Below are 144179 nucleotides of genomic sequence, written 5' to 3'. Positions count from 1 at the left end.
TAGCCGTAAGTTTGGTTAAATGTACTACGGCCTCCGAAATGAATGAATTAGCTAGTTTAAGGACTCTAAGCCTGTCCGTAATGTCGTCCAGCGTAGCTGAACTAAGGTTCTCTTCCAGAGACTCCATCCAAAATGCTGCCGCAGCCGTAATCGGCGCGATGCATGCAAGGGGTTGCAATATAAAACCTTGTTGAACAAACATTTTCTTAAGGTAACCCTCTAATTTTTTATCCATTGGATCTGAAAAAGCACAGCTATCCTCCACCGGGATAGTGGTACGCTTAGCTAAAGTAGAAACTGCTCCCTCCACCTTAGGGACCGTTTGCCATAAGTCCCGTGTGGTGGCGTCTATTGGAAACATCTTTCTAAATATTGGAGGGGGTGAGAACGGCACACCGGGTCTATCCCACTCCTTAGTAACAATTTCAGTTAGTCTCTTAGGTATAGGAAAAACGTCAGTACTCGCCGGTACCGCAAAGTATTTATCCAACCTACACAATTTCTCTGGTATTGCAACAGTGTTACAATCATTAAGAGCCGCTAAGACCTCCCCTAGTAATACGCGGAGGTTCTCCAATTTAAATTTAAAATTTGAAATATCTGAATCCAATCTGTTTGGATCAGAACCGTCACCCACAGAATGAAGCTCTCCGTCCTCATGCTCTGCAAGCTGTGACGCAGTATCAGACATGGCTCTAGTATTATCAGCGCACTCTGTTCTCACCCCAGAGTGATCACGCTTGCCCCTTAGTTCTGGTAATTTAGCCAAAACTTCAGTCATAACAGTAGCCATATCTTGTAATGTTATCTGTAATGGCCGCCCAGATGTACTAGGCGTCACCATATCACGCACCTCCCGGGCGGGAGATGCAGGTACTGACACGTGAGGCGAGTTAGTCGGCATAACTCTCCCCTCGCTGTTTGGTGAAATTTGTTCAATTTGTACAGATTGGCTTTTATTTAAAGTAGCATCAATACAGTTAGTACATAAATTTCTATTGGGCTCCACCTTGGCATTGGAACAAATGACACAGGTATCTTCCTCTGAATCAGACATGTTTAACACACTAGCAAATAAACTTGCAACTTGGTTACAATCTTATTTAACAAAAACGTACTGTGCCTCAAAGAAGCACTAAACGATTAAATGACAGTTGAAATAATGAACTGAAAAACTGTTATAGCATCAATCCTTGAAAACAACACAACTTTTAGCAAAGGTTTGTTCCCATTAGTAAAGTAACAATAATTAAATTTGAAACGTAAAAATTACAGAGCAACGTTTTTAATCACAGTCAATATATAAGTCTCACAGCTCTGCTGAGAGAATCTACCTCCCTTCAAAGAAGTTTGAAGACCCCTGAGTTCTGTTAGAGATGAACCGGATCATGCAGGAAATAAAAGAGTAACTGACTGGAAATTTTTGATGCGTAGCAAAGAGCGCCAAAAACGGCCCCTCCCCCTCACACACAGCAGTGAGAGAGAAACGAAACTGTCACAATTAAAACAAGCAACTGCCAAGTGGAAAAATAATGCCCAAACATTTATTCACTCAGTACCTCAGAAAATGCAAACGATTCTACATTCCAGCAAAAACGTTTAACATAATAAATACCTATTAAAAGGTTTAATGTACTTTTTACAGAGTAATTCCAGTGAAGTACCATCCCCGGAATACTGAAGTGTAGAGTATACATACATGTTATTATAACGGTATGGCAGGATTTTCTCATCAATTCCATTTAGAAAATAAAAACTGCTACATACCTCAATGCAGATTCATCTGCCCGCTGTCCCCTGATCTGAAGCTTTTACCTCCCTCAGATGGCCGAGAAACAGCAATATGATCTTAACTACTCCGGTTAAAATCATAGTAAAAACTCTGGTAGATTCTTCTTCAAACTCTGCCAGAGAGGCAATAACACACTCCGGTGCTATTGTAAAATAACAAACTTTTGATTGAAGTTATAAAAACTAAGTATAATCACCATAGTCCTCTCACACATCCTATCTAGTCGTTGGGTGCAAGAGAATGACTGGGGGTGACGTAGGGGGGAGGAGCTATGTGCAGCTCTGCTGGGTGAATCCTCTTGCATTTCCTGTTGGGGAGGAGTTATATCCCAGAAGTAATGATGACCCGTGGACTGATCACACATAACAGAAGAAATAATATTTGCTAAAATCTGAGAAATCCAGCCAAATAAGCCTTCATCATTTGTTTATGATCATATACGTAAAGGACTGGGCTTTCAGAACTTTTCATTTTCAAGCTCTTAGCAGAGCAGGAGCTAAGACGCCATGCTCCTGCATGAAGAGGCCCTGATCACACGAGGTACCGGCTCTTTATTTTTATCAGCCTAGCGTGACTTCCAGATCAACGACTCTGAGCAACTAATAATACCTTATAGCCACACCTCAGAACGCTCTGGACCAGCTGCATTTTACAGATATATCTCTAGATCAGGGCCACGGAACCCCCACTAACTATCTAACTGGACACTCAGGAAGCTATTCGGACTATCCAGGTTTTTTTTTCTCTCTGCACTCAGGGAACAGCCTATTGGGTCACACGAAAATCGCAGCAACATGGGGTCACTGGATGGAGAGGAATCTATTACCCTGCTACATCTAGATAGCTACTTTACGGATCTCAAGCAGAGTTTACTAGCTCTCCTAGAGCTGGCTGTGCAACTGCCGCAGATCTCTCACCCTCCCCACAACTGTGAGACCCAACAAGAGGAATCCTCTACTATCACTCAGCAGACCAGCGGAGGCTGGGATACAAGTGGGTATCAGGACTCCCCATTGGGAACAGACCTTATATATGCAAGTCCTAATGCAGAAGTCATCTTTTCTGACCGTCGCTGGAGCCCTTTGAAAGAGAAGCCTTTACTTTTTCTCTCACGGGAACTTCAACATCGCCATGAGATCTTTACTTTGCTAGCCCGCCACAAAGGGCGAGAGAAGGCAACGTCATACTCCCTAGCTGAGACGGAGGAGATACTTAACCTGGTTGTATACGATTCTAGAGCAGTTGCTCGCCTCTACCCGCCTCAGCTCTCTGAAACATGGACATACATGGGACTTATGGGCACTTCCCCCACCGATGTGTTGACTTTTTTTAGGTTAGGAGTGGGCTAATCTCTGACTCTCAACATCGGATTTTCATTTATTATACCCATATATACTACTGTTGTGTTAGCTTATACCACTGCTTTAATACTTAAGTTAAATGATCACCTTATGTTTGTTTTGATCACATATTTCACAGAGTCCTAGCAGTTCTTATAGCTATAGTAAGTTTATTGAGACACACTTATATCTTTAGATTGAGGAGCTCAAGGTGACTTTTGAACCAATAGGGATATGTAGAGGGTTATCTTCCTTTCTTATCATCCTCACCCACCATAAGGTATTCCCTCAACACTGATCAAGCATCTCTTATAAACCAAATTTATCAAGTTCCCCTTCACCCCCCCAACCACCTTTCTTATTATACTGCTATAGTGCTCCCATGGGGTAGACTCTAACCATTTGCTGATAGACCTGAAGAGGATACATTATTCAATTTTTTGTGGAATTAGTCTTGCAGGAAGTTCATTCAATACATGACCTTTAACCTACATGACAGAGGCACACTATGTATGGCTCAGAGGTTTATGAGTTTTACCAGAATGGAGTTCCATCTAATACCATCTAATACCAACCTCCCTATAGTCCTCTAACTACACCCTCAGATACCTCTACACCCATCAAACCTTTCTCTATAGATGAATCCATGCTTGTATTGCAGCCCTTCCTACCCATTTCATTGACTTCAATATTTACACTGCCGGCGGCCGAGTCAGTGTAGTAAGTGATGAAGGCAGAGATGGGAAGACTGGCTCTTTCTGATATTTTGATAGGAATTTTTTCTCTGGGTGTATAGGTAGCGGTTTAGCACATCTTGCGACCCATAGGGCTGTTAAAGATACTAGACAGCGCCACTAGTGCAGAGACCCATTACATATCAGTCCGAATACTAGCTCAAGATTTTATTAAAAGTGTCCTTAAGTTTAAGCAACCGTATCATCTCACTTGTCTCTCCCTTCCCCCTATACTCCCAATTCTGAGCGGCTCTTGCCCGCTGACTCCCTCTCCCCCTAAATAAAGGTTCTCAGGTTACTATCATTCACCACGTTTTTAATATATCAGTTGGTCCAAAGTGGCCGGTTAAATAGTTACCACATATATAATACTTGTTTAGAAAAGAGATATCATATGTCCATATATGCTGTCATAGAGGGCTTATATAGAGGAATTGCTAACTGAATATGCATGCCCTGGTCTAGATAGTCTACTTTTTTGTTTGTTTTATTTTTTATTTTATTTTTTCTGTGCATTCATTGTTTGTCATGCAGTATGTATATGGTATTCACCTCTCTTGTAGTTTAAATACTGATCATCCATTATTGTGGTTTCAACAAAATGTAAAGCCCATACAGGAGAATTGCAACTAGAGCATTGTGTTTAACTAGAGTCTTCCACTGTTAGTAGCCTTATACAGATGCATTCGCACTTACTGGATATTATCTGGACGAATAACTCAGGTTTATATTAATACTGCTCTGTTCTCATGATATTAACAAAGTGTGCATGGATAGTTCTAATTGGGTTTTGCATTTCATCTTATTCTAGACAATATATGCTTATATATTAATTGTGATGGACACCCGTTACTGTATGTATTTGACAAATATCTCAATAAAAAAGTATTTAAAAAAAAAAAAAAAAATAGTAAAGAGGCTGACTTTCTAGCCCCAAAATATCCTAAAATTCCAGTCTTCTACTTTTTGCCTAAGATTCACAAAGATCTCCATAATCCACCCGGTAGGCCAATTATCTCTGGTATAGGGGCACTGTCATCTAATTTATCCCAATATATAGATTCTTTTCTACAAAAATATGTTAAAAATTTAGATTCATATTTAAAAGATTCCACTCAGGTATTATTAAATATTTTGGATACTATCAAATGGGAAAAAGACCTCATTCTAGTTACATGCAATGTCACTTCCCTGTATACAGTTATTAATCATCAAATGGGTATACAGGCAGTGAAAAAATATCTTGACAAAGATTCAGAAATGAAATTAGAACAGAAAATCTTCATACTGAAAGGCATTGCATTCATCTTATAAAATAATTATTTTGTATTCAACAATAAATTCTACCTGCAAATAGAAGGTACTGCTATGGGCACGAGGTTTGCACCTAGCTATACAAATCTTTTTATGGGAAATTGGGAAGAGCTTTTTTTCAATGAAAATAGCTATGGTGCAAACCTCGTGCTCTATAGGAGCTACGTTGACGATATTTTGATCGTATGGAGAGCGTCAGAAATTGACCTAATTGAGATGTTTAAATGTATGAATAATAATGATCAGGGTCTTACTTTCACTTTTAACCATAGTCAAGATTCTATTGTATTTTTGGACTTAGAGATTATGGTGTGTAACAACACTATAGAGACAAAAAAACACTTTAAAAAGGTGGATTCAAACAGTTTTATACATGCAAATAGCTGCCACCTAAAACAGTGGAAGAATAATATTCCTGTTGGGCAGAGTTTAAGAATAAGAAAAAACTGCTCAAGACTGTCTGATTTTGAAAATCAGATTGAAATTCTCATTGATAAATTTAAAGATAGAGGCTATGAAGAAGAAATTATTAATAAAGCAGTAGTCAGAGCAAAAAACACAGAAAATCCTTATTATCATATAAACAGAAAAATGTTATAACAGGACAACAAATAGAAGTCCCTTTTATCACTGATGAACATGGGATTATTAGAAATATCCTGAAAAGACACCGGCATATACTTAAAGCTGACCCACTAATAGGAGAAAAACTTTTACCAACACCAAAACTGATATTCAGAAAAACTAAGAACTTTAGATCCATGTTGGCACCAAGTGAATTTAAAACACAGACCCAGAAGGATAAAATAAATAAAGATCTATACAGGAAAAAAATCTCAGGCTTTTATCCCTGCTATTCATGTAAGGCCTGCCAACATAGTTGTAAAAAATTAACACTAACTTTGCCTAATGTAGGAGATGAATTAGTAATAAAAGACCTGATCAGATGCACAATGAAAGGAGTGATCTACATACTACAATGTACTTGTAAATTAATTTATTTTGGTGAAACGAAAAGAATGTTGAAAGATAGAATCAGGGAACACATCCTCTGTATAGAAAAAAAGTCGGATGATACAAGACTGTACAAACATTTTAAAGAGGTTCATAATGGGCGAACAAATGATTTGAAATATTGGGGCATACAAAAAGTTAAAACTAACTGGAGGGGAGGTAATATAGATAAATGTCTCCTACTTAAAGAGGCAGAATATATCTATAAATATAATACTTTATACCCAGCAGGTTTAAATTCTGAATTGGATATATCACCTTTTTTACTAGATTGAAAGTAATGTTTCTTCCCTTTTTTTTTTTTTTGTTCTTTGTCTGTCTTTGAAGGCTAGATTTAATTTTATTGTGCATATGATTTATACACACTCACCTTATATTCTTAGTAGATTTTATGTACTAGTTATAATAATGATGTAACACTATGGAATAATACACCTTTAGATATACACTTAATAATATCACTTAATGATTAGTTTTAAAGAGATAATATTCTCCTTATGGAACCTTCACTAAACATTTTTTATTGCCAATACCACCTTTATGCACTAAGATTGCCATTGCCACTATATTTTTCTGCTACTACCTTAAATAACAATTAAATAATAGGACCAATGAAAAAGTTTGGTTACATTTAAAAGCAAGTACTGGACTGCCATTTCTTCATCTTGATAAAGCCCTCATGTAGGGAGAAACGCGTTGATTTTATTTTATGCAGTCAAAATAATATTTACAATTGTGCTTATCTCTTTGTGGACAACGGAGTTCATATTGGGACTTTCTAGGCTTTAATATTGCCTATACTTCCAGGTCTAACATACCAAAAACCTGTTACATCTATATCACAATTGCACTGGTTAGTGCTAAAGAAATAGTCAAGCTTTTGCTTAAGTCCGCTAATAATAACACTGTGAATATCCAGCATGCCGTTGCACTAAGAGCAGGATACCATCTCCGATACATGACAGGCAAAAACGCCTGAAGTGTTTGAAAGTGAGACTGTCCAATAGGACCGGAGCAGCCGAGGAGACTAGTGACGTGTGATCTAACGGCTAACAAGGTACACACGGATGTCAAACAGCGTATACACCTAGCTGCAGTTCCTGAACTGTAAACATCTTCAAGTCAGGTATTGGGTTATAATATTCATGTAAGGACTGCAATAGACTTACACTTCTGTGATTTGGAATATACAGATTTATACGATACAACTGGTTGAGTTGGAATAACTTGAACTGTTCATATTTTATTACCTAGGTGAAACGTTTTGCAAAACACATATTTTTTAGTTCTTATTTTTTCTTCTTTTTAAAGTGGTGGCAATTCTTATATTTCATATATCCTTTTTTGCACTTAAATCGGAGATGTCTGATAATTTATACATTGTTGCTATACCTGAATAATCTAGTAACAATATCTTATTTTGTATTTGTGTTGCTTTTGCCTGATGCTTAATGCTTATTTTATCTGATAAAACGATTTTAAAATCTTTTTATATAAATTGATCTTTAAATTATACTTTGTTATAGACATTTTTGTTGTAATACAATTGTTCTTTGCTCTTTTAACCTTTAGCTTTTGAGCGCTCCTAAGCACATTTTTGTATCAGTTAGCTCTATTGCAGACCCAAACCCTAACCTAAAAATAAAACCCACCCAATACACCCTTAAAAAATCCTAACACTAACCCCCTGAAGATCAACTTACTGTTCTGAAGACCGGACATCCATCCTCAAGGAAGTGGCAGAAGTCTTCATCCAACCGGGCCAAAATCCTCAACGAAGCCGGGAGAAATCTTCATCCAAGGTGAAGTGGTCCTCCAGACGGCATCTTCTATCTTCATCCATCAGACGCGGAGCGGCTCCATCTTCAAGACATCCGACACAGAGCATCCTCTTAATCTGGAGTCTTCTTACTGAATTCTATCAGCCAATCGGAATTAAGGTAGAAAAAATCCTATTGGCTGATGCAATCAGCCAATAGGATTGAAGTTCAATCCTATTGGCTGATCCAATCAGCCAATAGGATTGAGCTAGCATTCTATTGGCTGATTGGAATAACCAATAGAATGCAAGCTCAATCCTATTGGCTGATTGGATCAGCCAATAGGATTGAACTTCAATCCTATTGGCTGAGGATTTTATCTACCTTAATTCCGATTGGCTGATAGAATTCTATCAGCCAATTGGAATCTAAGGGACGCCATCTTGGATGACGTCACTTAAAGGTACCTTCATTCAGTAAGAAGACTCCGGATGAAGAGGATGCTCTGCGTCGGATGTCTTGAAGATGGAGCCGCTCCGCGTCGGACGGATGAAGATAGAAGATGCCGTCTGGATGAAGACTTCTGCCCGCCTGGAGGACCACTTCGCCCGGCATGGATGAAGACTTCTCCCGGCTTCGCTGAGGACTTCGGCCCGGTTGGATGAAGACTTCTGCCGCTTCCTTGAGGATGGATGTCCGATCTTCAGAACAGTAAGTCGATCTTCAGGGGGATAGTGTTAGGATTTGTTAAGGGTGTATTGGATGGGTTTTATTTTTAGGTTAGGGTTTGGGCCTGCAATAGAGCTAACTGCCCTTTTAAGGGCAATGCCCATCCAAATGCTCTTTTCAGGGCAATGGGGAGCTTAGGTTTTTTTAGTTAGTATTTTATTTGGGGGGTTGGTTGTGTGGGTGGTGGGTTTTACTGTTGGAGGGTTGTTTGTATTTTTTTTTACAGGTAAAAGAGCTGATTTCTTTGGGGCAATGCCCCGCAAAAGGCCCTTTTAAAGGGCTATTGATAGTTTAGTTTAGGCTAGGGGTTTTTTTTTGGGGGGGGGGGGGCTTTTTTTATTTTGATAGGGCTATTAGATTAGGTGTAATTAGTTTAAATATCTTGTAATTTGTTTATTATGTTCTGTAATTTAGTGTTTTGTTTTTTTGTACTTTAGCTAATTTAATTTATTTTATTGTTTTTAATTTAGTAAATTTATTTAATTGTAGTGTAGTGTTAGGTGTTATTGTAACTTAGGTTCGGTTTTATTTTACAGGTACTTTTGTATTTATTTTAGCTAGGTAGTTATTAAATAGTTAACTAACTAACTATTTAATAACTAATCTACCTAGTTAAAATAAATACAAACTTGCCTGTAAAATAAAAATAAACCCTAAGCTAGATAGAATGTAACTATTAGTTATATTGTAGCTAGCTTAGGGTTTATTTTAGAGGTAAGTATTTAGTTTTAAATAGGAATTATTTAGGTAATAATATTAATTTTTATTTAGATTTATTTAAATTATATTTAAGTTAGGGGGTGTTAGGGTTAGACTTAGGTTTAGGGGTTAATACATTTAGTATAGTGGCAGCGACGTTGGGGGCAGCAGATTAGGGGTTAATAAATATAATGTAGGTGTCAGCGATGTCGGGGCAGCAGATTATGGGTTAATAAGTGTAAGATTAGGGGTGTTTAGACTCGGGGTTTATGTTAGGGTGTTTTGTTTCCCCATAGGAATCAATGGGTCTGCGATACTGAGTTTTACGCTACTTTTTTGCAGGTGTTAGACTTTTTCTCAGCCGGCTCTCCCCGTTGATTCCTATGGGGAAATCGTGCACGAGCACGTACGACCAGCTCACCACTGACTTAAGCAGCGCTGGTATTGAAGTGCGGTAAGGAGCAGAATTTTGCTCAACGCTCACTTCTTGTCTTTTAACGCCGGGTTCGTAAAAAACCTGTAATACCAGCGCTGTAGGTAAGTGAGCAGTGAGAGAAAACTGCTCGTTAGCACCGCATAGCCTCTAACGCAAAACTCGTAATCTGGCCGTTCGTCTTTAGCTATTCTAACTAGAAGAGCTTTATGGCTTAAATCTTGGAATGCTGACATGGTGTCTAAATCTAGATTATTAGCTTTACCTTTTCAGGGTAATAATCTGTTTGGTTCTCAACCGGATTCTATTATCTCCACTATCACTGGAGGTAAGGGAGTTTTTCTGCCCCAAGACAAGAAAGCTAAGGGTAGATTTAAAGCTCCCAATTGTTTTCCTTCCTTTTGTCCGAATAGAGAACAGAAAACCTCTCCTTCCCCTAAGGACTCTGGCTCTAATTGGAGACCATCTCCAAATTGGAATAAATCCAAGGCTTATAAGAAACCAAATCCAGCCCCTAAGACTGCATGAAGGTGCGGCCCTCAAACCAGTTATTCTAGTGGGGGGAAGACTAAAGTTATTTCAAGACATTTGGAAAGATTTTGTCCAAAATCAGTGGATTCAGAATATTGTTTCTCAAGGGTATCGAATAAGTTTTAGAATAAGACCTCCCATGGGAAGATTCTTTTTTACTCATGTTCCAACAAACCTTGTGAAGGCTCAGGATTTTCTGAAGTGTGTTTCAGACCTAGAGCTTTCAGGGGTGATTGTACCAGTTCCTCAGCAGGAACAGGGATTGGGTTTCTATTCAAATATTTTCATTGTCCTAAAGGAGGAAGATTCTTTCAGACCAATCCTGGATCTGAAAACTTTAAATCGTTTTGTAAGAGTCCCAACTTTCAAGATGGTGACTATAAGGACTATTCTGCCTTTTGTTCAGCAAGGTTATTTCATGCCCACAAGAGACTTACAGGACGCTTATCTTCACATTCCGATTCATCCAGACCACTATCATTTTCTGAGATTCTCTTTTCTAGACAAGCATTACCAATTTGTCGCTCTTCCATTTGGCCAAGCAACAGCACCAAGAATTTTCTTGAAGGTTCTCGGTGCCCTTCTATCTGTAATTAGAGAGCAGGGTATTGCAGTGTTTTCTTATTTGGACGATATCTTGGTACTAGCTCAATCTTTTCATTTAGCAGAATCTCACACAAAACAACTAATGTTGTTTCTTCAAAGACATGGTTGGAGGATTAATTTACCAAAGAGTTTAATTCTTGATTCCTCAGACAAGGGTCACCTTCTTAGGTTTCCAGATAGAGAAAAAGTCATGGACACTGAATCTAGCTTGTCTAAACCTTCAGTCTCTATCATTCCCTTCAGTGGCTATGTGCATGGAAGTTTTAGATCCCAACACTCAACTCTCTCTGACTTGGTGGTTAAACCATCACCTTATTGTTCAAGGGACCTCCTTTGTTCGTCCTTCCTGGACTGTGATCACAACAGATGCAAGTCTTACAGGTTGGGGAGCTGTCTGTGGGTCTCTGACAGCACAAGGGGTTTGGAATCTTCAAAAGGCGAGGTTACCAATCAATATTTTAGAACTCTGTGCTATTTTCAGAGCTCTTCAAGTTTGGCCTCTATTGAAGAGAGAACTTTACATTCATCACATATCACAACAGTGGCATATGTCAATCATCAAGGGGGGACTCGCAATCCTTTAGCAATGAAAGAAGTATCTCTGATAGTTTCTTGGGTGGAATCCAACTCTTGTCAAATCTCTGCGATTCAAATCCCAGGTGTAGACAATTGGGAAGCAGATTATCTCAGTCGTCATTCTATACATCCGGGGGAGTGGTCTCTCCAATCAGATGTGTTTTTTCAACTTGTACAGATGTGGGGTCTTCCAGAAATAGATCTGATGGCCTCTCGTCTGTACAAGAAACTGCCCAGATACCTTTCCAGATCCAGGGATCCTCAGGCGGAAATGATGGATGCTCTAGCAGTTCCCTGGTTTTACCAACCTGCTTACATTTTTCCACCTCTGGTTCTTCTTCCAAAGGTGATCTCCAAGATCATAATGGAACAATCTTATGTGTTTCTGATAGCACCAGTATGGCCTCACAGGTTTTGGTATGCGGACCTTGTCTGAATGTCCAGTTGCTAGCCTTGGTCACTTCCTATAAGACCAGACCTTCTGTCTCAAGGCCCAGTTTTCCATCAGGATCTAAAATCTCTAAATTTGAAGGCATAGAAATTGAACGCTTAGTTCTTAGTCATAGAGGTTTCTCTGACTCAGTAATTAACACTATGATACAAGCTTGTAAGTCTGTTTCAAGGAAGATTTATTATAGGGTTTGGAAAACCTATATTTCATGGTGTTCTACTCATGATTATTCTTGGCATTCATTTAGAATTCCTAGGATTTTACAGTTTCTTCAGGATGGTTTGGATAAAGGTTTGTCGGCAAATACTTTGAAAGGACAAATCTCTGCTCTTTCTGTCTTATTTCATAGAAAGATTACTGAGCTTCCTGTTATTCACTGTTTTGTTCAGGCTTTGATTCGTATCAAGCCTGTTATTAAATCAATTTCTCCTCCTTGGAGTCTCAATTTGGTTTTAAAGATTTTGCAGGCTCCTCCTTTTGAGCCTATGCATTCTTTAGATATTAAACTACTTTCTTGGAAAGTTTTATTTTGTTTGGCTATCTCTTCTGCTAGAAGAATTTCTGAATTGTCTGCTCTCTCTTGTGAGTCTCCTTATCTGATTTTCCATCAAGATAAAGCTGTTTTGCGGACTTCGTTTAAATTTTTGCCTAAGGTTGTGAATTCTAACAACATCAATAAGGAAATTATTGTTCCTTCCTTGTGTCCTAAGCCTAAGAATACTCTTGAAAGTTCTTTACATTCTTTAAATGTAGTAAGAGCTTTGAAATACTATGTTGAGGCTACTAAAGATTTCAGAAAGACTTCTAGTCTATTTGTTATTTTTTCTGGTTCCAGAAAAGGTCAGAAAGCCTTTGCCATTTCCTTGGCATCTTGGTTAAAGCTTTTGATTCACAAAGCCTTTTTGGAGGCGGGGCAGTCTCCGCCTCAGAGTATTACAGCTCATTCTACTAGATCAGTCGCCACATCTTGGGCTTTCAAGAATAATCAAATTTGCAAAGAAGCAACTTGGTCTTCTTTACATACATTTACTACATTTTACCATTTTTATGTAATCTTTGGTAGAAAGGTTCTTCAGGCAGATGTCTCAGTTTGACTCTAGTGCCTATGATTTGAGGGTTTTTTAAATTTTTAAGAAAACGTAATACATTTTTGGATTTAATTTCTCAGGGAAAACAGCTGTTTTTATTTTATCTCTCCCTCTCTAGTGACTCGTGGACTTCCACATCTTGGGTATTATATCCCATATGTCACTAGCTCATGGACTCTTGCCACTTACATGAAAGAAAACATAATTTATGTAAGAACATACCTGATAAATTAATTTCTTTCATAGTGGCAAGAGTCCATGAGACCCACCCAATTTTTGGGGGGTTTTGATTTTTTTTTATATAAAGCACTTTATTTATCCTGTTCCTCTTTTTTTATGCTTTTTACTCCTTTTACACCTCACATACGGCTAGATTTGGAGTTTGGCGGTAGCCGTGAAAACCAGCGTTAGAGGCTCCTAACGCTGGTTTTAGGCTACCGCCGGTATTTGGAGTCAGTCAAAAAAGGGTCTAACGCTCACTTTTCAGCCGCGACTTTTCCATACCGCAGATCCCCTTACGTCAATTGCGTATCCTATCTTTTCAATGGGATCTTTCTAACTCCGGTATTTAGAGTCGTGTCTGAAGTGAGCGTTAGAAATCTAACGACAAAACTCCAGCCGCAGAAAAAAGTCAGTAGTTAAGAGCTTTCTGGGCTAACGCCGGTTTATAAAGCTCTTAACTACTGTGCTCTAAAGTACACTAACACCCATAAACTACCTATGTACCCCTAAACCGAGGCCCCCCCACATCGCCGACACTCGATTAAAATTTTTTAACCCCTAATCTGCCGACCGCCACCTACGTTATACTTATGTACCCCTAATCTGCTGCCCCTGACACCGCCGACCCCTATATTATATTTATTAACCCCTAACCTGCCCCCCACAACGTCGCAGCCAGCTACCTACAATAATTAACCCCTAATCTGCCGACCGCAAAGAGCCGCCACCTACATTATAGCTATGTACCCCTAATCTGCTGCCCCTAACACCGCCGACCCCTATATTATATTTATTAACCCCTAATCTGCCCCCCTCAACGTCGCCTCCACCTGCCTACACTTATTAACCCCTAATCTGCCGACCGGACCGCACCGCTACTATAATAAAGTTATTAACCCCTAATCCGTCTCACTAACCCTATAATAAATAGTATTAACCCCTAATCTGCCCTCCCTAACATCGCCGACACCTAACTTCAATTATTAACCCCTAATCTGCCGACTGGAGCTCACCGCTATTCTAATAAATGTATTACCCCTAAAGCTAAGTCTAACCCTAACACTAACACCCCCCTAAATTAAATATAATTTTAATCTAACGAAATTAATTAACTCTTCTTAAATAAATTATTCCTATTTAAAGCTAAATACTTACCTGTAAAATAAATCCTAATATAGCTACAATATAAATTATATTTATATTATAGCTATTTTAGGATTAATATTTATTTTACAGGTAACTTTGTATTTATTTTAACCAGGTACAATAGCTATTAAATAGTTAAGAACTATTTAATAGCTAAAATAGTTAAAATAATTACATTTATTTACCTGTAAAATAAATCCTAACCTAAGTTACAATTAAACCTAACACTACACTATCAATAAATAAATTAAATAAAATACCTATAATTATCTACAATTAAACCTAACACTACACTATCAATAAATAAATTAAATACAATTCCTACAAATAAATACAATGAAATAAACTAACTAAAGTACAAAAAATAAAAAAAAAACTAAGTTACAAAAAATAAAAAAATATTTACAAACATTAGAAATATATTACAACAATTTAAAACTAATTACACCTACTCTAAGCCCCCTAATAAAATAACAAAGCCCCCCAAAATAAAAAAATGCCCTACCCTATTCTAAATTACTAAAGTTCAAAGCTCTTTTACCTTACCAGCCCTGAACAGGGCCCTTTGCGGGGCATGCCCCAAGAAGTTCAGCTCTTTTGCCTGTAAAACAAAACATACAATACCCCCCCCCCCCCCAACATTACAACCCACCACCCACATACCCCTAATCTAACCCAAACCCCCCTTAAATTAACCTAACACTAAGCCCCTGAAGATCTCCCTACCTTGAGTCGTCTTCACCCAGCCGAGCCAAATTCTTCATCCAAGCGGAGCAAGAAGAGGTCCTCCATCCGGTAGAAGTCTTCATCCAAGCGGGGCAGAAGAGGTCTTCCATCCGATTGAAGTCTTCATCCAAGCGGCATCTTCTATCGTCATCCATCCGGAGCGGAGCGGCAGCATCCTGAAGACCTCCGACGCGGAACATCCATCCTGGCCGACGACTGAACGACGAATGACGGTTCCTTTAAATGACGTCATCCAAGATGGCGTCCCTCGAATTCAGATTGAGCTTGCATTCTATTGGCTGTTCCGATCAGCCAATAGAATGCAAGCTCAATCTGATTGGCTGATTGGATCAGCCAATCGGATTGAACTTGATTCTGATTGGCTGACTCCATCAGCCAATCAGAATTTTCCTACCTTAATTCCGATTGGCTGATAGAATCCTATCAGCCAATCGGAATTCGAGGGACGCCATCTTGGATGACGTCATTTAAAGGAACCATCATTCGTCGTTCAGTCGTCGGCCAGGATGGATGTTCCGTGTCCGAGGTCTTCAGGATGCTGCCGCTCCGCTCCGGATGGATGACGATAGAAGATGCCGCTTGGATGAAGACTTCAATCGGATGGAAGACCTCTTCTGCCCCGCTTGGATGAAGACTTCTACCGGATGGAGGACCTCTTCTTGCTCCGCTTGGATGAAGAATTTGGCTCGGCTGGGTGAAGACGACTCAAGGTAGGGAGATCTTCAGGGGCTTAGTGTTAGGTTTATTTAAGGGGGGTTTGGGTTAGATTAGGGGTATGTGGGTGGTGGGTTGTAATGTTGGGGGGGGGTATTGTATGTTTTGTTTTACAGGCAAAAGAGCTGAACTTCTTGGGGCATGCCCCGCAAAGGGCCCTGTTCAGGGCTGGTAAGGTAAAAGAGCTTTGAACTTTAGTAATTTAGAATAGGGTAGGGCATCTTTTTATTTTGGGGGGCTTTGTTATTTTATTAGGGGGCTTAGAGTAGGTGTAATTAGTTTAAAATTGTTGTAATATATTTCTAATGTTTGTAAATATTTTTTTATTTTTTGTAACTTAGTTCTTTTTTATTTTTTGTACTTTAGTTAGTTTATTTCATTGTATTTATTTGTAGGAATTGTATTTAATTTATTTATTGATAGTGTAGTGTTAGGTTTAATTGTAGATAATTATAGGTATTTTATTTATTGATAGTGTAGTGTTAGGTTTAATTGTAACTTAGGTTAGGATTTATTTTACAGGTAAATTTGTAATTATTTTAACTATTTTAGCTATTAAATAGTTCTTAACCATTTAATAGCTATTGTACCTGGTTAAAATAAATACAAAGTTACCTGTAAAATAAATATTAATCCTAAAATAGCTATAATATAAATATAATTTATATTGTAGCTATATTAGGATTTATTTTACAGGTAAGTATTTAGCTTTAAATAGGAATAATTTATTTAATAAGAGTTCATTAATTTCGTTAGATTTAAATTATATTTAAGTTAGGGGGGTGTTAGGGTTAGGGTTAGACTTAGCTTTAGGGGTTAATACATTTATTAGAATAGCGGTGAGCTCCAGTCGGCAGATTAGGGGTTAATGTTTGAAGTTAGGTGTCGGCGATGTTAGGGAGGGCAGATTAGGGGTTAATACTATTTATTATAGAGTTAGTGAGGCGGATTAGGGGTTAATAACTTTATTATAATAGCGGAGCGGTCCGGTCGGCAGATTAGGGGTTAATAAGTGTAGGCAGGTGAAGGCGAAATTGTGGGCGGCAGATTAGGGGTTAATAAATATAATATAGGGGTCGGTGGTGTTAGGGGCAGCAGATTAGGGGTACATAGGGATAATGTAAGTAGCGGCGGTTTACGGAGCGGCAGATTAGGGGTTAATAATAATATGCAGGGGTCAGCGATAGCAGGGGCGGCAGAATAGGGGTTAATAAGTGTAAGGTTAGGCGTGTTTAGACTCGGGGTACATGTTAGAGTGTTAGGTGCAGACGTAGGAAGTGTTTCCCCATAGCAAACAATGGGGCTGCGTTAGGAGCTGAACGCTGCTTTTTTGCAGGTGTTAGGTTTTTTTTCAGCTCAAACAGCCCCATTGTTTTCGATGGGGGAATCGTGCACGAGCACGTTTTTGAGGCTGGCCGCGTCCGTAAGCAACTCTGGTATCGAGAGTTGAAGTTGCGTTAAATATACTCTACGCTCCTTTTTTGGAGCCTAACGCAGCCATTCTGTGGACTCTCAATACCAGAGTTATTTTAAAGGTGCGGCCAGAAAAAAGCCAGCGTTAGCTACGCGGGTTGTTACAGACAAAACTCTAAATCTAGCCGTAACTTGGCTATACATTAAACTGAGGTATGAGTGAGGTGGGAGGTGTATTTATAGGCATTTGAGGTTTGGGAAACTTTGCCCCCTCCTGGTAGGAATGTATATCCCATACGTCCCTAGCTCATGGACTCATGCCACTATGAAAGAAATGAATTTATCAGGTAAGTTCTTACATAAATTATGTTTTTTATTATTAAATGTATAATTCTATATACAGTATATCTGATAATGTTAATGTAATATATATATATATATATATATATAAATGTATTTAAAATAAAAAGAAATTTTTTCTGTACGTGAAGAACATTGGAATGTTTACATTATTTTCATATACATTGGAATGTTTACATTATTTACATATACAAAATCTGTTTCTTAAACTAACAGACCAATGTTCTGAAAAAAAAAGTGCAAGAAAGTGGTTGCTCTAACAAAGAGAAATGAAAGGCACAGAATGGTTGCATTCGAAGTCAGGAACATAACTAAACTGCCCAGCAGAGGCAGCACGTACGACCAGCTCACCGCTGACTTAAGCAGCGCTGGTATTGAAGTGCGGTAAGGAGCAGAATTTTGGTCAACGCTCACTTCTTGTCTTTTAACGCCGGGTTCGTAAAAACCTGTAATACCAGCGCTGTAGGTAAGTGAGCGGTGAGAGAAAACTGCTCGTTAGCACCGCATAGCCTCTAACGCAAAACTCGTAATCTGGCCGTTCGTCTTTAGCTATTCTAACTAGAAGAGCTTTATGGCTTAAATCTTGGAATGCTGACATGGTGTCTAAATCTAGATTATTATCTTTACCTTTTCAGGGTAATAATCTGTTTGGTTCTCAACCGGATTCTATTATCTCCACTATCACTGGAGGTAAGGGAGTTTTTCTGCCCCAAGACAAGAAAGCTAAGGGTAGATTTAACCCCTTAATGACCACAGCACTTTTCCATTTTTTGTCCGTTTGGGACCAAGGCTATTTTTACATTTCTGCTGTGTTTGTGTTTAGCTGTAATTTTCCTCTTACTCATTTACTGTACCCACACATATTATATACCGTTTTTCTCGCCATTAAATGGACTTTCTAAAGATACCATTATTTTCATCATATCTTATAATTTACTATTAAAATTTTTATAAAATATGAGGAAAAAATTGAAAAAAACACACTTTTCTAACTTTGACCCCCAAAATCTGTTACACATCTACAACCACCAAAAAACACCCATGCTAAATAGTTTCTAAATTTTGTCCTGAGTTTAGAAATACCCAATGTTTACATCGTCTTTGCTTTTTTTTATAAGTTATAGGGCCATAAATACAAGTAGCACTTTGCTATTTCCAAACCATTATTTTTCAAAATTAGCGCTAGTTACATTAGAACACTAATATCTTTCAGGAATCTCTGAATATCCCTTGACATGAATATATTTTTTTTTAGTAGACATCCCAAAGTATTGATCTAGGCCCATTTTGGTATATTTCATGCCACCATTTCAACGCCAAATGCGATTAAATACAAAAAAATGTTCACTTTTTCACTAATTTTTTTCACAAACTTTTGGTTTCTCACTGAAATTATTTACAAACAGCTAGTGCAATTATGGCTTAAATTATTTTAAATTAATCTCTGGGATCCCCTTTGTTCAGAAATAGCAGACATATATGGCTTTGGCGTTGCTTTTTGGTAATTAGAAGGCTGCTAAATGCCACTGCGCACTACACGTGTATTATGCCCAGCAGTGAAGGGGTTAATTAGGGAGCATGTAGGGAGCTTTTAGGGGAAATTTTAGCTTTAGTATAGTGTAGTAGACAACCCCAAGTATTGATCTAGGCCCATTTTGGTATATTTCATGCCACCATTTCACCGCCAAATGCGATCAAATAAAAAAAAAAACGTTACATTTTTCACAATTTTAGGTTTCTCACTGAAATCATTTACAAACAGCTTGTTCAATTATGGCACAAATGGTTGTAAATGCTTCTCTGGGATCCCCTTTATTCAGAAATAGCAGACATATATGGCTTTGGCGTTGCTTTGTGGTAATCAGAAGGCCGCCAAATGCCGCTGCGCATCACACGTGTATTATGGCTAGCAGTGATGGGGTTAATTATGTAGCTTGTAGGGAGCTTGCAGGGTTAATTTTAGCTTTAGTTTAGAGCTCAGCCTCCCACCTAAAACATCAGACCCCCTGATCCCTCCCAAACAGCTCTCTTCCCTCCCCCACCCCACAATTGTCCCCGCCATCTTAAGTACTGGCAGAAACTCTGCCAGTACTAAAATAAAAGCTATATTTGGGCTTTTTTGGGGTTTTTTTTTGGCATATTTACATATGCTGCTGTGTAGGATCCCCCCTTAGCCCCCAACCTCACTGATCCCCCACCAAACAGCTTTCTAACCCACCCCCTCTGCCTTAATGGGCGCCATCTTGGGTACTGGCAGCTGTCTGCCAGTACCCAGTTTAGTAACAAAAGTATGTTTATTCGTTTTTTCATAGCCCTTTTCTGTAGTGTAGCTCCTCAGACCAACCCCCCACCCCTTCCAGAACCCTTAGATCATAATTTATTTAGTTAAATGTTTTTTTTTTTTACTATTCTTAACTTAACTTTTGCTGCAGTGTAGCGGTTCCCTCCCGCTCCCACCCCGTGCACGCGCCCGCCTGCCGCCCCCTGTGCACGCGCGCGCTCCCGTGCACGCCCCCGCCTGTCCCGCCCCCCTCCCCTTCATCCGGCACACCGATGGCCGCCCACCCGCCTCCCAGACTTGCTCCCACCCACCAACGATACCGGCCACCGATGTCCGGTGCAGAGAGGGCCACAGAGTGGCTCTCTCTGCATCGGATGGCCAAGGGGGGTTATTGCAGGATGCCTCCATATCGAGGCATCACTGCAATAACCGGAAAGCAGCTGGAAGCGAGCAGGATCGCTTCCAGCTGCTTTCCAGACCAAGGACGTACGCCACACGTCCTCGGTCATTAACTGACTTTTTTTTGAGGACGTGTGGCGTACGTCCTTGGTCGTTAAGGGGTTAAAGCTCCCAATTGTTTTCCTTCCTTTTGTCCGAATAGAGAACAGAAAACCTCTCCTTCCCCTAAGGACTCTGGCTCTAATTGGAGACCATCTCCAAATTGGAATATATCCAAGGCTTATAAGAAACCAAATCCAGCCCCTAAGACTGTATGAAGGTGCGGCCCTCAAACCAGTTATTCTAGTGGGGGGAAGACTAAAGTTATTTCAAGACATTTGGACAGATTTTGTCCAAAATCAGTGGATTCAGAATATTGTTTCTCAAGGGTATCGAATAAGTTTTAGAATAAGACCTCCCATGGGAAGATTCTTTTTTACTCATGTTCCAACAAACCTTGTGAAGGCTCAGGATTTTCTGAAGTGTGTTTCAGACCTAGAGCTTTCAGGGGTGATTGTACGAGTTCCTCAGCAGGAACAGGGATTGGGTTTCTATTCAAATATTTTCATTGTCCTAAAGGAGGAAGATTCTTTCAGACCAATCCTGGATCTGAAAACTTTAAATCGTTTTGTAAGAGTCCCAACTTTCAAGATGGTGACTATAAGGACTATTCTGCCTTTTGTTCAGCAAGGTTATTTCATATCCACAAGAGACTTACAGGACGCTTATCTTCACATTCCGATTCATCCAGACCACTATCGTTTTCTGAGATTCTCTTTTCTAGACAAGCATTACCAATTTGTCGCTCTTCCATTTGGTCAAGCAACAGCACCAAGAATTTTCTTGAAGGTTCTCGGTGCCCTTCTATCTGTAATTAGAGAGCAGGGTATTGCAGTGTTTTCTTATTTGGACGATATCTTGGTACTAGCTCAATCTTTTCATTTAGCAGAATCTCACACGAAACAACTAATGTTGTTTCTTCAAAGACATGGTTGGAGGATTAATTTACCAAAGAGAATCTTGATTCCTCAGACAAGGGTCACCTTCTTAGGTTTCCAGATAGAGAAAAAGTCATGGACACTGAATCTAGCGTGTCTAAACCTTCAGTCTCTATCATTCCCTTCAGTGGCTATGTGCATGGAAGTTTTAGGTCTCATGATTGCAGCATCGGACGCAATCCCTTTTGCTCATTTTCATATGAGAGCTCTGCAGCTTTGCATGTTGCTCCAATGGTGCAGGGATTATACTCAGATATCACAACTGATATACTTAAATCCCAACACTCAACTCTCTCTGACTTGGTGGTTAAACCATCACCTTATTGTTCAAGGGACCTCCTTTGTTCGTCCTTCCTGGACTGTGATCACAACAGATGCAAGTCTTACAGGTTGGGGAGCTGTCTGTGGGTCTCTGACAGCACAAGGGGTTTGGAATCTTCAAAAGGCGAGGTTACCAATCAATATTTTAGAACTCTGTGCTATTTTCAGAGCTCTTCAAGTTTGGCCTCTATTGAAGAGAGAACTTTACATTCGTCACATATCACAACAGTGGCATATGTCAATCATCAAGGGGGGACTCGCAATCCTTTAGCAATGAAAGAAGTATCTCTGATAGTTTCTTGGGTGGAATCCAACTCTTGTCAAATCTCTGCGATTCAAATCCCAGGTGTAGACAATTGGGAAGCAAATTATCTCAGTCGTCATTCTATACATCCGGGGGAGTGGTCTCTCCAATCAGATGTGTTTTTTCAACTTGTACAGATGTGGGGTCTTCCAGAAATAGATCTGATGGCCTCTCGTCTGTACAAGAAACTGCCCAGATACCTTTCCAGATCCAGGGATCCTCAGGCGGAAATGATGGATGCTCTAGCAGTTCCCTGGTTTTACCAACCTGCTTACATTTTTCCACCTCTGGTTCTTCTTCCAAAGGTGATCTCCAAGATCATAATGGAACAATCTTATGTGTTTCTGATAGCACCAGTATGGCCTCACAGGTTTTGGTATGCGGACCTTGTCTGAATGTCCAGTTGCTAGCCTTGGTCACTTCCTATAAGACCAGACCTTCTGTCTCAAGGCCCAGTTTTCCATCAGGATCTAAAATCTCTAAATTTGAAGGCATGGAAATTGAAAGCTTAGTTCTTAGTCATAGAGGTTTCTCTGGCTCAGTAATTAACACTATGATACAGGCTTGTAAGTCTGTTTCAAGGAAGATTTATTATAGGGTTTGGAAAACCTATATTTCATGGTGTTCTACTCATGATTATTCTTGGCATTCATTTAGAATTCCTAGGATTTTACAGTTTCTTCAGGATGGTTTGGATAAAGGTTTGTCGGCAAATACTTTGAAAGGACAAATCTCTGCTCTTTCTGTCTTATTTCATAGAAAGATTGCTGAGCTTCCTGTTATTCACTGTTTTGTTCAGGCTTTGATTCGTATCAAGCCTGTTATTAAATCAATTTCTCCTCCTTGGAGTCTCAATTTGGTTTTAAAGATTTTGCAGGCTCCTCCTTTTGAGCCTATGCATTCTTTAGATATTAAACTACTTTCTTGGAAAGTTTTATTTTGTTTGGCTATCTCTTCTGCTAGAAGAATTTCTGAATTGTCTGCTCTCTCTTGTGAGTCTCCTTATCTGATTTTCCATCAAGATAAAGCTGTTTTGCGGACTTCGTTTAAATTTTTGCCTAAGGTTGTGAATTCTAACAACATCAATAAGGAAATTATTGCTCCTTCCTTGTGTCCTAAGCCTAAGAATACTCTTGAAAGTTCTTTACATTCTTTAAATGTAATAAGAGCTTTGAAATACTATGTTGAGGCTACTAAAGATTTCAGAAAGACTTCTAGTCTATTTGTTATTTTTTCTGGTTCCAGAAAAGGTCAGAAAGCCTTTGCCATTTCCTTGGCATCTTGGTTGAAGCTTTTGATTCACAAAGCCTTTTTGGAGGCGGGGCAGTCTCCGCCTCAGAGTATTACAGCTCATTCTACTAGATCAGTCGCCACATCTTGGGCTTTCAAGAATGATCAAATTTGCAAAGAAGCAACTTGGTCTTCTTTACATACATTTACTACATTTTACCATTTTTATGTAATCTTTGGTAGAAAGGTTCTTCAGGCAGCTGTCTCAGTTTGACTCTAGTGCCTATGATTTGAGGTTTTTTTAAATTTTTAAGAAAACGTAATACATTTTTGGATTTAATTTCTCAGCGAAAACAGCTGTTTTTATTTTATCTCTCCCTCTCTAGTGACTCGTGGACTTCCACATCTTGGGTATTATATCCCATACGTCACTAGCTCATGGACTCTTGCCACTTACATGAAAGAAAACATAATTTATGTAAGAACATACCTGATAAATTAATTTCTTTCATAGTGGCAAGAGTCCATGAGACCCACCCAATTTTTGGGGGGGTTATGATTTTTTTTTTATATAAAGCACTTTATTTATCCTGTTCCTCTTTTTTTATGCTTTTTACTCCTTTTACACCTCACTAACTTGGCTATACATTAAACTGAGGTATGAGTGAGGTGGGAGGTGTATTTATAGGCATTTGAGGTTTGGGAAACTTTGCCCCCTCCTGGTAGGAATGTATATCCCATACGTCCCTAGCTCATGGACTCTTGCCACTATGAAAGAAATGAATTTATCAGGTAAGTTCTTACATAAATTATGTTTTTTATTATTAAATGTATATTTCTATATACAGTATATCTGATAATGTTAATGTAACCCTACCTGTCCTCACTCATCAACAAATATACTCCTGCCCGTCCCCTAAGATCCAACAACGACCTGCTTCTTGCATCCTCTACCATCACCTCCTCTCATTCTAGACTACAGGACTTCTCTCGTGCGGCACCAACCCTCTGGAACGCACTCCTCGAGATGTCAGACTTGCCCCTAACCTCTCCTCCTTTAAACGTTCCCTAAAGACCTTTCTGTTCAGGGAAGCTTATCACCCGACTTATTAACAAACTAACCAACTAACTAACAGTTGCCCTCTATCTCCTCACTAATATCATTCTCACCTCTGCAGTCCCCACCTCCTGTTTCCAATCCTCCTACCCATCTAGATTGTAAGTTCCCACGGGAACAGGGCCCTCAACTCCCCCTGTATTTGTCTGTAAAATTTTGTGTCTTATCGTATTGTTTCTCCACTGTACTGTTATCCTTGTACCCATGGGCAGCGCTGCGGAATCTGTTGGCGCTTTATAAATAAAGAATAATAATAATAATGTAATAAATATATATATATATATATATATGTATTTAAAATAAAAAGAAAATTTTTCTTTACGTGAAGAACATTGGAATGTTTACATTATTTTCATATACATTGGAATGTTTACATTATTTACATATACAAAATCTGTTTCTTAAACTAACAGACCAATGTTCTGAAAAAAAAGTGCAAGAAAGTGGTTGCTCTAACAAAGAGAAATGAAAGGCACAGAATGGTTGCATTCGAAGTCAGGAACATAACTAAACTGCCCAGCAGAGGGCGCTGCAAGTCCAGGAACCAAAACAGTTTTCTTTAACAGCTATAGTTATAACTAAATTCATACCATGTACTCAGTGGCGTAGCGTGGGTTGTCAGCGCCCAGGGCATGGCAAGTATTGCGCCCCCTAACCCAAGACAGGGCTGCTGGATTTTAGCTTGTAGCTTTGCTGCTGCAGCTGTTCTGATTTAAATACAAAATGCAGGTTTCTTAGCTCAGCACATTACACTGTGCAGACCATGCATAACAAAGCTAGGCATGTCATGTCTGGCTGGCAGTAAGCAAGGTAGTTACAGTTATTGAGTGAGGGAAAACCATTGCTCTGCTTACAATGAACATTACATGCATATGTATTTATGTGTAAAAACCCAGCAAACCTTTTCTCAAAGTTTAAGGGCTCTAGCTACAGCCTGCAAAAATTGTAATAGATGTCTGTATCAGGAGTGAGACTTTCAACTGCTGAATATAAAGCACATGTATTACTAGCAACCTGCAGGGTGAGAAGATCTGTGCTGTGTTATGTAGCTTCCCTGACAGCTAATCAGCCTTCAGTTTCCTTTTTCATAAGCATGCATATACAGAAACACACACTACAGCATGCCATACACACATAAATTACAGATCTTATACAGTAGACCAGTGTTTTTCAACCAGTGTGCCGTGGCACACTAGTGTGCCGTGAGAGATCCTCAGGTGTGCCATGGCAGACTGACAACAGTGTGACATATTTTTTAAACTTTACTTGTTTTTTACTCCCAGTGCAGGGGTAGTTTGTAGGAGGCATGGCATAACAGCACAATACATACAGTATGTGTGTGTTTGTGTGTATGTGTATATATATATGCTGTATTAGGCTACAATGTGTGATTTTTTTAAAATTTTGGGATGGTGGTGTGCCACAGGATTTTTTAATGTAAAAAAGTGTGCCACGGCAAAAAAAAAGGTTAAAAATCACTGCAGTAGACACATGTGCACAGTCAGTCTCAAATATACAAATATACACACACACAACATACTCACACATGTACACAGTCTCAAATGCACACCACTACACACACATATACAAATACACAGAAAAAAAAAGGGAAAATGTGTGTTTCTCTATATATTTGTAAACTACAGATTGCAACAAAAAAAAGTTAGCCACAGGCCTAATAACCCTGTCAAACAACAAGTAATGTACCATGAGAATAATTGAGACAAATGCAGAAATCTTTCAGTTACTTTGTACTCTCTACATAAAACCTTCTATTTCTTCTGTCTCTTTCACTTTGATCCCTACATGTCCGTATTTCTCTCACTCTGTGACCTGGCTGTTTCTCCCCGTTACACACACTGCATTGTCCTTCTCATTCTCATTCTTTATTTCCCTCACCTTTGCTTGACCTGGAAGCTTTGTGTACAAATGATCGTCTGGAGTCCTCAGTCCAGCTCCCTCCCTCCCTTACTCCTCCTCAGCACTCCGGGCTGAACAGTGAATCTGTTTATTTACCATTGTCTGTGTGTAATCTAAGCATGTTAGTGGTTAAGCATACCATGCTGGTGTTACCAGTTAAAGTTCTTCTACGGGGTAGGTGGCAGTAATAGCAGCAGCACTCAAAGAGCAAGGAGCCTCATGCCTGCATTGGCTGCTGTGATCCAATAACATATACACGCTGATACACGATGTCTCAGTTACTTTGGCACGTGCAGCAGCAGGTATATGTTATTGGAGAAGAATGTGCATCACATGGCAACGTAGGAGCCAATAGAAAGGCAATTTTTTTTTATTTCTAATACAGCGCAGAGTGGCTCAGGGGTCGGGGGCAATGCAGGACTGTAGGGTGACCATGTCAGTGCGGGACAGACCCTTAAATTCACAAATAGTGAAAGTTGGGAGGCCTGCAATAAAAAACATTTATATATATATAAAAAAAATATTTTTTAAAGTTTCCTCCCTTAGTGCTGCATCTGCCTGCAGTGGAGGAGGTATGATGTGAGACAGTAAGAGCGCAAATTTTGCGCCCCTAAGAATTATGCGCCCGGGGCAACCGCCCCTGTGGCCCCCCCCCACGCTACGCCACTGCATGTACTGCTCAGTATTGTAGGCTTCAGGGGGCAATTATCTTCTACAGTTTTAATAATGATAATAAAACTTCATATATTACATTGCACCATTAACATACTGCATTACATAGCAATGTGATACAACCCTCTTATCCAGCCAAGGGATTATATAAAAACACATAGGTATAGTTCCTATCACTGTTGTAAACAATGAAAAATGATGGTAACAGCAATTATATACATTAAAGTCTACGGAGATGTTTTAGGTTACAACAATGGAAACTAGTCTATAGTGTATAGTTTTACAATAAATGTTGATTTTATTGAAAATGTATACAAATACATATATACATACACACACACATATACATACACACACACACACACACACACACATATATACATACACATACACACATATATACATACATATACACATACACACACATACATACTCATATATACATACACACACATATATACATACACATACATATATACATACGCACACACATACATACATACATACATGCATACATATCTATACAAATACACAAATATACACATATATACATACATACATTTATACATAAATACAGACATACATACATATATACATACACATACATAAGCATATACACATACAGTATATACATACATACACACATAAATACATATATACACACATATATACATACATATACATACACACACACATACATAATCATATACACATACATATATACATACATACACACACATATATACACACACACATATACACATACATATACATACACATACATACACATACATAATCATATACACATGCATACATTTATACATAAATATACACATACATAAATAAATATATATATATACATACATACATCAAGATAATGCAAATACAAATGTATAGAGCTTTCTAGATGTTATTACAGAAAAGTATTTATACGGAAAAGAAAAAGAATACTCCCCTTTCACTGCTGCCTTCCTACAGTTTATCACAACTGTTACATAAACTTGTTTTGCAAAACAGAACAAAATAGAATAAATGTTTGATTTTAAACTGCAGCAAATCAGTTGAAAATTGATCTGAGCCCCAGTGAGTATTTTCCATTAGTGCACAAATCGGGTTTAAATTGTAGCTTTCCAGCCCCAGCTGCTGCAGCCCATCGGGAGATCTCCAAGTATCCTGGTAGGCCAATCCGCTTTCTGCACTATTTGTGGCATTTTACCCATAGTGTTACCAAGTAGCTGTACAGAGGTGACACATTGAATTGAAAGATCCCCTGGACCTGCGACTCCTTTATTGAAACAAATACATACATATATATACACATACATACACACACACACACACACACACATACATACACACACACACACACACACACACACACACATACACACACACACACACACACACACACACACACACATACATACACACACATACATACACTGTATATATATATAGCTTTTTTGTGGGGTACTCACCGGTACTGAGTACCCCCACCTCTGCCAAATCATAACAGTCAATATTTGTAATCACCATGAAAATACTCCAGTTTTCAAAAGAGGGAGCTGCAAAACACATCAAACGTAAATAATGTTGTCTCTTTGCTTTTTTCAAAGTTACTGAGCAGAATTTATTAATCAATAATCAGTGAGTACCGGCACCTTTTATTTTACAAACAAATCACAGTATATTATATATATATAAATAAATATATATATATATATATATATATATATATATATATATATATATATATATATATATATATATATATATATTATATATACAAAACAATGGGACTGTATTCTCATACCGGACAGCGTACACATCCCATGACCCTGCAACATGCTCAGCCTTGGGTGCTCACTGGCACTCACAGGAAGCTGTGCTGTCCCCAGAGTCACAGGCAGTTAACCCCAGACATATATATATATATATATATATATAATATAAATCTAATTTGTAATGCGTCTGTCGTCATCGTCGCCAGTTGCGCACGCATCCTCAAAGGAAGGCTGGCTGTGCGAGCCATCAAGCGCGGAAATCCACTTCGTACGATTGTCGCCGCATACTGAAGATGGAATGCAAGGTACCTATTTTAAAATGGGGTGCCTTGCATTCCTATTGGCTAAGTCAGCCAATAGGATGAGAGCTACTGAAATCTTATTGGCTGATTTGAACAGCCAATAGGATTTCAGTAGCTCTAATCCTATTTGCTGATTTCAAAATTTCAGCTAATGGGAATGCAAGATATTCCAAATTGAATGCGGTACCTTCCATTCAATTTTAAGTGTACGACGGAGATCGGATAAAGAGGAGCCTCCACATCGCTGAGCACCTCCGCAGCTGAAGACTGCCGCTGAGGATCCGCACATTGGGAAAGACTGCTCCGCACCTCCGCTCCATGCCGCCTCGCTCCGGATGAAGATAGAAGAGGATGGAGCCGCCTGGAAGAAGACATTCACCACCGGACTTCAGGAACGGTGAGTACCTATTTGGGGCTTAATCCTAGGCTTTATTTTTATTTTTGGTGTGGCTTTTTTTTCAGATTAGGGTTTTTTGGGCTGTAAAAGAGCTGAGCATACGGGTATCTTACTGTTAGGGGGTTATTGGTTATTTTTTTAAGCAAATAGCTGTTTAATTTAGGGCTATGCCCTACAAAAGGCCCTTTTAAGGGCTATTGGTAGTTTAGGATTAGATTAAGGGGAGTTTTTATTTTGGGGGGGAGTTTTTATTTTTATAATGGTATAAGTTTAGGTTTAAATTTTTCATTTTGGATAGCTTTGTTAATTTTTTTTTCTGTAATTTTAATTTTTTTTGTATTACTACCTTTGGGGTTTATATATTTTTTTTAAATAGACTGCCCTCTGCATTAAAATTATGGGGGAGATAAAAAAATGAAATTAAAATCCTCCATGTCTCAAAATTAAATCAATGTAAATATTTGCATAGGAAATTAGCAAAACTTTGGCAAGATTCCCCGCTTGCTTTTCCCCAGAAATACCTCATATACAATGTTACCAAATGCACAAGAGAATTCTGGGTAAGATATGCAAATTAGATATGCAAATTCTCAGTTTTTTTGCTTCAAAATACTGTTTTAACACAGCTATCCTTTTAACAGGATTATTGCAGCAAACCAGAAATCACTCACTAGACAGCCTGTTTCGTTCTTTTTGGAACTCATCAGTAGGAGATAGATTTCTGGTTGCTGCATTGGTAAAGCTATTTTCAAGGTTAATCCAAAATTCATTAAAATTATGGGGGGGGGGGGATAAAAAACTGAAATTAAAATCCTCCATGTCTCAAAATTAAATCAATGTAAATATTTTGCATAATTTGCATATCTAATTTGCATATCTTACCCAGAATTCTCTTGTGCATTGGTAACATTGTATATGAGGTAATACATTGATTATATATATATATATATATATATATATATATATATATATATATATATATATATATATAATTTCTAGTCCTTGATCATGTAGGGCTTTTGATAATAAAGGAAGTACAATGTATGTAACTGAGTAGAGAGTGTGTTTGCTTAGCCAATAAAAATCTTCACAGAGTTAGGGTTTTCTATACTAAAAACTTTGCCTAGAAACTGGATTAAATGGGTTAAAACACTGTTTTCTCAAATGTGCAAGGCCATAAATGAAAGGAAATCACTTTATTTAATATATGCAACCATGTAAATACGGCACAGATATCAATTAGCTGTGGGACCGTGTCTGCTTCAGAAATAGAGAATTGGAAGTGAACATGGCAAGCGTCACAGTCTAACTCTGCAACATATCTGTGCCTAAATGAGCTTAAACAGAGAGGACCAGATCATAGACCCTCAAACAATGAGATTTTCAGACAAATGAGTGTGGCTAGCTGTGTGTCCTGCAGTAACAGGACCGGATGGACTTCTCCAGATAAGGCAAGGGGTGGGAGGACTTTGGCTACTAAAGAACAACTGCAGCAAACAAGGTCTCAAAACATCCTGCCTAGTATGTTACCTTATTGCAAGACAAAAAAAATCTTAAAATTACAAGAAGTCCCTTTAACCCCATCGCTACTGGAAATTTCAGAGTTTAGTTTTGCCCAAAATACCAGAGAATTTGAGCATTTTTTCTATCACTCCATTAGACAGATCCATGTTTTTTTATTTACCGATCAAAGCTATTTTATTTTTTTAAATAGACAAACCATGGTATTGATCTAGTCCTATTTTGGTATATTTCATGCCACTGTTTTGCTGCCAAATGCGATCTATAAAAAAGAAATTGTTAACTCCACCCCACCACACACACACACACTTTGGGACAGATTATGAGTGGAGCGCAAATGTATGCGCGTGAGCTAAAAGGGGTTCATCGCTGGTGTTTGTGCTCATTGGCTTTACTGCTGGCATTACGAGTTTAAGGTAAACGCTAGAATGATTACTGCATCCCCGGAGCTCTAGTTAACTGCTTCGCAAAACTAAAAAGTTGCACAAAACACATAAAAAAATACATTACAAAGTACAGTTACACTCATAATAACACCAATCCAAGAAATAGAAGCACCTTGCTTCAAATCATATGTTTATTGCAGAGACAAATAACAAGACTGCAACGTTTCGGGGGACATCCCCTTAATCATGCATGTGTACATCACATCCTGTGTGCTTTAAATAGCCAACAAATTAACCCCAAAAAAAGACTCAGTGCACCTGAGCACATTACCACCTAGTGGTTAAGTTTATTAATTACACATCATTTAAAAACAGAATCAAAGTAACACATTTGGAGCAGCAACATAACTTATACATTATGATCATAATCAATTCTTAATTATTAAACACTAAAAAGGAGGAGATAGATGAATTGTGAAATGTATTTCCTATTAAGTGCCAACAAATTCTAATTCAATAAAAAACAGACCAATCAATCTCCTTATTCATACCATTTGGGGATAAAGTGTCTAGCTTAAAAATCCAAAAATACTTCTTTTTGTTTTAGCCTCAATTCTCCGTTACCTCCTCTCCTAGGTATCTCAATGTGGTCAATAATTTGAAACCGCAGTTGGCTAATTGTAGGACCCGCCTCTAAAAAATGACTGACCACAGGGGATGTTAGGACCTTGCGGCCAATATTACTTTTGTGCTCCACAATCCTGTCTCGGACCATACTGGTGGTCTTGCTGACATAGGCCCGCCCACATGGGCATTTAATCATATATATAGCGTATTTCAAATTACAGGTATAATGACCTCTTATATTGAATTTTTTAACAAGGATAACATCCCTTATTTGCCTTGTTGTTTGTTTAGAAATCACTGCAGGGCCAATATCTGCTCTAAAAAGCCTATCACAAAGACTACTGTTACGTTTGTATGCAGGCATAGGCATGTTATTAAATTCCTTTATATTGGGATTACATTTCCTTAGTACATGCCAATGTCTGCGCACAATTTTCTGTATCTCCATACTTTGCTTTGAGTACTGTGACACAAAAGAGGATACTCCTAGGGGTCATTAATACTTTCTCCATCTCTTCTTTTATGAAGTCCCCGGGGTATCCCCTATCCACAAAGTGAGGTGGACGCAGGCACCGCAAGCGGGTCAAAGGAATCGACCAGATCCTTTGCCCACCCACCAGGAGTCCAAGAGTACACAAACATAACAGTAGTCTTCGTGATAGGCTTAATAGAAAGGGATATTGGCCCTGCAGTGACTTCTAAACATATATCACTGAGGCAAATAAGGGATGTTATCCTTGTTTGCAGTGTTAAAGTTGTAATTCCATGATTAAGGGATCCCAGTTCTCTCATCCCCTGTTGTGTATAAATGTGACTCAGTGGTCACCATGGTTACAATTTGGCGGTTTTTTGTCTAATTGAGGGGAGGGGTTTTAGTTATACATTGTATAAAGGCACTCTTGTTTGTTAAACACATTGTCTGAGGAAGGGGATTTTGTCCTCGAAACGTCACATTTTTTGCAGTAAATTATTTCACAAAAAGACCAGTGAGTGCAAGTCTGCTTTTTCTTTCTATATGGATCTTTACTAGCACCCTGGCAGCTGCTATTAAGTGAGAGTGCACATCCCTGCTACTGTTATACTATTTTGTTGTTGCACCCACAAGGAATAGACCGCTCCTAAATTAGACTTTGTTTTAATTCACTCACATTGACCACTTGCACCACCTTTTAGACTGTGAGATTCCACAATGGATGCAGATGTGGAAAACATACAGACTCTCACCTTTACTGAGGACGACGCTGCTAGAATTCTGTTTAACCCTGAAGATGAGACCACTAGTGGCAATACAGCACAAGCTATCTACCTGACATTACTGAAACTAAAAAAGAAGGAAGCTGACCTACGCCTTCATGGGGTTTACCTGTCCGAATACTACAGAAGACGCATGATTCCAAGGGGCTTTCGAATCCGCAACCAACCTACAATTGGACGCAATAACCCAGAGTTTTGTAAGCGCTGGTGCGCTATACTCAATAAATGCTCCCTAGACCTTATTCTTCTGGTTACAGAGGAGGTCAGGAATCAACTCGATAGGATCAAAGTGGAGATTTTGGAATGTGAGAGAGAAAAGGTACCCATTATGACTGAGGATCCCGCAGAACAGTGGCTGGACAAGTTAGCCTCTCAAATCAAAGAGTACAAGGATACCCTGGTGCAATTTAAAAACAGAAAATTGCAAACGGTCACTGAAGATCATAAAGAAAAAATGGTGTATAGGTGGTTAAATGGCAGTGACAATAGAAGACCCTTCCCACAGCGCCGTAGGAGACAGAGGTTCCACACAAAACAGTCACTACAAACAGTCGACAGTAGCTCTGGATCTGATTCAGAAGCTACACAAGGCCAGAGAGAAACAACTGATGGTCAATCTTCTAGCCACCAGGTTTTTCAAGGGGTCACTACCCGAGCCGGCCAACAAAAACGAGGAAGAGGCCGCACATTCGGAGGGGCAGCTGGAGGGAAAAAGCCACCACTGCCACCCAGGCAATAACCACTGCCAGCTCCGGGGAGGACTTAGTAGTAAATATCAGTGATAGAGTCCTCTCGCTGGCGGAGAGAAATATCTTGAGTAGAGGCTTAAGTTTTGTGCCATCAGATAAAGGCGATGACTTCACTACGTATATTGATTGCCAAAAATTCCAAAGGTCACTGAGACTGAAAGAATTTTTTAAAGATTACTCTACCGACGGAAACCAACAAATATTTAAAACTAGGAGCTCCTTTGACCCTTCAAGCAACAATGCGAGCATCAAAACTTATATGAGATTGGTTTCGCAGGATTTGGAAAAGTACGGATCTAACAGATTTCATAATAACTTATCCGCACAAGAAAGAGAAGCAATTTCTACACTTTCTAAAGATCCTGAAATTGTTATCCGTACTGCGGACAAGGGTGGAGCAGTGGTGGTACTAAATTACAAGTACTACAGTGAGGAGATTAAGCACCAACTTAGTGATACTGACACCTACAAAGCACTAAGTATGGATCCTACTAAGCAATTTCAAATACTCATTGACCAGGTTGTGCAAGAAGGATTTCATGAAGGATGGATAGATGAGGACATAGTGGGGTTCTTGAGGATCAAGCATCCAGTGTGCCCAATTTTATACACACTCCCCAAGATCCATAAAGACTTGGAAAGGCCTCCTGGTAGGCCTATCGTCTCGGCCCGCAATTCCATCACTTCAAGGCTAGCCATCTTTGTGGACTTCTTTCTACAACCACTAGTGAAGAATATGAGGTCCTACCTTAGGGATTCCACACAACTCATCGAAGAGATAAGAACTATTACGTTCCAAGAGCCATACATCCTGGTAACGGCTGACGTCAATAGTCTCTACACTATCATCCCGCATGAGGCAGGGAAGAAATTAGTGTCTGATGCTTTGGATAGATATCCGTATGTGGGCCCTCCGAGGGACTTCCTAATTAGACTGCTAGATCTGAGTCTGCGGCTTAACTATTTTAGGTTTGAGGGAAAGTTCCACCAACAAATTTCTGGCACGGCCATGGGGTCGAATGTGGCCCCCTCACTAGCGAACATCTACATGGAGCATTACGAAACAATAGTGATGGGAATCTATCATAAGTCCGAAGTACTATTTTATAAAAGGTACATTGACGACCTGTTTATTGTCTGGAGTGGCACAGCCTCTGACCTTGAAACATGGTTTTCACAGCTGAACTCTCTTGATAATCCAGTTAAATTCAAGTTGAAGCACGATATGTCAAATATTGAATTCCTAGACCTGAATATCTTCAAAACAGACAATGGCTCACTGGGGACTTCACTATTCAGGAAATCGACCGACAGAAACTCAATTCTGCACGCTACCAGTAATCATCCAGCAGCACTCCTTAAAGCAATTCCGAAAGCCCAACTCCTCCGGACGATTAGGAATAATAGCGATAAGGCTAGAAGAGACCAGCAACTTGAAGAAATGCAACAACGTTTCACACAGAGAGGATACAATCCTCGTCTGGTCTATCAGAGTAGAATACAAGCTGAAAATGATGATAAAACCCTAACTACATCTAGGAATAATGATGAGAAGAGAATGACGTTCACAACTATATATAGTCCCTTGACTAGATCTTTGGGTAAGTCATTAAGAGAACATTGGCATATTGTGCAGGGTGACCCATCACTTCCATTCAACAATTGGCATAACCCTAGGGTGGGGTACAAACGCAATAAGAACCTCAAAGATCTCCTGATGCTAACTGATCCGATTCACTGCTATACCCATGAAACATGGCTGTCACAGAAAAAGAAACCAGGGTGTTATAGGTGCTTGGGATGCACGACATGCCATTCGATGATCCCAGGGGCCACCTTTGGCCATCCACACCGTAACCAGAGATACAAAATCAGACATGTATTGACGTGTACCACTACGCATGTGGTTTATCTACTGAACTGCAGCTGTGGGCGTTTCTATGTGGGTAAAACCACAGACGATGCCAGAACACGTTTTGCCAACCATAGGTCGTCAATCAGGGCGGCCCTCAAAAAGGGTACGAGTGACCAGCCAGTGGCTAGACACTTCGTGGAAAAAGGCCATGCCCTTCAGGATCTAAGATTTACACTAATAGACCATGTCCCCCCATTGAGGCGAGGGGGGGACAGGGACACACTCCTTCTACAAATTGAGGCCAAGTGGATCTTTCGATTAAACACTCTCCATCCACAGGGACTGAACGTTATGTTTGATTGGCACTGTTTTTTATAATTTTTTGAATAACTCTTTACAGTCTGAAAAGTTCTTCCATAGACTGTGCCACTAACTAAGATTTGTTTGGGAGAGTCCACGTACCATCCAGTAACACTCATTTATGTTCTTCATTTTACTCTTTTGTTCACTTTTTCTCTTTTTGGTTTTCCCCTTTTGTTTTTCCTTTTTTGGTTTTCCACCCCCCTTTTTATCAAATTTTTGTAATTTCCCCTTTTTATCTTCCTTTCATTTTATTTTATTTTATTTTATTTGCTTTTTTCTATATTTTAATTTTAATTTTTATATTTATATTTATTTTTATATTTTATTTTTTATTTTTTATTTTTATATTTATTTTTATTTGTATTTGTATGATTTTTATTTATTTATTTTAGAACATTTTAGTTTATTTCATTTTATTTCATTTTTCTTTTTCTTTTTACATTTGTAGTGGTGATGTGGGCTTTGATCTATGTTAATTTTCTTCTCTTTGTAATCTAGGGCTACTATAGTAATGCATGGGGTCTAGGGCACACTATGGCACATTACGGTTAATGGTGTAATCACATCGGTTTATAGTTCCTACTGTGTACTCTATACTCTTTTTTATTTCTTTTTTATTTCTTTTTTTATTTTTTACTTTAAATTGGAGAATGTGTTTGGCTGATAGATTTTTCAATTAGTTTGAGGTCATAACGAGTTTTTGACCGTGGTGATACAGATTAACATCTGATTGTGTATCTCTGATCGTTGGATCCCCTGTATGTGCTCCTCTCTGTTACAGCTTAAGGGGTTGTGTGTAATTATTAATCTATTGTTTTTGCCCTATTTGTCTTTGCCGTATCAGTTTTTGCCTTAGGGCTGTATTGTTTACGTGCGCCTTGTGGCTTCTGGTCGCCGTGGCAACGGTAAACAATCCCGGTGATTGGCTGTTTGCCCCCCACACGTGAGAGTCCTACGTGAGACTGAGTTCCGGGTTCTCTATCCGGCGTTGTTTGCCGGTGCGACCGCGAACGGCTCCTGAGTCTGAGGGTGTTGTCTCTTCTCGGGTGAGTTATACATTGGCGATCTGGCAGCTCTTGAGAATAAATGTTAGTCCCTATTGAGTATTTTAAGAATGTAGGTATGAATGAACGTTATCTCTCAGCAAACTTACTGAGTGATCTGTCTGTTTTCTATGCTTGTTTTCATTGCATCACAGTTATTATAAAGTGCACCTGGGCTGTCACAGTTTTGGTTGAGCCAGGATGGCTCATTTATGTACATGTATATATGGTGATATGATAACACTTAACCTATTTGGTAAATATCTGTTGTGTATAAATGTGACTCAGTGGTCACCATGGTTACAATTTGGCGGTTTTTTGTCTAATTGAGGGGAGGGGTTTTAGTTATACATTGTATAAAGGCACTCTTGTTTGTTAAACACATTGTCTGAGGAAGGGGATTTTGTCCTCGAAACGTCACATTTTTTGCAGTAAATTATTTCACAAAAAGACCAGTGAGTGCAAGTCTGCTTTTTCTTTCTATATGGATCTTTACTAGCACCCTGGCAGCTGCTATTAAGTGAGAGTGCACATCCCTGCTACTGTTATATATATATATATATATATATAATATAAATCTAATTTGTAATGCGTCCGTCGTCATCGTCGCCAGTTGCGCACGCATCCTCAAAGGAAGGCTGGCTGTGCGAGCCATCAAGCGCGGAAATCCACTTCGTACGATTGTCGCCGCATACTGAAGATGGAATGCAAGGTACCTATTTTAAAATGGGGTGCCTTGCATTCCTATTGGCTAAGTCAGCCAATAGGATGAGAGCTACTGAAATCTTATTGGCTGATTTGAACAGCCAATAGGATTTCAGTAGCTCTAATCCTATTTGCTGATTTCAAAATTTCAGCTAATGGGAATGCAAGATATTCCAAATTGAATGCGGTACCTTCCATTCAATTTTAAGTGTACGACGGAGATCGGATAAAGAGGAGCCTCCACATCGCTGAGCACCTCCGCAGCTGAAGACTGCCGCTGAGGATCCGCACATTGGGAAAGACTGCTCCGCACCTCCGCTCCATGCCGCCTCGCTCCGGATGAAGATAGAAGAGGATGGAGCCGCCTGGAAGAAGACATTCACCACCGGACTTCAGGAACGGTGAGTACCTATTTGGGGCTTAATCCTAGGCTTTATTTTTATTTTTGGTGTGGCTTTTTTTTCAGATTAGGGTTTTTTGGGCTGTAAAAGAGCTGAGCATACGGGTATCTTACTGTTAGGGGGTTATTGGTTATTTTTTTAAGCAAATAGCTGTTTAATTTAGGGCTATGCCCTACAAAAGGCCCTTTTAAGGGCTATTGGTAGTTTAGGATTAGATTAAGGGGAGTTTTTATTTTGGGGGGGAGTTTTTATTTTTATAATGGTATAAGTTTAGGTTTAAATTTTTCATTTTGGATAGCTTTGTTAATTTTTTTTTCTGTAATTTTAATTTTTTTTGTATTACTACCTTTGGGGTTTATATATTTTTTTTAAATAGACTGCCCTCTGCATTAAAATTATGGGGGAGATAAAAAAATGAAATTAAAATCCTCCATGTCTCAAAATTAAATCAATGTAAATATTTGCATAGGAAATTAGCAAAACTTTGGCAAGATTCCCCGCTTGCTTTTCCCCAGAAATACCTCATATACAATGTTACCAAATGCACAAGAGAATTCTGGGTAAGATATGCAAATTAGATATGCAAATTCTCAGTTTTTTTGCTTCAAAATACTGTTTTAACACAGCTATCCTTTTAACAGGATTATTGCAGCAAACCAGAAATCACTCACTAGACAGCCTGTTTCGTTCTTTTTGGAACTCATCAGTAGGAGATAGATTTCTGGTTGCTGCATTGGTAAAGCTATTTTCAAGGTTAATCCAAAATTCATTAAAATTATGGGGGGGGGGGGGATAAAAAACTGAAATTAAAATCCTCCATGTCTCAAAATTAAATCAATGTAAATATTTTGCATAATTTGCATATCTAATTTGCATATCTTACCCAGAATTCTCTTGTGCATTGGTAACATTGTATATGAGGTAATACATTGATTATATATATATATATATATATATATATATATATAATTTCTAGTCCTTGATCATGTAGGGCTTTTGATAATAAAGGAAGTACAATGTATGTAACTGAGTAGAGAGTGTGTTTGCTTAGCCAATAAAAATCTTCACAGAGTTAGGGTTTTCTATACTAAAAACTTTGCCTAGAAACTGGATTAAATGGGTTAAAACACTGTTTTCTCAAATGTGCAAGGCCATAAATGAAAGGAAATCACTTTATTTAATATATGCAACCATGTAAATACGGCACAGATATCAATTAGCTGTGGGACCGTGTCTGCTTCAGAAATAGAGAATTGGAAGTGAACATGGCAAGCGTCACAGTCTAACTCTGCAACATATCTGTGCCTAAATGAGCTTAAACAGAGAGGACCAGATCATAGACCCTCAAACAATGAGATTTTCAGACAAATGAGTGTGGCTAGCTGTGTGTCCTGCAGTAACAGGACCGGATGGACTTCTCCAGATAAGGCAAGGGGTGGGAGGACTTTGGCTACTAAAGAACAACTGCAGCAAACAAGGTCTCAAAACATCCTGCCTAGTATGTTACCTTATTGCAAGACAAAAAAAATCTTAAAATTACAAGAAGTCCCTTTAACCCCATCGCTACTGGAAATTTCAGAGTTTAGTTTTGCCCAAAATACCAGAGAATTTGAGCATTTTTTCTATCACTCCATTAGACAGATCCATGTTTTTTTATTTACCGATCAAAGCTATTTTATTTTTTTAAATAGACAAACCATGGTATTGATCTAGTCCTATTTTGGTATATTTCATGCCACTGTTTTGCTGCCAAATGCGATCTATAAAAAAGAAATTGTTAACTCCACCCCACCACACACACACACACTTTGGGACAGATTATGAGTGGAGCGCAAATGTATGCGCGTGAGCTAAAAGGGGTTCATCGCTGGTGTTTGTGCTCATTGGCTTTACTGCTGGCATTACGAGTTTAAGGTAAACGCTAGAATGATTACTGCATCCCCGGAGCTCTAGTTAACTGCTTCGCAAAACTAAAAAGTTGCACAAAACACATAAAAAAATACATTACAAAGTACAGTTACACTCATAATAACACCAATCCAAGAAATAGAAGCACCTTGCTTCAAATCATATGTTTATTGCAGAGACAAATAACAAGACTGCAACGTTTCGGGGGACATCCCCTTAATCATGCATGTGTACATCACATCCTGTGTGCTTTAAATAGCCAACAAATTAACCCCAAAAAAAGACTCAGTGCACCTGAGCACATTACCACCTAGTGGTTAAGTTTATTAATTACACATCATTTAAAAACAGAATCAAAGTAACACATTTGGAGCAGCAACATAACTTATACATTATGATCATAATCAATTCTTAATTATTAAACACTAAAAAGGAGGAGATAGATGAATTGTGAAATGTATTTCCTATTAAGTGCCAACAAATTCTAATTCAATAAAAAACAGACCAATCAATCTCCTTATTCATACCATTTGGGGATAAAGTGTCTAGCTTAAAAATCCAAAAATACTTCTTTTTGTTTTAGCCTCAATTCTCCGTTACCTCCTCTCCTAGGTATCTCAATGTGGTCAATAATTTGAAACCGCAGTTGGCTAATTGTAGGACCCGCCTCTAAAAAATGACTGACCACAGGGGATGTTAGGACCTTGCGGCCAATATTACTTTTGTGCTCCACAATCCTGTCTCGGACCATACTGGTGGTCTTGCTGACATAGGCCCGCCCACATGGGCATTTAATCATATATATAGCGTATTTCAAATTACAGGTATAATGACCTCTTATATTGAATTTTTTAACAAGGATAACATCCCTTATTTGCCTTGTTGTTTGTTTAGAAATCACTGCAGGGCCAATATCTGCTCTAAAAAGCCTATCACAAAGACTACTGTTACGTTTGTATGCAGGCATAGGCATGTTATTAAATTCCTTTATATTGGGATTACATTTCCTTAGTACATGCCAATGTCTGCGCACAATTTTCTGTATCTCCATACTTTGCTTTGAGTACTGTGACACAAAAGAGGATACTCCTAGGGGTCATTAATACTTTCTCCATCTCTTCTTTTATGAAGTCCCCGGGGTATCCCCTATCCACAAAGTGAGGTGGACGCAGGCACCGCAAGCGGGTCAAAGGAATCGACCAGATCCTTTGCCCACCCACCAGGAGTCCAAGAGTACACAAACATAACAGTAGTCTTCGTGATAGGCTTAATAGAAAGGGATATTGGCCCTGCAGTGACTTCTAAACATATATCACTGAGGCAAATAAGGGATGTTATCCTTGTTTGCAGTGTTAAAGTTGTAATTCCATGATTAAGGGATCCCAGTTCTCTCATCCCCTCATAGGGAAAAAAAAACAATATAAGAGGTCATTATACCTGTAATTTGAAATACGCTATATATATATATGATTAAATGCCCATGTGAGCTAAGGATGGTTCAAGACAGGATTGTGAAGCACAAACGTAATATTCGCTGCAGGGTCCTAACATCCCCTGTGGTCAGTCATTTTTTAGAGGCAGGTCCTACAATTAGCCAACTGTGGTGTCAAATTATTGACCACATTGAGACACCTAAGAGAAGAGCTAACAGAGAATTGAGGCTAAAACAAAAAGAAGCCTTTTGGATTTTTAAGCTAGACATTTTATCCCTAAATGGTATGAATAAGAAGATTGATTGGTCTGTTTTTTATTGAATTAGAATTTGTTGGCACTTAATAGATGAATAGTGAAATGTATTTCCTATCTTCTCCTTTTTGCGTTTAATAATTAAGAATTGATTATGATCAAAATGTATAAGTTATGTTGCTGTTTCAAATGTGTTACTTTGATTCTGTTTTTAAATGATGTGTAATTAATAAACTTAACCACTAGGTGGTAGTGTGCTCAGGTGCACTGAGTCTTTTTTTGGGTTAATTTGTTGGCTATTTAAAGCACACAGGATGTGATGTACACATGCATGATTAAGGGGATGTCCAGCGAAACGTTGCAATCTTGTTACTTGTCTCTGCAATAAACATAAGATTTATAGCAAGGTGCTGCTATATCTTGGATTGGAGTTTTTGCTGAGGAGCTGGCCAGTGGCTTCTGATAGCCTGCACCCTTTATAACCTTTGGCTGCTGGACCTACAGAGTGTTATTTGACACTCATAATAACACCATCTAAAAAATATATATTCAATAAAAATATTGCACAAAAAAGGGCTCAAAGATATGAGGTCTCAGGCAGGCAAAGGGCTTTACATTGACATAAATACAAATACATGTCTAAAAGAGATCCCTCTAATGCAGAGCTCTACATAATTACGGGGGTAATTGTTTATTTGCTATACAACGTCTTCATAAATGGACCCCTCTGACTGGCCTTTATGGTGCTTATTTTTATGTTATATAATGTCAGTTTATTTGCTTTATGGATTTACTTTAGACTAAATATTCCGATAACCTAGCTGACTGTGATGTATCATCATTTATGGTTTTATTTTTATGGTTTTCATTATTTTGAATAACGTATAAGTCATTTTACTGTAGTTTGTGAGTGCTTTCCTCATTCTGACTGTTTTTTTTTAATACATGCTCTACAATGGGGTAACACTTCCTGGGTAGTGTTTGCGTTTATCAGACTAATCCCCCAAAAGGATGAGAAACACAAAGGATGTTCTAATCTCTGGCTAAATATTACTCCCAGAATCTTCTCATATATTCCAACCAATGCTATTGGCTGTCTCTAGACTGGGTGTCAGCTGTAGCACTGCACAGCCTACACTAGCAGAATCACCATTAAAGTAAAGGACAAGTGGTTGACTACACACCCAATGCAATTCCCTTATTCAAAATTATAAAAAAAGGAAGAGTAAACGGTTATGTAATCCAGATAACATGGTACCTACCGTAACCATGACAACCATATCCATGATTAATGTAAACAGCTTGGTGAGCATCCAATGGAACGGTCTGATAGTCGTCATCATATGGATTGTACACATATACCTAAGGATAGATGGAAAAAATATATATGAAATACCATTATAATGATCTTTAATTGTATTTTGTTTTACAGCACCAACAGACACTGTTTTAAAAAATGGAAAACATAACACTAAAACATGTCCCTGTAGTGCAGTGCTGCAACTGAGCCTACCTAGGTATGCTATCCAACAAAGGATACCATGAGAACAAAGCAAACTAGATAATAAAAGTAAATTGAAAAGTTGTTTAAAACTGCATGCTCTACCTGAATCAGGAAAAAATATTTTTGACTTCATAGTCCCTTTAAGAGACATATATATATATATATGTATATATATATATATATATATATATATTAAACACCTCACCTACCAGGAGTCCCAGAGTACACAATTTTTAGTTCCTCTTTTTCCTGGGGCCACAAACATTAGGTTAAGACATTCTTTGTGTAGAGGACAGCATGGGCCCATGGGAAGTCTGTTAGCTATCACAGTTTTATACAGTTTGACATCAACTTCACAAGAAAATTATTTTAGATCATTAGACACAGGTTTGTAATAATCTTTTACTTGTCAAGGGTTAAATTAAGCTGATTTTCTATGTAAAGGTCACAAGTAGCCGATTTTGATCCTGCACTTCTAAAGCCAAAAGTAACTTAATTCTTGAGAGCGTTTTAAACTCGCATTAAAAGCGTCTATTTTCCTCCAAATCTCAGTTCAGTGGGACATAGTTAAGGCTGCTTTAAAATGCAGAGTACACCAAATAAACTCAAAACATATTAATAGAGGTAATGGAGTCTTTACTTTGTTAGAGTACAGTGTCAATTCAGCAATAATAGGAGCATAAAACACTTACTTTAGAGTAAAAACCAGCCCATAGTAAAATATGGCTACAACCAAATCTGACTGGTTTTGTGCTATTCTTGCACTTTTTCTCCATTCCATCTATTAATATGTTTTGAAGATCTATCCTGCACCTACATCCAGGGGTTCAAAATTGCAATGGTCTCTACAAAATCTAACCTACAGGTATCCCATAACAGTTCCAAATCAGCCAGGGTGATCCTACAAAATGAGTATAGATTCTGTAGGGTACAGCATTCTGTTTCAGAACTATGGCCCCTGGTGCTTAAAGTAAAGGTAAACGTTCACGAATGAGTGTCCGGTTTTTAAACATAATATTAAGCACTTTCATTCATGAAAGTTTACATTTCAGCGGTTTTGTTAAAATACTTACCTTTTCTTCTTGCAAGCCGGAGCAGCAATAGCCCCGCCCGCAGCTTGTCTCTTCTTACGTCAGCAATGACGAATCCGGCTTCCTACAATCACGGCTCCCCCCCAAAAGCCAACATTGCTTGAGCCACGCCGTGATTGGAGGAAGCCGGATTCGTCATTGCTGACGTAAGAAGAGACAAGGGCCCATATTTATAAAGACCGCTGCTCCATAACCCTGTCCGCCTGCTCTGAGCAGGCGGACAGGAATCGCCGGAAATCAACCCGATCGAGTACGATCGGGTTGATTGACACCCCCCTGCTGGCGGCCGATTGGCCGTGAGTCAGCAGGGGGCGGCGTTGCACCAGCAGCTCTTGTGAGCTGCTGGTGCAATGCTGAATACGGAGAGCGTATTGCTCTCCGCATTTAGCGAGGTCTTGCTGACCTGATCCGCACTGTCGGATCAGGTCCGCAAGACCTTTGATAAATAGGGGCCAAGGTGCGGGTGGGGGAATCGCTGCTCCGGCTTGCAAGAAGAAAAGGTAAGTATTTTAACAAAACCGCTGAAATGTAAACTTTCATGAAAGATATTATTTTTAAAAACCGGGCACTCATTCGTGAACGTTTACCTTTACTTTAAGGGATATTAAGCCAAGGGAGCCGCCATGTTGTAACCTAGGTTTCCTTCTCTGCTGAGAGCAGTTTGAGACAGCTATAAGTGATTCACTGGAGTGTGCAAACAATGACTTTGAGGATTATAGCAGTGTTTAGTCTGGAGTCTGTACTTTTTTACTTCTAACAGGAATTGGAATTACAAGAAAAGGAGACAAAACAATGGAAGTATATTGTTTCCCCCCCACACTATGTATAACTAAAAAATGATATTATAATCTCAATGTGCTTAATGTCCCTTTAAAACCTAAATACTGTAGCCGCCTTCATTTCAATCCATGGTTTCTAGCTTCAATTATGAGTTAGAGGGTTGTATTTAAATCAGGCATTAATAAAATGATAGTTTCCATATTACAATCATCACCTCCTACACAAAACTCTACTGTAGAGTGTTGGCACCTGACTAATGCGCTCTAATTAACAAATAGTGATGCGAAGAGAGCAGATTTACATAAATCAGAAGGGCACTAAACTAGATTATTAATCAATAGCACTAAACATTAATTCAAGTGTTTATAACTTCACACGCAGGAATGATGTCAAGCGCATCATAAGAACTGCAGATGTTATACCTATGGAATCATAAATAATGCAGATATAGTGACAGCTGTGTAATGGCTGCTCCACATTAAAGGGATATGAAACACCTTCATGATTCAGGTAGAGCGTGCGATTTTAAACAACTTTCCAATTTACTTTTATTATCATTTTTCTTTGTTCTTTTGCTATCTTTTGTTGAAAAGCAGGGATGTATGCTTAGGAGCTGGCCCATTTCTGGAGCACTATATGGCAGCAGTTTTGCTATAATGTTATCCATTTGCAAGAACACTAGGTGGTAGCACTATTTCCTGCAATGTAGTGCACCAGATGCCTACCTAGGTATCTCTTCAACAAAGAATATCATGGGAACAAAGCAAATTTGATAATAGGAGTAAATTATAAACTTTTTTTAAATAGTCTGCTCGGTCTGAATCACAAAAGAAAATTTTGAGTTTCATATCCCTTTAATAAGCTCAGCAATTTCCATTTTGTCTCATGCTGGCTTTATAATAACGGTTACTTTTGGTTTATTACTGGAACTACAGAGCTATAATCTTGGGAGTCATTTTTAGTTATTAAGTTGAGAGCTGACACTTAATGGAACGAGTGCAATTTAGGACTTAAAGGAAAAAAGTTCTGGTCTTCAAAAGTGCACAGAGCTGCTTTTTATTGCTGGTCCAGCCTTGACAAATAACCAGGACTAGAGGCCCATTATAAATCTGTATAGACTCACTTGAAAACATAAGGTGGGCTTTACATAGAGCACTATGTGTGTAATAATAAACAAACTCACCAGCTCCAAAGGATGGAACTCACAATGTTTAGGCCGGGCCAGTTCAAGACATTGTGCTGCTTGGGTGCAAGAATAAAATGGTGCCGCTTGATTCTGCACACTACAGTCTAAACCCAAACACCATGGTTTTTATACGCAGGCCCGGGGTCCTCCATCTAACTCTGCTCCCGTATACCAGTACTCAACGGATGGTTCCACAAACCTTTAATAACTTTAACAAAACACATCCAGTCATATTGCTCACTGCTGAGTATCCAGCAATTATCTAAACCAATTAAAATTAATAACTTGGGAGAGGAACTTAGAAGCAGTTCTAGAAGGGCAATACAAGTAGACTTGACGTTTAAGCCGCCTTCCCCCCAGGTGCCTCTCCTTTCAGAAGACAAACTGAGAACTTCACGAAACATAGCTTGTGAGATAATCATTCTAGTTCTCTAGAACTGAGCATCAGGTTTTCTGAGCTGACAGATTATTCACCCAAGAGAATTGTTTGTGTGTTTTCTTTTCTTTTTTTTTTTCCAGGTTTATGGAATTAACTGAACAAGAAGCAGGAATTCTTAATTCTATGAAATTAAATGCAATCCTCTCCTGCATATTAAGGGTTAAACCTAACCTTACCTGAGAGTAAGACTGACCCATGATATTTTTACACCGATGAATGGGTTGGTCAAACAATCACTAACAGAGAAGGTGTCTTCCCGCTTTTTGCCATAGCCATGGGACAGTAAGTTAGAGTGCTGATTAGCAAATGTTAGTAATTATTGTTGTTTGAGGAAGGAGACGTATTTGCCAAAAATGTCACATTTTCAATGTACCATACAGCAACTGATAAATGCAGAAGTTATATTCTATGGGGATAGTTGGACACAATATTAAAGTTAATATGGCCATAAAACCTAACTTTTTTTTTTTTAACAATTCACATAGAGCACTGGTTCTCAAACCTGTCCTCAGACTCCCTAACAGGCCAGATTTTCATGATTACCTTGGGTGAGAGCAGGTAAAATAACCACGTTTACGAATCAGCGGATTATTTCATCTGTGCTTGAGTTCAGATATTCTCAACATCTGTACTTTTAGGGAGGCCTGAGAACAGGTTTAAAGCCAGTGATATAGAGCATTTATGGGAGCTAGCTGACCACATTGGGTGAGCCAATGACAAGAGGCATATATGTGCAGCCACCAATCAGCAGCTAGCTCCCAAGTATTGTATTGCAACAAATTATGTAATAGAAGTAAAACGGAAAGTTGTTTAAAGTTGTGTCACGGATACCAGACGGCTAAGGCTATCCCCCACCCCCCTACAACCTCACACCTGTTGTTTCTCAGTGGTTTAGGGCTCCTCAGAGCAACCACCATCTCTGGAAGCTGTTTGTTTTGGCTTGTTTTTGTGTTCAGAGAAGAGTTGGTTTATGACCAGGAAAACCCTCCTAGGCTGGTCGGGCTCCTGGAACTCCCGGTTGGCCGCCTCACAACGGACACCAGCCTAACCCCTCTCAGGCTGGCCAGGCTCCTGGAACTCCCGGTCGGCCACAGGACAGCAGAACACCCGCTAACTTTAACCCAGGTCGCTCCAGCAACCATGTGCCCCAGAGCTCCGCTCTTTTGGGGATTAGTAGCCCTTAGGGAGGACAAGAGGTGGGCAAATTACCGGAGGGGAGCTCTTTTGGGAACCGGGGGTTTTGGACACCCCTAACCCCATAACTTCAATGGACTGTAACTCCGGTCCCCAGTAATGAATCATGCTGGGGTGTCCGAGAGCTTTAAAATGATCCGCGGGGATCACCCCAAAACCGCCACCCCTTTGTATTGAGATTATGTGGGACTGTGGCTCCTATGGAGGCGCCGGTCAGTCTGGAGGGGCGGGAATGGCGGGAAAATTCTGGGATTGTCCTTTGTGTTATCAAGATGAGCTGTGTGTATAAAAGGAGTGTATGTTTAACCTGAATGCTAGTGTGTCTAGTTATTTGGGTTGGCTCCAGCTAAAATCACTTTCCTGAGCTACATAGCAGGCTGTTCCAGGCAGAGGAAGGACACGCTGGAAGAGCTACCTAGTCTGGGTAGCTGGAGTCTGCCACAGGGTGGGACCCTGAGTACTGGTGCTGTCAGGCATCAGGGGTGGCTACAGGCTGTGGTCACTTGCCAGCTACATAGCTGCAGTCGGCAGGGAGGAAGCAGGACCCCTTTTGGCGGAGCTACCCAATCGGGGTAGCCGGGGGTATCCATCACATTGGCTGGCAGCGGTGGGACCTGCTTCTTTCACACAGTTTCTGCTGACAGAGGAGACGTACCACAGTAGCCAGTAAATATGGAGGCAGAGTTCCTAGGGAGAGTACAATAGATGCTGACTGGAACAAATGATCCTTGTTCGGAACAGGACGTTCTGGCATGGAGGAACCTTGCCCTCCAAGACCTATGGTGGGAGGCTCTGCAACAGGAGCAGGAAAATGGAAAGGTCCTCCCCACGAATGACACGAGATTCCGGGTTCTGTGGACCGTGAGACTGCCTTTCCTGGAAGTACAGCCAAAGAAGGAATGGCTAGCTGTTCTACATAGACTGATCCAGCAAGAGATGTGGGTGGAGGACGGCTATCGGGCCCTCCAATGGCTCGCTATGCAAGCGCAGCCATGGCTGGAGGAAGGCTCCCCCACAGAGGGCTTTGGCTTCGGCGGCCCTGGATTGCTGTTTACAAAAAGGACAGAGGACCCACAGTTTGGGAGCGAGACAGACCAGGGTCTGGAGGATATCTCTGGGCTCCAAGAGGAACTGCTGGATCTCTTGGAGGAGACCTGGCTGCTGGACGATCTGGATTTTATAATTGACCAGGAAGAGCCACTGGTCAAGGAATACAAGAGGCTGCTGGATCTTGCTAAGCAGCGTGCCAGGGGCATACAGATCTAGGGTGCAACCCTCTGGGATTCATGGAGCTCGACTGTGGAGGCATGGCAGCAAAGAGAAAGGGAACCAGGGCTGCTGGATCCTGATCAGCAGTCTGGCTCTGAGCTTATAGACTTGGACAAGGGAGCCACCCCAGCAGAAGTGCTGACAACAGGGCAGAGAGCCGCCGGCCTCTGCCCAGCACCTGTAACAGCTCCAGGAAACCTGGGAGCGGAGGTAGTCATCCTCCCTCCCCTTACAGAGAAGCCCTTGCAGGCAGAGATGGATATCAATAACTCTCCCCAGCAGCAGAACTCCTTCCCGGGAGTGGAGAAAGTTGGTCTCTCTCCCCAGCGGCAGAGCCAGGAGCCGGGAGAGGAGACAGCCGGTCTCTCTCCCCAGTGGCAGAGCTATCCCCTGGCAGCGGAGGTAGTCGTCCTCCCTCCCTCCCCGTAAACAGAGCCCTTCCCGGGAGAGGAGACAGTCGGTCTCTCTCCCCAGCGGCAGAGCCAGGAGAGGAGACAGTCGGTCTCTCTCCCCAGCGGCAGAGCCATCCCCTGGGAGCGGAGGTAGTCGTCCTCCCTCCCCGTAAACAGAACCCCTTCCCGGGAGAGGAGACAGTCGGTCTCTCTCCCCAGCGGCAGAGCCATCCCCTGGGAGCGGAGGTAGTCGTCCTCCCTCCCCGTAAACAGAACCCCTTCCCGGGAGAGGAGACAGTCGGTCTCTCTCCCCAGCGGCAGAGCCAGGAGCCGGGAGAGGAGACAGTCGGTCTCTCTCCCCAGCGGCAGAGCCATCCCCTGGGAGCGGAGGTAGTTGTCCTCCCTCCCCGTAAACAGAACCCCTTCCTGGGAGAGGAGACAGTCTGTCTTTCTCCCCAGCGGCAGAGCCAGGAGAGGAGACAGTCGGTCTCTCTCCCCAGCGGCAGAGCCATCCCCTGGGAGCGGAGGTAGTCGTCCTCCCTCCCCATAAACAGAACCCCTTCCTGGGAGAGGAGATAGTCGGTCTCTCTCCCCAGCGGCAGAGCCAGGAGAGGAGACAGTCGGTTTCTCTCCCCAGCGGCAGAGCCATTCCCTGGGAGCAGAGGTAGTCGTCCTCCCTCCCCTTACAGAGAAACCCTTGCAGGGAGAGACGGATATCGATATCTCTCCCCAGCGGCCGAATCCCTTTCTGGGAGAGGAGACAGTTGGTCTCTCTCCCCAGTGGCAGCACAGTTTCCCATGGAGCGAAAGTAGCAGGCCTCCCTCCCCAGTGGTAGTTCTCCTTCTTGGGAGAAGAGACAGATGTACTCTCCTTTCAGTAGCTTGGCAGGGTCTCTACCCTTTTCTTGTACCGGAGTATTTCTCACAGGGGGCAGGCGTTGCATTAGGCAAGGAGGATAAAAGTGTATTCAGTTGGTGCCACATGTTTGGGCACCCGAGCTTTACCTGCCCCACCAAGGAGCAACCTCCCCCCCTGGACTAGGGTGGGAATACAGCTGGGAAACCGGCACTAGCTTTGTTTGTGGGTGGGTCACAGAGTGTCACAGAGAGAGGCAGTGTGGCCATAGAACTTAAGGACACTAGAACTTGTGGGACAGCAATTGTTTTGGAGCCGACCTTAGAAAACTTGTTCGGGACGTTGTCTTATGTGACTATCCCTGCGCCCAGGGCACAGGGTTTAAACATCAGCATGAACCTCCCAGGATGCCCCAAGCTCAGGAGAGATGGGATAACCTCTCCCAGCAACCGAGAAGTGGAGGGCCACCGTCGGACAGCCCCAGGTCGACCCGTTAAGGGTCTAGCCGGGTCTGCCGAACTGGAGGGGGGGAGATGTCACGGATACCAGATGGCTAAGGCTATCCCCCACCCCCCTACAACCTCACCCCTGTTGTTTCTCAGTGGTTTTGGGCTCCTCAGAGCAACCACCATCTCTGGAAGCTGTTTGTTTGCTTTGTTTTGGCTTGTTTTTGTGTTCAGAGAAGAGTTGGTTTATGACCAGGAAAACCCTCCTAGGCTGGCCGGGCTCCTGGAACTCCCGGTCGGCCGCCTCACAACGGACACCAGCCTAACCCCTCTCAGGCTGGCCAGGCTCCTGGAACTCCCGGTCGGCCACAGGGCAGCAGAACACCCGCTAACTTTAACCCAGGTCGCTCCAGCAACCATGTGCCCCAGAGCTCCGCTCTTTTGGGGATTAGTAGCCCCTAGGGAGGAAAAGAGGTGGGCAAATTACTGGAGGGGAGCTCTTTTGGGAACCGGGGGTTTTGGGCACCCCTAACCCCATAACTTCAACGGACTGTAACTCCGGTCCCCAGTAACGAATCATGCTTATTTTTAGACTGTGAAATCTGGGGACCGAGAGATTTGTATTGAGATTATGTGGGACTGTGGCTCCTATGGAGGCGCCGGTCAGTCTGGAGGGGTGGGAAAATTGTGGGATTGTCCTTTGTGTTATCAAGATGAGCTGTGTGTATAAAAGGAGTGTATGTTTTACAATAAAGTCAGTTCCTTTTTAACCTGAATGCTAGTCTGTCTAGTTATTTCGGTTGGCTCCAGCTAAAATCACTTTCCTGAGCTACATAGCAGCCTGTTCCAGGCAGAGGAAGGACACGCTGGAAGAGCTACCTAGTCTGGGTAGCTGGAGTCTGCCACAGGGTGGGACCCAGAATACTGGTGCTGTCAGGCATCAGGGGTGGCTACAGGCTGTGGTCACTTGCCAGCTACATAGCTGCAGTCGGCAGGGAGGAAGCAGGACCCCTTTTGGCGGAGCTACCCAATCGGGGTAGCCGGGGGTATCCGTCACAAGTTGTATGCTCTATCTGAATCATGAAGGAAAAATGCTAAGCTGTATGTCCCTTTAAATAGTTCTGCACCCTGGTGTTGGAATATATTGTCTCATGTTTGTGTGCACACTCGCTCCTGAGAGTTACATTTTGCCATCTAAAATAAAGTACAAGACTTATTGAAAGGCCTCTTTTGCCCTCAACAGATTAAAGCTAAAGATCTAATTGATTGGCTCCTCGTGGAACGGTCAAGGCTGTTTCACTCTCTTCCTGTGCGACTTTCTCAGCTCTAAAGGATTAAATGTCAATAAATATTGATCTAAGAGAAAAATGTTATCACACTGAGCAACTGGATGTAATGTACTTTTAGGATGGAGCCAGCTCGATGAGAATAAAACTCAGTTAATTCTCAGAAATTTATAGTAAATTCCATTAAATGATAGGTGAGAAAATGCATACGGTGGGAGTACCAGGATTTAACCAATTGTGTGCCAGAGAAGCTCATTAGAGATGAGGCCCACCCAGTAAATATATTATTATCTAGGGAAATTCAGCTATAGCTCCTTATATGTATAATCTACATAGTTCACCTTTCATGAACTATCGGAAGCCTTGATATTTGCTTTTTATATTTTGCTGTGTGTTTATGTACCAGGAACGAGAGCCAGCTAGTCTCATTGGTTTATAAATGTCACATGTACCCTGAGATGTCACTATAGATCCAAAATACCAATATTGTATTATTACATTGCATGGTTATTAGTTAAACAGACACTAAACCCAAATTGTCTCTTTAATGATTCAGATAGAGCAGCAATTTTAAACAAGTTTCTCATTTACTCCTATTATCAATTTTTCTTCGTTCTCTTGCTATCTTTATTTAAAAAGCAGGAATGTAAAGCTTAAGAGCCAGACCATTTTTAGTTCAGCACCTGGGTGATGCTTGCTTATTGGTTTTCTAAATGTAGCCACCAATAAGCAAACGTTATCCAGGGTTCTAAACCTAAAATGGGCTGGCTCCTAAGCTTTAAATTCCTGCTTTTTAAATAAAGATAGCAAGAGAACAAAGAAAAATTGATAGATAAAGTAAATTAGAGAGTTGCTTAAAATTGCCTGCTCTATCTGAATCATGAAAGAAAACATTGGGTTTAGTGTCCCTTTAACATTGCGTTCTGTGCTTCTTGCTGAAGTTATCATTCAGAGGCAGTCTGCAAACTGTAGACTAGTCTCTGATATTTATACCGTTATGTTGCATAGGTTCTGCCGAGACTTTGCCTTGTACTCTACATGTATATGCGCTGCAATGGTATAATTCAGCTCACTGACTGTATCTTTCGCTCTCTCTCTCACTACCAGACTGACGTTTCTATTCTGGCTTCTTTACCTCCCCTCCGCCTCAGAGCTGAGCAAAACTGGAATTCCCATGGATGCATTTCAGTTGTGAATAGAAGTATTTTTGTATTAGCAAAACTGATTCTAATAAAAGCTAATGATGTTTCAAAAAAGTGTATTTAAGTATGCACCGTGCACCCCTTGAAACCCCTCAGGCAGAGGTAAAAAACATAGTGGAGATGGGGGAATTTCAGCTTCCATGTGTGAGAACGCCTACACTGGGCATGTTATTGGGAGATTTAGGCATGTAACAGCAAATCAGCACTTGGCAAATATCCTGCTGAATGGGATCTGCGCAAATGAGCGCCCCTGCTCAGCAATGTGGCAGCGACCTTAAAGGGGCAGTCTACTCAAGAATTTTTATTCCCTTTATTACCCATTTCCCAGTTTTGTATAACCAACACTGTTATATTAATATACTTTTTACCTCCGTGATTACCTTGTATCTAAGCCTCTGCAGACTGTCCCCTAATTTCCGTCTTTTTCACAGACTTGCATTTTAGTCAATTAGTGCTGACTCCTAGGTAACTCCACAGACATGAGCACAATGTTATCTATAGGGCACACATGAACTAACGCTGTCTAGCTGTAATACTGCACTGAGATAAGATGTGGCCTTAAAGGCATTACAACTTAGCATATGAAGTAAATTTGAAAGTTGTTTAAAATGGCATGCCCGGAAGCTTCCGGAGGAGGAGCACAGGTGTGTGATCAGGTGCTGCACCTGTTCTGATCTCTCCTACCTACAAGCTGTTGGTGTGGAACCGAGCCTAAAACCCTCTAGTTTAGGGTGGCTTGTATTGCTGAATATCACCGCTGCTGGAAACTCTATAGTGCCCTGACATTGCACTAAATAGCTGCAGGTAGCAGCCCTGAAAAAGGACTTATCATTACAGCAAAATTAATACCCTTTAAAAAATGGTTGTTGTCACACAATCTCCTTATTAAGCCGGGGTAACCCAAGAAGAAGTGCTTAGCTAAACCAACAGGCAAGTCAAATTCCCGATTACTGCTGAATAAATTGAAACGGAGGACGGAGGTGAGAGGCGCTGCACTTATCCTAAGTTGTGTGGACTCTGAGAACTTACTGCTCTCCTGTGTACAGCTTAATTGAATACCTAGGAGTTGGAGCTGGAGTTACCTGTACATCACACCGGCATTGTGGCTAGAGCAGTGGGTGCGGATGGTGTAGCCCGTTGTTTTTATTTTATTTGCATTCCTGCGCTGAAGTGGCATTCCCCCTCCCACCGGTGCTGCGTGAGGGGGGGCCACTGCTGGAGGAGACGGGTCGATCCCTGGTGCAGTGTTGGTTCCGGGGAGGATAACGTAGAGCTGCTGGAGCGGTAGTTGTGGCTGCCTTCCCTCCCGCCTCTGCCCTCTTTCTTCTGCCTCTAGCCAAGGTGTTGAGACTCAGGAATGTTACCGATGTCGGCTGGTGGAGTGATTGTAGCAGCATATGAGTCATACCCTTGAGAATAGCTGACCGGCTTCTTTGAAAAAACGCAAGAGACGAGGATATTGGTATCCGTGTGTCGCAGCCTGCTGATTTATTTCCCGGCAATCGCTGTTTCCTCGACCTGGAAGACGCTCCCCTTCCCACCGATGCTGCGTGAGGGGGGGCTGAGGCTGATGATCGCTGGTTGTCCCCTGCTCAAAACTTAGTCTATTGGTTTTGGGTAACGTAGAACTCCTGGGATAAAACTTGCAGTTTTGTTTTCTTTTTTAGCCGCCTCTACCCTGGAATGACTTGGCTCAGTACTGGACCCTTATTATTTGTTCTTTTTTTCCCTTTGCTGGGGTTTTCACATAACCTATAAGCTATGATAGCCGGCCTGACCTTGATATAAATAATGGCTATTTGTCTGCAAGCGCTGTATAACACCTAAACTTGTTAGGTCTGTTCTCTTTAGCTGCTATTTATGATAATTTAAAACCTAGAACCCCTTAGTTTCTAACTGGTATATATTTTTCCTTGAAAGTGTATGTTGTTAATTTATAGCAGCAAAATGTGAAACATTATATTATCTTATTTCCTGAACCATTTAGACTGTTACTAATTGACTGGGGGTTTTCGCTTGTTTCTCTCTCAGACCCACAGCAAGTGTATTATAACACCGGACTACTCTATGTAGCTTTGCCTAAGTTTTGAAGTCACATCCAGTTGTGTTAAAATATACTATGAGTATTGGCTTCATAGAAGTAAATTATATTTAGTTTAGAGGTGTGTTTGACCCTGATATAAATAACGGCTAGTGGCCTATAAGCGCTTTACAATACCTAAACTTGCTAGGTTTGTTCTCTTTAGTTGGTATTTATGACAACTTAAAATCTAGAACCCCCTAGTTTCTAACTGGTATATATTTCTCCTGGAAACTGTATGTTGTTAATTTGTAGCAGCAAAATGTGAAACACTGTATTATCATATTTCCTGAACCATTCAGACTGTTACTAATTGACTGGGGGTTTCTTTTGTTTCTCTCTCAGACCCACAGCAAACGTATAATAATATTGGATTACCCTATATAGCTTTGCTTAAGTTTTAAAGTTACATCAAGCTCTGTTAAAATATATCATGAGTATTGGTCTCATAGCAGTGAATTACACTTAGTTTAAAGGTGTGTTAATAGCCTACAAGTAATCTGGTGTGCCAGATACACACAGGCGAAATAATCTGAGTATCAACTAGTTTAAAAGTACCTTAAAAGCTGACTTCTTTCTAAAATTTATAAAATATTGATCTGGTGGCCTAGGACTAGGAGACTTGAGTTGTTAAACACTGTTTTTTCTGTTCTCAGCTGAAAATTTAAAACGGTATATTAATCACTATTGAGGGCTTTCTTAAAGATTAGAAAACTGTGGTCTCCACAGTAGGACCCCTTTTCTGTGATATGATATATCTTATCTTGTCACCAGCATGACTGAACCTGACTCGCTTAGTTCACGGTTATTTTTTCTTTTTTCTCTCTCCTTTTAGAGGAGAAGATAACCTCAAACAATACACAAAAGTGTGCACCTTTCTTTTTCACATATCCCTCACACCTCTCTCCCTTCTTCAGTAGATTAGTTTGTCTTTTTCTTTTTTTTTTTTTTTTTTTGCTCCCTATCACAATCCACTCCCATTATTTTATGGATAAATTTCTACATACACAATCTCGCACATCACCTTCAGTCATGTCGGCTAGACAGAGGCATAAAAAACATAAACCTAATACAGAGCCTGTGGGTGAGCCACAATTGGTAACCCAAGAATCGTCAAATTTACCTGATTCTGCTGATACAGTCTCTAGTCTTAAATATCTCTGCTGCTCTTGCACCCAAGTTTGATTCACTTAGAATAGAAATCAAACAAGATATTGCGCAGCTAGCTACAGAAGTCAAACAATTCTCGGAAAGATTCTCTGAAGTTGAACAGAGAGTCTCTGACTTAGAAGATCTCACTCTAGCTCAAAACAGTAAACTAGAAGCCACTTCCTCAGCCCTTGCTAAATTGCAAAATAAAGTAGAAGACTTGGAAAATCGCGCTAGGCGCAATAACTTGAAAGTAGTGGGGGTACCTGAGGGGAAGCAGTTTGAGGATTTAAATAAATTCATAACACAAACATTACCAGCATTGTTGAACATACCTCAAACCCAGCCAGTTATAGAAAGGGTGCACAGGTTAGGGCCATCACCTTTATCTAAAGAAAATATGAGGCCAAGGCCAATCATAGCTAAATTCCTGAATTACCAGGACAAGATTACATTCTTACAAGCCTTTCGTAAAAATCAACCTATATTACTGGAAGGTACAAAAATCCTTTTATTTCAGGACTATGCAGCTGAAACTGCCTCAAAAAGAAGGCAGTTGGCTCCGGTATGTACTAAGTTCATACAGCAGGGGCTGCGAGCGACAATCTTACATCCTGCCAGGTTGCGACTTGTGTGCAACAACACTTTGCATTTTTTTGATTCTGCCCGTACGGCAGAATCTTTTTTCACCAAAAACTGCACACCTGAGCAGTTGAGGTGACACAATATTTAGTTTTTTTCTCCTTGGTAAAAATTAGAATAGATCTGATATTTTTCATTTTTCTTCTTCTAAGATGGGCCCTTTTCAGCAAATGGGCAACAGACGGCTCAGGTGGATTAGTCGTATGTTTTGGGGTTTTCCTTTTCCCTTTTTTTTTTTTTTTTTTTTTCTTCTCCTCTTTTTCTCCCTCACCATCTTCCCTTCTTGAACATAGATACCTACTATAATGACTGGGATTAAATTTACCTCATGGAATATAGGAGGGCTAACTTCTCCTATTAAGAGAAAAACGATAATCTCTTATTTGAAGAAAATAGGTACTGCTATTGCTTTTCTACAAGAAACCCATTTAAAGACTCAAGAAATTCTTAAACTAAAATCTTCTTGGGTTAAGGAGGTCTTTTTTTTCTTCTAGTTCTAGCCGAAAAGGCGGAGTTGCTATTCTTCTGGGTAAAAAACTCAAATATGAGATAATACAAAGTGAATCAGATGAGGAGGGGAGATATATCATACTGAAAATTAAGGTTGCTAATGTTTTGTATACTTTATGCAATGTATATGCTCCAAATGTTTTTAATCTCTCATTTTGGGATACACTTCAGGCCAGGCTTATGACATGTGCAGAAGGTTTTTTAATTTTAGCTGGTGACTTTAATATGGCTCCTCAATACCCAATTGATAGAATGAGGCAGCAGCCATTAGTCAAAAAAACTAAAAGAGATAATCTCGAGGCAAAGTTGTTCTCCAGGATTTTTTCTAATTTAAGAGTTAAGGATATTTGGAGGATATTGAATCCGGATACACGTGATTTTACATGTCTCTCAAAAGCACATAAATCACTGTCACGGATTGATTTATTTTTGGTTGATGAAAGACTTTGTAAACACAAAGTATCAGCTCAAATTTTGCCTATTGTGGTATCTGATCATGCTCCAATCTGCTTTGAGATTTATACGACTGGCCTTTCACATATAAATAATCGGTTTTTCTTTCCTAAATATTTGTCTGCTGATTCTGGATTCAGAGGCTTCCTCGAAACTAAGTTTCAGGACTTTGCCTTGTTTAACGCGGAGGCTAGAGTCCGTCCTTCTTTGTTCTGGGAAACTGCTAAAGCAGTGCTGAGGGGGGAAATTCTGGCATACACCATTAGGCGTACCAAGAAATTTAAAAACGCGAAAATGAACTCCTTCGCGCAGTTACAAATGCTTATAACTCATATCTATTAGAAAAGACGTCTCAGAAATGGGTTAAATATATTACTGCATTAGAAGAGAGAGACTCATTTCTACTTTATAAATCTACTCAGCAGGAAGTTCGGTTTTCTGCGAAACTTTACAAATATGGGAACAAGACTGGAAAACGTTTGGCTAGACTGGTAAGGCAGGACTTAGGTTCTCAGTTAATAGATTCCCTAGAAAAAGAGGGACAGATGTTTAGTTCCTCTCAGGATCTTGTTCAAATTTTTTATGATTACTATAAGGGAATATACTCCCCCAGGACTTCTGACTTCACAGAACGTCAGAAATTCTGGGGAGAAATCTTTTTTCCAATATTAACACCTAGTCTAATTAAGGAACTTGAATCCCCCATTACGGAAATAGAAGTTGCAAAGGCAATTAAAAATTTGGCATATAACAAAGCACCCGGCCCGGATGGAATACCTAATGAGTTCTATAAAATGATACCCTCCACTGTAATACCTGATTTAACCTCGTTATTTAACTATATATATATATAGAGGGAAATGAACCCTCATCTAATTTTACAGCTTCATATACGTCTTTAATTTTAAAAAAGGGCAAAGATGCAAGAATGGTCGAATCATATAGACCCATAGCTTTGATGAACACCGATTATAAATTGTTGACTACGATTCTCGCCCAGAGACTCCAGTCCCTTCTTCCTTTGATTATTAGCCCAGATCAGGCTGGTTTTATGAAGAATAGGAACTCTGCGGCCAAAATAAGGGAACTCCTGCTCACCTTGGATTACTTTTTGAATGGTACGGATGCTGATCATTCAGAGGAGGGAGGTATTCCAGACTTGGCAATTTTGGCTATAGACGCCGAAAAGGCCTTTGACTCAGTTTACCATGATCATCTTCTATTTTCATTAGAACAATTTGGGCTAAAAGGTAATTTTGCTAAGTTTATTGAAAAACTTTATCGTACAGCCTCCACAAGAATGATAGTAAATGGCCAGCTATCCCCAGAAATAATTCTGCATAGGGGGACTAGGCAGGGGTGTCCCCTTTCCCTGCTCCTTTTTAATATTGCTATAGAACCTTTTGCTATAATGATAAGACAGAGATTGGAGGGGATTGGGGTGGCTGGGCGGGAGTTGAAAATAGCATTATATGCTGATGATATTCTCATTTATCTTTCTAATTTACGTAGAAATTTACCTATTCTCTTATCAACTATACAACAGTTTGGTTCCTTTTCAGGATATAAGGTAAATATAAAGAAATCTGAACTTCTCTGGATAAGGCACACAGACAGCTCTCCTATAAATGTACCCTTCTCTATAGTGAATGACTCATTTAGATATTTGGGTATAAATGTCTCAAGTAATCCTGATTCTTGGTATTCCCTGAACATTCCTCCTGTGTTGAATAAGGTTAAATCAGTTTTTAAGAACTGGCAGACTTTACCGTTGTCCTTGTCCGGACGCATAGCAGCCTATAAGATGATCTTATTGCCAAAAATTCTATATGTCCTCCAAAATATTCCTTTGATTTTAAGAAAGAACGATTTAAGTTTATTCAATTCACAACTCCGGTTTTTCCTGTGGCAGGGTAGGAAATCCAGAATATCACTTGCAAAACTCTCCCTTCCAATAGGATCCGGAGGCCTGGCTTTACCTGATTTACGAGTATATAATTAGGTATTTTTGGTTCGTATTCTAGCAGATTGGCTTTTTGCTCATAATTATGTTACAAATAATGACTTAGAGAGCAGTATTAGGAACACCATCTTCAATCTTTTTAGAGTGGAAGACCCAAGGGCTTGTTAATGTTCTTCAGATACTTGACATAGAAAAAAGATGTGTGAAATCATTTGATGCTCTTAGGGTGGAATTCAATATCTCCCAGAGAAACTTTTTTGCCTATCTTCAGGCTAGACACTATGCTATGAAGTTAGTGAATGAGTATGGCTGGAATTGGTCACTGGGGCACATAGAGAACTGGTTTATTCTGGCAAAAAATGGACTCATGTCAATATCTCCATGTTATTTGATTATTGTCTCCGACAGGGGCACAATTAATCTTGATAAAATTGCTATTAACTGGGCCACATTGTTATCCCAGGAAGTAGAATCTAAAATACCTTCTCTCTCAATTCGAAAGGTTACTCAAACAACCCTTTCTGCCACATGGAGAGAATCTCATTTGAAGTTGTTACATATGACATATTTTACACCAGAAAAAGGAGCGAGATGCGGCAGTATGAATTTTATTACATGTCCTAAATGCTCGTTTCCCTCTGCAAACCTCCTGCACATGTTATGGACCTGCCCTAAAATTAAAAACGTATGGTCCAAAGTCCAATTTTGGCTTTGTAAGATACTAAAGCTCTCATCATTAAATTTGATAGGCAGACATATAATTTTTCTCTTTCTTGACCCAGAAGATAGACAACTCAATGTGAAGTTTATTAATATAACTATATTGGCTGTTAGATATCTTATCTTTAAAAAATGGAAAACGCTTACGGTCCCTAGTATATCAGAAATTAAAAACTGTTTAAAAAAACAATGTATTCTTGAACAATATAATATTAGTGTTGATAATGATGTCCATGTTGTTAAATTCTTTCTCAAATGGTCAGCATTTATAAAAGTTTTTTCTCCTACGGAAATTGAATATTTGATACATCCCTTACTTAATTCTGAACTAGTTCTGCTGGGGAGATGGTGAAGGGTTCTTTTTTTCCCTTTTTTTTTTTTTGTTTTTTTTTTTTTTGTTTTGGGGTATTGTGTTGTTTTTCTATGTAAAAATAAAAACTCAACAAGGTATAGAGTATCACGAAGCATAGTGTTATTATCTGGGTTATTCTTTTTATTTACATAAGACACATCCAAAGAGTTGATGTGTACCTATAACATAGTATTGAATGTGTAATAATTTATATACTATATGTACATTTGTTATACCCAAGCTATGGTTTGGAAAAAGCTTTGCTTTTGTTTTTATTTAATGGCTATGTTTCTCTTATTATTATCTGATTGTTATGGGTCCTTGTTGGATATAAATAAATATTTGGAAAAAAAAAATGGCATGCCCTATTTGAATCATGAAAGTTTAATTTTGACTAGACTCTCCCTTTAACTAAATGGCCACCAGGAGTAAAATAAAAGCATTGCTCTTGTGCGGCGGCTATCTTTGTTAAGGCTGCCACAAACATTGCACAGGGTAAATGGATGACACGCATGCAAAATACTCAGACAGAGACAAGAACCCCTCTATGGAGGGTGTCTGTAGGCATATGCCTACTCTGCCTTATTATAAATCTGGCCCTACAAATAGTCTCTATTCAAAGATTTAATTCATCTATATGCATTTAAATTTTGACCGGAATGTCCCTTTAAATCATCAGGACTCCTTTATCGGGGATGATTGACAAACCCTGCTCTCACATAACTGGCTGTGCAAGAGTAGAGGGAAGGGCTGCACAAGAAGCGGAAGCACCAAATGCAGGAACCTTGTCCACCCACTGCTTGGAGCTAATCAAATTAAAGCCAAATAGCTCAAATTGATTATTTTCAATGTTTGCTACACAAAGTATTATTTAACATAAAATTACCAACTGATGTTAAAAGGGATAGTAAAGTTAAAAACTTAAATTGATTGGATAGAACATGAAATTTTAAACAACTTGCCAATTTTGCTTAGTTCTCTTGGTCTTCTTTGTTAAACATTAGATCTAGGTGAGCTCATGAGTATGCACGTGTCTTGAGTGTTTATAGCAATGTTATGCATAGTTACAAACACAGCTGCCATAAACTGCTCATAGCGTCAATCTCAGTGCTTTCGCCGGCGTCAATACGCTCGCCAGACATCGCTGACGCGGATCCACATACGATCCCCTTATTTATTAAAAAAAAGTCAAAAACATGCGCAGCAAGTACGGAGCGATGAGCATCGGACTGTTAATGAACAGTCATCGATGACTCGGTTATTCAGGTTTTTCCCAACTTTATTTATACCATTTCATTACTGTCCATGGACAAGCACATTTCTCTAAAGCTAATTTTTTATTTGTCATCTGTTAATGTCCAAGAAATAGCTACATTTATACCTCAACAAACAATATCTCATAGAAAGTTTTTTTATAAATGATTATTAATGCTAGAATTTGTACATATATCTTTGCACATACATATTTACATGTCCCAAAGTTCCATTTTTTGTTCTAAACAATGTTGTCTGTCATATCTCTGTGTTTATTTATACCACTATATGTATATAGTGTAAATGTATTATTATTCTGAGCATGACTAATTGCGAATATAGCATGTCATCAGGGTATCATATGTATTTATTTGCAATCAATGGATATTTTAAGAGCTGGGACAGTTTTCTCTCTGTACCTCTGTAACCCCTCCTGATTGCAATCTAGTTTTAAAAACCACCCCTACACAGGTGTTACAAAATGGGCTGGCATATAAGATGACATTTCTTACTGAAAAATAAATTCAAGAGAAGAAAGAAATACACTGAAAATAGCATGACATATTTTAATTTCTGCTGTATCTGAATCATGACAGTTTAATGTTAGGTGGGCTGTCCCTTTGAGCTATCAGTTTAAGATTATATTGAATCAAACATCAATCGATTTTTAAAATCATTGTCTAAAATATTACAGTGTGTGTCCTAATGTCAGCATCAATGTTTATCTTTAATACTAATTTCACATATACATACTTTCAAAGTATAATACACAATGTAACAAATGGCACTTACAAGTTCTGATGAATGATTAATTACACAAGTATTGAGCAATTTGATTCGTTAGTGATAGTTTAAAATGTATATTTGAATCAGGTTGGCTGATGTCATAAATCATGTGAAAATGCATATTCCAATCAAAAGTGGTTAAAAAATTCACTAGTGTGTGGGTTGTTTAGGAGTTTGCGTCATAATTGGTACGAAAAGTGTTGCGTCAAATTTGGTGCGAAGTGGAGAGTGATACTTGTATTACATGGCTTAAACATGGTGCACATAGATTTTTCCCAAAAAAATAAAAAGGTAGTTAGCTATATCATGTTGTGTATTTATTTCATTTTTATCTTTATATCTATTAGTGCGACAAGTTTGGGGCAAAACTTTTCAACAAGTTTGGAGAAATAATATTGTCCCCTTGCTTTGTAATGAGAGACAAAGTTGTAACATAAGCCATAAGTAGTAATGTATTTTTCATTTTTATCCCTATATCTACTACTGCACCAAATGTGGACCAATAATATTGTTTGATTTAGAAAGGGTATACAATTGTAATAGAGTTTCTAATTAACTTTTATTATGTAATATACTTCATACTCTTGCAGCATCGAACATAAGATTTCTGTTTTTAGACTCCCATTGATTTCTATGGCATCCGCAACCTCAAGGTTGACAGATTAAAAACTAGGTATGTGGCGTCGGAATAGATGCAAGCGTACCTGTTAAATGTTTGATAAATTGGGAAAATGGTCAAATAGAGTCTAATGTGAATTCAAAACATCTGTAATGACGCAAGCATCAATCTGCGTCGGATTGAGATCTCAGGAGCGTATATTACGTCACAAATTTTAACTTTTGACTGTATTGACGCGTAATTCAAACATATTTTCAGTTGACCCTTTGAAAAATATGCCCCCTAAGCTCTTATTAACCTACCTAGGTTTGGTCTTCAACAAAAGATACCAAGAGCACAGACAATTTAATAATAGAAGTAAATTGGAAATGGTTTAAAATTCAATACTCTATCTAAATCATTGAAGTTTAAATTTTACTTTACTTTTCCATTAAATTGTGCAATCCATTAGTTCGTTTAAACTTACACTAATATTTTCTTATCTTAGTTCCTCTCTTTCTATAGTTATCTCCTTGAACACCCTTAGGATGTAAGCCTACGAACCTAGCTGCTTTATAGATCACCTTAATGAGAGCGGATTTACAACAGTGAAACTCTCGGCAGGGCCCTCTATCGCTTTGTCTCCCATAACTGTCACCTTGCATATTAGACCCATGTTTTTAGCGCTACAAATAAATAATAAATCTGGATTTGTGACAGATTGATTTAAGCTATTTGCTGCACCTTTCTTGTTGTGAACACTATAGAACACTGTAGTCTGGAATTGTGTCTGAAATAAATCTCCCTAGAGCAAAAAGTCACATAACTATTATTACTATAACTATTCAGCACCAGTTTTCTTTCTATTACCATAGATAACAATATGCATATAAGTGGGACCAGAAAAATAAATAACATAACTTTTATAGCTTTTAGAATGGAAGCATCTACAGTTGCAGCAATCTTACCACTACTAAGGCGCATTAGACATCTTGCTCTACATCAGAGGCAAGAAGTTATACGTCAAATACAGCACATAAGAGTGCCCCAATTATTTTTCCCCACGTTGTGGTCTGGAAGCACTTACAGACCGTGAAATATTGCAGCACTTCCGACTGTCAATCAATGATGCTATAATTGTTGGATGTCCTGCATTTTATGGCAACCGGATATTTCCAAACTGTGTCCAGCGTTGTGATCGGTATGATTCAACCGACGTTCTCCAGGCACCTACAAATTGTTTTAGACGCAAAGTACACCATTTTTTAAAGCGTCATGTTTGTCTCCCAGAAACTGCAGAGGAATGGCAATCCTTAAAAAATCACAATATTTTTTGTATTGCTGGTATTCCACATGTGTTAGGAGTGATAGACTGCACACATATTGCATTGCGACCCCCCAAAGAAAGAGAGGAAAAGTTCTGCAATCAAAAGCAATTCCATTCCATCAAATCAGGCTTCTAATTTATCAATCATTGGTTCTTATTGCGCCCAAATTGAAGCAAATACACTGACTATTTTTTTAGAAATTTTTGAGGTTGGATTGAAATTCGGGGCACTTGAATTGACGCAGAGATTTTCATACAGGTTCATTTGTACTTTTAGTAACTTTAATAAACGGAGCCCTCAATCTATAGATAGATAGATAGATAGATAGATAGGTACATACATACATACACACACTTTATCAGAATTTCTGTTAGATTTTTTTTTTAATGTTTGACTCTATGACATGTAGTAGTTTTCATATGTACTTATTCATGCATGATGTGGATGTGTAGTGCGTTTGTGTAATGTGTGTAGCTTTCCTTCTACACATACCCACAAAGTACTCTTTGTTCAGCACTTGATTGCAAAAATATTGTTGTAAACCAGACAGAACAACCCACATTGTGCGCAGGTCTCATCTGTGCGTAAATCTACAAATGGAATTCCTTTTTCTTCTGCACGTATCAATCTGCCTATTTCACAATTTTTGACAAAACAGAATATATTTAAATAATAACTCTCCCAAAAATATCAACAAAACTGATTGCTCACCGGATAAGTTTGTGCATCTAGCAGAGTCATCTTCCAAGCACTGTAAGAGATAAAAAGAAAAAGGATTCAGTAATGTCAACTGAACACATAGTTAGATGTTATAGCAAGAAGCAGGTGAATACGTGATAAGGCTTCGTACTAATTTGTAGCATTAAAAAGACACTGTACTCAAAGGGCCAGATTACAAGTGGAGCGGAAAATATCGCTTTTGCAAGCGCAATATTTGCTCTCCACTCAGTAATGCCAGCGCATTCAAATGTGCGCTGGCATTACAACTTAGGTGTCTCGCGTTTGCATTGCAAGGAAGCTTTGTGTTCACAAGATTGCCCTTCCATAGGCTCCAATGGGAGCCTCGTTCTCATGCCGTGAGACACGGCATGAGAACCTAGCACAGCAAAAGGAGTAAGTCGTACATTGTTGGGCAGCAAATATTAAATATATATGTACATGAATATATATATTATACAGTATGTTTATAATCACATACATGTATCATTTATAGAGAACACACAGTTCCCATAGACCGCAATGTAAAGGCACATTTCAGAGCCTTTTTTTTTTTTAACACCCCACACCTGCACACTTTAACCCCTAAAAACTGCTTTGTGGGGATATTTTTAATATTAACCAGAGGTCTGACCTCTGGTTAATTTTTGGAGCGCTAATTAGCCACTTGTAATGGTTATTTGTCGTGCGCCCAATAAAGGGACAGTAAACTTAAAAAATGATGTTATATATTTCTGCACATAGTGCAGAATTATAATACATTATCTTAGCAACAGCTTTAAAAATCTAAAGATTTTACCCCTCAAAGTTGCACTTATCTGGTCTCCTCTCAAGGATCTTCTGATCAGATCTTCGTTCTCAAATGCACTTCGCGGGGGGCGCTGTCTAGTCACAGCGCACCTGATTGCGCTATTGAACTGAATGTAGCTCGCTCCCGCTACCAGCTTTTAAAAACCAAGACCTGATCAGAAGAGCCTAGAGAGGAGACCAGGCAAGTGCAACTTTGAGGCGTAAAATCTCTAAAATCTTTAGATTTTTAAAGCTGTCGCTAAGATAATGTTATATAATTCTGCACTATGTGCAGAAATATATAACATTATTTTTTAAATTTACTGTCCCTTTAATGGCGAATTAGCGCTCCACTTGTAATCTAGCACAAAATGTTTCTGTCATGTATATGAAACAGCAGTAGTTAAACACGCTAAAAATATTTTTAGGAAGTGTATGTTTTTGTACAACCGAGTCATGGGACTGTACTATTCATTGGCAGAAAAGGATAACTGCAACAGTTTCCAAAAAAACAAACCAATACTTTTTTTAAATTATCTTTCAAATAGAACATAGTAACTAGATAGAAGAGTGGTTAGGTATTTTGTACAATGTTAAACACTGTGGTAGAAATACTGGTGCATGAAATCTCCCTGAGTGGCATATGCACATATGCTATGTGTGACAAGAGGATACAGATACAAAAACTATGCCTGCTCAGAGAGCTGTTGGTGGTGAGTATTGTGTCAGTGACAGACTTTATTTGTGTCATAAAAGCCTCTGCTGACGAGGGGCGCAATGATCGAAAATTTGCCGGAATGGAGAGAAATCACACAAAATCTTTGGGATTTTTTTTATAGACTTTACATTGTAATGCCAGAGTCTCTCCACATCCAGAACCCTGCTCGGTGAGATAAACAGTGTGGTGTTTGAATGCTGGTGCACGGAGCACTCAAAGCATATGTGCATATGCTGCAGAAGCAATAATAACATTTAGTAGAAGTATTTCTGCTTATGGAAGTATTTTGCAAAAGTGCTTCTATTTAAAATTGAAATGCACATTTGAATTTTGACATTTATATCCCTTTAATTAGCTCATTTCTCATTTTGGTGTCAGTACTCAGATGATTTCAGTTTGACTTTTTGGGTGCACTGAGCTTTTAAAAGTTGACCCTAGTACTATCTGAGCACTAAAATGAGGCAAGGCCTCTTTTTAGAATGAGACCCCTCTTTCAAATTTGGGGTCACATGCCAATTGACTATATGTATATAAAATAAAATCATATTGAGTAGGTAGCACCCGTCCCACAATACACAGAGAAGGCAATCCTCCTTTAACCCCTTAATGACCGAGGACGTGCAGGGTACGTCCTCAAAAAAAAGGCAGTTAACGCCTGAGGACGTACCCTGCACGTCCTCGGTGTGGAAAGCAGCTGGAAGCGATCCTGCTCGCTTCCAGCTGCTTTCCGGTTATTGCAGTGATGCCTCGATATGGAGGCATCCTGCAATAACCTTTTACGGCCATCCGATGCAGAGAGAGCCACTCTGTGGCCCTCTCTGCACCGGACATCGATGGCCGGTTTCGTTGGTGGGTGGGAGCCGACTTGGGAGGTGGGTGGGCGGCCATCGGTGTGCCGCATGACGTCAAGGGGGGCGGGATCGGGGGCGCGATCGTCGGGGGCGCGCATGGGCGCGCGCGCGTGCACGGAGGGTGGCGGGCGGGCGCGTGCACGGGGCGGGAGCGGGTGGGAACCGCTACACTACGGAAAATGTTTTAATAAATAAGACCTAATCTTGTTTGTGCAAAAGCACAAAAAGTGATCATGGAGGGGTGGGGGGTTGGTTTTGTGTGGGGGGAAGCTACACTACAGAAACTTTTAATAAATGTAAAAAAAAAACATTTTTTTCTTCTAAACTGGGTACTGGCAGACAGCTGCCAGTACCCAAGATGGCGCCCATTAAGTTAGAGTGGGAGGGTTATAGAGCTTTTTAGGGGGGATCAGTGAGGTTGGGGTCTAAGGGGGGATCGTACACATCAGCATATGTAAATATGCTTCTTTTTTTTTTAAAAAAAAAAGGGCCAAATACCTTTTATTTTAGTACTGGCAGAGTTTCTGCCAGTACTTAAGATGGCGGGGACAATTGTGGGGTGGGGGAGGGAAGAGAGCTGTTTGGGAGGGATCAGGGGGTCTGATGTTTCAGGTGGGAGGCTGAGCTCTACACTAAATCTAATATTAACCCTGCAAGCTCCCTACAAGCTACCTAATTAACCCCTTCACTGCTAGCCATAATACACGTGTGATGCGCAGCGGCATTTAGCGGCCTTCTAAATACCAAAAAGCAATGCCAAAGCCATATATGTCTGCTATTTCTGAACAAAGGAGATCCCAGAGAAGCATTTACAACCATTTGCGCCATAACTGCACAAGCTGTTTGTAAATTATTTCAGTGAGAAACCTAAAATTGTGAAAAATGTAACTTTTTTTTTTATTTGATCGCATTTGGCGGTGAAATGGTGGCATGAAATATACCAAAATGGGCCTAGATCAATACTTGGGGTTGTCTACTACACTACACTAAAGCTAAAATTACCCCAAAAAGCTCCCTACATGCTCCCTAATTAACCCCTACACTGCTGGGCATAATACACGTGTGGTGCGCAGTGGCATTTAGTGGCATTCTAATTACCAAAAAGCAACACCAAAGCCATATAAGTCTGCTATTTATGAACAAAGGGGATCCCAGAGAAGAATTTACAACCATTTGTGCCATATTTGCACAAGCTGTTTGTAAATAATTTCAGTGAGAAACCTAAAGTTTGTGAAAAAATTTGTGAAAAAGTGAACGATTTTTTTTATTTGATCGCATTTGGCGGTGAAATGGTGGCATGAAATATGCCAAAATGGGCCTAAATCAATACTTTGGGTTGTCTTCTAAAAAAAAATATATACATGTCAAGGGATATTCAGGGATTCCTGAAAGATATTAGTGTTCCAATGTAACTAGCGCTAATTTTGAAAAAAAGTGGTTTGGAAATAGCAAAGTGCTACTTGTATTTATGGCCCTATAACTTGCAAAAAAAGCAAAGAACATGTAAACATTGGGTATTTCTAAACTCAGGACAAAATTTAGAAACTATTTAGCATGGGTGTTTTTTGGTGGTCGTAGATGTGTAACAGATTTTTGGGGTCAAAGTTAGAAAAAGTGTGTTTTTTTCCATTTTTTCCTCATATTTTATAATTTTTTTTATAGTAAATTATAAGATATGATGAAAATAATGGTATCTTTAGAAAGTCCATTTAATGGCGAGAAAAACGGTATATAATATGTGTGGGTACAGTAAATGAGTAAGAGGAAAATTACAGCTAAACACAAACACCGCAGAAATGTAAAAATAGCCTTGGTCCCAAACGGACAGAAAATGGAAAAGTGCTGTGGTCATTAAGGGGTTAAACAAAAACCATGAGAAAACTGATTGTCTAATGTAATGCTTAAAAAATACAAAAACTAAAAAAATGGCTTTATCGCTGGGGTATAAAATGACTCTGACAGTGAACTGAGTTAAAATATCCTATAATATAAAAGGCCAAGTGTGTTTGTCCGAAGCTGTCATGCGCAGTATAGACTGCGCGAAGACAAACACACCTGGCCTTCAACAGACTGACCTGGCATCTGGGGCCGACCGGGTGTGAGGAGGGCGTGGCGTGGGTGGGTGTGACATGGGCCGGGCCGTGCGGACGTGAGAGAGCTCAAAAGAGGGGGGATAGAGAGAGAGCAAAAGAGGTGGGATAGAGAGGGCAAAAGAGAGGGGGGAGGGAGAGCAAAAGAAAGGGAAGAGAGAGAGGGCAAAAGAGGGGAGATAGAGAAAGCATAAGAGAGGGAGAGAGACAGCAAAAGAGAGGGGGGAGAAAGGGGAGAGAGATCAAAAGAGAGGGGGGAGAGATCAAAAGAGAGGGGGAGAGCGAGAGAGAGCGTAAAAGAGAGGGGGGAAAAGAGGGGGGGAAGAGAGCAAAAGAGAGGGGGAGAGTGAGAGAGCAAAAGAGAGGGGGGAGAGCGCAAAAGAGAGGGGAGAGAGCGCAAAAGAGAGGGGGAGAGTGAGAGAGCAAAAGAGAGGGGGAGAGTGAGAGAGCAAAAGAGAGGGGAGAGAGAGAGCAATGAATAGATTTCTTAATTCAAGAGATTTAGAACTGTTAGAATGGTCTATAGTGAGAGTAGATAACACCTCTTTATTGTTAGTAGTTCCTTATACGGATACCGCTAGCAAGTCTGGCTCTTACCAAAACCTTTACATTTAATAGTTTGCAATATAAATAGCTTGTAATCTGCTTCACTCAGGACATTTAAAGGTCTGCTAGGAAGGGGAGTATAATGGTCAGTTCAAGGTCAGAGGTCTGGCTGATGGTCACGATAAGATGCCAGGAACACTGAATACCTGGCAGGGCTACATATTATCCTGCTTATAACACTCCTGGCCAAAGTTGACAAAGCTCAGTTTACTTGAGACAGGAATTGTGAGCAGACTGGCAACTTTTAACCAGGGCAAGCTAATCACATGCTACACACACACACACACATAGGGGCATCTTTTCACTTTTCAAATTCCACAGCCAAAAAGACTTGATAAACCCCCAGAAAACAGCTTTAACCGGGTACTCAAAAATGTTTCAGATCCAACATGGTTGGATACTGGATGTAAGAAGAAAGAAGAAGAACTTTTACAATAAAACAAATTAGAAAACTCAATAACCCAACAAAAACAAGGCCACTGTACCCATAATGCCACTGTTCATATGCACATATCTCTATGGTTTTAGAGCACAACAGGTTAATTCTGCGTCACTTGTAAGCATCACAAAACACTTAAAATCCAATGATGTCATCTGCTAAACCCCTGATGTCACCATTTTATTTGTCTTTTATCATGTGCATATCACTAGAGACAAAAATATTTTGTGGTTTTTGGGGGATAACAATATTGTGCTTGAGGGCTATTAATGGCAGAGGATTGTGATCACTGTAATAATACAGAAATAGTTATCGGCATAAAACAATCAATAGATAATGATCAACCCCTGTGCGTTTAACAAAAGGGGTCAAATTCCCACAATAAAACATTACAATATCTCTTTGTATACATGATTTTACTACCTTTCAATTGTAATCATAACAACAATTATTATTAACCCCTTAATGACCACAATGTACCCTGTATGTCACTGGTCGTTAAGGGTTTTTTCAGGACATAATAGCACAAGTCTAGCAAGAAGACGCTATTAATACCCTCCCTCCAGCAGGCTTTGTGAAATAGAGCAGTCTCAACGCTGGTGGCAAGACAATCAAGTCCCAAAAAAAGGTCAGTGACATACAGGGTACGTCGCTGGTCCTTAAGGGGTTAATAACCATAATCTGTCCATATAAGGACAACAGGTAAGCTGATCCAATAAAACAATCACACAAACCTCATCACTCAATGTAGCTCAAAAATAATCAGCAAAATGCAGATCCTATAATATGAATTTAATTTGCATACAGACTACAGACCTCTTTATGAATTTACTAAGAAACCTCCTGAGACCAGCGTGGTTTTTCCCCACTAAAAGTAATGGGATCTCACTTCCTGCACCTACACAATAATGAGAACCAACTATTTCACATCCCACTACAGTGTGACACCTATAAGGTAATATGGACATAAACCTTGAGGCCTCACTCTAGAGAATATTTATTTTTTTCTCACACTATGGAGCTGGTACAGATGAAAAATACAAGTTTTAAAATCCTTTTAAATGGACGCAGGAGCCTAGATTTCCAATCACGTAATTTCTCTTTCTAATTAAAGGGATATGAAACCCCATTGTTTATTTCTTGATTCAGATAGAGAATGCGATTTTAAACAATTTTCTAATTTACGTAAATTATCATTTTTTCTTCATTCTCTTGGTATCTTTTGTTGAAAAGCAGCACGTATTGCTTGGAAGCCAGCCTATTTCTGGAGCTCTATATGGCAGCAATTTTGCAAGAATGTTATACATTGGCAAGTGTGGCAATATAGGTGGCTCTCCTTCAGATCCAGAACCTGCATAGCAGGCATACATTTGCCTTTATAAAATGATTTAAGGGAACTTGTAGCACTGGCGAGACTTGTTAGATAATCTCACCAGTACGGAGAGCTTTAGATCAGGCTGTAATACAATATCTACTGCAAAGACATGCAGCAGAACAGATCAGATTTAATTACAAAACCTGCAGATCACTAATTCATGAAAATAACCCTGCACAATTAAATTGATGACAAAAAATATGGGAAATTAATTTAAACACTGTCATTTTATTAGCACAATTTACAGGTTTTGCAAATCATGAACAGATCTGGAATATACCTCTTGAAAAACCTGGTGACAGATGTAAATTAGCTTGCGTTGTGTGTAACCAATCATTTGGTAGAGTGTCATACTTAAGCATGACAGAGGCATTCCGGCCTTTCTTGAGAAATGGAGCAAAACACACTTCTCAGAGGGATTTGACAACAAATGTGGGAACAATAAATAATGAAAGAAAATGGCAATGTTTTATTTTCCTTTATTAAATATTTTTTATTTTTTTTGGCAAGTTAAATGTTGAGTTTAAAGGGATAATGTACTCCCCTTTAATGTGTTGCAAATTATCCATTTCAGCTTCTGGAGTGTAGTAAATTGATTACAAATAGAGCCTTTACCTTTATTTTGTCATTTGAAAAATAGCTGCCTTTATCACCGCCTATACTGAACATTTCAGTACTGTAGTACTGGTTATAGAAAAGCTACAAACAAGAACGTTTAGAATAAATCCCCCTCCCAGTGGGGTGGGACAGAGAGGTACTAAAATGTTTATTTCCCATTGTTCTCTATTCTTTGAGTATACAGTGAGAGATAAGGAGGTCTTTGTGTGTATACTGTATATAGGGAGATAAGATAAAGAGGGCTGCTCTTCCTGCAAGCTCAGCCCACTTGCTTGTGGTTTCAAAAACAAATCATTGGAAACAAATTATAATGTACACTATCTCTTTAACTAGTGTCAGAGGAATCGTGACTGGCCTTTGCAATTGTACAAAGCCATGCATCCGTGGGCCTACGCAGTTTTTATATGCCTTGCTGTTGGATTTTTTTATAGGACAATAAAGGCTAAGTTTTATGTTTTTTGGCTCCACAGCAAGTTTTAGGAGGCAGCATATTTGTTTTAATAAACTTTATATTTTTTTTTTTATAAATTAACAAAAATAAACACATTGCTGGTGTCTATACAGTCTTTAATAACAATAAATGAGTCAGATATATTCACAATGCTACAGAGGAAAGAATTAGACCCAAAAACTTGTATCCTCATGAAGCCAAGCAGGCCTGAAAATGTTAAGAAGTACTGTATAGCAACGCCATCAAATTAAAATCAGAGGTTTAAAAGAAAAAGAAGAGAGAGAAAAAAATGGGAACAAAGACAGAACTCAGTAATCCAGAAGCTTGCTCACAGATACAGGACACATATATACAATGCCTCCCCCCTCTCTACACAGCCTCGACAGCACACACAACAGTATTACCCCTTACTAGTATACATTCTTGTGGGATGTAGGTACCACCTATAGGCCACTCTTAAAGGGACATGAAACCCTAACATTTTCTTTCATGATTTAGGGAGAACATACAATTTTAAAAAACTTTCCAGTTTACTTATATAATCAAAATGGCTTCATTCTCTTGGTATCATTTGTTGAAGGAGCAGCAATGCACTACTGGTTTCTAATTGAACACATGGGTGAGCCAATGACAATCGGTATATACATGCAGCCACCAATCAGCAGCTAGAACCTAGGTGCTTTGCTGCTCCTGAGCTTACATAGATAAACCTTTCAGCAAAGGATAACAAGAGAAGGAAGCAAATTAAATAATAGAAGTAAATTGGAAAGTTGTTTAAAAATTGTATGCAATGTCTAAATCATGAATGTCTAATTATGGCTTTTCTGTCCCTTTAAGTAATTTTCTTTTAGATTTGCAATGAAAGAGAATGAACATCCTTTCTTCAGGATATTGACCTGACCCATTTGTTCAGGGGCAAATCAGTATTCTTTTCCTATGACTGCGTACATTTCATCTTGAAGTCCTTTCAGGAATGTTGAATAAGGGGTATAAAACTAGCTATAGCTCATTTAGATCTATGTTTTGCTAAGCAGAGGAATTCATAGCCTAGGGCTGCAACTAACAATTATTTTCATAATCAATTAATCGGCCGCTTATTTTTTTCGATTAATTGACTAATAAATAAATCATTTTTTCCTATATTTAAAATAAAATCCACATACTGAGTGTTATAAATATAAACTTCAGACTAAAACTTTACAACTTTACATTAACACAACCGTTGATCCAATTTTTTAAGCAGCAGAACAAATTTTTTATAATTAGGCAAAACAAAACCACAAACTGATTGAAAAGAGGTAGAAGTAGAAAGAGGGTGACTATCACTGTTTATAACATCCTGTTATTCACTCTTTCAGAAACTTTGCATTGAAATGCAAAAATGTCAACATGTCCACATGCTCCTGGCCGAGGCTGGTTCTCTTTTTGCAGCTATTTTGCCTGCAGCAGAGAAGAGGCGCTCAGATGGTGTTGAGGTGCCTGAGATGCATAAGTAGGGTTTTACCAATTTCACCAAGGTGGGCTATTTATCTTTGTAAACTCTCCACCAATGCAAGGGGCCTCTTAACAAAGCAAGCCTGGACTTCATTCTGACATAAAAATATCTTAACTATCTATATGCAATGGTAAATAACCATCTATAAAGGTTAGGGAAAAAAATATCTAGTCCACTCTTAAAATAACAGATATATACATACAGAGGTTGAATTTGGTACATATTCCAATTAATTAAAAATATAAAAAAACAAAAAAAGGCAAAAGGGCTAAAGACTATATATCAGTAACAGGACACAGCCTTACACATTTATCTATACAGTACATATAATCAGCAATATCAAGCAATCCACTAAAAATTGTGTAAACAGGTAATAGTGACATCAATTCATATAACAAATGCCATCAATCTAGGGCTAGGTGTATATAACAAGCTTGGCACTATATCATGCAAGGCACAGTCCCAAATCACCTGATTTAATATAAACAATCCAAATTATGACTCCTATTATTTCTGGGTTGCACATAAGCCAGGAGTATTTGTAAACTTATAGTGTCCTGAAAAAGTGAAAAGTAAGCGTCTGTAGGACATAACCATAAAACACAATACCATGTGCAGGAGCTCATTGGAGTGAAGCAGCTGGTGCTGTGCACAGACCAACTAATTGCAAACCAACTAATCGATTATAAGATTAGTTGACAACTATTTTCATAATCGATTATTATCGATGATGCCGATTAGTTGTTGCAGCTCTATACGTTGTGGTGGAGTGGACCAGTAGCAAGCCCAGGACACCATTTACTCTAGATCTAAAAACAATGAAACCAGCTGGACTGATCTGTGCGATGTAGAACTTTATATTATTCATAGGTCATAAACGTATTATTAATAAATATGTCAGCTATTCTGTATAACCCAAAAGTAAATTTATTAAAAAACCTTTATTCTAAAAGATTAAAATGTGTACACTCTCCCCCCCCCCCCTCGAGATGAACACATTTTAATCCTTCAGAATAAAGGTGGGACTTTTTATAAATTTCACTAACAAGTGCTGCTGTCTGTTTTTGTACTTTGGGATATACGGCTTGTTCCGCCGCACAGTGCAGCACCTTGCTGAGAGGAGGTCAGATTTTCAGTTCCTCCTTCTGGTTCCCAGACTGATGAGTAAAGGCATCTGTAGCGACAGTTTTTAGTGATATTCTATATAATCCCCTATTAGCCAATTTAGTTAACACTCTATCCGTGAAAAAGGTGGAAAACGTATCTAGGGGTGTCGACTTTGATTGCACAGGTAGAACTGAAAATGTAACCCTCAATCGGTCCTAGAGATGTACTGTATGTGCTAAAGTAAATATTCTCCAGTGTGGCAGCCTATATAGTCTCTTGCCGACCATAACAACTTACAGATTTGTTTGCCCTTTTATTATTATTATACTTTATTTATAAAGCGCCAACATATTCCGCAGCGATGTCCATGGGTACAATGATAAAAACTTGTAAGAGACAAGACAAAATTTTGCAAACAAATACAGGAGGAATTAAGTGCCCTATTCCCCTATGCCCTGCACTATGTCCGACTCTATTTGAACCCAGCTTATTTTATTAAGGGAGTTATGCAACAAGGCTGTGTGTTATCCTGGCTGCATTATCGTGTGAAACTAGTCGAGGTCCCTCCATGCCACCTCCTGCCCTGTGCCCAGCCATATTTTGGGTAATATAGTCATTTTGGCTACGATCCATAAAAGGATATTTTATATTTAGTACACTTAATCAAAAACTGTCTTAAATTGTGAAAACAGAGGCCTATAAAGTAGATGAAATAAAGAATGTTCATTTCGTGAAAGATGCACTCCTAGATATTTCAAGCCTTTTTTGCCCATGTGAAGCCAAAGGTTAACTCAAGTAATTGTATCATTTCTTGTGGGATATAGATACCTATAGCTTAGCATTTGTCCTCATTAATCTTATACCCCGACAAGAGCCCGGATTTCTGTATAATAGAATATAATGGAGGGAGTGAAAGAAGGGGTTTTGTGATAGCGAGTGTCTGTGAAAAGGGCTAATTTATAACCAATATTACCAATCCTAATACCTGAAACATCTGGACATTGTCTAAGTTTAGCTGCAAGTGGTTTAATGCACAAGGCAAAGAGTAAGGGTAAGAGTGGGCACCCCTGTCTTGTGCCATTGTTGATGATGTGATCAGATCGATACCCTGCTACTTTTGTAAAAGTTGTGAAGGGAAGAGTAAATAGCAGAGATGGCTTTCAAAAATGTACTCTCTGTGCCTACCGCTCTTAAAACTTCATATAAATAGGGGCAGCACATTTTGAGGGGTTGCTCTATAGTATTTGACCTCCCACTGCTGTGATTTACAAAATATTTTATTTCTCCAACATTGGTGTGTCCGGTCCACGGCGTCATCCTTACTTGTGGGAATATCTCTTCCCCAACAGGAAATGGCAAAGAGTCCCAGCAAAGCTGGCCATATAGTCCCTCCTAGGCTCCGCCCACCCCAGTCATTCTCTTTGCCGTTGCACAGGCAACATCTCCACGGAGATGGTTAAGAGTATGTGGTGTTTAGTTGTAGTTTTTTTATTCTACTATCAAGAGTTTGTTATTTTAAAATAGTGCTGGTATGTACTATTTACTCTGAAACAGAAAAAGATGAAGAATTCTGTTTGTGAGAGGAAGAAGATTTTAGCAGACAGTAACTAAAATCGTTTGCTGTTTCCACATAGGACTGTTGAGATGAAGTAACTTCAGTTGGGGGAAACAGTTAGCAGACTTTTCTGCTTAAGGTATGACTAGCCATATTTCTAACAAGACTGTGTAATGCTGGAAGGCTGTCATTTCCCCTCATGGGGACCGGTAAGCCATTTTCTTAGTCTCAAACAGAATAAAGGGCTTAATATGGGCTATAAAACTGGTAGACACTTTTATGGGCAAAATCGATTGCTTTATTTGGGCATTTTATACATGTTATGCTGGTAATTCACACTTATAAACTTGGGGGACGTTTTTTAACATCAGGCACTGTGTTAGACACCTTTTCCAGTCAGGAAGGGCCTTCCCAGTTGTAGGCTGAGCCTCATTTTCGCGCCATTACTGCGCAGTTACTTTTGAGAGCAACACATGCAGATGCATGTGTGAGGATCTGAAAGTAGTTGGAAAAGTTCCTAGAAGGCTTCATTTGGTATCGTATTCCCCCCTGGGTTTGGTAAAGTCGCAGCAAAGGCTGTAGCTGGGACTGTAGAGGGGTTAAAACTGTAACCAGCTCCGGTTTCGTTATTTTAAGGGTTAAAGCTCTGAAAATTGGTGTGCAATACTTTGAATGCTTTAAGACACTGTGGTGAAAATTTTGTAAATTTTGAACAATTCCTTCATATTTTTTCACATATTCAGTAATAAAGTGTGCCCTGTTTAAAATTTAAAGAGACAGTAACGGTTTTGTTTTAAAACGGTTTTTGTGCTTTATTGACAAGTTTAAGCCTGTTTAACATGTCTGTACCTTCAGATAAGCTATGTTCTATATGTATGAAAGTCAATGTGTCTCCCCCTTCAAAATTGTGTGATAATTGTGCCATAGCGTCCAAACAAAGTAAGGACAGTACTGCCACAGATAATGAAGTTGCCCAAGATGATTCATCAGATGAAGGGAGTAGACATGGTTCTACATCATCTCCTTCTGTGTCTATACCAGTTTTGCCCACGCAGGAGGCCCCTAGTACTTCTAGCGCGCCAATGCTTATTACTATGCAACAATTGACGGCAGTAATGGATAACTCCATAGCAAATATTTTATCCAAAATGACTGCATATCAGAGAAAGCGCGATTGCTCTGTTTTAAACACTGAAGAGCAAGAGGGCGCTGATGATAATTGCTCTGTCATACCCTCACACCAATCTGAAGGGGCCATGAGGGAGGTTTTGTCAGATGGGGAAATTTCAGATTCAGGAAAAATTTCTCAACAGGCTGAACCTGATGTTGTGACTTTTAAATTTAAATTAGAGCATCTCCACGCACTGCTTAAGGAGGTGTTATCTACTCTGGATGATTGTGACAACCTGGTCATTCCAGAAAAATTATGCAAGATGGACAAGTTCCTAGAGGTTCCGGTGCACCCCAACGCTTTTCCTATACCCAAGAGGGTGGCGGACATAGTGAATAAGGAGTGGGAGAAGCCCGGCATACCTTTTGTCCCCCCTCCTATATTTAAGAAATTATTTCCTATGGTCGACCCCAGAAAGGACTTATGGCAGACAGTCCCTAAGGTCGAGGGGGCAGTTTCTACTCTAAACAAGCGCACTACTGTTCCTATCGAAAATAATTGTGCTTTCAAAGATCCTATGGATAAAAAATTGGAGGGTTTGCTTAAAAAGATTTTTGTACAGCAAGGTTACCTTCTGCAACCCATTTCGTGCATTGTTCCTGTCACTACAGCAGCGTGGTTCTGGTTCGAGGAACTAGAAAAGTCGCTCAGTAGAGAGACTCCATATGAGGAGGTTATGAACAGAGTTCACGCACTTAAGTTGGCTAATTCTTTTATTTTAGATGCCGCTTTGCAATTAGCTAGATTAGCGGCGAAAAATTCAGGGTTTGCAATTGTGGCGCGCAGAGCGCTTTGGCTAAAGTCTTGGTCAGCGGATGTATCATCCAAGACAAAATTGCTTAATATCCCCTTCAAGGGTAAAACTCTCTTTGGGCCAGAATTGAAAGAGATGATCTCAGACATCACTGGGGGAAAGGGCCACGCCCTCCCACAAGATAGGCCTTTCAAAGCCAAGAATAAGTCTAATTTTCGTTCCTTTCGTAATTTCAGGAATGGACCGGCCTCTAATTCTGCATTCTCTAAGCAAGAGGGTAATGCTTCACAGACCAAACCAGCCTGGAAACCGATGCAAGGCTGGAACAAGGGTAAGCAGGCCAAGAAACCTGCTGCTGCTAACAAAACAGCATGAAGGAGTAGCCCCCGATCCGGGACCGGATCTAGTGGGGGGCAGACTCTCTCTCTTTGCTCAGGCTTGGGCAAGAGATGTTCAAGATCCCTGGACGCTAGAAATAGTTTCTCAGGGTTATCTTCTGGAATTCAAGGAACTACCCCCAAGGGGAAGGTTTCCCATTTCTCACTTATCCTCAAACCAAATAAAGAGACAGGCATTCTTACATTGTGTAGAAGACCTGTTAAAGATGAGTGATACACCCAGTTCCAATGGCGGAACAAGGAATGGGATTTTACTCAAATCTGTTCGTAGTTCCCAAAAAAGAGGGAACCTTCAGACCAATTCTGGATTTAAAAATCCTAAACAAATTTCTCAGAGTACCATCGTTCAAAATGGAAACCATTCGAACGATTCTACCTACAATCCAGGAAGGTCAATTTATGACTACCGTGGATCTAAAGGATGCGTACCTACATATTCCTATCCACAAAGAACATCATCAGTTCCTAAGGTTCGCCTTTCTGGACAAACATTACCAGTTTGTGGCCCTCCCATTCGGGTTAGCCACTGCTCCAAGGATTTTCACAAAGGTACTTGGGTCCCTTCTAGCGGTTCTAAGACTGAGGGGCATTGCAGTAGTACCATACTTGGACGACATTCTAATACAAGCGTCGTCCCTTTCAAAGGCAAAGGCTCATACAGACATCGTTCTGGCCTTTCTCAGATCTCACAGATGGAAGGTGAACATAGAAAAAAGTTCTCTGTCTCCGTCGACAAGAGTTCGCTTCTTGGGAACAATAATAGATTCTTTAGAAATGAGGATTTTTCTGACAGATGTCAGAAAGTCAAAACTTCTAAACGCTTGTCAAGTTCTTCATTCAGTTCCACGTCCTTCCATAGCTCAGTGCATGGAAGTAGTAGGGTTGATGGTTGCAGCAATGGACATAGTTCCTTTTGCGCAAATTCATCTAAGACCATTACAACTGTGCATGCTGAAACAGTGGAATGGGGACTATACAGACTTGTCTCCAGTGATTCAAGTAGATCAGAAGACCAGAGATTCACTCCGTTGGTGGCTAACCCTGGACCACCTATCCCAGGGAATGAGCTTCCGCAGACCAGAGTGGGTCATCGTCACGACCGACGCCAGTCTAGTGGGCTGGGGCGCGGTCTGGGAATCCCTGAAAGCTCAGGGACTAGGTCTCGGGAAGAGTCTCTTCTCCCGATAAACATTCTGGAACTAAGAGCGATATTCAATGCTCTCAGGACTTGGCCTCAGCTAGCAAAGGCCAGATTTATAAGATTCCAATCAGACAACATGACCACTGTTGCTTATATCAATCATCAGGGGGGAACAAGGAGTTCCCTGGCGATGAAAGAAGTGACCAAAATAATACAATGGGCGGAGGATCACTCCGGTCACCTATCTGCGATCCACATCCCAGGAGTGGAAAACTGGGAGGCGGATTATCTAAGTCGTCAGACTTTCCATCCGGGGGAGTGGGAACTCCACCCGGAGATATTTGCCCAGTTGACCCAATTATGGGGCATTCCAGACATGGATCTGATGGCGTCTCGTCAGAACTTCAAGGTTCCTTGCTACGGGTCCAGATCCAGGGATCCCAAGGCGACTCTAGTGGATGCACTAGTAGCGCCTTGGACCTTCAACCTAGCTTATGTGTTTCCACCGTTTCCTCTCATTCCCAGGCTGGTAGCCAGGATCAAGCAGGAGAGGGCCTCTATGATCTTGATAGCTCCTGCGTGGCCACGCAGGACTTGGTATGCAGACCTGGTGAATATGTCATCGGCTCCACCATGGAAGCTACCTTTGAGACAGGACCTTCTTGTACAGGGTCCATTCGAACATCCAAATCTGGTCTCCCTCCAGCTGACGGCTTGGAGATTGAACGCTTGATTCTATCAAAGCGTGGATTTTCAGATTCTGTGATAGATACTCTGGTTCAAGCCAGAAAACCGGTAACTAGAAAAATTTACCATAAAATATGGAAAAGATATATCTGCTGGTGTGAATCCAAGGGTTTCCCATGGAATAAGATAAAGATTCCTAAGATCCTTTCCTTTCTACAAGAAGGTTTGGATAAAGGATTATCTGCGAGTTCTCTAAAGGGACAGATTTCTGCCTTATCTGTCTTACTACACAAACGACTGGCAGCTGTGCCAGATGTTCAAGCATTTGTTCAGGCTCTGGTTAGGATCAAGCCTGTTTACAGACCTTTGACTCCTCCCTGGAGTTTAAATCTAGTTCTTTCAGTTCTTCAAGGGGTTCCGTTTGAACCTTTACATTCCATAGATATTAAGTTGTTATCTCGGAAAGTTTTGTTTTTGGTTGCTATTTCTTCTGCTAGAAGAGTTTCTGAGTTATCTGCTCTGCAGTATACTCCGCACTATCTGGTGTTCCATTCAGATAAGGTTGTTTTGCGTACTAAGCCTGGTTTTCTTCCAAAGGTTGTTTCCAACAAATTAACCAGGAGATAGTTGTACCTTCTTTGTGTCCGAATCCAGTTTCAAAGAAGGAACGTTTGCTACACAATTTAGATGTAGTCCGTGCTCTAAAATTCTACTTAGAAGCTACAAAAGAGTTCAGACAAACATCTTCTCTGTTTGTCGTCTATTCTGGTAAAAGGAGAGGTCAAAAAGCAACTTCTACCTCTCTTTCCTTTTGGCTTAAAAGCATCATCAGATTGGCTTATGAGACTACCGGACGGCAGCCTCCTGAAAGAATCACAGCTCACTCCACTAGGGCTGTGGCTTCCACATGGGCCTTCAAGAACGATGCTTCTGTTGATCAGATATGTAAGGCAGCGACTTGGTCTTCACTGCACACTTTTGCCAAATTTGCCAAATTTGATACTTTTGCTTCTTCGGAGGCTATTTTTGGGAGAAAGGTTTTGCAAGCCGTGGTGCCTTCCGTTTAGGTAACCTGATTTGCTCCCTCCCTTCATCCATGTCCTAAAGCTTTGGTATTGGTTCCCACAAGTAAGGATGACGCCGTGGACCGGACACACCAATGTTGGAGAAAACAGAATTTATGCTTACCTGATAAATTACTTTCTCCAACGGTGTGTCCGGTCCACGGCCCACCCTGGTTTTTTAATCAGGTTTGATGAATTATTTTCTCTAACTACAGTCACCACGGCACCCTATGGTTTCTCCTATTTTATCCTCCTGTCCGTCGGTCGAATGACTGGGGTGGGCGGAGCCTAGGAGGGACTATATGGCCAGCTTTGCTGGGACTCTTTGCCATTTCCTGTTGGGGAAGAGATATTCCCACAAGTAAGGATGACGCCGTGGACCGGACACACCGTTGGAGAAAGTAATTTATCAGGTAAGCATAAATTCTGTTTTTGCTACAAATGATTGATCCCTGGTTGCCTACTGGGTGTGTTTGACCAAGCCATGTTCCCTGGTTGTGAGAAACATATGCATCAAATATAAGCTAAAATTGTTGTGGATGGAGTTTCAGGTGCAACATATTTTGTACTTCCTAGGGCAGCACAAAACCTAAATACGCCACTGCTACTTAGTATATGAGTTTGTACAATTACTCACAGTGCATCATCCTCACTCTCTGCGCACAGCAGTAGCTTAGAGTGATCCCTCATTTGTACGACCAGCAGTGAGCCTTGATTACTCCCTTCTGGAGGACTAATATCTGTAACAGGGAAAGAGTAGAACATAATAACAAAATTTATAGATATATCCAAGCAATTGTAAGTGTAAGCCTACAGATGACAATAACAAGTAAACATTTCACAAAACTTCACAATCTAATAATGGCCGGTGAAATGCATTGCTAAGGATCCCAAGCTTACCTTCGCACTCTTGGCCAACTTTGACGTCCACACAGTTATGTTTCAGTGGTGTCTGTTGCTCCATATTTTGTCTACTATCATCTGTGTAATTCACAAAATTTCCATCCAACCAAAGGTCATACCACTCCTTTTTCCATCGCTTTAATAAAGAGCCTAAGAAGAAGTGGCAAAATAGAATGAGTAAGAAAAAGTGTGTGTGTGAGTTTTTACGTATGTGTAAATATATATATAAATCAGTCTGAGAATGTGGAGAGATCCCAAAAACCATACATTTGGCACTTTTTAAGTGTGACTGATTTTTTTAAATACAGAAACTGTTTGCCTACTTGAATACTACATGTTATGACTTGCTGGCACCCTGGTAGATGTTTTTTGGAAGTGTGAGAATATATAGATGTTTTCGATGTGGCAACATATAAGACACAGGATGTTATGTACAACTGACTTTGTGGTATATGTGATGGTGTGTCCATGTGGTTTCCAGAGACTTGCAAAACACAGAGGACAGCTCTGTGGGAAGGCCACAGTGATTAGCATGTGGCGAGACATTTCGCTGAAATAGGGCATACTGTGGCTATGCTAAGTGCAATCGTGATTGATAGGGTTCCCTTTTTGCCAAGAGGTGCTGATAGACACCTAGAATTCCCTAAAAGGGAGGTTAGGTAATAAGACCACCTTGGCACATTGTTCCCTCATGGATTGAATACATCATTAAAACTACTAATTTTTCTTCAAACACATGGTGATTATTATGTAGGAGTGTGCTGTTACAATGCTACATAAAGTGCATATATATATATATATATATATATATACACATACACACACACATACACATCACCTTTGGAGCCCCATACAACTGGTTACTAGTTAACCTGAGAAATGAGCTCATATTGGGTAAGTGCCTATGAGCCTAAATTTAGGATACAAAATGCATTGGATTGAAAATTTGCCACATTATAGGAAAATTTGAGTTGGTTTTGAAGCAGATATGCTAAAGGAATGTTGGATAGATTAGTACTAGATCACCTCAGTTCATGTCTGTAGGAAACTGCTAAATTGAATACCAAAAAGTTCATTATGCTCCTCCATATGGTCATGTTATATGACTTTATTGATATTCGCTTTGATACATGTATAAAATATAAGATTTGTTGCAGAGTTCCTTTTGCAATAACCTGTAACTTACTTTGTGACCAATATAACCATCTTGGTTATACACTGAGATTGCAAACATAAGCGTAAAAGTAGGGCAGTATATATTATCTATAAATTCCTAATATGGATACAATATAGTCAATAAGCAGTGCTGTTGTCTATTGTAAGAAGTTTAATATCTGTTTTTACTTAATGTTATAATGTAATGGTTAATGTTGTGTTTATTTAGGTTGCATAGCACCAAAGATGCTTTATAGATCGTATACAATCAGATTGGCAATCAGGCTAATGACGTGCTAAATTAACATCAAATAGCATTGTTATTTATATAGGATCTACAGCAACCACCATATGACACTTTGGACACAATACCAACTAGATATGATCATTAGTAGAATTAGGTTAATAATATGTTAAAGTTAAGTTAAATGATTAATAAGTAGTAGTTATACCAAAAATAAATAAATTGGTGACTGTATCTGCTATACTTCTGTCACGGTGAGTAAACACATAGTGATGTTACTAAAATAAAGAATTAATTTAAAGGGACATAAAACCCACATTTTTTCTTTCATAAAATTCAGATAGAAGTTGTTTAAAATTGTATTATCTATTATGTAATTTGCTTCATCCTCTTGGTACCCTTTGTTGAAAAGCAAGTGAAAGAAATGTATTTTCCATGCGCTGGTTAGACTTGATAAGCCAGTGGGATAAAGGAGGATCCCAAACCTCCCAAAAAAATCTTGTACAAATGAGAAAACTATTACCAAGTAATAGATAACTCTACCCACAGAGCTAAAAAGCTTAAATCAAAATGAATCAAATGTATCAATCAAATAATAGCAATATGTGTGAATCAAAAGATACAGTTAATACTCTGGTGTAAAGTGTAACAAAAGAGCACAATTTATTCAAGTACAATAAATACACTGATCAGACCACTAGAGTATTAACTGTATCTTTTGATTCACACATATTGCCATTTTTTGATTGATTATTTTATTGATACATTTGATTCATTTTGATTTAAGCTTTTTAGCGCTGCGGGTAGAGTTATCTATTACTTGGTAATAGTTTTCTCATTTGTACAACCCTTTGTTGAAAAGAATACCTAGGTAGGCTCAAGAGCTGGCAGTTAGATGCTGATTGGCTGCACATATTGGCCTCTTGTAATTGGCTTACCGACGTGTTCAGTTAGCTGCCAGTTGTGAATTTCCGCTACTTCAATAAAGAATACCAAGAGAATGAAGAAAAACTGATAACAGAAGTAAATTGTTTAAAAATGTACCCTCTATTTGAATCATAAAAGAAACATTTTGGGTTGTAGCTTAGTGAATAAGTGGAATATGGTCACCACAATGGTTTTTTGTTTTGATGGGGTTAATTGTGGTGTAATTTTTGTGCCATTTTTATACTCACAGGGGGCGGGGTTTAGGGTGTTCTATATTGGGTTACATGTTTGTGCTATATGATACACAGTTTTTTGTGAATGTCTTGATAAAGGCTTATATATTAAGCTGAAACGTTGACACATTAAAAATGATGGTTTTCCAAATACATTTTTTGGATACTTTTTTGTAATTTAAAGACCTGAGAGTGCCTTTTTCCTTAAATGTGTTTATAATATACATTATTATATAACTGAGAGAGTTGGAAGTGACCCATAAAGCTAAAAAAAAAAAACTAGTGTTGTGAACAGATGCAATACTTGCGGTTCTTGAGTAGGGCTTTTTGGGGTCACACAGAGTTTGAGGGTCAGTAGTGCATAAAACTGCATTCTCTAATGAATTAGAACAAGTAAATGTTTGCACTAGAATGCCCCTTTCACAAATTTATAAAAAAAAAATATTACAGTTGTGTGGACAACACAGAAAACAAGCTAAAAAAGAACAATATTCCCCAGCTCCGGCTGTTAGACCACCCCATCAGGACGCAATATAAAGGAATCTGTAAGTAAACCAAACTGAAAAAGCGCCAATTATCCACCTGCTCGGACACAAAGATCTTACAATCCTGGTATTGCTGGGGTGTTCTGAGGACTGACAGTGACAAATATTATAGAAGCAAATATATGGTAACGGTAACGGTGCACTTACTTTGTCTCCAAAGCCAGCCACTTTTTACTAACGCCATCTTCTTCAGAGATGTGATCTGCTAGAGGGTTAGGTTAACAGCTCAGACCAGTGCTTACCTATAAAAGGAAGAATATTTAACAAGTATTAAAAAGGGACATAATTAACAAATATTAAAATGGACATAAAGCTGTTTTAGAATAGAAGAATTGCTGCAATATAGATTATATATTAAAAAAAAATGCTTCTAGTGAAAGCCAGAATTTTTATTGTTTAAAAAGATAGAAAATCCCTTTATTACCCATTCCCTAGTTTTGCACAACCAACACAGTTATATAAATATACTTTTTACCTCTGTGATTACCTTGTATCTAATCCTCTGCAAACTGCCCCCTTATTTCAGTTATTTTGACAGACATCCCTTTTAGCCAATCAGAGCTGGCTCACCTTAATCTTCACGTGCGTGAACACAGTGTTAGCTATATGACACACATGAACTAACACCCTCTAGTGGTGAAAAACTGTGAAAATGCCCTGAGAGAAGAGGCGGCCTTCAAGGGCTTATAAATTAGCATATGAACCTCCTAGGTTTAGATTTCAACTACCAAGAGAAGAAAGCAAAATTGGGGATAAAAGTAAATTTGAAAATTGTTTAAAATTACATTCTCTATCTGAATCATGAAAGTTTATTTTGGACTAGACTGTCCCTTTAATATGCTGTGATTGCTTCAGTGCCTGGCATCAAAAACCCTGTACTAGAAAGTAAAATATTAGGAAGGTTTGATATGCGTCTCTTTTGAAGGGGCTTTACAATTCTAAGCACTTGCCTTTAAAAAAAATGCCAACCAATTGCAACTTCTCATTGTTGCCAGGGTTTGATTCACATTTCCAACATCACTGAATGCAGCTTCCTATTACATTGTGTGCTGCAACACATTTATACACATATCTTCACAGAATACTGTGTCTGCCTACTTGAATATGTTTTTTAGAGGAAAAAGATAGATTTATTTTTTTTAAATAGACCATTTTCAATAATCAAGGTTTTGTATCTCATAAGACTTCCCAGGCCATTTCTTAGGTATAAAATTTATTTTAAGTTATAAAAAGAATGCTTGAACAGGTGTAAGAGGAGGGGCTGTAAAATACAGGGGTGGAGCCTGTGGTCATGGTGGGGGGGGGGGGCTTAACAAGCTGGGAGGCCTCAGGAGTCACATAGGCATAAATAGCAAAATGAGGACAGAGCTCTCAAATTGGGGTAAATCACTAGATATGTGGGGTGACCTCTATAATCTGTGCAGTACTGATACATGACAACAAACTATATATAGCTTGAGAACCGCCCAACCACTCATCTCTGCAATCAGCTTATTCTTGTGTTATGAGTGCATATTGTTCATGGTATGCGAGGGGGAAGGGAAGGGTATCTTTTGTTTATATATTATATATATATATATATATATATATATATATATATATATATATATATATATATATATATATATATATATAATTTATATATAAATATATATATATATAGACCTGGACAGTCCAGGTTTCAAATTGTGTGTCCTGTTTTACTGTTACAGGACCAGGCATGAACATTTCTGGGTTTACCAGATTCTCAAAAGACGTGTCCACCCATGTCTCCTACCCTACTATGCCAAAAAAATGTTTGCTGCGCTGTGCGCACTTCAAGAGTGTTTGGGTTTGGCCTGAACAAAATGTGGCAACCCTACGGTCCAGACATGAACCCCTAGAGCTGACACCACAGCCCACTTCCTGACCCTTTGTTAGCTAAGCCTTGCTCTCAATTCTGCAACATCGTTGTGGATATTTTCATATTTTGTATTTATTTAGTAGTTTTTGCAAAACAAACAATTTTGAGATTCCTGTAATATAGAGCACAAAAACACACACATTTTACATGATAATTTATTTGCTAAGAGGCAGCTACCTAATGTAGAATACTTCCCTGTTTCTGGGCTACACTAATTAGCCACCTACAAAAAAAACACCATTAGCAGCTGCTTGGGACTAAACATATCCTTTGAACTCTGCAGATTAGTTGGCTGTAGCTATGATTGCTGGGTGTACAGTATTGAATTTTGCAGCCTAGTATTTCATCTGGCCATTCAGTATAATTTATACCAAAATGTCCAGTTTCTAATTTTTCCATCACTGTTGGCAGCACCACTATCTCCCCATCATCCCAAGTCCGCTGCCTTGGAGTCACGCTTGACTCAAATCTGTCCTTCATTTCCCACATCCAATTTCTCTCTTCATCCTGCCGCAAGCACCTACGCAATATCTCCAAAATTCGTCTGTTTCTAAGTGCTGAAACTACTAAACGGCTAATCCACTCCCTGGTAATTTCCCAACTTGACTACTGTAACAACTTACTAACTGGCCTCCCTCTCTCCCGCCTCTCTCCCCTCCAATCCATCCTTAATGCATCTGCCAGACTAATCCACCTCTCTCGACGCTCTGTTTCAGCTGCACCTCTCTGCGAGTCCCTTCACTGGCTCCCCATCCACAACAGAGTTAAATTCAAAATTCTCACCCTGACCAATGCTGCCCCACCCTACCTCACTTATCAACAAATACACTCCTGCCCGCCCCTAAGATCCAACAATGACCTGCTTCTTGCGTCCTCTACCATCACCTCCTCTCATGCTAGACTACATGACTTCTCTCGGGCGGCACCAACCCTCTGGAACGCACTTCCTTGTGCTGTCAGACTTGCCCCTAACCTCTCCTCCTTTAATCGTTCCCTAAAGACCTTTCTGTTCAGGGAAGCTTATAACCTGACTTATTAACATACTAACTTCACTTAACTAACAGCTGACCTCTATCTCCTCACTAATATCATTCTCACCTTTGCAGTCCCCACCTCCTGTTTCCCATCCTCCTACCCATCTAGATTGTAAGTTCCCACGGGAATAGGGCCCTCAATTCCCCCTGTTTTTTTCTGTAAAATTTTGTCGTATTGTTTCTCCATTGTACTGTTATCCTTGTACCCATGGGCAGCACTGCGGAATCTGTTGGCGCTTTATAAATAAAGAATAATAATAATAATATCTCTCTCTAATATCCAGGGGTCAAGTCCTACAAAAAAAGTGTGGTAACTCACTAAGACATCCACCCCCTCACAATTAATATTGTTTTATATATACACACACTGTAGTTATATGTATATAATCCATACACTTTGGTTAATGAAAGCAAATTAAATCCAATGAATAGTTTCCTTTGGGCCTGAGAATCCTCCTGAGTCTCACCCACTTAAAGGGACACTAACCCCATTTTTTTTCATGATTCAGATAGAGCATGCAATTTTAAGCAACTTTCTAATTTATTCCTATTATCAATTTTTCTTTGTTCTCTTGCTATCTTTATTTAAAAAGCAGGAATGTGATGCATAGGAGATGGCCCATTTTTGGTTGAGAACCTGGGTTATGCTTGCTGATTGGTGGGTAAATGTAAGCCTCAAATAAGCAAGTGTTATCCATGGTGCTGAACTTAAAATGGGCTGGCTGCTAAGATTTACATTCCTGATTTTAAAATAAAGATAGCAAGAGAACGAAGAAAAATTGATAATAGGAGTAAAATAGAAAGTTGCTTAAAATTTCATTCTCTATCTGAATCATGAAAGAAAAAAATTGACTTCAGTGTCCCTTTAAGGTACAATAGTCCTATTTCTGCTGAGGGGAGCTAAATAGCCCCAGAGCAATCCACACAGAAATGTAAGCTCCATACCAGCCTGGCATGTCTGTGTAACTTTATAATGTGAGACATTTTTAATGTCTGAGAAATAAAGTATTACGATTTTAGCAGTACCTTTCTTGTTTGCCATGTGTTACACACATTGCGGGGTAATAACACAGCACGGCCACTGACAGGCTTACATTTAGTGTATTGTAGGAAGTGTTACTGCCCATTACAAGAGGACCCCACTATCCCTCTAACCAGACTGTGCTTCCAGCTCCTCCCACCAGCAGCAGCAGTGTTTACTGAAGTGTTTCTGTTCTCTGTCCAGAGGGAACTTAGTTCCTCTTGCAAAAATAGTGCAGGAACTCCGTTCCCATGCGTTTCGGCTCGACTTGACCCCTGCTAATATCTCTAATATCTGTATGGCAGCTACAAGACTTCTGAAGTGGCTGACATATTTATGAGCACTGATGCTTTTGGGAGCATGCAGGAAGCTGGAATTAACAAATAATAACCGTTGCCTACATAATTAATTCACTGCTTTATATTAGACTTTTACAAAGATAATTAAAAAAAATCATTAACATTCTAAGTACTACTGACACAAAGTGGTTGAATCACTGGTTTGTATGGGTTACTGGCAAAAATGGCTACATTACCACTTCTTATCTTATAGGCAACCAATATTACTGGTAGGCAAAACTGTTACACCAGAGCTCTGTTTGAGTGGCAGTCAAAAAGGTCACATCACTGCTCTGAATCTGTTAATGTTACCAAAGAGATGGCATCATTGCTTCACGCATTTTCCTGGAAGCTGGAGGGGGATAAAATAGTTAAAGTGATGGTAAACTTTACATTTTTTAAAAATCAGAAATCTAAGGGATATTTTAGAGGGACTTTAATTGATCACTTCTAATACAGATGTGCTATATTTTAATATTTAATCCAGCTGTGCCATTCTAATACCCCGCACTCTGGCCCTCACAACAAAACTCATATTTTTGGTGAGCTAACGGTTTGAACTGTTCTCCAATTAGCACTCTAGCTGCAAAAAAAAAGTGTCGTACGGCTACAGCACTGATTGGAGAACAGTTTTGAAGTGGGCGGCTGGAGCACAGGGCATTAGAATGGCCCAGCTAGATTAAAAGTTACAGCGCATCTACATTAGACCGTTGTGATCAGTTAAAGTCCATATCTCTTAGATTGCGGACCTGATTTTAAAACATGTCAAGTTTACCATCATTTTAATTTGTTAATGACAGCTAAGGAAGTAAAATCCCTGAGGAGCCAACAGCTGAAAACCCTGGCTTTAGCCAAAACACTCTGCATCCAAGGAACGTCTGCCAGAGTGACAGAATGACACTCTTAAGTACAGAACAGCTGTTTTTTATCACAAGCCATCCACATGGTATCTGTAATACATCTGGGAAGCACAAATATGAATCACTACATACTACATCAATAAAATGATAAATATACTTTTCTTAGAATTCTGATGGTCTTGAAAAAGATAATTCAAAATATAAGATGATGAATTCAGACAGAATGTTGAGGAGACAGCATTAGGTATCATGAAACAGGGAGGTTTACAAAATAATAAAAAAAAATCTACATATAAATGGGAACAAGACATAGCACAACTTTATAGCTGAGAATTTCTTGTCCTAATAACAATAATAAGCTGGTTGTTTATCAGGGCTTATAGATACTTGCTCCTCTGAACAAAAACAAATCTGCAGGATTCCAAATAAACTGATAACTGGGTGTAGATTAAAAATCAAAAAGTAACTTTTATATTTTGTATGGTTACATTTTTGCAAACAACTAATTTTCTAAAAGTGCATAGTTTAGTGAAAAAAGGCAACATATGATTTACTCATTTTAAACTCACTGTTGATTTACCCATTTTAAAAACTTTATTCCAGAATAGTTTTCAGCATAAATAATTCCTTTTTTTTTTAAACTCTTAATGTCGATATAAAACGTTTTTAAAATGTCTTTTTTGTCTTAATTTGACCATTCTACATACAAGGACAAAAAACAAAAAAAACAACACAGTGGCATTAGTTATCATGAAGCAGTCAGCATACTCCTCTAGGCAACTGCCTACTTAGTTTAATAAAATATACAATAGCTCATTCATTATCCCTTGTGTGACACCAAATGGACCCCTGTTCTGAATTCAAAACTGAGTTGTACTACACATAACAAATAGCACATTTTGAGGTCACCAATGTTATCATCTGTATTCTAGTAATATCTTATTGCAAATTTTCTGACCAAGGGCCAGCATGGAGAGAAATCTCACAGCATACTTTATTTATTTATTTGAAAGCATTATATTGCAATGTGTGTGTCTCTCCTTCACATCCAGTACCTGCATAGTGAGATAAACCAACTCTCAAGCTAAAATCTGATTTTCTAAATATTTGTTGGGGAACATTGCAATATTGCCAGGGCATCTTAAATAATTTCTCCAGCCTAGGTAGCTTTAGATCATCGGACTGTGAGCTGGATGATTTGTACATAACAACCTGACTATAAATCATGCTAGGCACACACTTAAAGGGACACTAAACCCAATTTTTTTTTGTGATTCAGATAGAGTATGCCATTTTAAGCAACTTTCTAATTTACTTCTATTATCAAGTTTTCTTCATTCCCTTGCTATCTTTATTTGAAAAAGAAGGCATCTAAGCTAAGGAGCCAGCCAATTGTTGGTTCAGCACGATGGACAGCACTTTTTTTATTGGTTCTGTCCAATCAGCAAGGACAACCCAGGTTGTTCACCAAAAATGGGCCGGTATCTAAACTTACATTCTTGCTTTTTCAAATAAAGATACCAAGAGAAAGAAGACAATTTGATAATAGGAGTAAATTAGAAAGTTGCTTAAAATTGCATGCTCTATCTAAATCACAAAAGAAAAAATTTAGGTTTAGTGTCCCTTTAAATGGATACTAAAACCAATTGTTTTCTTTAATGATTCAGACAGAGCAGCAATTTTAAGCAACTTTTTAATTTACTCCTACTATCAATTTTTCTTCGTTCTCTTATTATCTTTATTTAAAAAGCAGGAATGTAAAGCAGGAATGTAAAGCAGGAATGTAAAGCAGGAATGCTTACTTATTGGTTGGCTACACTATAAGCGCTATCAAGGGTGCTGAACCTAAAATGGTCCGGCTGCTAAGCTTTACATTCTTGCTTTTTAAATAAAGATACCAAGAGAATGAAGAAGAATTAATAATAGGAGTAAATTAGAAAGTTGCTGCTCTATATGAATCATGAAAGAAATAAAATGGGTTTAGTATCCCTTTAATTACTTTTTTTTAACCTAACATATAACAATATTACTGAACATACCTATATTAACAGTAACTATCCTAGTTACTGACACACTTTACAGGCTCAAATAATATGAAAGAAGATAAAAACAGTAGCAGCAAGTCTAGATATAGATACCTAATGCCTCTTTTTGTTTGCAGACCCTATTAATATGAGTCTTGGTTAATTCATTGTATATGGGTCTCTCTCAAAGAGCAATATTAGTCTATGGAAATTTGCAAATGATCTAAAAGGAGACAAAGCTGATATCTGTGTTCCCTATTGCCTATGCATTATGTATAATGACTTAAGTTCCTGCTTTTCTGTAACTTCTACCACATAAGCTGTAGCAAGTTAAAAAGAAAGAGCAGTAATACAAATATCAGTTAACAGTGAATCCTGAAATGACAGTGTGCTCTGTTCTTACTATGCTAAACTAAAGTTAAAATTGCTGACTAATAAAAGTGCCACTTTATCCCTGGCTTCTGTATCTTTGTTGACCCCATGACTATAAATAAAGTTTAGTGAGTTAAAAAACTCTATCTATATAGTAAACCCACTTGTTTTATCCGGAGCTTACGTTGCCTATCGGTCCCCTGACTGTCACAGTCCTTACCTGGGATGACAACCACCTGTCACCTGCGCAGCTCGCTGTGTAACACAAGCTTAGGTGACGTGCCAGGACATTTAAACGCCAGCAGGAGGCGCCTGGTAGGATTAAGTTGTCTTGCGCTTCCTCATGGGAAACGTAGTTTTTTTTATATAAATCCCAAAGCCTCTTCTTTACTTTAGTAACAGTAGCTGTAGACTACATATCCCAGAATTCTCCAAGAGACAGGTCTAGCGTTTTCTAGAAGAACCCCGCTCCAGCCTTGTGTAATGATTGTGTAGCACTAGCATCATTATTTCAGGTGGGTGCAGCAGTGATGTTGCAGGGTTAGGGCAGCACTTATTACTGATACGCGTCGATAGGCTGGGAAATCAAATGAAAACATGTTGCGCTGTACAGTAATTAATGATGTAGGTATGTACAAGAACAACACGTTTAAAAGCTATCTTTTTTTTTTTTTTTTTTTTTTTAAACCAAAAATTACTACTACTGTTAACAATTTTTAAAATGAAAGGAACATGAAACATTATTTTTTACTTTCAGGATTTACAAAGAGCTTGCAATTTTAAAAAACTTTCCAATTTACTTATATTATCAAATTTGCTTAATTTCTTGATATCCTTTGTTGAAAAGCATATCTAAATAGGCTCAGTAGCTGATTGGTGGCTGCCTCGTTTGATTGGCTCAACCATGTACATAGCTATTTATTCAACAAAGGATATCTAAAGAATTAAGCAAATTAGATTATAGAAGTAAATTGGAATGTTGTTTAAAATTGTATTCTCTATTTAAATCATGGAAGAAAAAAAATTGGGTTTCATGTCCCTTTAAGTTTATAGTAAGTGAGAAAGTAAAATCATTATTTTTATTTGGCTTTTTTTTAGGATACATGATAGTTTAATGGGACATAAGAAAATGTTATGATATATTAGCCCTTTAAGATCGCTTGACGGCACATCATCGGCACAATGTATTTACCGCGGATGACGACAACTTGTCATGTAGGGGGGCCACTTTCAGAGCTCATCTCAGTATCCTTTGTTAAAAATGTTAGTTTTATTTCTACTTATATGTATTTATATTGTATTTATATTGTAAACGTTTTCACAATAAACAACAATTGCTATAAAGATAAAAAAAAAAACTACATTTATTGTTTATAATTTAAACTTTTGAACCTTGCTCTGTAGAATAACATATCAGCCAAGTAAAAATATTTTTAAAGCAATTATCTTGTTTGCTGCAACTGATTTTCAATAGCCAAATTCCACTCATAAATTACCTGATTTGGAGGAGCTAATCTGTTATTGAATCTGCAGACAAAAGGGCTAGCCATGGTCATTATGTTAGTATAGAGTGCTTTGTTTTACTGTTCTTATCTGTTAAAGCCAATTAAAGAAAGATATGTATCAGGGTTTGCCTTGAAAGGTCAGCAGGGTGCATTTCTAACTCAGAGAATTAGAAAATCTACATTTTTTCAGAACTAAATTACACAAAAATTGGACCAAAAAAATAAGTATACTGTAAATTTGTTTTACTAGTAGCTTCTACCACTGTCAGTACCAGAGACTCAAGTTTGCAGCCTTCACAATTTGTAGGTCAGCATTGTCTAAACTTGTACCAGGATTCATACACTCTATCTGCTTCAACATCCAGACAGATGCTTATCTCCCATTTGCTACTGATACTGTGAGGGGGTTAGAGTGCAGGAACAGATACACAGAGCAATGAAACAGAAACAGGTGATTTGAGGAAGACTGTCACTGATATAGGAAACACAGGTTACTCAGCAGGCATAGGATACCCAGTGGGTAATGTTGGTGAGACTGTCATGGGGTATGAGGTAGGTATAGCAGGCACAGCTGGTTTGAGGAAGGCTGTCACGTTTATATTAGATACAGGTCTCTCAGCAGGCATAAGATACCCAGTGGGTACTGTTGGTGAGACTGTCATGGGGTATGAGGTAGGTATAGCAGGCACAGCTGGTTTGAGGAAGGGTGTCACGTTTATATTAGATACAGGTCTCTCAGCAGGCACAGGAGACCCAGTGGGTACTGTTGGTGAAACTGTCACGGGGTACCAGGTAGGTATAGCAGGCACAGCTGGTTTGAGGAAGACTGTCACTGGTATAGTACACACAGGAAACTCAGCAGGCACAGGCGACCCAGTGGCTACTGGTGGTTAAACTGTCATGGGATACCAGATAAGTACAGCTTCAGGAACAAGGTGAGTATACACAGGTATCAGGCATGTCTGCTTGGCTTGCAGGAACTAGGTGAGTATACACAGGTGCAAGGGAAGTATGCTTGGTCTCTAGAACAAGGTGAGCATACACAGGTACAAGGTAAGTATGCTTGGTCTCTGGAACAAGGTGAGCATACGCAGGTACAAGTTAAGTATAAAGAACAGCGTAGGGGAAAAGGGGTGGTGTACTACTTCTAATATACAGAAAATATAAGTGTAGGAATCATCTAAATATCAATTTCCCAATGATTGGTACAATGTCCCAAGTAGTGAAGCTTAGCAGTCTCTAAAAACACTGTAAATGGTTTCCCCTAACCTCCTCAGTGTGAGCGTTTTAGGATGTAGACACTGTGCTTTTAATTACGGTGTGACTCACCTACATCGGAATAAGCACTCAGGCAGGGTCCTTTACGTCCTCTCGAGTCCAGGCCTTTCCCCAGAACAGCATGTGATTTTACCCTCACCTCCACAGGGATATCCAGCCAACCTCTGAACCGGTCCGTGCCTGAGGACGCCGCTTGTCAACAGCGTTCCGGATCCCTGTTCCTCCGACTGCTCTCTGCTTAATTCAGCCAATCCTCTGCAGCTTTACTCCAAAATCATGTGCTCTCTTAGGCCAATCATGTCAGGGTACACCAAAGAGGTTCAAGGAGCACCGTGATTTGTGTAAAAATATTCCTTTATTAGTATTCAATCAAACAGTGTTGCATAGGGGTAAACAAAACCCCAGGGGTAAAATACAGTGCAAAAGCGGGTAGACTGTTACACAGTATGGGCTAAGAGTAAGGCGAGAGCCGAAACGTGTCAGCCTGTGTAATAGTCTACCCGCTTTTGTGCTGTAATATACTCCCGGGGTTTTGTTTACCCCTATGCAACACTGTTTGATTTAATACTAATAAAGGAATATTTTTACTTAAATCACGGTGCTCATTGAACTTCTTTGGTGTACTCTACAAGGTAAGTATGCTTGGTCTCTGGAACAAGGTGAGCATACACAGGTATCAGGTAAGTATGCTTTAGATTAACAGGAACAGGTAGAAAGGCAATAACTCAGCCCAGAATGAAGGGCATAGTGAGATTTTATAGGAACTCACACTCCTGAGTCCTCCAGGGGGGAGTTCCGGGAATTAGGACATGGCCCCTTTAAATCCCGGTACCATGCGGCTGCGCGTACCTAGGGGAAGCTGCAGCAGAAGTAAGAGGGTTCGAGTCTCGGAGTCCCCTCCATGTGGGACACACCGAGATTGAAGCAGTCACTCTCTGCATTTGCCGAGGCCGGAGGTCCGGTTCGGGAGCAGAGCTCCAGCTTCCTGACATATAGCTACAAAACGCAGCTCAGTGAGGTGTTCCATTCTACTAGTCTTGTACAGCTGTATTATGTGTAAAGGCTTCCAAGAAGAACTGCCAACTTCAATACCATATTTTTATTCTATGAATTTCTCTCATCACAACATTTATTTATAGATTTCCTTATAATATACCACCCACCAACATTCCAACAGACCGAATGGGCTAAATCACTTTGGACTCCCTTTCCTTTAAAAGGACATGAAGCTCATAGCCTATATTGAGATAGTTATCTACAGCATTGCAGAATCTGCAATAACATATTTCACAACAATTTAATACTGTCATTTTGTTAGCACAGTTTATGAGGTTTTCAAAACAAGAGTAGTTCAGCGGTACACCTCTAGAAACCCCTGGAGGAATTCATGCGCCTGGTCTATTTTGCTATGTACAATTAGAGACCCTGGGCCAGTGTAAATTATCTTGTAAAGAGCTATCCAATCACTGTGTAAAATGTTGCAGACTCAGATAAATTTCACCATACTGTAAAGGAGGGTATGGAATGCACACACTTGTATTCTAGCAGACAAAAACATGAATATATAAAATTATATTGCAATATTATCCATAATTAACCATTTCATGGGGAGATTACACAATGCTTTTCTTGTCTATTTATGTTTAAATCTTTTTATTGATTTGAACAAACAGAAATGATTACAACATAGGTCTTGCCCTCTCTACAAAGACATAAACAAGAACAATGGGGTGACATATACAGCTGATATCTTATTGTTAATTTCCAGGAGTTCTTAAGGTTTGTGTAAGTCAGTAAGTATCTTATGGAAATTACGCAAAATCACCTCCACAAATTTTGTAGTATCTTAACTCCAATCAACTATCAAATTGAGTTTCTAGAGTCTTTGGTAAGGTATTGAATGATAAACACAACATGTCTCCTTCGTCTGGAGTGATTCAAATAGAAAATGTAGTCATGCCATCCCACAAAAACACAATTTCAAGACCATATAGCAGTAAATCTATCTAAAAGAAAAGAAGAAGAAATAAAGAAAGGGAAAAGAAAGAGAAGAGAAAGATACGAAGTGTAAGTGAACCCACTAATTTCTAGCCATAGAGCTATTTAGATAGTTCATTAATTAGTTAGGTCAAACCAAGTAAAACAGATAAAGTAGGGTGCCAGGGCTCCCCCCCCGAACAATACAGCTATTGTGTTCTTTGTCTTTAGAGGATCCTAATTAGATCTATCTATCTAAAGTCCCATAAGATTTTAGAAGCAGATTCATACATGCGGTAGGTCAAAGATAGTTTGTTCCTCACTTCCTCCCAAGGGGGAGCCTTAGTTTTCCAGTATTTTGCAATACTCACTCTGGTGACCGTACATGTGATCTTAATGAATGTGTTTATATGCTTATTAAATCGGAGTATAGGTTCATTTAATAAAGCTTGCGATGGAGTTAGTTGGGTCTGATCCTCTAGAATCGAACCAAGAAGGGAGGATAGATGAGCCCATGTAGGTTGTATTATGGAGCAGTCCCACCACATGTGACGGTATGATCCTATTTCCCCAAAGCCTCTGTAGCAACGTCTATTATTGGCGAGGGACATATGGTGAGTTTTAATCAGGGTTAAATACCATCTGTATATAGTTTTGATTGTGTTTTCTCTCAGATCTGCGCTTAAGAGGCCAGAGCACGCTGACTGAAATAATTCATCCCATTCTTTTTTATCTTTATTTATGTTTAGGTCTTCCTCCCAATGTAAAAGTATGGCGGGTTTAGTTGAATTGTTTAACGATTGAATCTCTAGATATAATCTAGATATCGCCTTTTTGGGTCTTTGTGTAGATTGCAATAAGAGTTCTAGGGTCGAGAGTGTATTGGATCTAGATGTTCTTACATATTGTTGAATTGATCTGGAGATATTGGAACCATAGTAGCTTCAGTGGACCCAATTGGTTCTGTATCTGATTGAAAGTCTTAGATTTTCCACCCTCCAACCAGTCTGCCACCCTGTACAATCCTTTGTTTGCCCACTTATCAGCTATAGTCTGAACTTCATTGGAGAGGAGATATCTAATCGGGCACATAAGTGTTGGAGTAGGTAATAACCTCTGTTGCCTAGTTAAGAGAGACCATAAGTGTATGGTGTTGTCTAAGATGTGTGAGCGGTATCTGTCTTGTGTAATTCCCGTCAGGTTTTTGTTCCATAGAATATCATCCGCATGAGTGGACCCCCTCAGATCCGCTTCCAGTCTGGTCAAGAGGACCGCTTCCCCTCTTCCCCCCTGAAGTAGTGTTTGGGCTAGCCTTGCCGCTCTATAATATTCTAATAGGTTAGGGGATCCTATCCCTCCCAGTGTCCTATGTTTTGTGATAAGTGCAGATGAGATTCTGGCCATTTTCTTCCCCCCTAATAAATGCTATTTGTTCTGCCTGTAGTGTTTTCAGTTCTGAAGTCGGGACCTCTATGGGAAGTGTCCTAAATAGATATAATAGGCGGGGTAAAACAGTTATCTTTACTGCCGCAAGTCTGCCCATCCACGAAAAAGTGTATGTCTTCCACTTAAGTCTTTCCTGATGTCTCTGTATATGGGTTCATAGTTGTGTTTATGTAGTTGATTAATTTGGGGGGTCAAGTGAATCCCCAAATATTTAAGGGAGTGAGTGGTCCATTTCAGGTCGAAGTTGGATTCTATACGTTTTTTGGTATGTTGCGGTAGACCTAATGATAAAGCTTCGCATTTGTCGAGGTTGACTTTATATCCCGAAATTTGGGAAAATTCCTCTAATGTTTTATATAAATTGGGTAGAGAGATAAGGGGTCTAGTCAGCTTAAGCAAAATATCATCTGCAAAAAGTGTTAGTTTGTTTTCCTGGTCTTTGATCATTACTCCTGATATATCCGGTGTCTGTCTAATTTTGGCTGCTAATGGTTCTATACAGATTGCGAAGATAAGGGGGACAAAGGGCACCCTTGTCTTGTGCCATTTAATATAGGGAAACTTTTAGACTTGTAACCCGACACAGAAACACGAGCCGATGGGGTTGAGTATATCATATTCAGTGCTTTAATGAAGGCCCCTCCAAATCCCATTTTGAGCAAGACTGCTCTCATGTATTCCCAATCTATTCTGTCAAATGCCTTCTCCGCATCAAGCGAAAGGAGCAGAGAAGGCACTCGAGTTTTTCCAACATAATCTATAATGCTCAATAATCTACGCACATTATCCGGCGCCCTCCTTAACAAAACCCACCTGATCCAAATGGATCAGCTTTGGTAGGATATATTTTAGTCGATTAGCTAAGATTTTTGTGAGGATCTTCAAATCCTGGTTGATAAGTGAGATAGGACGGTAACTAGAGCAAAGTTTATGGTTTTTACCAGGCTTTGGTATCACCACAATCCTGGCTTGTAGGAGATCATCCGGGATGTTGTGCCCTTCTAGAATATAGTTACAGAGGTCAGTAAGATGGGGTACCAGTATTCCCTTGAATGTTTTATAATATTCACTAGCGAACCCATCTGGCCCTGCAGCTTTCCCCGACTTAAAGGCAAGGTAAAGTTTGCAATGTTTTTAACTTTGTTTAGTTTTCTAATTAGCCTTGCAATGCAGTCGCTAAGTCCTTTTAAATATTTGCGTGTTTGATTTGAAGTTATTTATATAAAAATATATCTACCTTTTATTGTATTACTCCTCCCCCTTGATACTTCCGATATTTCTGTTCTCATCTTAGAGAACCAACCCACCCGCATTCGACGTCCAGAATTTTGCGCATTCACGGACCTAGAATCATCTGCGCATGCGCAATTGTCCGTAATTTCTATAGCCAGACTCGGCAGTGCTGTTCATCGCAATTACCTTGAGACGTTACTTGTCGGGCGCATGCGCAGTGAGGTCCGATGACGTCGGATATGCTGTGTTCACCACCACATGGAGAAAGCGGTGATTGGATGCCACTAGGTAAACCAGGTGTCAATCAATTTTATACTAAAGTCGGGCGGACGGGTAATCGTTGCAGAACAAGAGGTAAATATTAGGATTTGAGGCTTATTTTAAAAAATATAATCAAATGATGAATTAAAGTTATACTAAATTTTAATGTTATTGATAAATGTGATGACGATTGCACGCAAGTTTACCTTGCCTTTAAGGTCTTTTATAATTCCTAGAATTTCTGCTTTCGATATTTGGGCGTTTAAGCTATCAAAATCTTCCTTCGACAGGGAGTTTAGCCTCGCTTCCTCTAGAAATTTCGTGGTTTGGGATACTACTGATTGTGTGTGTGCTACTTTATTTCCATCATATAGCTTCCCGTAAAAGTCTGCAAAGGCCTCCACTATGTGTTGCGGATGAGATACCGAGTCGCCACTCGGGAGCAAGATGGACATAATGGTAGATGCTCTACACCGCTCTCTCAATTTGTGAGCCAGATACTTATCTGGTTTGTTTGCATAAATGTAATATTGTGTATTGAGCCTCTGAATCGCTCTCATCGACTGATTACTTAAGAGGTTGGCTAGGTATGTCCTCTTGGTTTCTAATGTGAAGAGTATATAGTTTCTATGAGTTAATCTGTGTCGGGTCTCCAATTCCTGTATTTCCGTGTGAAATTGTGATAATAGGGATCAATATTGTTTGTTTCGTAATGCTTTTTCTCGAATGAGCAATCCCCTGAAATATGTTTTATGTGCTGCCCAGAGGGAGATAGGATTAGATGTGGAGTCTTTATTGATGTCCCAAAATTCCGTCAGTGAATTGTGAAGTCTATCTTTGATTAGAGGGTCTTTTAAGTATGAGGGGTCATAAGTCCATGTCCGAGATCTAAGAGTGTCCACAAACCCGTCTATTTCTTGTCTATTTAAAGGGATATTATAGTGCAAAATGTACATGTTTAATTAAATAAAGCATGTAAATTTAGCACTATTGACACTGCTATCTCTTTAACCCCAGCAAATGGGTTAAACACATAGTTAAAGTACTGCACAGAGAACTGTTGCTCTCGAGTAGACAGCTGGTTAGCCAACCAGCTGCAGTCGTTGCTCAACCACACCAATCATCTTCTGAGACAGTTTGAGGCCAGCTGTTCTGTGCGGCTCCTGAGCAGAACTTTGCAAGGGTAAAACAAATAGAAAGGCAGGGTTTATAACGCTAACATGACACACTGTAACAAATTAGAGCCTGCAGTCTGTGCACTACAATATTCCTTTGATATAGCCAGAGGATGACTTGCCTTGTACTGGGGCTGCCTAATTTTCATTGAGCCTCTCTGATTGTAACCGAACCAACACATCTGATTCTTGTTCTATTATTGGCTAACAACAAACCCCTTGTGTAAGAGCCCAGCACTGGCTATTACACTTTTGTTTGGGCAGGTGTTAAGCTCTCTTTATACATGAACGGCCTCTCAAATAGTTAAATTATTATCAGGGGTCAAGCCCTGCAAAAAAAAGTGTGAGAACTCATCAAGACTTCCACCCCCTCACAAATAATATTGTTTTATATATACACGCACATACTGTATTTATATGTATATAATCTATGCACCAATGAAGGGTTAAATGGTTGCCTTTGGGTCTGAGACTCTGTCACAGAGTCTCACCCACTTAAGGTGGAATAGTCCTATTTCTGCAGAAAGGAATTAAATAACCCCAGACGAGCAAGCCACACAGTGATTACATAGTAGGACCGCTGACAGACTTGCATTTAGTGTATTATAGGAAGTGTTACTGCCTATTACTAGAGGATCTTACTATTCCTCTAACCAGACTGTGCTCCAGCTAATCCCACCAGCAGCAGCAGTGTTTACTAAAGCGTTACTGTTCTCTTTCTAGGGAAACTCAGTTCCTCCTGCAAAAATAGTGCAGGAGCTCAGTGTTCCCATGCGTTCCTGCTCGACTTGACCCCTGATTATTATAGTGTGCAGAAGAGTATATTTACTGTTAATAAAAACATGCAACTGCTCTCCAGACTGCCCCACCGGTGTCACCAACTGGCCAGTCAACTGATCCTTATTCTCCTGACAGTCTTCACTCTCTCTGCATGTCACAACTGTCCTTATCTTGATATGTCCCATGGTGTTTTTACATGAAATTGATTATGATGATGATATGTTTATTATCACTTTTTTTATAAATAAAGCACAATCCAATTGTCATCAAAAAGGGCCATTGCCGTTGTCCGCATGGGCTGCGCCATATTGGTTTTCTGGTCTGAGCATGCACAAATCAGTGGGTGAAGTCATTATTGTTCATCCGTTGCTTCCGCTAATGAATTTAATGTATCCATATTGTTGTTGATATCTAGTCAGTAACTTATCAGGTGGAGTATTGATACTGACCAGGCATCGTATGGGTGACTTACGGTATCCAATCTGACAGAAATGGTGTTATAGTTTGCACTTTGACTGTTCTGATGCTGGAAAACACATTTGACTATTTTATTTGTTAAACGCAAAGGTTCTGTGAGGTTTGACACGAGCAGCTCTGATAGACTCTCCTAGAATGGCAATATTTTAACCTGTTTTGCTCTGAAGCAGAATATAAAAATATTAATGTTACAGGGCCACAAAGGGACATGGAGGTCAAGTTAAACTTTTATGATTCGGATAAATTTATATTTTAACAAAATCAAAATAAAACATCAATTTATTTCTATCATCAAATTTATCTTTGGTCTACTTAGCTCCTTTACATGAGAGCATACTGAGCTATCTTAAGGAGTGTGCACGTGTCTTGAGTACTATACGGCAGCTGTGTCTGCAGCGATGTTATACAAATACAGTGTGCACTAATGAGCAGAACACGGCCTGTGAGCCAATAGGAATGCAAGTTGCATGTAGCAGCAAATCACCTGTGATTTCCTGCTTGGGAGCTGCAATATATCTGGCTATGTGTTTAAACTCCTTTGGGTTAAACTCATAGGGCTAGATTACAGATGGAGCGCAAAAATACTCGCGCTATTGTACACCAGCAGCCCTAAAAAACAATCAATAGCTCTTTTGTTTTTTTGCACACACACATTTGCATTTATTTAAATATAACCACCAATAAGCAAGCGCTATCCAGGTGCTGAACCTAAAATGGGCAGGGTCCTAAGCTTTACATTCCTGCTTTTCAAATAAAGATAGCAAGAGAACGAGGAAAAAATGATAATAGGAGTAAATTAGAAAGTTGCTTAAAATTGCTGCTGTATCTGAATCATTTAAAAAAAAAAATTGGGTTTAGTGTCCTTTTAATTGATATAAACCCAACAAGTTTTTTTGTGATTCAGACAGAGAATACCATTTTAAAAAATGTCCAATTATAACATTTCTATTATCAAAATTGCTTTGTTCCCATGTTATTGTTTATTGAAGAGTTACTTAGGTAGGTGTCTGGAGGACTAAATGGCAGGAAAAAGTGCTGCCATCTTGCAAATGTATAACATTCTTGCAAAACTGCTATCATATAGTGCTCCAGAGCTTAGGTCCCTGATTTTTAACTAAAGAAATCAAGAGAATAAAGAAAAAATACAAGTAAATTAGAAAGTTGTTTTACCCTGTACGTTGCTGGTCGTTAAGGGATTCTCTGGTTCTAATAGCGCTGGTCTTGCCTCCAGACTGCACTATTAGACCCTTCCTCCCTTCTGCAGGCTTGCCATTGAAAAAGGCACCCCAATAGAAAGATCAGCGACGTCCTGGTCGTTAAGGGGTTAAAATGGCATGCTATGTCTGAACCATGAAATAAACTGTTTTGGTTTTCATATCCCTTTAATGTGAAGGGGAGTAGGTCAGATTCAAGGAATACTTTGAAGACATATAACACTATAGCAATGACTGGGCTACCTGGCTTCCTTGGAGGGGTGCCAAGGTCTTGCAGATGTAGCGAGGCTGCCGCCTAAGGTCTCGGTGAGCAGGGATCATAACTACAGCAAGTGTGATGTCTGTCAATTCTGCAGACAAGAAATCATTTTGGCAAAGGATGCTGTAAACATCTTTTGCTAAACGACAGATTATCAGCTTCACCGCAGCAGCCTCCAGTATTGCGACTTCATAGCGTTGCAGCCCAGACACGCCCGCCTACATTACTGTCTTTTTTTTATGCCTAAATATAACTTAAATCCTTAATTACCATAGCATTTTCATGTGTTATGCAAACTAGCAAGCGATATTGGTGTACGTCAGGTCTCATAAAGCGCTACGTTTTACAGCTTTATTTTGTATTGCGCTAGAGTGCAACACTTAATTCACAACTTGTCATACGAGTGCAATGAGTGCATTATGCATTAAAAGTAACATTTTCCACTTAAAGGGACATGAAACCACATTTTAATGATTCAGATAGAGCACGCAATTTTAAACAACTTTCTAATCTACTTCTATTATCTAATTTGCTTCATTCTCTTGATATAATTTTCTGAAAAGCATATCTAGATAGGCTCAGTAGCTGCTGATTGGTGGCTGCATATAGATAGCCTCCTTTAATTGCCTCACCCATGTGCATTGCTATTTCTTCAACAAAGGATATCTAAAGAATAAAGCAAATTAGATAATAGAAGTAAATTGGAATGTTGTTTAAAATTGTATTCTCTTTAATGCTGGATTGTATGTTATTCTTTGCGGGAGGTCGTGCAAAAGATAACACACCCAGCTTTAGTGATTGCGCTCCACTTGTGTTCTAGACCATAGTAAGTTAGAGCCATTAAAGGGACAGACTAGTCAAAATTAACCTTTCACGATTCAGATAGGGCTTGCAGTTTTAAACAACTTTCTAATTTACTTTTATAATCAAAGTTGCTTTGTTCTCTTAGTATTCTTTGTTGAAAGCTAAACCTAGGTAGGCTCATATGCTAATTTCTTATTCCTTAAAGGCCACCTCTTATCTCAATGCCTTTTGAAAGTTTTTCACAGTTAGACAGTGCTAGTTAACGTGTGCCTATAGATAACATTGTGCTATGTATGCACAGCACTGATTGGCTAAATTACAAGTCTGTCAAAATTGCTGAAATAGGGGGGCAGTCTGCAGACGCTTAGATACAAGGCAATCACAGAGGTAAAAAGTATATTAATATAACAGTGTTGGTTATGCAAAACTGTGGAATGGGTAATAAAGGGATTATCTATCTTTTTAAACAATAAACATTCTGCGTAGACTGTCCCTTTAAAGCATAATATATTACAGCATGACATTTTTACTTTAGAATGTAGAGGAAATATCATAGTGATATTAACTGTATATTTACTATCTGAACTTGAAGCATTCTGTTACCCAGGCTCAGTGAAATGCTTTGCCAGAGCATGCCGAATGTAATGTAAATTTATACAAATAAAATCTCTTCAGTCTGAGAGTCAGTGATGTGCAGCATAAATGTCAGATTTCTCTGTGTGTAGCATTAAACCCACAGATTATAATGCACATAATCTCTGCTGATCTGCACAGGTGCTATAAATAGACTGGTAAAGTATTGTTCATCTTAGCGTAAGAAGCTGCTCGTGTGAGTTCCAGCAAAGGATTTGCTTCCTTGCATGATGTGTACATCCTACAGCAAACGCACTGAGGTTAAAAAAGGTAAACCCAGCTACTAGCCCAGGGGTTTACAAATAATGTATTTCAAATTTAGAAACCATCCAAAATATGGAAGTGCCAGTCAGAAACAGAATTTCAGGCACAGTGACTCCCTGGTTCCTGGGTTTGTCAAGCTCTATACTGCTACTCCCTTACAAGGTCATTTATAAAAAAAAATAACTTCTGTCAAAGAGAACACATTAGGGCAGGGGCGTATTAAGGCATAGGCCAACGAGGCCGGTGCCTAGGGCAGCAGATTTTTAAGGGGCAGCAGAATTTTGAGTCCCTAGGGCCACTCTACTGAACTCAGAGCCGGGTGGCTAAATCAACCAGGACCCGGCTATTGCTATTCTATGGGATTGTATGTGGGTGCGCATGACGTGGTGACAGTGGAGGCGGAGCTCACTTGCGCAGCCTGGCCTGGACTGAGAGGGAATGCGGTATTCTTCCTGGCTCCACCGCGTGATTGAGACTCACACAGACTACACAGTGCAGTGTGCACTACACCGTGACCACTGTGAAACAGCATATGCCTTTCTCCCTTTAATACATCTTCATTAGGCATTAAAATACTTAAATGGATTAGTCACTAAATACTTGTACATTTACTGTTTGTCTTTCTGTCATACATGCAAAGAATAAGTATTTATTGCTGAATCTATACAACTATGTGACTTAAAACACAACTAAAAATATGTTGTATACATTTAATACATTCAGAAACAATACAAGTATATACTTTATTATGATTATATCATGTGACTTTATCCCCTACGATACAATTCCTAAACCTATCATAACTACTGTTGTATTTTTTAAGTACTTTTAAAGGCCAGTTTGTATATTCATTACATATTTATCCAAGCAGATATTTTGCTTAAATAACTGTCAATCACCAAAGAAGATGTTTAAGGTTAAACAACTACCTACTGACAAAGTATCATACAGTGAAGGATATTTTTTTTCTGATATAAACACTTTAATCATCTGACTTGCAAAATAATGTCTTAATATATATATATATATATATATATATAAAGGCAAAGTCCAGTATCTGCACTCTCACCACCTCTCCACAACTGCCAGGGTGCTCTTAGTAGTATGTAGCAGCAAATGATTCCAAGCACTCTCTGGGCTTTTGACAACAAATACAAATTTTATTATAGTAACGTTTCGGGACTAACAATGTCCCTTCTGTCAGAAGAAGGGACATTGTTAGTCCCGAAACGTTACTATAATAAAATTTTTATTTGTTGTCAGAAGCCCAGAGAGTGCTTGGAATCATTTGCTGCTAGATATATATATATATATATATATATATATGTGTGTGTGTGTGTGTGTGACCAGAGTGAATGCAAGCCCTGGTGAACATCTACTTAAAAAGACATTATTTTTAAATTTTTACACCCTGCCCCCAAAATATTATGTCTAAAAAAAAAGTCCTTAAACCTGGGGTGGGGTGGGGGGTGGGGGGCAGCAGTGAGTGCCTAGGGCAGCACAAAACCTAAATACGCCCCTGCATTAGGGTGTATAACAGAATAGGTTTGTGCTCTTTATCACTGTCTCCATGAATAAATATATAAAATGAAAGTTAAAAAAATGCTCAGATCTGTTGCAGGATTTTATTATTGCACTATTGCTGGCAAAGGAATTAAAGAGGGGTCGACAAATCTGTTTAAAATTTAGGAGCAAGTAAAAATATTTAGGAGCCAGACAGTGGTATTTGTATATAGATATATGGAGAATAACCAAAAAGGTTAGGAGCCAGAGGTAAAACTCTAGGAGCCAGTGGCTCTCTGGCTCCTGAATTAAACACATAGTTAAAATTATCTTAGCGCTGCAATGCACTACAGGGAGCCAGTCAAACAAATTTGGTGAGCGATCAATAACCAACTAGCTCCCAGTAGTGCATTGCTGAGCCTACCTAGGCAGACTTTACAACACAGGTGACCAATAGAATGCACATTTGCTAAGTGAAAAAAAAACGTCAAAGGTCTTCAAATTGCACTCTGTATCAGAACATCAAAGTTTAAAGTTTACATTTCTGCACCTTTAAGACAGTGATCACATATTTTTAGGTCCTCACCTATAGTCTTCGAAATAAAAGTACATTATACATCACAATTAATAATACTGAGTTTAATTTGGGAAGAATTTCTGTGTGTACAGTGCAACACCTGGATGTATATATAATATTTTCAGACATACCTGCTCTGTGCCCGCCTACATTCTCTGGGTGCTAATTTCCTTCTTTTACAGCTTCCTGTATTTCTTTTGATGCCCTTTCTGCTGCAAGGTCATTTCCTATTTTCAGGTAACAAATAGCTCCAACTTCCATATAGACTTCACTGCCTACGCAATGTTCGCACAGATGCGGCTGAGCCACACACCACCTCCAGTACACTCTGAATAGCACTACACCCCACTGACAACCTCACTTGGCACAGTACTAATCGCACCTTGTGTACCAGTAGTGGTATCACCCAAACCCTTCATAGGGCTAGATTATGAGTGGATTGCTATTTATCGCTTGCACGCTAACTCCACTTGAAGAAAAGTTTTCGCTCTCAAGCTATTCAGATGCGTTTACGTATTCCCACATAGACTTCAATGGAATGCGAAAAGTGGGGAAAAAACTGACACCCAACAAGTTGCGCAAACCCACTTACATTTTCTCAAGTGCGCTAACCCAACATGAAATATTAATATTTCACATTTCAATATTCTTCACATAGCAGAATATATTCTATTTATTCAGAAATACATATTTCTATATATGATTTTTATTTGGTAATATATCTATATATATATATATATATACAGGTACCCTCAGTTTACTCCGGGGTTAGGTTCCAGATGGAATGGTTGTAAATCGAAACCGTTGTAAATTGAAACCCAGTTTATAATGTAAGTCAATGGGAAGTGAGGTAGATAGGTTCCAGGCCCCTCTCAAAATTGTCATAAGTAACACCTAATACATTATTTTAAAAGCTTTGAAATGAAGACTTTAAATGCTAGACAGCATTATAAACCTAATAAAATAATCACACAACACAGAATATATAATTAAACTAAGTTAAATGAACAAAAACATTTGCTAAACAGCGTTATAAACCTAATAAAACAATCACACAACACAGACTACACTTGCATTTTTCTGCAAACAGTTCTTTCCATGCATTCCAATCTGTACTGATTTATAGACAGGAAGATCTTGTTTCTTTGAAATCTGCTCAATAGCTCAGGTCTGGTTAAACTGATAAATTTCAGCTTACTTGGCTTTGCTGCAACACAAGCGGACAGCTCCACCTACTGGCTATTTTAATAAATGTACTGCTTTTCAATGCTTTTCAATAGCAGTCACACAACTGGGAAAAAAGGTTGTTATTCTGAAACGGTGTAAATTGAACCATTGTAAAACGAGGGCCACCTGTATATATAATTGTATATAGGTATAGATATATATAGGAATATATATTTGAAAATACTTAGAACATACATTAAATACACAGTTAAACAATTAAATATGAATATTGCATTTTTCATCTACTTGACTGCAATGGGCTCCAATTCACTTATATACTGTACTAGTCCTAAAGCCAGTTTACACGGGCCATTTTTTGCAGTACAGGGGTCCCACCCCTTGCTCTCTCTCTCCCCCTCTCTTTTGTGCTCTCTCCCCCTCTCTTTTGTGCTCTCTCCCCCTCTCTTTTGCGCTCTCACCCCTCTCTTTTGCGCTCTCTCTTGCTCCCCCTCTCTTTTGCTCTCTCTCTCCCCCTCTCTTTTGATCTCTCTCCCCCCTCTCTTTTGCTCTCTCTCTCTCCCCCTCTCTTTTGTGCTCTCTCCCCCTCTCTTTTGCGCTCTCTCCCCATCTCTTTTGCGCTCTCTCCCCTCTCTTTTGCGCTCTCCCCCCCTCTTTTGCGCTCTCTCTTGCTGCACCTATCTTTTGCTCTCTCTATCCCCCTCTCTTTTGCTCTCTCTCTCCCCCTCTCTTTTGCTCTCTCTCTCCCCCTCTCTTTTGCTCTCTCTCTCCCCCCTCTCTTTTGCTCTCTCTCCCCTTCTCTTTGTGCTCTCTCCCCCTCTCTTTTGTGCTCTCTCCCCCTCTCTTTTGCGCTCTCTCTCGCTCCACCTCTCTTTTGCTCTCCCCCTCTCTGTTGCTCTCTCTCCCCCTCTCATTTGTGCTCTCTCCCCCTCTCTTTTGTGCTCTCTCCCCCTCTCTTTTGTGCTCTCTCCCCCCTCTCTTTTGCTCTCTCCCCCTCTCTTTTGCGCTCTCTCTCCCCCTCTCTTTTGCACTCTCTCCCCTCTCTTTTGCACGCTCTCTCTCCCCCTCTCTTTTGTGCTCTCTCTCTCTCTCCCCCTCTCTTGTGCTCTCTCTCTCTCCCCCCTATCTTTTGTGCTCTCTCTCCCCCCTCTATTTTGCACTCTCTCGCCCCCCTCTCTTTTGCGCTCTCTCTCTCCCCCTCTCTTTTGCGCTCTCTTTCTCCCCCTCTGTTTTGCGCTCTCTCTCTCTCCCCCCTCTCTTTTGCGCTCTCTCTCCTCTCTTTTGTGTTCTCTCTCCCCTCCTTTCTTTTGCGCTCTCTCTCTCCCCCTCTCTTTTGCGCTCTCTCTCCCCCTCTCTTTTGCTCTGTCTCCCCCTTTTTTTGCTCTCTCTCATCCCTCTCTTTTGCTCTCTCTCTCCATCCCTCTCTTTTGCTCTCTCTCTCCCCCCTCTCTTTTGCTCTCTCTCTCCCCTCTCTCTTTTGCTCTCTCCCCCCTCTCTTTTGCTCTGTCTCTCTCCCCTCTCTTTTGCTCTCTCTCTCCATCCCTCTATTTTGCTCTCTCTCCCCCTATCTTTTTCTCTCTCTCCCTCTCTCTCCCCCTCTCTTTTGCTCTCTCTCCCCCTCTCTTTTTCTCTCTCTTCCCTCTATTTTGCTCTCTCTCCCTCTCTTTTTTTCTTTCCCCTCTCTTTTGCTCTCTCTCAATCCCTCTCTTTTGCTCTCTCTCTTCCCCTCCCTATTGATCTCTTTCCCCTCTTTCTCCCCCTCTCTTCTTTTGCTCTCTCTCCCCCCTTTTTTGCTCTCTATCTTCCACTCTCTTTTGCTCTCTCTCTTTCCGCCTCTTATTTTCTCTCTCCCCCTCTCTTTTGCTCTCTCTCTCCCCCCTCTCTTTTTCTCTCTCTTCCCCCCTCTTATTTTCTCTCTCCCCCTCTCTTTTGCTCTCTCTCTCCCCCCTCTCTTTTTCTCTCTCTTCCCCCCTCTTATTTTCTCTCTCCCCCTCTCTTTTGCTCTCTCTCCCCCTCTCTTTTTCTCTCTCTCTCTCTCTCTCTCTCTCTCTCTCTCTCTCTCTCTCTCTCTCCCCCTCTCTATTTCTCTCTCTTCCCTCTATTTTGCTCTTTCCCCTCTATTTTGCTCTCTCTCCTCCCTCTCTTCTGTTCTTTCCCCCTCTCTTCTGCTCTTCCCCCTCTCTTTAGCTCTTTCCTATCTCTTTTTGTCTCTCCCCCTCTCTTTCTATTTCTCTCCCCTCTCTTGCGCCGACCGGTCCCCCGCCACGCCCGCCATGCCCCCGACCACGCTCCCGCCCAGCCACGCTCCGACGGCCACGCCCACTTTCTCCCCACCAACGCAAACAGCATGTCAGGTAAGGCCAGATGTTTTAGCTTGTGCTGTCTCTACTGCGCATGACAGCTTCAGACAAACACACTTGGCCTTTTATATTATAAGATATGTATACATATGTATGTGTATATATGTCTGTAAATACATATTTATTCACATATAAATACATATGTGCACATATATATACACACAGATATTTAGATATGTATATATGTCTGTAAATACATATTTATTCACATATAAATACATATGTGCACATATATATACACACACATATTTAGATATGTATATATAAATGTATCTCTATGTTAAAGCCCTTTGCCGTCCTTTTTTTCTAACACCTGAGACCTTATATCTTTGAGCTCTTATAAGTTTTTATTGCAATTTCTTAAATAATTTTTATTAGACATTGTTATTATGAGTGTAGCTGTACTTTTAAACGTATTTTTCATGTGTTTTGTGCAACTTTATAGTCGAGCGTAACAGTTTACCAAAGCTCTGGTTGCGCAATCCTAACACGCGTTAAATTCAATTGTGCTTGAGCGAAAGTGTTTACTTTCAACTTGTAATACGCACGCTACTTCTGACGTGCAAAGAGCTGTGGTAAACCCCTTAACGCTTGCGCGCCACTCGTAATCTAGCCCTTAGTGTGGGCTAAGGTATGAGCATAAGAATGTCTGGCAGGATGTGACTAAGAAGCTACAGACCCTGATTTCTTTAGTGCTGCTGTAACATACCCATTGTTCTCCACAGAATATTTTGCCAGTCAGTGGCATTATGAAGTAGCTGGGTGGCATTTATGGTGGCATTATGAAGTAGCCGGGTGGCATTATGAAGTAGCTGGGGTTCATTTATGGTGACATTATGAAGTAGCCGGGTGGCATTTATGGTGGCATTATGAAGTACCTGGGTGGCATTATGAAGTAGCCGGGTGGCATTATGAAGTAACCGGGTGGGGGCCGTGTAATATTTTCTAATATTAACACCTTCATGACCGAGGACGTGCCAGGAACGTCCTACAAATAAATACCCTTCGTGGCCAAGGATGCTCTGTGCACGTCCTCTGGGGTTTTAAGCGGTAGAAGTGATCCTGATCGCTTCCAGACGCTTTTATGGTATTGCAGTGATGCCTCAATATTGAGGCATCTTGCAATACCATTTTTTACACACTGATGCAGAGAGAGCCACTCTGTGGCCCTCTCTGCACCAGTAGTAATGGTGCCGATCGTTGGTGGGTGGGAGCATTAGCAGGGAGGTGGGTGGGCGGCTCATCGCTACCCGGCATCCAGTTCCTGTAAGTGCAATGTGCACGCCGGGTGCCGGGGGCGTGCGTGTGTGTGCGCACGCAGCAACCACTGCCACCAATGCAATTGAATGGGAAGGAGGGAGGGGGAAAAAAATAACGATCAAAGGATCTGGGAGGGGGAGAGGGAGGGGGGTATTGAGGTGGGGCAGCTACACTACAGAAAAATGATAAATTTATCAAAAAAAATTTGGGGGCAAACGATGGCGGCAAATAGGTAGCAGGGGAAGGGTTAAGGAGCTGTTTGGGGGAGATCAGGGGGGTTGGGGGCCAAGGGGGGGTCCATCACAGCTGAATAAATGTTTTAATTTAAAAAAAAAAAAAGTACTGGCAGACTTTCTGCCAGTACTTAAGATGGCGGGGACAATTGTGGGGTGGGGGAGGGAAGAGTGGGGTCAGGGGGTGGGATGTGTCAGGTAGGAGGCTGATCTCTACACTTAAGCTAAAATTAACCCTACAAGCATAATACAAGTGTGGTGTGCAGCGGCATTTTGCGGCCTTCTAATTACCAAAAAACAATGCCAAAGCCATATAAGTCTGCTATATCTGAACAAAGGGGATCCAAGAGAATCGCTTACAACCATTTGTGCCATAATTGCACACGCTGTTTGTAAATAATTTCAGTGAGAAACCTAAAGTTTGTGAAAAAGTGAACAATTTTTTTTTATTTGATCGCATTTGGCGGTGAAATGGTGGCATTAAATATACCAAAATAGGCCTAGATCAATACTTGGGGTTGTCTACTACACTACACTAAAGCTAAAATTAACTCTACAAGCTCCCTACATGCTCCCTAATTAACCCCTTCACTGCTGGACATAATACACGTGTGGTGCGCAGCGGCATTTAGCGGCCTTCTAATTACCATAAAGCAATACCAAAGCCATACATGTCTGCTATTTCTGAACAAAGGGGATCCTAGAGAAGCATTTACAACCATTTATGCTATAATTGCACAAGCTGTTTTTAAATAATTTCAGTGAGAAGCCTAAAGTTTTATTATAAAGTGAACGTTTTTTTATTTGATCGCATTTGGTGGTGAAATGGTGGCATGAAATTTACCAAAATGGGCCTAGATCAATACTTTGGGATGTCTACTAAAAAAAATATATACATGTCTAGGGATATTCAGGGATTCCTGACAGATATCAGTGTTCCAATGTAACTAGCGCTAATTTTGAAAAAAAAAGTGGTTTGGAAATAGCAAAGTGCTACTTGTATTTATTTCCCTATAACTTACAAAAAAAGTAAAGAACATGTAAACAATGGGTATTTCTAAACTCAGGACAAAATTTGGAAACTATTTAGGATGGTTGTTTTTTTGGTGGTTGTAGATATGCAACCAGGGGCGTATTAAGGCATAGGCCAACAAGGCCGGTGCCTAGGGAGGCAGATTTTTAAGGGGCAGCAGAATTTTGAGTCCCTAGGGCCACTCTACTGAACTCAGGGCCGGGTGGCTAAATCAACCAATTACAAATGACTTAAATGGCTGGCCCAGCTATTGCTGTCCTATGGGATTGTATGTGGATGCGCATGTCGTGGTGACAGTAGAGGCGGAGCTCACATGCGCAGCCTGGCCTGGACTGAGAGGGAATGTGGTATTCTTCCTGGCTCCACCGCGTGATTGAGACTCACACAGACTACACAGTGCAGTGTGCACTACGCCGTGATCACTGTGAAACAGCATATGCCTTTCTCCCTTCAATACATCTTCATTAGGCATTAAAACACTTAAATGGATTAGTCACTAAATACTTGTACATTTACCGTTTGTCTATCTGTCATACATGCAAAGAATAAGTATTTATTGCTGAATCTATACAACTATGTGACTTAAAACACAACTGAAAATATGTTGTATGCATTTAATACATTCAGAAACAATACAAGTATATACTTTATTATGATTGTATCATGTGACTTTATCCCCTAGGATACAATTCCTAAACCTATCATAACTACTGTTGTATTTTTTAAGTACTTTTAAAGGTCAGTTTGTATATTCATTACATATTTATCCAAGCAGATATTTTGCTTAAATAACTGTCAATCACCAAAGAAGATGTTTAAGGTTAAACAACTACCTACTGACAAACTATCATACAGTGAAGGATATTTTTTTCTGATATAAACACTTTAATCATCTGACTTGCAAAATAATGTCTTAAAAAAAATATATATATGTGTGTGTGTGTGGGTGTGGGTGTGTGTGTGTGTGTGTGTGTGTGTGTGTGTGTGTGTGTGTGTGTGACCAGAGTGAATGCAAGCCCTGATGAACATCTACTTAAAAAGACATTATTTTTTTTATTTTTTACACCCTGCCCCAAAAATATTATGTCTAAAAAAAGGTCTTAAACCTGGGGTGGGGTGGGGGGGCAGCAGAATTTTGAGTGCCTAGGGCAGCACAAAACCTAAATACGCCCCTGTGTGCAACAGATAGTAAATTATAAGATATGATGAAAATAATGGTATCTTTAGAAAGTCCATTTAATGGCGAGAAAAATGGTATATAATATGTGTGGGTACAGTAAATGAGTAAGAGGGAAATTACAGCTAAACACAAACACTGCAGAAATGCAAAAATAGCCCTGGTCCCAAATGGTCAACAAATGGAAAAGGGCTGTGGTCACGAAGGGGTTAAATCATTTTCTGCTAACCAAAGCACAAATGAATTGTATAATTTAACACAAATATATTAATGATAATTTGTGCATAAAGAATTGAACATTTTTAATATTAGTTTAATAGTGGCTAAAATTTTAGCTGGGTGGTCACTGGTCAGTAGAATCAGCCGGGTGGTGCAGCTGCTAAGAAGCTCCTGGGGAGAACACTGCATACCGTTCCTCCCTGCCGGATACTTTTTTGTCCAGGACAATATCAGACGGACTACCTATCCCCTATAACTTCCCTTTGGCATCAGGTGTCCTGCTGTATCCTGGCTTCTCTCCAGGACCACAGCAGAACTGACTGCCTCCTCCCTCCAGCACCATATAATAACTCTCAGCCTACAACATCTGAGCATACAGAGTTTCTACAGTGATGTTTAGGGCTAGAACTATAGAATTCCAATGTAAATAGTAATCCTAACCGATTTATTATTTGTGATATTATTTGTGATATTTACCTTTGAGCAGCAATACTCTACTGGGAGCTAGCTGATGATCACTAGCTCCCAGTAGTGAAATGCTGTGCCTTCAACAAAGGATACAAAAAGAATGAAGCTAAATAAATAATAGAAATACATTGGAAAGTTGTTTAATTGTATTCTCTATCTAAATCATTAAAGGGACAGTCAAGTCAAAATTAAACTTTCATGATTCAGATAGGACATGCAACTTTAAACAACTTTCCAATTTACTTTTATCATCAAATTTGCTTTGTTCTCTTGGTTTTCTTTGTTGAAAGCTAAACCTAGGTAGGCTCATATGCTAATTTCTAAGCCATTGAAAGCTGCCTCTTGTCTGAATGCATTTGACAGTTTTTCACAGCTAGATGGCGTTAGTTCATGTGTGCCATATAGATACCATTCTGCTCACGTCCGTGAAGTAACCTAGGAGTCAGCACTAATTGGCTAAAATGCAAGTGTAAAAAGCACTGAAAAAGGGGGGCAGTCTGCAGAGGCTTAGATACAAGGCAATTACAGAAGTAAAAACTGTATTAATATAACTGTGTTGGTTATGCAAAACTGAGGAATGGGTACTAAAGGGATTATCTATCTTTTTAAACAATAACAATTCGGGAGTAGACTGTCCCTTTAAAGGCTAATTTTGACTTTACTGTCCTGTTAAGTTTCACCGGTTGAGGTCTCAGTTATACTGTAAAGAGCGTTATTATTCAGCTCATATCTTTACACCAGATGATTATTGTACAATGTAGTTTTATCACTTTTAAATATAAATTTGTCATAAGACATACTGTTTCTCTTGCTTTATCACTAGTTATAGAAGGCAGACTTTACTTATTCAGATTTATAATTATTTAATTCTAAATTACTGCTAAAACGCACAGGTACAGGTCACCTGACTATACGTCCTAAGATTGGAAAAAGCAGAGAAAGTTTTAAAGGGCCATAATAGTTGGAAAAGGACATGCTCTAATTTGTTTGAGCGTGTCATTTTAAGACTAGCGACCCTGCACTACTATGTTTTTAACACTCACAAAGGGGTTAAACACACAGTAGAAGTACTGCTCAGGACCCACAGAGCACTGCTGGTCCAGAACAAAAATTGCCTCTGATCCAATCAGCAGGGATTAAACACATTATAGTGCAGGGTCACTAATCTTAAAGTGACGGGAAACCCCACATTTTTCTTTTATGATTAAGATAGAACATACAATTTAAAACAACTTTCCAAATTTGCTTAATTCTCTTGTTATCCTTTGCTGAAGGAACAGCATTGCACTACTGGCAGCTAGCTGAACACATCTAATTAGCCAATCACAAGAGACAAATATGTGCAGGCACCAATCAGTAACTAGCTCCCTCTAGTGTAGGATATGTGCGTATTTTTTCCAACAAGGGATAAAAGGAGAACAAAGCACATTTGAAAATAGAAGTGAATTTAAAATTGTCTTAATAACATGCGCTATGTGAATTATGCAAGTTTAATTTTGACTTTCCTATCCCTTTAAATGTACGTGCTCTAACAAATCAGAGCATATAATTTATTGACTATTATGGCCCTTTAACGGTTTCTTAAAGGAACAGTAAACATTAGAATTGTCTTCACTGCACTGAAATCAAGTGAAGAAGTAGAGAAACGATGTAGGCAAAACTTTTATTAGAAAAAATGAGCAACACCACCTGCTTGTTGTCCCACCATTTACTTACCATCCTGGCACCCACCTGTTTTAGTTAAAGGGACAGTCAGGTCAGAATTAAACTTTCATGATTGAGATAGAGCAGCAATTTCAAACAACTTTCCAATTTACTTTAATCTTCAAATTTGCTTTGTTCTTTTGGTATTCTTTGTTGAAAGCTAAACATATGGACGCTCATATGCTAATTTCTAAGCCCTTAAAGGGACACTGAACCCAAATTTGTTATTTTGTGATTCAGATAGAGCATGCAACTTTCTAATTTATTCCTATTATCAATTTTTCTTCATTCTCTTGCTATCTTTATTTAAAAAGCAGGAATGTGATGCATAGGAGCCGGCCCATTTTTGGTTGAGAACCTGGGTTATTCTTGCTTATTGGTGGGTAAATGTAATAAGAGAACCTCGGTTATTCTTGCTTAAATGTCAGCCTCCAATAAGCAAGTGCTATCCATGGTGTTGAACCTAAAATGGGCTGGCTGCTAAGACTTACATTCCTGCTTTTAAAATAAAGATAGCAAGAGAACGAAAGAAAATTTGATAATAGGAGTGAATTAGAAGGTTGCTTAAAATTTCATGCTCTATCTGAATCATGAAAGAAAAAATTTGGGTTCAGTGTCCCTTTAAGCAACTTTCTAATTTACTCCTATTATCCATTTGTCTTCATTCTCTTGCTATCTTTATTAAGCAGGAAATAGTGCTGCCCTCTAATGCTCTTGCAAATGAATAACATTCTTACAAAACGGCTGCCATATAGTGCTCTAGAAATGTGCTCCTAAGTACACGTCCCTGCTATTTAACAAAAGGTACCAAGAGAATGAAGAAAAATCGATAGGAGAAGTAAATCCACTCATAGGGGTATATTTATCAAGGTCTGGCGGACCTGATCCGACACTGTGGATCAGGTCTGCCAGACCTAGCTGAATACGGCGAGCAATACGCTCGCCGTATTCAGCATAGCAACGCCTCCCACTGCAGACTCGTGGCCAATCAGCCGCCAGCAGGGAGGTGTCAATCAACCCGATCGTACTTGATCGGGTTGATTTCCGGCGATGTCTGTCCGCCTGCTCAGAGCAGGCGGACAGGTTATGGAGCAGCGGTCTTTGTGACCGCTGCTTCATAACTGCTGTTTCTGGCGAGTCTGCAAGCTCGCCAGAAACACGGGGCATCAAGCTCCATACGGAGCTTGATAGATATGCCCCTATAATCTAGTCCTAAATCAGAAACTTTACTTTTAATATACTGTATATATACACAATCTGTTGGTAGAGATTTAACACATACAAACACTTAGATATTTTTATTTTGAGTGTACAATGTTCCTTTGATGCCTTCGTGTACTTCTGTAGGATTAAAAGAAAGTAGCTCCCCATTTAGAGGTAAATAGTACCTGTATGATAAATCTCTCAGACCAGGATTATGTTTATCCACTATAATATGGCTGTTCAACTAATTATCGTGCTTATTTGCTGACTTTAAAGCTTCTGTAATTACCGGATAAAATGCTACAGATGATAAGCTACTCATTTTATTTTTGTGCTGTTCATACCCCCCCAAACAAGTAACAAGATGATAAAATAAACAAAGTGTGTCTCTCGTGTGTTATAGATACTGGTAGTTGGCAGATAACGTTCTTTTTATGGTCAGTGGCAAAACAACACCTAAAGGAGTTAAAGGGACATTAAACCCCAATTTTTTCTTTCCTGATTGAGATAGAGAAAACAATTTTAAACAACATTCCAATTTACTTCTATTGTCTAATTTGCTTAATTCTTTAGATATCTTTTGTTGAAGAAATAGCAAATACACACGGGTAAGCCAATCACAGGAGGCAGATATGTGCAGTCACCAAATCGGCAGCTACTGAGCCTATCTAGATATGCTTTTCAGCAAATGATATCAAGAGAATGAAGCAACTTAGATAATAGAAGTAAATGAGAAAGTTGTTTAGAATTGCCTGCTCTTTCTAAATCATGTCCCTTTAAAGAGATAGTAAAGTCCAAATTAAAGTTAAAGAGACATTATACACTAGATTTTTCTTTGCATAAATATTTTGTAGATGACCCATTTAGATAGCCTATACAGCTTTTTTTTTAAAAAAAAACAAAAGTATAGTTTTGCTTATTTTTAAATAACATTGCGCTGATTTTCAGACTCTTTTTCATTAGCAGAGGAAGGGGGAGGGGGGAGTGTCTGCTTTTTTGCTATAGGACCAATTTGCAGTGGGTGTCCCAGACTAACCTCATGAACAGTGCTAAACTGGGAGCTTCTAAGTAAGTTTTTAAAAGGTTTTATTCTGTATATTTAGATCAGTATCTGTGCATATTATTCTTTATAATAGTGTCTATTACACACAGTTAGATACAAATTGTTGTATACTGTCCCTTTAAATGGATTGGATAGAATATGACATTTTAAACACGTTTCCAATTCACTTCTGTTATCAGTTTTGCTTAGTTCTCTTGGTATCCTTGTGTGCCTGTGTCTTTAGCCATCTGCAACAGCTTTTGCAATAATATTTATAACAATGTTATACATAGCTGCAAACACTGCTAAAGTGCATGCTCTTAAGTACCTGTCAGCCTACCTAGCTTTACTTTTCAACAAAGGTTACTAAGAAAATAAACCACATTTGATATTAGAAGTCAGTTAAAAAGTTGTTTAAAATGGTATTGTCTGTCTGAATCATGAACATTTTCTGTCCCTTTAAATAAAATATTAAAGGGACATTAATTACTAAATGCTAAATGCTATATTGAATGATGCATTAAAAGAAAAGATTAATCTGATGTAGATGGATTTTTTAAAGTTTCATTAGCTGTTTAAATAGTAATAAAATAAGTGTAAAGTTTTAGTGTCTGATTTATGAAAGTGCGAGCGGACATGATACGATGTAGCGTATCATGTCTGCCGCCTATCGATAAATGCTGACAGCATACGTTGTTGGCATTTATCATTGCACAATCAGTTCTTGTGAACTGCTTCTGAAATGCTGCCCCCTGCAGATTTGCGGCCAATTATCGTATAGGATCGGGCGGATTGATGTCCGCAGCCTCAGAGCAGGCGGACAAGTTATGGAGCAGCGATCTTTAGACCGCTTCATAACTGTTGTTTCCGGTGAGCCTGAAGGCTTGCGCGGAAACAGGGGCATCAAGCTCTATTCGGAACTTGATAATTTGACCCCTTAGTGTCTATAAAGCAATAGGAGCTGCCATGTTGTAACTTAGGTTACCTTCTCTGCTGTGGCCAATTATGGACAGTTATAAATAGGTCACTAGAGTGTGCAGCCAGTGGCAGTGTGGAATATAACAGCGTTCTGCACTTTTTCTAACAGAAACTGAAAAGCTCACAATTTTAGAATGGAATAACAGGAAAATGGGACAAAATAAATAATGAAAGTATATTGCCGATTTTTATATATAGTATATATACTAGGCGATAAGCCTGCCCAGAGGGCAGTCTATGTTTAAAAAATACAAACCCCCAAGCTAAACCTAAACTAATACCCCTATAAAAATAAAAAATCCCCTCCGAAATAAAAACACCCCCTAATCTAATACTAAACTACCAATAGCCCTTAAAAGGGTCTTTTGTAGGGCATTGCCCTAAGTTAAACAGCTCTTTTACTTACAAAAATTACCAATTACCCCCTAACAGTAAACCAGCTAAAATAAAAAAAACTAACGCTAAAAAACTAAACTACCCATTGCCCCTAAATGGGCATTTGTGTGGGCATTGCCCTTTAAAGGGCATTCAGCTCTTTTACTGCCCTTAAAAGGACAATCAGCTCTTTTCAAGGCCCAAAAACCCTAATAAAAAAAATAAAAAAGCAACCCCAAAAAATAAAAAAGACTAACCCCCAAATAGGTACTCACCGTTCCTGAAGTCCGGTGGAGAAGGTCTTCTTCCAGGCAGCTCCATCATCTTCTATCTTCATCCGGAACGAATGCGGCGCAGAGTAGAGGTGCGGAGCTGTCATCTCCGCTGTGTGGATCCTCAGTGGCAGCGTTCCTCAGCTGTGTTGTTCCTCTGTGGCATGGAGGCTCCTCTTCATCTAATGTCTGTAGTACACTGAAGATTGAATGCAAGGTACAGCAATCAATTTGGGGTACCTTGCATTTGCATTCCTAATGGTTGAAATTTTGAAATCAGCCAATAGGATTAGAGCTACTGAAATCCTATTGGCTGTTCAAATCAGCCAATAAGATTTAACTAGCTCTCATCCTATTGGCTGATTTCAAAATTTCAGCCAATAGGAATGCAAGGTACCCCAATAAATATGGGGTACCTTGCATTCAATCTTCAGTGTGCAACGGATGATTGCATGAAAAGGAGCCTCCACGCTGCGAAGGACCGCCGCCTAAGACCGCCGCTGAGGATCCAGACATCAGGAAGACAGTTCCACACCTCCTCTCTGCGCCGCCTTCACTCCAGATGAATATAGAAGATGATGGATCCGTCTGGAAGAAGACCTTCACCGCCGGACTTCAAGAACAGTGAGTACCTATTTGGGGCTTAGTTTTAGGCTTTTTTATTTTAATTTTTGGGGTGTTTTTTTTAGATTAGTGTTTTTTGGGGCTTGAAAAAGAGCTGATTAGCCTTTTAAGGACAGTAAAAGAGCTGAATGCCCTTTTAAGGGCAATGCCCATACAAATTGGTTGCGTAACCAGCACTGTTGATTGGCTCAGTGGCAGTTTCCCCTCGGGACCTGCAGTGCTCTGCAACTGTCGAGTTGCAAGGGTTAAACACATACAGTATAAATAAAAACCTTCAATGCAAAAAATATATTAATGCTATAATTTAAGTTCCCAATAAAAGCAAGGAAATTCCAAAATTAAACTCCTTCATCCCAGAGAAAGTACAATATACAGGAACACATCCCCAAATCTGGAATTCCAAAATCCAAACTTATTTTAAGATCCAAACTTTTTAATTAATATTTTTAAAAAAAAATATTGAATTTTTTCCCGCCTGTAAGTCACAATTTTCTCTGCCTCTGGTTTGTTTTTGTGTTCTAAGATGCAAATAATGGTCTAAATTTATTTAAAACAATAAATATTACCTTTCTGATTACAGTACTGTAGTATCTGTCTGAGGGTACTATGTGTACAGAAGTATTACAAATAATATAAAACTACCTTTAGGTTACAAGTATAAGCTGTATTATTACATATTGTCATTTACATTTGGTTCCATCCCCTCTCCGAGCTGTCACATTTTACTGATGGAAATATATTCTAAAATCAAAACTTTTCCGAAATCCAAACCTTTTCTTGTCCTGAAGGTGTACAAAAATGGGGGTGGAAGACAGCGCAAACTCCAAATCAAAGTGTTATTTAAAAAACAATTTATAGCACATATAAAAGTTATGCTTACCAAAGGTAAGTAGTTACATTCATTGTAAATATATCCAATACAGCATAAACTAGGTTCCCTAATAAAGTCCCACGGTTTACAATATCATTTGTATGCCGATGACACCCAAATCTACTTCTCTGCACCAGACCTTTCTCCTTCCTTGCTAACCCGTGTCACTAACTGTCTTTCTCACATCTCCAACTGGATGTCCTCTCACTACCTCAAGCTAGATCTCTGCAAAACTGAGCTCCTTATTTTCCCCTTTCTTCTAAACTCTCCACCCCCAATCTCTCGATAACTGCCGACAACTCCATCATTACCCCTACCCCGCATGCCCGATGTCTCGGGGTCACATTTGACTCAGATCTTTCTTTCACTCCTCACATTCAGTCATTGGCTAAAGCCTGCCTCTTCCACCTTAAAAACATCTCTAAAATTAGACACTTCCTTACACAAGACACAACTAAGATTTTAATCCACTCTCTCATTCTCTCCCGCCTCGATTACTGCAACTCTGTCCTCTCTGGTCTCCCCACATACCGCCTAGCTTCTTTACAATCCATAATGAATGCCTCTGCCAGACTCATCTTCCTTACACGTCGCTCTTCATCTGCTGCACCTCTCTGCCAATCTCTTCACTGGCTTCCTCTTGCCTCTAGGATCAAATACAAAATTCTCATTCTGACATACAAAGCCCTCAACTGCACTGCTCCCCCCTATATCTCAGACCTTGTCTCCAGAAACTCTCCCTCCCGCCCCCTTCGCTCTGCTCACGACTTCCTACTCTCCTCCTCTCTTGTCACCTCATCACACTCCCGTTTACAGGACTTCTCCAGACTGGCTCCCATCTTGTGGAACTCTCTGCCTTGCTCCACAAGACTCTCTTCTAGTTTAAAAGCTTCAAGTGCTCCCTAAAGACTCTACTATTCAGGGATGCATACACCCTACGCTAACCTTTCTTTATACCAGTTCCTCTCCTCCATTGCTATCCCCTGAACCCCCTTAGCATGTAAGCCTAAGAGTCCAGCTGTTTGTTGATCACCTTCTCAAGAGCTGACTACAACAGTGCAACTCTTAGCAGGGCCCTCTACCCATTTGATCCCTATAATTGTTTTTTTGTACTCCGTCTTTAATAGCGCTGCGGAATCTGTTGGCGCTCTACAAATAACCGATAATAATAATAAACGTCCAAACGGCTCCTCCAGTTTTTTGCCGCTAGAGTTGATCTGCACAAGCATGTTTGCGGCGAGAAGCATGTATCAAACGACCAGCTGATACGGAAGCCTGCACATTCCAAAAAGCTCAACGCATTTTGCCCGGTAACGTCCAGGTTTTCTCAAGAACTGAATACACAGGTGCATAAAGGGAGACCTTTATTCCTATGCGCTACAGGAAGGACTCTAGCTCGCTGCTTTTAGCTGAAAGATGTGGCCAGCAACTTTCAGCTAAAAACAGCAAGCTAGAGTCTTGTGCAGATCAACTCTAGCGGCGAAAAATTGGAGGAGCCAGTTCGACGTTTATGCTGTATTGGATATATTTACAATAAATGTAACATTACCTTTGGTAAGCATAATTGTTATATATGCAATAAATCGTTTTTTAAATACCACCTTGATTTGGAGTTTGCACTATCTTCCAGTGCAAAAGGAGTTTTAACTGTTAACCCCTTCCTCTACTCATCAAGGACCTTGTGAACGACACCTGGGAAAAACAGGTCTACTTTACACTGGATATTAGCCCTTTCTTGGTGACTATATCATCAGATACCCTTTTATCACTTTTTATATATTTTACAATATCCATTGTGATATATATAATTGTTTGAAGTGTTAGGTATTTCTTTTGTATTGCATTTTCTTGTCCTTAGCAGTTTGGCTAAATAGTTTTCTACCATTATTATTATAGCATTATTTTATATTAAACACATATCAAATTTGTTGCATATTCTTTGGATTTAAAAAAAATGCTATATTTGTAGATCTGTGTAGAATAGGTTAAGGCTGAGCTGAAAAGGGTAAATTACTTTTTTTTTGGATGTTAATATTTTAATGCTTTAATTAAAGGACGGGAAACATGACAAATGATAATAGCACAGAACAGCTAATATGTGTAATCCTATGTGAGTAATTATGTACGTCATTATTTGTTCTTATGGGAACGGTCACATCACATGCCATAAAAGTTAGAAATAAATAGTGAATAAACATATAAATAACATACGCGATAAATAGAACAAGCAGATAAGCAAATTAGAAACTTACCATTGTACAACAAAATAATACAACAAATTATTAGGGACTAGATTACAAGTGGAGCACTAATTTATTGTGTGCCCATAAATGGGCAAATTCACCTGTTTACAGCCATTACAGGCGACCAGCCATTACAGGCGACTGGTTATTGCTACCGCAAGCTCTCGGTAGCAATTAGCATTCAGGAAATTAACCAGAGATCTAATCTATGGTTAATTTTCTAAAAGTGCCCCAATTGGCCCTAAAATAAAGTCTTTTATTTTTTTATGAAAAAAAGGACCATTACAAAAAATATATATATATACTGCACGGAGCAGTTTCTAGGGGTTAAAAGTGGTGACTGAGTGGTGTTAGAAAACAAATGGCACTGAAAAGTGCCTTAACATTGCAGTCTATGGAAACTGTGTGTTCCCTGTAAATATATATGTATATGCTTATATAGATATATATTTATGTGTATATACGTATATATGTACATGCTTATATAGATATATATTTATGTGTTAATATGTGTTTATACGTATATATAGTATAATCATATACATATATATTTACACTTTGCTGCCCATCGCTGCGTGACTTTCCCCCTTCGCTGTACTAGTTCTCATGCCGTGTCTCACAATATATTAATCCTACCCCTGTATTAACACCACTACTAACTGGAGGGCTCGGTCTCAAGACCTCTGTAGTTATGCTTTCATCATTGCCTTTAATTACAAATAATAGACAAAAACTCATGTATGTATGTATCTATCTATCTATATAAAAACATTAGTGCATTTTCTTTTTGCACTTTTATGTCTCTATACATATAAGTAGAGCTTAGATGTTGGTATTGAGCTCAGAAAAAGAATAACTCATAGTGTTAATATATTTTTTTGTATAGCCATTAATATTTAGTCAATCTCAGTCACATTTTACTCCGTGCGTGTGCACGAGACACACATGCGCATTTGTTTGCTCTCTATTAGTAGGTTGACAAGATTACCGGGATGCCTCTTCATCTAGCCGCTATACAAGTAAACAATGTATCAAGTTCTGCACAGTTTACTTTGTGCCAGCGGTATACCCCTTGCACATGCGTACTGTGAATGTTCACAGTATTGCACAAATATGCTGACGTACAAGAGTGGGTGTAACCACTCTTAAAGGGACATTGTACACTAGATTTTTCTTTGCATAAATGTTTTGTAGACTATACATTTATATAGCACATCGGTAAAGATCACATGTGTCTTAAGGGGGCGCTGTAAACCATAAAATCTTGTTTGAAAATAAATCTGAGGTGCTATTAGACTAGACAGGCAAATTACTTGGCCTATTACAGGAGAGAAAACCAATCACAATATATAAAATGAACTAAAAGTTGTGAAAACGATAAAAAAAATAAAAATTGTTAACGAAAAGTCTTAAAAGTCCAACAGATGTATGCTGTGTAAATATAAACACCACAAGTCAGCTTCTCCTCATGCTGGTTGGTCTTACAAAGGGCTATCTAGAATGGAAAGAAGGACGCCTCATGGTGCAGAAAGTTTCAAAACCTATATTAATCAGAATAAAAATTCCCAAAAGGTTACTCACAATGAATAAAGCACTATGGATACGTGCTAGTAGAGCAAGCTTGTTTTTCAACAGCCTCCAGCTGACTGACCAACTGGGCTTCACAGGCAATCAGGCTCCCTCTCAGTGCAGGGCTGACTGGTCACCTGGGCTTCACAGGCAATCAGGCTCCCTCTCAGTACAGGGCTGGCTGACCTCTTGTGCTTCACAGGTAATCAGGCTACCTCTCAGTGCAGGGCTTACCGGTCACCTGGGCTTCACAGGCAATCAGGATCCTTCTCAGTACAGGGCTGACCGGCCAATTGGGCTTCACAGGCAATCAGGCTCCCTCTCAGTGCAGGGCTGACCATTCACCTGGGCTTCACAGGCAATCAGGATCCCTCTCAGTACAGGGCTGACCGGCCAACTGGGCTTCACAGGCAATCAGGCTCCCTCTCAGTGCAGGGATGATCGGCCAACTGGGCTCCACAGGCAATCAGGCTCCCTCTCAGTGCAGGGCTGACCGTTCACCTGGGCTTCACAGGCAATCAGGATCTCTCTCAGTACAGGGCTGACCGGCCAACTGGGCTTCACAGGCAAGCAGGCTCCCTCTCAGTGCAGGGCTGACCATTCACCTGGGCTTCACAGGCAATCAGGATCCCTCTCAGTACAGGGCTGACCGGCCAACTGGGCTTCACAGGCAATCAGGCTCCCTCTCAGTGCAGGGCTGATCGGCCAACTGGGCTCCACAAGCAATCAGGCTCCCTCTCAGTGCAGGGCTGACCGTTCACCTGGGCTTCACAGGCAATCAGGATCTCTCTCAGTACAGAGCTGACCGGCCAACTGGGCTTCACAGGCAATCAGGCTCCCTCTCAGTGCAGGGCTGACTGTTCACCTGGGCTTCACAGGCAATCAGGATCCCTCTCAGTATAGTGGCTGACCATTCACCTGGGCTTCACAGGCCATCAGGATCCCTCTCAGTACAGGGCTGACCGGCCAACTGGGCTTCACAGGCAATCAGGCTCCCTCTCAGTACAGGGCTGGCTGACCTCTTGTGCTTCACAGGCAATCAGGCTCCCTCTCAGTGCAGGGCTGACCAGTCACCTGGGCTTCACAGGCAATCAGGATCCCTCTCAGTACAGGGCTGACCATTCACCTGGGCTTCACAGGCCATCAGGATCCCTCTCAGTACAGGGCTGACCGGCCAACTGGGCTTCACAGGCAATCAGGATCCCTCTCAGTGCAGGGCTGACCATTCACCTGGGCTTCACAGGTAATCAGGATCCCTCTTAGTACAGGGCTGACCAGCCAACTGGGCTTCACAGGCAATAAGGATCCCTCTCAGTGCAGGGCTGACCGTTCACTTGGGCTTCACAGACAATCAGGCTCCCTCTCAGTGCAGGGCTGACTGGCCAACTGGGCTTCACATGCAATCAGGCTCCCTCTCAGTGCAGGGCTGACCGGTCAACTGGGCTTCGCAGGCAATCAGGCTCCCTCTCAGTGCAGGGCTGACCATTCACCTGGGCTTCACAGGAAATTAGGATCCCTCTCAGTACAGGGCTGACCGGCCAGCTAGGCTTCACAGGCAATCAGGCTCCCTCTCAGTGCAGGGCTGACCAGCCAACTAAGCTTCACAGGCAATCAGGATCCCTCTCAGTGCAGGGCTGACCGGTCACCTGGGCTTCACAGGCAATCAGGCTCCCTCTCAGTGCAGGGCTGACTGGCCACCTGGGCTTCACAGGCAATCAGGCTACCTCTCAGTGCAGGGCTTACCGGTCACCTGGGCTTCACAGGCAATCAGGATCCTTCTCAGTACAGGGCTGACCGGCCAATTGGGCTTCACAGGCAATCAGGCTCCCTCTCAGTGCAGGGCTGACCATTCACCTGGGCTTCACAGGCAATCAGGATCCCTCTCAGTACAGGGCTGACCGGCCAACTGGGCTTCACAGGCAATCAGGCTCCCTCTCAGTGCAGGGATGATCGGCCAACTGGGCTCCACAGGCAATCAGGCTCCCTCTCAGTGCAGGGCTGACCGTTCACCTGGGCTTCACAGGCAATCAGGATCTCTCTCAGTACAGGGCTGACCGGCCAACTGGGCTTCACAGGCAATCAGGCTCCCTCTCAGTGCAGGGCTGACCATTCACCTGGGCTTCACAGGCAATCAGGATCCCTCTCAGTACAGGGCTGACCGGCCAACTGGGCTTCACAGGCAATCAGGCTCCCTCTCAGTGCAGGGCTGATCGGCCAACTGGGCTCCACAGGCAATCAGGCTCCCTCTCAGTGCAGGGCTGACCGTTCACCTGGGCTTCACAGGCAATCAGGATCTCTCTCAGTACAGGGCTGACCGGCCAACTGGGCTTCACAGGCAATCAGGCTCCCTCTCAGTGCAGGGCTGACCGTTCACCTGGGCTTCACAGGCAATCAGGATCCCTCTCAGTATAGTGGCTGACCATTCACCTGGGCTTCACAGGCCATCAGGATCCCTCTCAGTACAGGGCTGACCGGCCAACTGGGCTTCACAGGCAATCAGGCTCCCTCTCAGTACAGGGCTGGCTGACCTCTTGTGCTTCACAGGCAATCAGGCTCCCTCTCAGTGCAGGGCTGACCAGTCACCTGGGCTTCACAGGCAATCAGGATCCCTCTCAGTACAGGGCTGACCATTCACCTGGGCTTCACAGGCCATCAGGATCCCTCTCAGTACAGGGCTGACCGGCCAACTGGGCTTCACAGGCAATCAGGATCCCTCTCAGCGCAGGGCTGACCATTCACCTGGGCTTCACAGGCAATCAGGATCCCTCTTAGTACAGGGCTGACCAGCCAACTGGGCTTCACAGGCAATAAGGATCCCTCTCAGTGCAGGGCTGACCGTTCACTTGGGCTTCACAGACAATCAGGCTCCCTCTCAGTGCAGGGCTGACTGGCCAACTGGGCTTCACATGCAATCAGGCTCCCTCTCAGTGCAGGGCTGACCGGTCAACTGGGCTTCGCAGGCAATCAGGCTCCCTCTCAGTGCAGGGCTGACCATTCACCTGGGCTTCACAGGAAATTAGGATCCCTCTCAGTACAGGGCTGACCGGCCAGCTAGGCTTCACAGGCAATCAGGCTCCCTCTCAGTGCAGGGCTGACCAGCCAACTAAGCTTCACAGGCAATCAGGATCCCTCTCAGTGCAGGGCTGACCGGTCACCTGGGCTTCACAGGCAATCAGGCTCCCTCTCAGTGCAGGGCTGACTGGCCACCTGGGCTTCACAGGCAATCAGGATCCCTCTCAGTGCAGGGCTGACCGGCCAACTGGGCTTCACAGGCAATCAGGCTCCCTCTCAGTGCAGGGCTGACTGGCCACCTGGGCCTCACAGGCAATCAGGATCCCTTTCTCAGTGCAGGGCTGAACGTTCACCTGGGCTTCACAGGCAATCAGGATCCCTCTTGTGCTTGTCAGACAGTCTGGGTTCCACTCGGTTGGAAGGGTTAAAAGTAATCCCTATTAATCTGAATCAATCTGAGGATTTAGAAAGAAAAAGTGCACCAAATAAAAGTAAAACCTTTTATTCAGTCAGGTTAATAAAACATGCAACGCGTTTCTCAGACATGCAAGTCCGTTTCATCAGGCAACAAGATAAAACTGTGCATGTCTGAGAAACGCGTTGCATGTTTTATTAACCTGACTGAATAAAAGGTTTTTATTTGTTGAGATCCAGCTTACTCTTCTAGCACTTACCCATAGTGCCTTATTCATTGTGAGTACCCTTTTGGGAATTTTTATTCTGATCAATATATGTTTTTAAGCTTTCTGCACCATGAGGCGCTCTTCTTGTTTCCATTCCATATAGTCTATCTGGGTATGTTTTTATAAAAATGTATAATTTTGCTTATTTTTTAAGAACATTGTGCTGATTTTCAGACTCCTAACCAAGCCCCACAGTGCCAGATATATGCAGTACATGCGTTTACAGACTCTTGCAGGCTCCTGTTTATGTAATATGTCTTTTAATTTGCAGGGAGGGTCTGCTCTTTTTGTATACCCAGCCCCTTTCAGTGGGTGTCCCAGACTACATCATTAACAGAGCTAAACTGGGAACTTCTAAGTAAGTTTTAAAACGTTTTTATGCTGGATTTGTAGATCAGTTTCTGTGCATATTCTTCTTTATAGTAGTGTCTATTGCATGCAGTTATATGAAAACTGGTGTGTACTGTCCCTTTAATGTCACCAATATGAAGAACAGGAAGCGTTACAGGGGTGAAGGAAGCAAAGGACAACTTTTGGATTATTACTTAAAAAATAACGAGCCTTTAATGAGGACACTTTTTATATAAGTGTTAACTTTACTTCCACAGGTCCTCTTTCAATGACATTTCAGGAAACTTGTGCTGCAGTTATCAAGAGTATTCACTCGAGAGAGCATCAATACTTTAATAAAAGTAGCTAAGTATACTGTGTATTAGACATGTGTATTATAAAAACAAAAAGCCAGACAGATAGCTCAGCATGCTAAGGCACTGTGGCTGAGCTCTGTAGCAACCCAAGGGTTGCAGGTTCGATCCCCGTCCAGGTCCACTCAGCCTTTTATCCTTCAGTGGTCGATAAAATGAGCAGCTCCTTGAGACCCTTACGGGTGATTAGCCGCGCTTTACAAGTACACAATACAATATGGCTGCTGGTGGAAGCGTTTAGTGTTTATCAGAGCTGGATTTATTTGTATAAAAGTGCAACATAGAAAGATCTGTGCAAATCGAGATCTTTGTGTGTTGCACTATTAAACTAAGATCTGTGCAAATCGAGATCTTTGTGTGTTGCACTATTAAACTAATAAATCCGACTTAGAAAAGAGCTGAATACTGCTACCCGAAGCCGTATTCACCATTAGTTAGTAAAAATGAATGCCGAATGCATAAACAAATAAACTGCCTGTATATGTTTGTAACTCCCACTTAAAGGGATGTCGCCTGAAACGGAAGTTAAGAAGCAGCGGTCATAAGACCACTGCTCCTTAACCTGTCCGCCGCTTTTTTGGTGGAGGATTGAAATCATTCGATCGGGATGATTGACAGCCCCTGCTAGCAGCCGATTGGCCACCAGTGAGCAGGGGGCGGCATTGCACAAGCAATTCACTAGAAATGCTTGTGCAATGATAAATGATGACAGCGTATGCTGTTGGCATTTAGCGATGTGAATCATGCCTGCTCGACATTTAGTAAATCTACCTGTTAGGGGTAATGTGAACCTGACTGGAGCCATCTTGTTCCTCGCAGCCATCTTGTGATGATTAGCATCCATTTTGTAATAATTAGACTTTATTATAATGGGTTATTATGTAGTGAGAACTATGTGCTTGTTATTGTACTTTCCTTAGCTGGTTGGCCTTCTAGAAGTTCCCTGGCTGTACGCCCAGAAGAATATTATATCAATAAGATGGTCCAGCGACCTTGTTGTCTCCGCAGATGTTAGCTTATTATGACTATAGAATATTGTTTATGAGCTAGTGAATTTCCAGAACCACTCTGTGTTTAACTCTGTATAACTGTGTGAAATGACGCGGTCCTAACGTGTCATCCCCTTAACCCTATATGCTGTTACTGAAGTCTATAAGAAATGCTTGCACTGTTCAATAAACATGAATAGCTTTGGATCATTGCTGCGTGGTCTGAGTCTATTCTAAAGGAATCCTTATCAGATAATCTACATCTGCTTCAGATGGTACAGCGGCCCAGAGGCTTCGGCCTGACCTGACACTCCCCCCCTGGGGATAACACCTAACAATTCTTGGTGTCAGTTTGTGGGATTCGCAGCGGGTGAGTTTGAGTGCTTTTACCATGCTTTCCCTCTGTGAATCTGAACCTAAATTTAGTCTGGTAATAGGTGTTGGTAATATAATATAAAGGGTTAAGGGGTTCCTGCGGTTGAGGCGCAGGTTTGCGGATGTTAAAGTCCTGCCGGCGGTTGTGATAACCCCTCCAGCCAGGTTAATAGTCCTGTGCTGGTTTACGACAGGTATTGTAGTCCTGTCTTTGATAAGCGCGCAAGAGATAAGAGTTAGCATGCAATTTGACGGAAGGTTTTAAGTTAAGTTCCCAGTGCAAGTTGGCAGTGCTTTGTCACAGTGAGTGAGACTCACGTGTGTGTTAAAGTTTTCCCTATTTCATTCCCATAATAGAGTTTTGTTACCCACCTGAAACTCATGCTTGATATCTGATGCTTGCTTTGCTTATTTGTGTTTTACTGCTATAAAATTGTGCTGTGCTTAGAAAATATTAAGTGGCTATGCATGTTATTATTGTGGCTATTATTGAGTTGAGGAATGGGATCTGCTTATAGATAATGATGCACAGAGAAAATTACATGTATAATGTCTACAAAAGGGTTAATAGTTTCTGCTAAAGACAGAAACATTTCAAAACCCTGTCAGTGAGCACTGCTGTGTGGTAAATAGAGAAATCTCTGTGTTAAAAAAAATATAGCAGGCAAAGAAGGGGGGCCGCCACTGTGCGCGCACAGAGATCAGAGAACAGAAAAAAAAAAAACTGTTACAGCAGCTCCGTTTGAAATTTTGTATATTGAGATGCATAATGTGTGATGATGGTCTGTCGGTTCTTACTGTGGTATACGTGTAACAGATTTACTCTAAATCAAAAACAGAATGTATTATTTGAAATTTTTTGTCCCAATCTATGCGGAAAATGGCCATTCTGCGTGGATTCTGACTGAAATACATTTTGAACTTGGTGAAAAGTTAATCTTGTGGTATTTTTATATGTCTTTGGTATGCTGTGAAATAGATGTTTTTCTGAGAAAGGAAAAAATGGGGAGTGAATTCTGGTATGCGAGATGAGAGGGGTTTGTGTGTCTGTATAGCTGTAAAAATGTTTCTTTCTGTTCCTCTGCTGGGAAATCAGATGTTGTAATGAGGTATTTTGAAGTCTTATTGTTACAACTTTAAAGTCATAAGCATGTTTTTAAGTATGTGTGGTATTAATAAGCAGTTTTAGTTTTAAGTGATAATTGTTTTTCGGCATATAAATATATGATATTGTTTTTGCAAGTGAAGTAACGGCTTTGAAAGTGCGATGGTGTGTGTGATTTTGGTCACGCTCTAGTAAATATGAGAGTGTTTCTGGTATGATTAATGGGTTAAGTATGTTGTATTTGTAAGGTCTGTGCACGGAGTTAGTGCAAAAGATGAAATATAGTTATAGGCTGTAATTGTAATTTCTCTTGTTAAGTGTATCCAGTCCACGGATCATCCATTACTTGTGGGATATTCTCCTTCCCAACAGGAAGTTGCAAGAGGATCACCCACAGCAGAGCTGCTATATAGCTCCTCCCCTAACTGTCATACTCAGTCATTCTCTTGCAAGCCTCAACCAAGATGGAGGTCGTAAGAGGAGTGTGGTGTTTTATACTTAGTTTATTCTTCAATCAAAAGTTTGTTATTTTTAAATGGTGCCGGAGTGTACTGTTTATCTCAGGCAGTATTTAGAAGAAGAATCTACCTGCGTTTTCTATGATCTTAGCAGAAGTAACTAAGATCCTTTGCTGTTCTCACATATTCTGAGGAGTGAGGTAACTTCAGAGGGGGAATAGCGTGCAGGTTTTCCTGTAATAAGGTATGTGCAGTTAATATTTTTCTAGGGATGGAATTTTGCTAGAAGGAGGGCTCAAAAGGCTTCAAAGTCGTTTTTGAGGGAGGTAAAAAGCCACAGTAGAGCTGTGGCAGTTGTTGTGACTGTTTGGGAAAAAAAAACAAAAAACGTTTTTGTCTTTTATTATTTTTTGGGCATTAAGGGGTTAATCATCCATTTGCAAGTGGGTGCAATGCTCTGCTAACTTGTTACATACACTGTAAAAATTTTGTTAGTGTAACTGCCTTTTTTCACTGTTTCAAATTTTGACAAAATTTGTGTTTCTTAAAGGTGCAGTAACGTTTTTTATATTGCTTGTAAACTTGTTTAAAGTGTTTTCCAAGCTTGCTAGTCTCATTGCTAGTCTGTTTAAACATGTCTGACACAGAGGAAACTACTTGTTCATTATGTTTGAAAGCCATGGTGGAGCCCCATAGGAGAATGTGTACTAAATGTATTGATTTCACCTTAAACAGTAAAGATCAGTCTTTAAATATAAAAGAAATATCACCAGAAGATTCTGACGAGGGGGAAGTTATGCCGACTAACTCTCCCCACGTGTCAGACCCTTCGCCTCCCGCTCAGGGGATGCACGCTAATATGGCGCCAATTACATCAGGGACGCCCATAGCAATTACCTTGCAGGACATGGCTGCAATCATGAATAATACCCTGTCAGAGGTATTATCCAGGTTGCCTGAATTAAGAGGCAAGCGCGATTGCTCTGGGGTTAGGAGAAATACAGAGCGCGCAGATGCTGTAAGGGCCATGTCTGATACTGCGTCACAATATGCAGATCATGAGGACGGAGAGCTTCAGTCTGTGGGTGACATCTCTGATTCGGGGAATCCTGATTCAGAGATTTCTAATTTTAAATTTAAGCTTGAGACCCTCCGTGTGTTGCTTGGGGAGGTATTAGCTGCTCTGAATGACTGTAACACAGTTGCAGTACCAGAGAAATTGTGTAGGCTGGATAAATACTATGCGGTACCGGTGTGTACTGATGTTTTTCCTATACCTAAAAGGCTTACAGAAATTATTAGCAAGGAGTGGGATAGACCGGGTGTGTCTTTTTCCCCACCTCCTATATTTAGAAAAATGTTTCCAATAGACGCCACTACACGGGACTTATGGCAGACGGTCCCTAAGGTGGAGGGAGCAGTTTCTACTTTAGCAAAGCGTACTACTATCCCGGTTGAGGATAGTTGTGCTTTTTCAGATCCAATGGATAAACAATTGGAGGGTTACCTTAAGAAAATGTTAATTCAACAAGGTTTTATTTTACAGCCCTTGCATGCATTGCGCCTGTCACGGCTGCGGCGGCATTCTGGTTTGAGGCCCTGGAAGAGGCCATCCATACAGCTCCATTGACTGAAATTATTGACAAGCTTAGAACACTTAAGCTAGCTAACTCATTTGTTTCTGATGCCATTGTTCATTTGACTAAACTAACTGCTAAGAATTCCGGATTCGCCATCCAAGCGCGTAGGGCGCTATGGCTTAAATCCTGGTCAGCTGACGTGACTTCGAAGTCTAAATTACTCAACATTCCTTCAAGGGGCAGACCTTATTCGGGCCTGGTTTGAAGGAAATTATTGCTGACATTACTGGAGGTAAGGGTCACACCCTTCCTCAGGACAGGGCCAAAGCAAAGGCCAAACAGTCTAATTTTCGTGCCTTTCGAAATTTCAAGGCAGGTGCAGCATCAACTTCCTCCGCTTCAAAACAAGAGGGAACTTTTGCTCAATCTAAGCAGGCCTGGAAACCTAACCAGTCCTGGAACAAAGGCAAGCAGGCCAGAAAGCCTGCTGCTGCCTCTAAGACAGCATGAAGGAACGGCCCCCTATCCGGCGACGGATCTAGTAGGGGGCAGACTTTCTCTCTTCGCCCAGGCGTGGGCAAGAGATGTTCAGGATCCCTGGGCGTTGGAGATCATATCTCAGGGATATCTTCTGGACTTCAAAGCTTCCCCTCCACAAGGGAGATTTCATCTTTCAAGGCTATCTGCAAATCAGATAAAGAAAGAGGCATTCCTACGCTGTGTGCAAGACCTCCTAGTTATGGGAGTGATCCATCCAGTTCCGCGGACGGAACAAGGACAGGGTTTTTATTCGAATCCGTTTGTGGTTCCCAAAAAAGAGGGAACCTTCAGACCAATTTTGGATCTAAAGATCTTAAACAAATTCCTCAGAGGTCCATCTTTCAAAATGGTAACTTTTCGGACCATCCTACCCATGATCCAAGAAGGTCAGTACATGACCACAGTGGACTTAAAGGATGCCTACCTTCACATACCGATTCACAAAGATCATCATCAGGTTCTAAGGTTTGCCTTTCTAGACAGGCATTACCAATTTGTAGCTCTTCCCTTCGGGTTGGCTACAGCCCCGAGAATCTTTACGAAGGTTCTGGGCTCACTTCTGGCGGTTCTAAGACCGCGAGGCATAGCGGTGGCTCCGTGTCTAGACGACATCCTGATACAGGCGTCAAGCTTTCAAGTTGCCAAGTCTCATACAGAGATAGTTCTGGCATTTCTGAGGTCGCACGGGTGGAAAGTGAACGAGGAAAAGAGTTCTCTATCCCCACTCACAAGAGTCTCCTTCTTAGGGACTCTTATAGATTCTGTAGAAATGAAAATTTACCTGACGGAGTCCAGGTTATCAAAACTTCTAAATGCTTGCCGTGTTCTTCACTCCATTCCGCGCCCTTCGGTAGCTCAGTGTATGGAGGTAATCGGCTTAATGGTAGCGGCAATGGACATAGTGCCGTTTGCTCGCCTTCATCTCAGACCGCTGCAATTATGCATGCTGAGTCAGTGGAATGGGGATTACACAGATTTGTCCCCTCTGCTAAATCTGGATCAAGAGACCAGAGATTCTCTTCTCTGGTGGTTGTCTCGGGTACACCTGTCCAAGGGTATATGACCTTTCGCAGGCCAGATTGGACAATTGTAACAACAGATGCCAGCCTTCTAGGTTGGGGTGCAGTCTGGAATTCCCTGAAGGCACAGGGATCGTGGACTCAGGAGGAGAAACTCCTTCCAATAAATATTCTGGAGTTAAGAGCGATATTCAATGCTCTTCTGGCTTGGCCTCAGTTAGCAACACTGAGGTTTATCAGATTTCAGTAGGACAACATCACGACTGTGGCTTACATCAACCATCAAGGGGGAACCAGGAGTTCCCTAGCGATGTTAGAAGTCTCAAATATAATTCGCTGGGCAGAGTACCACTCTTGCCACCTGTCAGCAATCCATATCCCAGGCGTGGAGAACTGGGAGGCGGATTTTCTAAGTCGTCAGACTTTCCATCCGGGGGAGTGGGAACTCCATCCGGAGGTGTTTGCTCAGTTGATTCATCGTTGGGGCAAACCAGAGTTGGATCTCATGACGTCTCGCCAGAACGCCAAGCTTCCTTGTTACGGATCCAGGTCCAGGGACCCAGAAGCGACGCTGATAGATGCTCTAGCAGCGCCTTGGTTCTTCAACCTGGCTTATGTGTTTCCACCGTTTCCTCTGCTCCTTCGACTGATTGCCAAAATCAAACAGGAGAGAGCATCGGTGATTCTGATAGCACCTGCGTGGCCACGCAGGACTTGGTATGCAGACCTAGTGGACATGTCATCCTTTCCCCCATGGACTCTGCCTCTAAGACAGGACCTTCTGATACAAGGTCCTTTCAATCATCTAATCAAATCTAATTTCTCTGAGACTGACTGCATGGAGATTGAACGCTTGATTCTATCAAAGCGTGGCTTCTCCTAGTCAGTCATTGATACTTTAATACAGGCTCGAAAGCCTGTTACCAGGAAAATCTACCACAAGATATGGAGTAAATATCTTTATTGGTGTGAATCCAAGAATTACTCATGGAGTAAGGTTAGGATTCCTAGAATATTGTCTTTTCTCCAAGAGGGCTTGGACAAAGGATTATCAGCTAGTTCCTTAAAGGGACAGATTTCTGCTCTGTCTATTCTTTTGCACAAGCGTCTGGCAGAGGTTCCAGACGTCCAGGCATTTTGCCAGGCTTTGGTTAGAATTAAGCCTGTGTTTAAACCTGTTGCTCCCCCGTGGAGCTTAAACTTGGTTCTTAAAGTTCTTCAAGGAGTTCCGTTGGAACCCCTTCATTCCATTGATATTAAACATTTATATTGGAAAGTTCTGTTTTGATGGCTATTTCCTCGGCTCGGAGAGTCTCTAAGCTATCTGCCTTACAATGTGATTCTCCTTATCTGATTTTTCATGCAGATAAGGTAGTCCTGCGTACCAAACCTGGGTTTTTACCTAAGGTGGTTTCTAACAAGAATATCAATCAAGAGATTGTTGTTCCATCATTGTGTCCTAATCCTTCTTCAAAGAAGGAACGTCTTTTACATAATCTGGACGTAGTCCGTGCCTTGAAGTTTTACTTACAAGCTACTAAAGATTTTTGTCAAACATCTACCCTGTTTGTCGTTTACTCTGGACAGAGGAGAGGTCAAAAAGCTATGGCAACCTCTCTTTCCTTTTGGCTTTGGAGCATAATACGCCTAGCCTATGAGACTGCTGGACAGCAGCCCCCTGAAAGGATTACAGCTCAGTCTACTAGAGCTGTGGTTTCCACCTGGGCCTTTAAAAATGAGGCCTCTGTTAAACAGATTTGCAAGCCGTCGACTTGGTCTTCGCTTCACACTTTTTCCAAATTTTCCAAATTTGATACTTTTGCTTCTTCGGAGGCTGTTTTTGGGAGAAAGGTTCTTCAGGCAGTGGTTCCTTCCGCTTAATCCTGCCTTGTCCCTCCCATCATCCGTGTACTTTAGCTTTGGTATTGGTATCCCACAAGTAATGGATGATCCGTGGACTGGATACACTTAACAAGAGAAAACATAATTTATGCTTACCTGATAAATTTATTTCTCTTGTAGTGTATCCAGTCCACGGCCCGCCCTGTCCTTTTAAGACAGGTCTAAATTTTAATTAAACTACAGTCACCACTGCACCCTATGGTTTCTCCTTTCTCTGTTTCTTTTCGGTCGAATGACTGGATATGACAGTTAGGGGAGGAGCTATATAGCAGCTCTGCTGTGGGTGATCCTCTTGCAACTTCCTGTTGGGAAGGAGAATATCCCACAAGTAATGGATGATCCGTGGACTGGATACACTGCAAGAGAAATAAATTTATCAGGTAAGCATAAATTATGTTTTTATCTGAAAGTATTTGGGTCCGTTTCTGTTGCACGTTATTTAATCTGCAGGTCATGATACAGTACAGAGGTGGAATTTGTGTGGTAAATAATACAAGCAGCCTAAATTATCGTTAGGGTATACAAATGTAATTTACGGGATGAATGGTTAGTCCTTAAAGGGACAGTCCACTGTCAAATTGTTTTTATATTAGTGTATTTTCAATGACTTGTTATAAAAGCTGCATAGTATAAAATGTAGGAGAAGTTGCATTTGTAAGTTTGTGTATAGCTGATGTAATTTGTAATGGATTGAATTTCGGATAATCCTTATCTTCTATTTGTCTGTAAAATCAGAGCTCAGTGCGTAGACGGAGCACTAGAAAATTGTCATTTTATTATTTACAGGACCAGTTCACTAATGTGAAGGGAGTTCAGGAGCAGTGCAAAATATATATATTTTTTTTGCGACCTTTCTTTGTATTATTCTTTGTAAATCTGCCGTTTAGATAGCAGATATTTATTTTGCAGTGTAACTGAATTCTCTCTGTCATGTAAACTAAATTGATAAGTTGTCTACAATCTTAATGTTGCGATCTGTGAGACTAGCGGAAAAAACCCCCAAGAAAAACAGAGGAGTGAAAATATTTAAAGGGATACAGGCAAACTGATATAACATCTGAGATTTTAAGGGAATATTTACAGAAAAGACAATGAGGTTTACTGTAAGCCTAACACTCGTATATTTCACTGTGTTAGCAGCTTCAATTAAAGATTATTTTTTAATTTGGGTAAAATGTCCCTTTAACTAGCCTACATCCCACTGTGAGTGCGTTTTATGCTGCTTATGCTTGCTTGGGCTATTTAATGAATGTCAGTATACATTTTTATTATAAGTAAGGCCAATGGATCATTGGGAATAATTTAAAGTGGAAATTTTATTATTATTCTTTTGTAGAAAGCTTATTTTTGGTGTTATATGCGATTGATTATATGTGGCTAGAGAGCTGCAGAATGGTGAATATCAAATTATACACAGAGTTAGATCCAATAATTGTGTTGTTGTTGAAATAATTAGCATTTATTAGGTTTTAGTGTGAATTTTATATTCTTAAGCAGTAAACAGTGTGTCTACTTTAAGGAAAAATGAAACTTTTAGCTTGCCTTACTATCCTTGAGAGGAATGATAACACTGTGCATGTTTTGGTTTTCTTTACAAACACAAAAAAAAACAAAGAAAAAAAAAAACTCTTGTGTTTGGCTTTGTCGCAGAGAGAAAGATTTGTACTTTACATCTAAAGCGGCAGTACTGGTGTTCTATGTTATCAAGAGTGATAAATATATATTGCTAACTACAAAAAACAAGTATTTATATTATATTCTGTCACAGAATCTAACTTAAAACTGATCATTTTATTTCAGTGGCAGTCTGCTGTCAAACTGAATCTCACAGATATTACAGAACTCTTTGTCATTAAAATAACCCCCACTGAGTTCAATAAATAAATGAGATATTATTTAACGACTTGATTTAAGGGACACTTTAACAAATATATAGCTATATGGTTACTAACTAGTCTACAGCTATAACTGTAATAAGTTTGATTGCTGCTTAACAGCTAAGCCGTGGTCTATAATAAGTGTCTACAATAAACATCCCTATATTAAGGCAATAGGGGACAGCAAACAAATGATGCACAATTTATCTGATTCTACTGAATTTACATAACTTGCTGATTTATCTGATTATAGTTTTGATCTAACAAAACTGATTTCTTTTACAGTGACAAGACTGGATGAGTCAGACTGGATTCTTGAGCTTTTCACAACTTATTTGTGCCACACATGATTTATTTAAAGGGAAAGTCTACCATATAATTGTTATTGTTTTAAAGATAGATAATCCCTTTATTACCCATTCCCCACCGTTTTATTTATATGGCTTACGTGTATTTTGTCTCTTGGTGTTGAAAAGAGATTTAAACAGCCTGTGATAAGAGGCAGCCCTCAAGGGCTTGGAGATTAGCATATGAGCCTACCTATGTTTAGTTTACACTAAGAATACCAAGAGGAAAAAGGCGATTTTGTTGATAAAAGTACATTGGAAAGTTGGTTAAAATTAAAAGTCCTATCTGAATAATGAAAGTTTCATTTATACTAGAATGTCCCTTTAACTGTGGGTTTGCATGGTGCATGCGGAAGGAGAACGGTGGCTGTACCATGGTTATCTGAAGGT

At 39.9% G+C, this 144179-nt stretch overlaps 1 protein-coding gene across 1 annotated transcript; it reads right to left on the bottom strand.

Moving 5' to 3' along the window:
- Positions 1–42266: 42266 nt before the first annotated feature.
- PLEKHB1 (pleckstrin homology domain containing B1) lies at positions 42267–95332 on the bottom strand. The gene is made up of 7 exons (XM_053705606.1): positions 95217–95332; positions 87592–87686; positions 84338–84490; positions 84075–84177; positions 66123–66162; positions 43194–43293; positions 42267–42310 (listed from the first exon to the last, which is right to left on the bottom strand). Exons 2-7 carry the CDS (start codon positions 87626–87628, stop codon positions 42267–42269), a joined length of 477 nt encoding a protein of 158 aa, XP_053561581.1. The 5' UTR covers positions 87629–87686; positions 95217–95332.
- Between the last annotated feature and the right edge of the window lie 48847 nt (positions 95333–144179).

Source organism: Bombina bombina, chromosome 3, assembly GCF_027579735.1.
Source record: "Bombina bombina isolate aBomBom1 chromosome 3, aBomBom1.pri, whole genome shotgun sequence".
Lineage (NCBI taxonomy): Eukaryota > Metazoa > Chordata > Amphibia > Anura > Bombinatoridae > Bombina > Bombina bombina.
The sequence above is the reverse complement of the archived record's forward strand: the minus strand, read 5'-3'. Positions and strand labels throughout refer to the sequence as shown.

What these genes read in the sequence shown, in the direction of transcription:
- PLEKHB1 (XM_053705606.1), bottom strand. Translation starts at nt 87,628, where the DNA reads ATGGCGTTAGTAAAAAGTGGCTGGCTTTGGAGACAAA. An exon ending in TGGCTGGCTTTGGAGACAAA is followed by an intron (nt 84,491 to 87,591) that starts GTAAGTGCACCG and finishes ACTTCTTCTTAG; the next exon opens with GCTCTTTATTAAAGCGATGG. An exon ending in TAGATGCACAAACTTATCCG is followed by an intron (nt 43,294 to 66,122) that starts GTGAGCAATCAG and finishes ATCTATCCTTAG; the next exon opens with GTATATGTGTACAATCCATA.